Here is a 121,896-nt window from a genome sequence, read left to right as displayed (position 1 = left end):
TAGAAAATGAATTATATGAATTTGAATATGATAACATAAATTCATAATTTCATGAGTATTATTTAAGTGTGATTATCAGTTTTTATTATATGAAAACAAAATGTTCCGAAACATTTTTTTCATTTTTTTAATGAGTCAAAATACGTTGTAATACGGTGACAAAATAATCATAATTCAACGCTACTGTCTTAATTTCATGACATTACAACATATTTTTACACAATGTTACAAGAAGAAAATCAAGTTGCTACATATGCAAGAATACATTTGCACACATCTTTAATTATAATTGGCGAATAAAGTTGTAAAATGTAAACATGTCCGACTTGTGGTTGTTGCTTGCAGTGCTGTAAATGCACTATATTGAGCTGTTCTTGATATTATGTTATATTCACATGCAAGTTAACCACAGTATTAGAAATGAAACACGCCTCAAACTGCGACGACAATAACACTGTTGAATTGATAAATAGGATGCACGGTGGAGGAGGGCTTTGTGTGTATGCCTCACAATAAGAAGGTCCTGGGTTCGATCCTGCGCTCGGCATCTTTCTGTGTTGAGTTTGCATGTTCTCCCCGTGACTGCGTGGGTTCCCTCCGGGTACTCCGGCTTCCTCCCACCTCCAAAGACATGCACCTGGGGATAGGTTGATTGGCAACACTAAATTGGCCCTAGTGTGTGAATGTGAGTGTGAATGTTGTCTGTCTATCTGTGTTGGCCCTTTGATGAGGTGGCGACTTGTCCAGGGTGTACCCCGCCTTCCAGCACCCCCCGCGACCCCAAAAGGGACAAGCAGTAAAAAATGGATGGATGGATTGATGTTATTTATCAATTCCATCCATCCATCCATTTTCTACCCCTTGTCCCTTTCAGGCTCGCGGGGGGTCGCTGGAGCCTATCTCAGCTGCATTCGGGCGGAAGGCGGTGTACACCCTGGACGAGTCGCCACCTCATCGCATGCAGGGCACACTTGCCAACCTTGAAACCTCCGAATTCGGGAGATGGGGGCGGGGGGTTTGAGGTGGGGGGGCAGGGTTGGCTGGTAGCGTGGGTGTATATTGTAGCGTCCCGGAAGAGTTAGGGCTACAAGGGATTCTGGGTATTTGTTGTGTTGTGTTTATGTTGTGTTACGGTGCGGATGTTCTCCCGAAATGTGTTTGTCATTCTTGTTTGGTGTGGGTTCACAGTGTGGCGCATATTTGTAACAGTGTTAAAGTTGTTTATATGGCCACCCTCAGTGTGACCTGTATGGCTGTTGATCAAGTATGCCTTGCAGTCACTTACTTGTGTCTGCAGAAGCCGCATATATTATGTGACTGGGCCGGCACGCTGTTTGTATGGTGAAAAAGCGGACGCGACGACAGGTTGTAGAGGACGCTAAAGGCAGTGCCATCACGGCACGCCCTTAATAATGTTGTCCAGGTGAAAATTGGTAGAAATTCGGGAGAATGGGTGCCCCGGAAGATTTTCGGGAGGGGCACTGAAATTTGGGAGTCTCCCGGAAAAATCGGGAGGGTTGGCAAGAATGTCGCAGGGCCAACACAGATAGACAGACAACATTCACACTCACATTCACACACTAGGGCCAATTTAGTATTGCCAATCAATATATCCCCAGGTGCATGTTTTTTGGCAGTGGGAGGAACATATTTTTTATTTGTTTATTATTATTTTGTATTTTTTTTATTATTATTATTATTTTATTTATTTTTTTACATATTTATTTTTATGTGTCTTCGTGTAGTATTTTACAACTACAGTGCAACATTTGGGCGGATCGAACTCTGTTATTAACCAACAGCGCACTCGAGCGGCGACTGTTATACTGAAATGCTCTACTCTCCCTCGGGGTGTCGCTGTTGCGCCAAACATGGTCCAACTTCCTCAGACACTCGCGAGGAAGGAGGAAGGAGGAACCCAATCCCGGAAGCTGTGACAACAATAATGCTCGATGGGATGTGTCGCTACCTCGTCTGCGGTCTCAGAGCTGGAGCTTACCTTTTTGTGAAACGTTCAAAAATGAATTTTAAAAGGCGTCCCTATACGACTATGTGAGCAATTTTGAGGTAGGTGGCTTTACTGTCATCATATAATATTTCGTACGTTTTCCTCGTACGCGTACAATAGCAGCATGCTATCGAGCTAGCCTGTTAGCAAGTAGCCCAGGTAGCATTGTGGACATGACAAGATACTCTTGCTCTTTTCTTACATTGACTTGGTTTGGTGATGGTGAATATTTTTACTCCCACAAAGCATTTAGAGAGCGTCAGCATGGCGGGAGGTCACAACCAGCATAAATAGGATGGCAATTACACTGACAGATGACAAACGAGAAGGTCGATGAATGGAGTCGCTCCAATCTCAGTGCTGCTTTGCTGTGTAACGTATTGATGTGCCTAGGTGCTCTCCAAATATCCCACTTATTAACAAAGACGGGTTTAACATCCTTGTGTTTATGAATAGATGATACATATTGTTGGCTGTAGGGAACAAACAAACCCCTCTGCTACAACCACATTAAACCCAGATTCCGATCTAACAAAGGTCTTAACTCATTCTCCTTCGATGCCACATCAATGTGGAATGCACTCCCAGCAGGTGTAAAAGAAAGTGCATCTCTATCCTCCTTCAAAACCGCACTAAAAGAACACCTCCAGGCAACTACAACCCTAGACTAACACCCTCCCCCCACCACATCCCACCTCCCCGGATTGTAAATAATCAAATATAAATACTTGCTCTTATGCTTTCTGAGCTCAGTATGCTCACTGCTCCCTGTACATATCCTACGAAGTCAGACCTACACTATTACAATGTCCATTTCTCAGATGATATAATTGTTGATGACTGAAGTGCTGATATCAACCAAACCTAACACCCCCCTCAGCTCCCCAACCCCCTCCACATCCCACCCCTCGGATTGTAAATATGTAAAAATGTCAATGCTCTGATGATTAACTTGTGTGATGACTGTATTATGCCGATCGTATATATTTGTACCGTGAATTGATTAACGTGGACCCCGACTTAAACAAGTTGAAAAACTTATTCGGGTGTTACCATTTAGTGGTCAATTGTACAGAATATGTACTGTACTGTGCAATCTACTAATAAAAGTTTCAATCAATCAATCAATCAAAACTTAAGTAAGTCGCAGATATTGAAAATTAATCAAATTGGTGCATTTTCAGACAGTACAAATCATGCACAAAGTAAACAATTACCGTATTTTTCGGACTATAAGTCGCAGTTTTTTTCATAGTTTGGCCGGGGGTGCGACTTATACTCAGGAGCGACCTATGTGTGATATTGTTAACACATTACCGTAAAATATCAAATAATGTTATTTAGCTCATTCACGTAAGAGACTAGACGTATAAGATTTCATCGGATTTAGCGATTAGGAGTGACAGATTGTTTGGTAAACGTATAGCATGTTCTATATGTTGTAGTTATTTGAATGACTCTTACCATAATATGTTACGTTAACATACCAGGCACATTCTCAGTTGGTTACTTATGCGTCATACAACGTACACTTATTCAGCCTGTTGTTCACTATTCCTTATTTATTTTAAATTGCCTTTCAAATGTCTATTATTGGTGTTGGATTTTATCAAATAAATTTCCCCAGTCCGACTTATATGTTTTTTTCCTTCTTTATTATGCATTTTCGGCTGGTGCGACTTATACTCCGGAGTGACTTATACTCCGAAAAATACGGTACCTATTTCCTGGTAGTGTACATCAATAAAAAACTTGTTTTACTTTTACTTAATTTTACTTAAGTAAGAACACTGTTACTTTAGAATAATATGTCTAAAGTAAATAGAAGTCATCAAAATATTTACTAGAGTAAGTCCACCCATCCATCTTCTTCCGCTTATCCGAGGTCGGGTCGCGGGGGCAGCAGCCTAAGCAGGGAAGCCCAGACTTCCCTCTCCCCAGCCACTTGGTCCAGCTCCTCCCGGGAGATCCCGAGGCGTTCCCAGGCCAGCCGGGAGACATAGTCTTCCCAACGTGTCCTATTTGATTTACTACGTACTGACAGAGGCAGTACGAAGCGAAGCAGCTTGTTAAGACGTTAGTTTAGGCGGTGGCTCTTTGTTGTTAAGGCGGCCGCCTTAACAACAAAGCGCTGCGTTAAACGCTTGAAGCGTCCCTCTGTCTGTGACTCCCTTGTCATCATGTGACATGAGTGCATGTCTGTTAGGATTTTGTGTGCTGGTATCAATGACCGCCTTATCTTACCTCTGATTTGCCAGTCCGTAATGTTTCGCCCTAACATTAGCCAATTGTGACTTATCACACGAACACCAACCAATCACCATGGATTTTCTCCGTCTGTATGGATGTTCTCATTTATCAAGGTCATTTTATTTTCACCATTTTTTTTTTTGGCCTGGATTCGCAGTCCATGTTCTCTTTTTGTAGTTTCGATGTTAGCTACCTAGCTAGATGGGTCTAAAAGTAGCTAAGCTACAGGAAAAGATACCATCAATCAATGTTTATTTATATAGCCCTAAATCACAAGTGTCTCAAAGGGCTGCACAAGCCACAACGACATCCTCGGTACAGAGCCCACATAAGGGCAAGGAAAACTCACCCCAGTGGGACGTCGATGTGAATGACAATGAGAAACCTTGGAGAGGACCGCATATGTGGGTAACCCCCCCACCCCCACCCTCTAGGGGAGACCGAAAGCAATGGATGTCGAGTGGGTCTAGCATAATATTGTGAAGGTCCAGTCCATAGTGGATCTAACATATTAGTGAAAGTCCAGTCCATAGTGGATCTAACATAATAGTGAGAATCCAGTCCATACGTGTTAAAGTAGCTAAGCTACCGCCAAGCTACTGGAAAATGTAGTTAAGCTACGTAGCTTAGCTACATGTAGCTTTTTACGGCCCATTACTGTATATGATGTATACTTTGATCACCGAAAACCACACCATTGTCTGAAGCGTTGCCAGCATGTTTGCGATGTGGACGTGATTTATATATATATATATATATATATATATATATATATATATATATATATATATATATATATATATATATATATACAGTATATATATATATACAGTATATATATACATATATATATTGCAGATATACCTGCGGGGACACCCAATTCCAAAATTTGCAAATATTAAGAAGACAGTGGCGTTTTTTAAAAAGAGAAAATCCAGCAACAGCGCGAAGCAAGTGTGACGTCATGCTAGCTTCAGCCTCTTTAGTCAGGGACAGTTAAGAGTGTCTAAACACGAGTACATTTTATGATAACACCAGAAGAAGATGCTAGATTTTTTGCTAGTTGTTTTTAATTTTAAAAAGGTAATTAAAGTCTGTAAACACTTGAAAAACAAAGTACCGTGTACAAAAAGCAGCAACAATTGCAAATATGGCAAAACGCTGAAAAAATATGTTAATTCTAATTAATAAAAACATTTGTTTAAAATGTATGTAAAAAAATGGTGACCCTTTTTAAAGAAAATCATATCATAGAAAATGATGCAAATTACTCACTGGCATGTCCATAACCACGCCCCCACCACCATCTTTATCTTGGTGGTGGATGATATAAATACATGTAGTGATTGAATTAAACTCAATGTCAACATAGTATTTCTTCTTTGAAGAAATACTCAAGTAAAAAGAAAAAGTATGTTGCATTAAAACTACTCTGACAAATACAATTAATCCAAAAGGTCACAGAAGTAAATGTAACAGAGTAAACGTAACTCATTACTACCCACCTCTGCATTTAAAGTGTCTGTGTGCACATATAACACGCTAATTTCTTTGAATACTAATATGTCGAATGGATTGAGCAAAAATCTCAAACAGGGATATAGCGACAGTTTTACACAGCGTACACACATATAGAGTTTATAGTGTGTATAGAAAAAGAAGAATGCTGAGAACCAGTATCTATCATTTAAAACTACTGTAATTTGAAATGATGGCATAAGAGGAGCCAGATCTGTGATTAGGATCGTTTTTCCTTTATTCACTTCTTGTATTTGTTACTAAATTTAGATGGTCATAAACTATCAGTATTTGCTGGAACACTGAAAACTTCTACTCATTTTCAGACATGTACAATAATGCAAGTGTAAACATATCATGGACCCTAGTAAGGCAATGCTTGTAAGATCTGAGGAAATATTGTGATTAGTGTTGTCAAGCGATTAAAAAAAATGTGCGAGGAATTATTTATAGTCTGTAATTAATTAATGTCTTTTTTTAATCTCACCTAAAAATAATTCTGAGAAAAGCCCTCGTGGCGCCGCATGTTCAGAGCCCTTATGGTTTTTCCACAGTGCCACCTACTGGTTGAGTGTGAAATTGCAACTGCATAATAGCATTCCACATAGCTAAATCCAAATAAAATATCATTATGTACCGGTAATTGTTTGTAACACTTGGAACAATTTTTAAAAGCCTTTGTACTAAATAGCCTACAATGAAATTAAAGTATTTTAAATGATCTATTGCATGGGGTTATATTGACAAAACAGCCTTATACAGCCTATAATTAAAGTATTTTAAATGCTCTATTCATGGGGTTGTATTGATAAAACAGCCTTAAATAGCCTACAATGAAATATATTAAATGAAATGGTTTTAAATGTTTTATTGCACAAGCTGAACTTTTTACAAAACTCTGCTTCCTTCCACGAAATGCCATTCACTGTAGAAATACCATTTAAAAAAAGACCTAAAGAGAATTTGAAGCAATTCAATTTGTTTAAATCAGTACAAAAACAATTAACACACCATTTTTTTTTGCTGTCACAATTCTGTAGCATGCACACGGTTATCTTTACCTCTGGAAAAACAACTTCACAGATGAATTTCACATGTTCAGGGTATTCCACTGTTGAAAGAGTTGTGGTGAGGAGTGACTTCAGATGGGTGAAGAGGGTCTTCTATTCTTCTTCCCTGTCTAGGTAAACAGGGACCTGCTTCATTGCTGCACACTTAGACGGCTTGCCACCAAGTATACTCTAAGAAAAAGGGTTGGGAAATGAATGATTTAGTGTGTTGTGTGGCAAGAACTCCCTGAAATACTTATCCAAATTATGACATTTAAAAAAAGTTTAATTATTGGTGCACAATTGACATGTATAAATATTCCTGTTTGAAGCACCTATAGTGTTACATGTCATAATTGATATTCTACTTATCGAATCATATAGTTTGATCCTCCTAAACCACAATTTAAAGGCCTACTGAAATGCGGTTTTCTTATTTAAACGGGGATAGTAGGTCCATTCTATGTGTCATACTTGATCATTTCGCGATATTGCCATATTTTTGCTGAAAGGATTTAGTAGAGAACATCGACGATAAAATTCGCAACTTTTGGTCGCTGATAAAAAAGCCTTGCCTGTACCGGAAGTAGCAGACGATATGCGCGTGACGTCACTGGTTGTGGAGCTCCTCACATCCGCCCATTGTTTACAATCATGGCCACCAGCAGCGAGAGCGATTCGGACCGAGAAAGCGACAATTTCCCCATTAATTTGAGCGAGGATGAAAGATTTGTGGATGAGGAAAGTGAGAGTGAAGGACTAGAGTGCAGTGGGAGCGATTCAGATAGGGAAGATGCTGTGAGAGGCGGGTGGGACCTGATATTCAGCTGGGAATGACTAAAACAGTAAATAAACACAAGACATATATATACTCTATTAGCCACAACACAACCAGGCTTATATTTAATATGCCACAAATTAATCCCGCATAGCAAACATCTCCCCCCTCCCGTCTATATAACCCGCCAATACCACTCAAACACCTGCACAACACACTCAATCCCACAGCCCAAAGTACCGTTCACCTCCCCAAAGTTCATACAGCACATATATTTCCCCAAAGTTACGTACGTGACATGCACATAGCGGCACGCATGTACGGGCAATCGATCAAATGTTTGGAAGCCGCAGCTGCATACTCACGGTACCGCGTCTGCGTATCCAACTCAAAGTCCTCCTGGTAAGAGTCTCTGTTGTCCCAGTTTTCCACAGGCCAATGGTAAAGCTTGACGGTCATCTTTCGGGAATGTAAACAATGAAACACCGGCTGTGTTTGTGTTGTTGCTGCAGTCGGCCGCAATACACCGCTTCCCACCTACAGCTTTCTTCTTTGCTGTCTCCATTGTTCATTGAACAAATTGCAAAAGATTCACCAACACAGATGTCCAGAATACTGTGGAATTTTGCGATGAAAACAGACAACTTAATAGCTGGCCACCATGCTGTCCCAAAATGTCCTCTACAATCCGTGACATCATGCGCAGGCGTCATCATACCGAAACGTTTTCAGCAGGATATTTCGGCGCAAAATTTTAAATTGCACTTTAGTAAGCTAACCCGGCCATATTGGCATGTGTTGCAATGTTAAGATTTCATCATTGATATATAAACTATCAGACTGCGTGGTCGGTAGTAGTGGGTTTCAGTAGGCCTTTAAGAGGCATCTACTGGTCTGTAATTTTAGTCAGCTGATCAACTAGCTTAGCGATTCACCTGTTGATCACATATAAAGTGTTTATTGTTAACATAGATCTGAACATATTTTAGGATTGTCATACCCTTCTATTTTGAAACACTCCATTAATGCAGCTGGGATAGGCTCCGGCACCCTCTGGGTCGCGGTAGAAAATGGATGAATGGATTAAAAGAAGGCACTACCACTTCCTGATCAAAGGCATGTCCATCTGAAAACATGTGCCAGTGGTGAGAATAATTCTTATCTCAGGATTTTTTTTCTTAACATAAATAGTGTGTTGCCACATAGACACCAACATTTCTTCTTTGTTGAAAATTTCCGATTAAAGTTACCTCATGGAACGCAAACCCCTGCCTTGTCACAATGGAAAGAGCATACTATAACATAGGAGATAGAAAACAGGGCAAGTTTATTGATCAATTAACCTTGTTGACTGATGTCAAGAAAGAAAGAAGTTTACACCTTTCCATGAGCATAAAAATCCCAGTCATTCCCACATGTCTGGCGTGGCAAGCCCTACAATGAACCAAAATAAAAGTGAACATTACTGTACAGGCAATAGGAGGGTTGCACATGGAAAATGGCTTGTTGATGTTCTGTTCTTGGGTGTTCCAATCGTTCAAGTAGAGAAATAGGAAATACATTTTATAGAGTCCCGTAAATAGTGATTCATAAAGGTAATAAAGTCAGGAAAGTGCGTCGAAGTAAATGGCTCTTAAAAATATCCCTTTCATCATTGTGTGCAATACAATCAGACAATGCTGGTGTTTGCAGCGATCACTTTGTAAATTGTTTGTTTGAACATTTGATTTGTTTGAGAAACTTTCTGTGATGCAATCAAGTTTATTCTGTACTATACTAGTATTGTTTGAGAGCAGAACTAAACGTAAAGAAAATATAAAAGACCGCATTAGTTGTTCTTTTGTGGTTGCTATGTCTAAATATAACTACGAAAACCTGGTTGTGCAAATAAACTAACGTCATGTTAAGTTTATTTAACATGACGGCTGGTTCTCAGTGAACAGTGGGTTCCGGGGTTGGATCGCTGCCCCGCCGGCCTGTCCATGGATTTGTTTGTTTATATATACAGTATGTGTGCGCCCCACTGTTTGAGAAGGACTGCCCTAGGGGTAACTGCGTAAAACACTGCACACTGACAAAAGTTAACCTATTGTTACTGTAACAATTTACAAGGTTTATACAGTTCGCTTTCTTTCTTCCCCTCCATTTATCTGCTTTCTTTTGTAATTTAAGTTATTATTACATATATGTATTGTTGCATTTGAAACAATTATATGATTGATAAAAAGAGATAATTATTGTTATTATTAATTATCAATAGGCCTAGTGTGTGAATGTTGTCTGTCTATCTGTGTTGGCCCTGTGATGATGAATCAAATCAAATCAAATCAACTTTATTTATAAAGCACATTTAAAATTTACCACAGGGGTAGCCAAAGTGCTGTACAATGAACATGTTAAAAGATAAAACGAGTACCGAGCAAACACAACACAACACAAACAGAACACGATTAAAAAAAAAAAAAAAATTAAAATAGAATAAATAAAAACATAAAAACAGGTTCACAGCAGGTGTATTATGGGGCGCCATTGCAGGATGGATATCACTCAGTGTTAAAAGCCATGGAATAAAAGTATGTTTTTAAGAGAGATTTAAAAACAGGAAGAGAGGAGGCTTGTTTAACACTCAGGGGTAGGTCGTTCCAGAGCTTGGGAGCAGCAACGGCGAAAGCTCTGTCACCTCTAAGCTTCAGTCTTGTGTCAGGGACCGTCAACAGCAGCTGATCAGCTGATCTTAAGGATCGGGTGGGGCAGTAAGGCTGAAGGAGGTCGGAGAGATAGGTTGGCGCGAGGTTGTTTAGACATTTAAAAACAAATAAAAGGAGTTTAAAATGTATTCGTAACGCACAGGGAGCCAGTGAAGGGACGCTAAAATAGGGGTGATGTGCTCACGTCTGCGGGTCTGTGTTAGCAGACGAGCAGCAGAGTTCTGCACGAGCTGCAGGCGGGCGAGGGAGGCCTGGCTAATGCCTACATACAGGGCTTTACAGTAATCAAGACGAGTCGAGATAAAGGCGTGGATTAATTTCTCAAGATCATGTCTTGATAGAAGCGGTTTCACTTTCGCTATTTGGCGTAATTGATAAAAGCTTTTTTGAACGACGCTGCTGATTTGTTTTTCGAATTTAAAATCTGAGTCAAACTTTACCCCCAGGTTTGTGACACAGTCGCTGAGATACGGGGTCAGAGTGCCGAGGTCAACGTTGGGGGAGGGAGAGCGACTTGGACCGAACAACATAACTTCTGTTTTACCTTCATTTAGGCTCAGGAAGTTAGCTGAAAGCCAGACTTTGATGTCGTGCAGGCAGTCAATAAGATGTTGAACCGTGTTATTTTGTGCCATGGGAAAATAAATCTGGCAATCATCGGCGTAAAAATGAAATGCAATACTGTACTTCCTAAAAATAGAACCAAGGGGGAGAAGGTAAAGCGCAAATAAAATTGGGGCAAGGATTGAGCCCTGGGGGACCCCATGTGGTAAAGGAGCTGTGGACGACATAAAACTGTCTACTTTTACACAAAATCTCCTGTCGGTTAGGTACGACCGGAACCAGTTGAGGGCGGCGCCCTTAATGCCCACACAGTTCTCAAGACGAGTGATTAAGGTGGCGTGGTCGACGGTGTCGAACGCAGCAGACAGATCTAAAAGCACCAGGACAACATATTTACCAGAATCAGTGGACAGGAGAAGAAGTGGCGACTTGTCCAGGGTGTACACCGCCTTCCGCCCGAATGCAACTGAGATATGCTCCAGCACCCCCCGCGACCCCAAAAAGGGACAAGCAGTAGAAAATGGATGGATGGGATGGAATAGTGCTATTCTTATTGGTGTTTTTATTGCTCCATTTGTAGTGCAATAATGTTCATTGTCACTTATGTGTTATTATTATTTACCTCACTAACTGCTTCTTTGCTTTCACTTTTCGTATCATATTTGTACATATCGTATTTGCTGATGCTGTTCCGTTGTGGTTGTTGTACTTGTTGTTGTCTCTCTGTCTTACCCCCTTTTGTCCCTGCATTTTCCACCTCTGTGGTCCTTTTTTATATAAATCCATTTAATAAAGTCAAATACAAATCAGGCAACAAGAGAAGTAATCCTACACTTCTCTTTTGTAACATAAAGCTGTACAACAAATATGGGCATCTACAGTACATCAACGATATGATTTGCCTCTGTAGCTGGACAGGACAAAAAAAGTGCAGATTTTAACCCTTGAAATAATTTCTATAGTTTCAAAATATCTTGCAGGCCGCATTGAAATGTTAATTATGTTGTATTATGCCAAGTTTGCCCAGTTGACTTCAAACTTGACACTTAATTTTTCAGCACTAAATTTTTATAAGCTTAATTTTTTTACACTGAATTGTTTTCAATTCAATTGTCAGCATTATTCGATGGAAAAAAGTTCAGTTCACAAAATTGAAACGCAAAAAATTCAGTTACATAAAGTCAGTGTCAAAACTAGCTTTCGTAATAAAGAAACAAATTAACCTCAATAACATCACTCTACCTTTATCAATGGGGCCGTCAGGATGTTTTTTAAAAATGGACATTTCATATTCAGCAGAGACTCTGCTACTCACCCTCCTCTCTTTGCCCACACAGCTACTATAGGAGCCAATCGGCTTCTGCTAAACAAGCCCAAACACAATGACAGCCAATCAATGAGCACTTCTGGGTGGGACTGACCATTGTTTTACACCCCTAGCTATTGAAGCGCATGAAGAGGGAGAGGAAACTCGCAGGCATGTAGAAACAATAATTTAGAGATTAAAAATGACATTAACGCGTTTAAAAAAACGTAACACACTAAATGATCATGTAATTTATTAATTGCAATTAACGCAATAATTTGACACCCCTAACTATGATGGTGATGTTCTACTAGAAAGGGAGAACCTGGTACATATTGACTATTGAATATTTTCAGTCATTTAAAGTTCATTTAATATAGCCCTTAATCACAGGTGCCTCGTAGGGCTGCACAAACCACAATGACATAATTCATTATAATGTGAAAGTCCAGTCCATTGTGGGCAAGCAGAGGGTTGTAAGAGGTTTCCATCCAAGTCATAGAGGAGTGGTCCACAATAGGTCATGACTTCGAACACCTAGCACATCCTACAGATTTGTATATCTCCAGGGAATATCCGTGGCCCTGGGGGGGGGCAAAAAAGAGAGCAAAGCGGCAGGTCAACTGGTAAAACAGAGTCTATTTAAAAGCTATGATATATAGATTAGTGTTAAGGTTGGACTAAAATGCTTCTACCGAGGTGGCATCTCTAACTGTTGCTGGTACGGCATTCCAGGGTACTGGAGCCCTAATAGAAAACGCTCTAGAGCCTGCAGACTTTTTTGGCGCTCTGGGAATCACTAATATTAGGAATGTTTCATCTTAAAACAATTCATGTTTTAGTTTTATTCCTATAATTGGGTTATGATTCGTTACAGAATACATTTTTGATTTAACACGATTCTCAATTATTTCAAGGAAATTGGTATCTAGACTTTCCTGGATAAATACACATCTTTTTTGATCCGGTAAGGTTGCGTTTCAGGATTTAACTTCGCGTCTAACCTGCCATGTTTGTTGCTATTGCATGCTCAGTTTACGAGTGCCGTGTTTTTCCCCGTCTTTGTCAAAGTAAACTATAGATGTCAACATTATGTATGTGCTAAACGCTTCATTTATGGTTGTTGGCTTTGGTAAAAGCTTAACTCTTTTAAGTTTTGCTTACATTTGCTTTGTTTTATTTAGACAGGCCGAGTTGGTGGTTTTCGAAACACTCGGCGCAAACGTGTGTTTAAGAAATACAAATATCAAAATAATACCTTAATGGGAAATAATAAACGTTAAAAGTATGTCAAATAAACTTTTGACCAAGCGATCACTGCAAACTCATGCATTCTTTAACTCTGCTCCCTTTGGAGTTTGAGCTGCATGCATTTCTCGTCGTCGTGTCCACAAATCTTGCACTCTTCCGCCCTTTTTGATAACCTTTCGAGGAACTCTGAAGAAACGTTTATCCTTTCCGCGATTTGAACGGTTTGTACAGCCGAAAACTACACAAGCATGGGGTATTTTTTTTATTCGAGAACTTCGAGGCTAAATGGCGCCTAGTACCTTTTGAAAACAGAGCTAGCTTGACCACCACCAGTATTCATTGGGCGGGACGTGAGTCGGACGTGACGTCAGTAACATCCCAGCAATAGAATACTGTACAATATAATAATTCCAGTTTTTCAATTCATCCAAGTCTTTATTTTTTTATTGTGTGTTTCAGGGGCTTTTTCTGCATCCTTGTCCATTTACATGTCTTTCTACTATCAAATGCTGGTCTTGAGGTTCCACATCACAGAATGTTATTGTGAACCAGGAACATATTAGGTACGTAACGCTTTCATTTTTAAAACATAGTTGTCAGCTGAGCTCACCTTTTACAGGCTGGAAGAGTTGCATTCCTCTCTTCTGACAACCACTGACAAAGAGGTAGAACATCATAGTGCCTCTACCTGCTATTCATGCATTCCTTTTTTACTTACCATTGCTCAGCCAGATTTTTTGTCATTTTCAAAGTAACGTTTTTTTAGTTTTAACAGCGACACATTTGTAATAATAAGTTAGACGCTGTAAATGAATGGCCGTAGTAGTAAATCTGATTACACACTCTTTACTGGGTGTACCTGGGAGGTGAATCTCTTTGCATAAAGACAAGGAAGCTGACATTTTTTTTTCATTACAATGTTGACTTGTTTCATTAGCCCTTTTATTTTGAGCAACCAGAACATACATATATGTTTGTACTGCATTTCATATGTCACAATAAGTTTCAGGTCCACTTCTATGGTTGTCATCGTACTTTCCCTCTCCAAAAAATACATCAACCAAAAATCACAAGAAAAAGCAAAACCCACATGTGACCTTAATCCATCTGCAAGATTTTTAGATATCGCACATGATGATAGTTGGACTTCATTTCATTGTTTTCATTTATTTATTTATTTCAGGCAATGACATAAAAGAAAAGTACAGAATTGACAACACATAATAATATAAATTAATATAGTGCAAAAGGTAATGTATATTATGTAATGCATGATTGTCCAGTTTTGCCTGAAAGGGAGTGGGAAGAAGACTTAAGTTTTTTAAATGTGTATTTCTCACAATTATCGCTATTAGCCTTAGAAGCATAACAGTAAGCTACATTCTTTATAAAAAAAAAACTTACACCGAATATTTATATTCAGAGTATACTCACTGTGTATACCTGGGAGGTTTAAACCTCTGTTGACTTTGTAATGGACATTTACTTTGTCTTTTTATATACTTGATGTCAACTTGTCGCTTTAGCCATATTGTACTGAGCAACCAAGACACCAATATTTTTACTTATTTCCTGTTGCAAGAAGGTTCCGTTTCTGTTGTCATCACACTTTTTCTCGTCGCCGCCATCAGTCTTTGGTAGTATTACCATAAAAAAAAAAAAAAAATCTATTTGTGAATGTAATCTATTAGTTGTTTACTGATCTGAAAATTTGGTAATGTTTTGCCTGACATTACACACAATGACAGCATGAACTCTGTTTTTTGCGACGTTCTAATTTTGAGGATACTAAAAAATCAAAACAGGTTGACACATACCCAACACAATGTTAGAGTGTATTTTTTGCAGTAGTGGTACCTGGTGTTCTTCATTGGCCCATTAGCTAAGGCCAGAGTCTTGTGTTGTGCCCTCTGACTGGGAACAGTAGACAGCTGGAAGAGCAGCTGCTGCTGCTGTTGCTCTAATGGAGCACCTCCTTTTATTGAGCACAGGAAGAATCAATACTGCATGAAGTTACCAAGGAGTGTATTCTGCCCCTCCTTAATACTGCCTACTTTGTCTTGTTCAGCAAGAAAATATTAGATTTATAGTTTGTGTTCATCATAATGTATGCACTACTTCCTAATATTTGAGTAAATTGACTAACTAAAAATGTAATTTCCCTTTAATTCAACCTCAAAGAGCTATATCAAAAAGTCTGCTTTCACAGAAGTATTATTAGTTTTAAAATGGAGGTTGTGGTTTAAAGTGATATAGAAGTTCTATATCTCACAGAGGGGCTCTTTTATTGTCTGTAAAAGTGGTTTTAGGGATAGGCGATAAGGCCTCACATCTATATTGCGTTATATTTTGCTGCCTCCAGCGATAACCATATATCACACAATATATTATTTAGTACATCAATGACAATGGAACCTTTTTAAAAACAGGTTACAAAGGCCACACACCAGGGGGTGATCAAGGGTGTTGGGTCAAATGCAGAGAATAATTTCGCCACACCTAGTGTGTGTGTGACAATCATTGGTACCTTAACTTTATCTTTAACTCATTTGGCTGCCGACGTTTGCGGTAACATTGCGTCATTTCTGGTTGTACTATTTTTGTCAGAACTATGATTAATCTACTAAGTGAAAATTAAGTGAAATTGTTTAGAGTAGGGTTGTCCCAATACCAATATTTTGTTACCGGTACCAGAATGTATTTTGATACGTTTCAAAAAATAAAAGGCAATGGGCTTTTATAAGTGCACTCTTACACTTAACTTTATTTTTAAATTGAACAAAATTAAAAAAAAAAAATCAAATTTTTTTATACTTTGATTTTCACGTGTTTTTAAAATTAAAACTTTTTAACAATTTAATTGGGTATGAAAACTCAAAATTAATTATGACCCTTATTAAAGGAGAAAACATAAAAAAATCAACTTTTTTTATGAAATGAATGTAAAAAAACGTTCTTTTTTATTATTTTTTTTGATTTTCACATATTTTTAAATCTAAAACTTTTTAACAATTTAGTTAGACATGAAAACTTCAAATTAATTAAGACCTTAATTAAAGGAGAAAACTTAACATTATTGTTGAATTGAACACTTTTTTTTTTTTTAATTGTATTATTTTTTTTGTATTTAAAAAAAAAAAAATAGATTTTCACTAGCATCGTGGCGAAGTTGGTAGAGTGGCTGTGCCAGCAATCGGAGGGTTACTGGGGTTCAATCCCCACCTTCTACCATCCTAGTCACGTCCGTTGTGTCCTTGGGCAAGACACTTCACCCCTTGCTCCTGATGGCTGCTGGTTAGCGCCTTGCATGGCAGCTCCCGCCATCAGTGTGTGAATGTGTGTGTGAATGGGTGAATGTGGAAATACTGTCAAAGCGCTTTGAGTACCTTGAAGGTAGAAAAGCGCTATACAAGTATAACCAATTTATGATTTGTTTATTTATTTGTTAATATACTGTTAATATCTGGTTACTTTCTGTTGTCACGAGGTTAAATGTACACTTTTGTTCAAATGTAATAATCATTTATTTTTCTGTTGCTCTGATAATTTACATTAGTTTGGGCGATACTAGAAATTTTGGTTTGTCCATCACCAACTCGTTACAGGGGTCATACTAATGCTGATTTTGATACTTTAAAAAAATTCCTAATCATTTAATGATTCCATTTTGATCACAATTGCAATCAGACAAAAACACAGGATGGAGATGTAACAATATCACATTACTTTTTAAATTATTTCCTACTCTTGGCTCTGATTTAAATAATTTGGTGTTTGCCACTAAAGCCCTCCTGTGTCCAGGGACTTATTTCCTAGGTCTGTTAACAATAACAAAAACGACAAAATATTTTGTGATAGTAAAAAAATATCGACCTAATCACTGTGGTATTGACCTGTATACTGCTTGGTATCATTACTGTCGATATTTGTATCGATCCGGTCACCTTTGTTTACATTCAAGAGCCCCAGCTTGCGGTTAGCATATCTTCCTACGTTGTGTAGTGTTGCATGTTTAACTATTCCAGGGATTATACTTGTCAGAAACATAGTTTATTTGCCGCCATTGAGGCAAAGATAGCTGACTTTGCACTGTGGAGGGACAGCAGCTGCTTGCAAGGATGCTACGTTGCGTTAAGGATGTGTTTATTCGCTTGTCTATGACCAATTTGCGTATCAACATGCATTATTATTAGGGCTGCGAATCTTTGGGTGTCCCACGATTCGATTCAATATCGATTCTTGGGGTCACGATTCGATTCAAAATCGATTTTTTTTCTTTTTTCGATTCATCGCGATTCTCGATTCAAAAACGATATTTTCCCGATTCAAAACGATTCTCTATTCATTCAATACATAGGATTTCAGCAGGATCTACCCCAGTCTGCTGACATGCAAGCAGAGTCAATTTTTGTAAAAAGCTTTTATAATTGTAAAGGACAATGTTGTATCAACTGATTGCAATAATGTAAATTTGTTTTAACTATTAAATGAACCAAAAATATGACTTATTTTATCTTTGTGAAAATATTGAACACAGTGTGTTGTCAAGCTTATGAGATGTGATGCAAGTGTAAGCCACTGTGACACTATTGTTCTTTTTTTTTTTTTTTTTTTATAAATGTCTAATGATAATGTCAACGAGGGATTTTTAATCACTGCTATGTTGAAATTGTAACTAATATTGATACTGTTGTTGATAATATTCATTTTTGTTTCACTACTTTTGGTTTGTTCTGTGTCGTGTTTGTGTCTCCTCTCAATTGCTCTGTTTATTGCAGTTCTGAATGTTGCTGGGTCAGGTTTGGTTTTGGAATTGGATTGCATTGTTATGGTATTGCTGTGTATTGTTTTGTTGGATTGATTGATTAAAAAAAAAAATATATATATATATATATATATATATATAAAAATGAAGAAAGAAAATGAAAAAATGTTTTATTTTTTAAAAATGAGAATCGATTCTGAATCGCACAACGTGAGAATTGCGATTCGAATTTGAATCGATTTTTTCCCACACCCCAAATTATTACAATATAATAATAGTATTAAAACCTCTATTGTCTGCAAAATTAATATCATTTATATCATATATTGTGTATATCGTGCCACCCTAGTGGCCACATGTTTATAGTAGCCAGTTTTCCTGTTTCCCATGAGTGGTCACTATAGACAGGTTTGACTGTATCTTTATAGTCGTACATTGATTTGCTTTTTGCCCATGGGTATTATGTCAAAAAAAATGATTGAGCATCTTGACGCGCAACTCTCTGACTTCTTACAATTGTGCATTTGGCAAAGTACTTTGACTTAGACAAATTTGAAACCATACAATAACCATCTGAAATGTTAACACTGTTGTATCGATAAATCATATACTGTCTATAATTGTAAATTAATACACATTTTGGAATTAAAATTGTTTACATATATCAAATTGTGCTGCGGATTAATTTTCCAAAGCAAATAATCTGAACCATGTTCTGGGACTGTTTTGTTTTCTTGCTCTGCTTTGTCTCAGTGGAGGTACAGACAGCAACAATGCCTTCTTAGGATCGTTAGAGCCTCATGCTCCCCTGCTGCAGGATCAGTTTCCAAGAGTCACATTGATTTATCTTGAAGATGCCAACATAGTCTGTGTGTGTTTGGACCTAAATGTTCTGTTGTAACCTTGCCATTATTGTAGAGTAAAAAACTGCATTTTAAGGCTTTGGAGAATTTGGACGTAAGATTATGACAAATTGCTGTGCAACTGGAGTTGGGTGGGGGCATCACTTGGTCATTTATCCACATTTTAGCCAGGATGTCTGTATTTGCTCAGTCTTGAATGATAAATTGCCATACGCGTGTCAAAGTGTGCGTTTGTCATCCGTCATTTTCACCCTGAGGGCAACAGCGTGAGGAGACTTTCTTGCCAGGGCATGAAAACACATACCGTACACAGCTGTGTCACTCTGTTTGGATTTCAAATTCATCACTGAGTCAATACATTGAGTGAAGCCTTAGCCCACCCACTCACCTCCTCTCACACTGGTACAACACAGGCAGAGAAACACATCGTACATGACAAGAGCATTATTGGATTTTATTTGAAGAGCATGGGAGCGTTCAAGCACTGCTGGTGAAAGAATGTGAGCAAAGACAATAAGGGTTGTCATTATGGATGAGGTCATGGACTTGTATGATCTATTACATATGTAAATTACTTATTGGATCTGTCACACATCTATAATGCGAGCTGGACAGCTGATTGATTGGTAAAGTAAACACCTTCCTATTTCTGTTTTGACCCGAATATGAGACACCACTAAATTTTTTCTTCATTAAAATACAAACAAAATCAAAGACAAAAAAATACAAACATAAATTGCAATAAAATAATATATTTTTATTTTGATGACTCTGATTATTTTGACCACCATTATCATAAAATTAACACCAAAACTTATTTTCTGTTGTTTGCTAACATAAACCTTTTAAGACACTTTTTTCCCAGTTAGTCTCCAGGTCATCAAGTGACAATGGATGTGACAGGAAGGAAAACTCTTACTCCCTTAAGAATTCTTTTGGATATTAGCGCTGTCAAACAATTTAAATATTTAATCAAATATTGTCCGTAAATAAATCATGATTTATTGCATATAGTTATACGTTTTTCATAAAATCGTGAACAATAACCGCACTTTGATCAACTCACGGACCAGTGAGTTGATCATTCATTTACTGAAGAAGCAAGCTAGCACTGACTGGGTAGCTAGTTTAAATGCTAACATGAATACAATAGAAATTAACATATTTCCCTATTAAGAAACAACATACCCCATTCTAAACTTCTGTTTGGATTTCAAATTCATCACTGAGTCAATACATTGAGTGAAGCCTTAGCCCACCCACTCACCTCCTCTCACACTGGTACAACACAGGCAGAGAAACACATCGTACATGACAAGAGCATTATTGGATTCAACTCATTGCTGTTTGAGCAACTAAACTATTTGATTGTGTATCTTTACAAATTACAACCGAAGATAAACATTTAACAATGCAGATAAAAAATTAAATGGCTCTTAAAAAGCCAGAACAATACTTAATGTTTCTTTTGCCAAGAACGTACATTGTGTGTCTATTTATTATGTTGGGTTTTTTAATAGAACTTAGTCAAAATATTTCAGTGTGTATTTGGGTATTTTGGGGGCAAACATTACCGTAGTAGTAATAATAATAATGATCATCGTGATAATTTTGGTCACAATTACAGTGATGTGAAATGTTCATATCGTTCACATGCTTAGTATGTATGTTTGTTTGACCTTTGTGTCTCTACTTGGTTTGCTAAGGTGTTGCATAATGTTCTTTGTAGTGGCAACCAATCAGTCATACTTTCTTTGTGTATAAATACACAATGTACAGTAACAGGAAGGGTTATTTTGCACGATAACAAAATGTATTCATGACTTTTTTCCTTTTGATCTCACACCCTCACTCCAGTTGTTTTTTTGTCCTTTCAGTATTATTATTCTCTTGAGTACTTCCCCCGTAGAAGCTCTCATTCTGCTTTCATCCTCTTGCAATTTAGAATGTGTGTACAAAAAAACCCCACAAGTTGTCTGGGAGTGCACATTGTGGTTTACTGCATGCATTTCTAAATTCCTTTTACCCCTTGTTGTCTTTCTGTCTCTAACAATACTGTATCATTTCTCTGTAGGGAAGGATGCACTCTTCAAACCATCGACTGCGAGAAATGGAGCAGCACCACCCGCTGCTGACGGCAGGTGGCGGTGTCGAGTCAGGTAGCCTGGCGGCCGGAGTGATAGTCGACGGCGCCCACACGGACCACAGCACCGGGAACCGCACGGTGTGGTTCATTCAGGACAGCTGTGGTATGGTGTGCGCCGGCATAACCTGGTTCCTGGTGCTGTACGCCGATTTTGTTGTGAACTTTGTCATGCTGATGCCCGCCAAGAACTTCTGGTATTCTCTGCTTAACGGAGCCACCTTTAACTCCCTCGCCGTGCTCGCTCTGGCTTCACACCTGCGCACCATGTTGTCAGATCCGGTAAGCGTACCATGTGGTTCACAATGTACCGAAACTTTTGTCAAAATACTGCAATTAAAATCCTTAACCCTTAGGGGCTGACTTTTGTGTCCTTGTGGTAAATTTCTGATGTATTTTGACCATAATATTTGTTGTTAATTAATTCAACATGATTTTTCCTAATAGGGTTTTTTCATGTTAAAATTCAATGTCCAAGTCTTTCACAGGGGTACGATACACTGGCAGTTATTTAATATATATATATTCAATACTACAAAGTTAAACAGGACAGACGGACAGACTGACGTTGCACGATTGCACCAAGTGAAATTCCTAGTTTGTGAACCCGTTCTCAAACAATGGCAATAAAAACTATTCTGATTCTGACATAACATTCCTTTACTTTTCAAAGGTCATAAAAACATTTTGATCCATATTTTTTGCTGAAATCTCGCAATCAAATTCAGCCCTAAACAAAAATACCAACCATGTTTTCTCTTAGCCCTTTGAAGGCTTTTTGATCAAATTGTGTCACAGTTGTCAGTCAGTATACATTTGCATAGCATTAGTTATTTATTAAACAGTTACTAAACCTGTGACATTATCTGATCAGAAAAAGCTCAAAATAAACATTACATGTTTGGTATTTATATTTAGGATTGGCATTTTTTTTTAGAAATTTGAGCATAAAAGTAAGAAATATATTTGTATATATTTTATTACAAACATATTAAAATGTATATATTTTTTACATGATGTGTAAAAATGATGCGTCCAGTTGCACCATTGGGTTGTCTAAAAAACTAAGAATTATTATATATCTGTATTGGCTATGAAGATAATTAAAATAAAATGTCCCCAGAGGGTTATAATACAAAAATTATGTTTTTTGTCATTATTGAATACAGTGAACTCCGGCTTCCTCCCACCTCCAAAGACATGCACCTGGGGATAGGTTGATTGGCAACACTAAAGTGGCCGTAGTGTGTGAATGTGAGTGTGAATGTTGGCTGTCTGTGTTGGCCCTGCGATGAGGTGGCAACTTGTCCAGGGTGTACCCCGCCTACCGCCCGAAAGCAGCTGAGATAGGCTCCAGCACCCCCCGCGACCCTGAAAGGGACAAGCGGTAGAAAATGGATGGATGGAAGTATGAATATGTGAAATTTATAAATTGCCCATAAGTGTTTAAACCCTAAAGTATATCTTAAATAATGTTATCAAAGTTATGTACATTTGTTAAATTAATGACTTATTATATTAATGTATTTACTGATTTATACATTTAATTAAGTTTAACCTTTTTAACTTTCTTTTCATTGGAAAACAAAGTATTATAAAAAAAATTTTTTTAAACTGCTCAGTGAATTTTTTCTGCTATAATACCATTTTCACCATTTTTTTTTAATTTAATGGCCATTTAATTCATGGTGATGATGATGATGGTGATGATGATGCAGTGGAAAACTCTGTAATGCATAAACATAACACTAGTTTTTTTTACCAAAATGTAATTACTATAATGTCACGTAAATCATTAATTTATATCATTTATGATTTTATTAATAAAAATATGATATCAATTGATGTTGTCCAATAATTCATTAAATGATGAATTATAATTGTAAATGAAGGCAGCACGGTGGATCAGGGGTTAGTGCGTGTGCCTCACAATAAGAAGGCCCGGGGTCTTTATGTGTGGAATTTGCATGACTGCGTGTGTTCCCTCCGGGTACTCAGGCTTCCTCCCACCTCCAAAGACATGCATCTGGGGATAGGTTGATTGGCAACTATAAATTGGCCCTAGTGTGTGAATGTTGTCCCTGCGATGAGGTGGTGACTTGTCCAGGGTGTACCCTGCCTTTCGCCCGAGTGCTGTTCGGTTAGGCTCCACCACCCACGACAAGCGGTAGAAAATGGATGGAATTGTAAATGAGTATATGGAAACTGTTAATAATTTTTATGTTGTGTAATCTGTCTTTACTGTGCCCCTTCAGGGTGCGGTTCCCAAAGGCAACGCCACCAAGGAATACATGGAGAGGTTGCAGCTGAAGCCTGGTGAAGTCATCTACAAGTGTCCAAAGTGCTGCAGCATCAAGCCTGAGAGAGCACACCACTGCAGGTCGGTATAGTGAACAAACCAAACTGGAGAGTGACAATAATTGTGATATCACGCATTTTATTTTCTGTCTGTTGCATGCAGTATTTGTAAAAGGTGCATCCGGAAGATGGATCACCACTGTCCCTGGGTAAATAACTGCGTGGGGGAAAAGAATCAGAGATTCTTCGTTCTTTTTACTGTAAGTACACTTAAGTGAGTCTTGACCTTCAATGAATTATAATATTTACTCAAAGCTTAAAATTATGTTTTTCGCTAATTAAACAGCTGTTTTGATCGGTGATATTCATATTACCGTTTCTCTCCTCAGATGTATATAGCATTGATTTCTGCTCATGCGCTGGGCCTCAGTAGCATGCACTTCTTCACGTGTATTAAAGTACAGTGGAACGGTAAGTTCCCGCCCCCTTGCTGTTATTCAATTTGGAAAAAAACATAGATTTTTTGTATGATAAATCTCATAATATATAATGTGGTATATTGCATTACATTCATAATAATGAAAATTCTATTGTTGGATAAGATCTGGTTTCTGTCTGATGCAGTTAAACAACACAATGATCACTTACTGTATTTGGCAGTATCTTTGCAGCAAAGCTACTTAAAAAGTCTTCAGCATCTGACACTTACAGTATTACCAGCATCAAAACCTGACTTTCTGTCTTGTTTGTTTGGGGGAGCCAGAGTGCAGTGACTTCTCTCCTGGGGTGTCCGTGCTACTGCTGATCTTCCTCTGTCTCGAAGCCATCCTCTTCCTCACTTTCACTGCTGTCATGTTTGGTACGCAGATACACTCCATCTGCAATGACGAGACGGTCAGTATTCACCACACTTCTAATCAGCATACGGTGTCCATAAGTGTAATGTTAGGCCTCATCTCCACCGAGCAGTACAGTCTATATACATATCTGACTTTTTTAAAAGGGAACTTTTTGGGGAATTTTGTCTGGTCATTCACAAACCTTATGTAAGACAAACTTTTTCACGCATTCTAAATCGTAAATAAATGCTACCAAAAGTCAGCTAACAATGGAGTCACTCTATTCCGCTTATAAGCCCTCTAAAAAAAACTCCAAAAACCTCCATCATTGTCTTATATACTTGCTGTAAGTATATATGTATTGTAGGGTTGTCCCGATACCAATAATTTGGTACCGGTAGCGGTACCAAAATGTATATCAATACTTTTCGATACTTTTCCATATAAAGAGAATTACGAAAAAGTGTCAATTTTGGCTTTATTTTAACAGAACACCTTACAATACAATAAACTATAAAATATATTTCCAATTGCACTCAAAGAACAATTTTAGAAGGTTAAACTATAAATTAAAGGGCATTAAGCACATTGTGTGTTTCTTGTTGCACTCAAAGACCAATTTACAATTTTCCATAATCAAGAATTAGATTACAATATAATAAAAAAAGTTTTATTTTCATAATATGAAATTATTTATGATTTATGATTGCCAATCCTGGTCTGTGTTTTAAGACAAATACAATTATTAGTCAGTACTAAAAACAAAACTATGGATAAATGTACCCAGATAAGCCATGTAGCAGGTAAAACACATCTGTTAAAGATAAAACACAAATTGTAGCAATTTGTTACCAAGTTCAGTCATTTTACTTGCTCAAGTTGACATTAGATGGGCGGTCCTAACTCCGCTGATATTTGGCCTCAATCCAAGCAGCTGTGTGCGTGTCTACGTATCTACATGTTATGTATCTACATATTATGTATCTACACTATGTGTGTTTGCGAGAATGGCAACGTGTTGACTGAGGGACGTCAGTGAGTGAGTGGGCGAGTAAAGAGAGAGAGAGAGAGGAGCGCGTGCACTGCGCAGTAAAATGATGAATGGGTCTGGTTGTGTCCTGCAAAACTAATAGTAAAGCAACCAGATTGTCACAAATCGGTGGCCTCGAGTTCTGACCGAAAAGCGGAGCTTAGCAGACCCATTGCTGGGTAAAGTGAACTGAAGGGAACATCTGCCTTGCGCTCCTCAACTACGGTCTTCACCAGAGGAGAACAGCAAGACAGGTGTAACAACTTCAACAAGTTTGAAGCAAAGGTGATGATACTAATCGCCACATTTGGCGAGGCGTGTTTTAAAGCGACACTTGAAGCGCGGAGTTTCCTTGTTTCAAGCGTCACCTTTATTGTTAGTTTTGAATCCCAACAAACCTACTACTCATGGCAGACTTTGTGAGAGACAACAATGATTATTTTGGGACAAATTATGATCCAGAACCATATATTTTGGAGCCTGAATATGTGGAGGATGATCTACACGTTTCTTAAGCTGCATACTAAACAGATCCAGCTTTAGTGAAACAGCAAGCAGCATGAGGCAGTAATGCTAAAAGCTAAACAAGACATGGAAACTATGAAAATAATAAAATAATAACTTACTGTACAATGTCTGCTCTCATGTGGATGCCAACTGACGGGATCATAATCATAATCCTCACCAAAGGGTTGTTTTTTTTAAATGTGCCGCAAGCGAGCGTCTTTTCGGTCTTTCTCGCCTTCTCCAGGGGTAAGTTGGATGTCAAAGTTGACCAACTTCTAGTTTTATGGCCATAACCTTCTACGAGACAGATAAGAGGCATGATTTATCATCTAGAATTAACTTTCACCAACTCAGAGGCGATGCAGCAGCATAAGTTGGATAGCTCTCTGTGATCATGGTGCCACTAAAAGTAATTTGTCGGTGTTAGCGCTTATAATAACAATATTGCCAGTACTTGGTTAATATTCAGATCACAAGATGCAAATTAAGTATTGTTGGCGGTTATTGGATGTTTTTAGAGGGCTCTATGGGCGCAATAGTGTACTCCCATTAGGAAAAGCATGTGTTTTTTTTCTCACATAAGGATTGTAAATGATAGGCAAAATCCCCCCAAAAAGTTAAGACTAATGAGGGTTTATTCAACCATATTATAAACTGTGCTATTACAGTGTTGTCTTAGATTCAACTTACAGTTTGCAACATTTCCTCAAACTGACTAATCAAATATCATATTGACCCAAACATAAGAAATATACAAATATTTTTTCCAAAGAAAAACATCGTAAAAAGACTGGTTGTCTTATTTTTGGCGTCTAGAGACCAGCAGGTGGCGCAAAATGTACATTTTTACAAGTGAGTCTGAGCTTTTCTTCCTGTCATGCACACCAGTGACCTGGAAAAGGGTAGTCACAGAGATCTGCTGGTAAGAAAAAAATTTGATTATTAACTTAGAAATGGGTCCACACTGTGTATGGACGTATTTAAAACCTGCACGTTACATTGCATTGACTCGTTCGTTGCAGCTTGTCGCTCTCGATTTTGCATGTCATACCAATAATGTGCCAAAAACATGCATTATCACGATGAGGCAAAATAATCATAATAATCAAAATTATTTAAATTGCTATTGTTTCTACTGTATATTGATTATATGCGGGGTTTCCGCGGATCATCAAAAAGCATTAAAAGTCATTAAATGGATTTTGCGAAAATTAATCATTCGATGTCCAGAGGCATTACAAAAATGTCATACAATTGCAAATGACAACAAAAAAGACTACAAAACCAAACACCCAACACAGTGTTTCCAATTGGAGGAAAAAAACTGCACTTTAAGATGTTCAGTATTTATTTAAGTGCAATTTTTGCTAAAAAATATTGATATTCCATTGTATTATGATGGTTATTTACCTAGTTAGGATAATTAATGTATTCACCTTCTTATTACAATAGTTTGAAATAATACAGAAATGAAAAACATATTTTATTGCGTTTGAAAGGATTACTTGCATTATTATTATTGTATGTTATGATTACTTTAATGCTTAATTTGGCCACAGTTAGTGTAAACCTTTCAACTATTCAATATTATTTTTGTCAAATGCTTACAATTTTGTCCATACAGAAATTGTATGCGTTTGACTACCTTATATATAATAACGATCTGCAGTTCGACATGGGCATTAAGTTTGTTTTAAGTTTCATTATAAAGAATCAAATTAGATTTGCTGATATCTGCAGAAACCCTGATACCGTGCACCCTACATGGGTCAATATGATAATTGATGAATTGTTGTTTTTTTAATCATTTAAGTTACTGGGAAAAAAGGATCACTTAATGTACTTATCTTCCCATGGCTAATGGTGTTCTAGAACAGTGGTCCTCAAACTTTTTTTCACCAAGATCCACCTCAGAAAAACTTGTTTCTCCAAGTACCACCATAGTGACCAACATCAAAATACAGTAGCGTAGTTGGTCTACGTATTCATTAAAAACAAGGCAACGGTTTTATTAAGTATATTGTGTATGTATATACTGTGTATATATACATATATATGTATATAATGTTTTTCGTTACATTTTAATTATGTTACTGTATGTGAAAACCTGCCCTGCAACAATGTAATGTCCCCGTTGTGGGATAAATAAAAGCCTATCCATCCTATCCTAACATTACACATATTTTGAACAGTAACGCTGTGTTTGAATATAGGAAAATAAAACACTGTACTTTAATCAAGTGATTCTAGGCATAACACTAGATGGAGCCCCTGTTCCAATAGTGGTACACATAACACAGTTTGAGAATCACTGTTCTAGAACACAACCGAGTTGAGACTGGTTGAAGCAACAGCGCCTCTGCAGGTTAGAGCCAAGTAGTACACTCCATTGTTCACGCTATTAATCAACGAATCCACACAAATTAAATTATTGGCAATAATTTATTATGCCCATCTCCAGTGTCAGCATGCTAGCTAATGACTCAACTTTTCAAGAAGTGTTTGATTTAAGAGCCAGTGTGAACATCTTACAGGAGATCGAGCGACTGAAAAACGAGAAGCCCACCTGGGAGCGTCGCACCAGATGGAACGGAATGAAAGCCGTGTTCGGCGGCCCGCCCTCCGTGCTGTGGTGCAACCCATTCACGGGGCTGCGTCTACACCGCCTCGCGCTCCTAAACCAAGCTCGCCGCCCCGGATCAGAGTTTTCTGTTTGAGAGACGCCTCTGACGAGACTCATGAGGAAGGTGATGGAACGGACATCAGCTTACCTAGAACTGGCCTTCCTGTGCGGGTGACAAAGTGTTCCGGCGGGGCTGCACAACTTTGGCAGCCTCCATTCAATGTCCATACTTTCTCACGACGGTTGCAAACATTGACGGTTTTTAATTTGTGTGGTGGTGACGCATGCAGTATATAACTCAAGCGAGTCTTTTATTTCTCCTCCATTTGGTTTCCCTTTTATTTATTTTTTTCAATCATTATTGTTTTTGCCCTGCTGATGAGATTCAAAGTACATATTTGACATGGCGGACTCGAGGGGGCAAGCAGCATTATTGCAGACAAAGGACGCAGGCTACTTATGTGACACTTGAGCGACTGGAGCAGACGTGTGCTGCTTTGATTTGCATGTGTAACGCTGCAATCAGTCGGCCGCTCCCGGGCTGATGAGGCCGTGAACAACAAGCTTCTTTCTTTTTCTGTGCGGGGCTGAGTGGCTTTTGCAATGTTTCCATCTGCAATATCCTCATTATTATTTATATCTGGCTCAACTCTTTTTGGGCCAGTGCAAGACAATATCTGCAGCAGTGAGAAATCTACCTATGTTTCACTGTAAAGATAAATAACTCTGTTGAGTATGTTTGCCTGCTTACATTGGTAATCAGTTTTAGGGGTTACTTTTGTAGATCATTTGGACTTGACAAGTTCCTCGCAGCAAGTGTTGGACCATGCATGCTGCTTGCCTGTCATGACACTAGCACACCGTCCTTTTGTGCTCGGACTTTATGCTGATTCTAAGCTGGTGAATTTCAAACTGCAGTGGATTCTTCTGGGGGCTTTTGCTATTTCTAAGGCCTGTAAGAAGCAGACCTTCCGAGTGTTTTTAGAACCCTTAATGCCTTTGAACAACATCCAGTCAATTCATCCATTATATATCATTTACGGTTTTCTTTTTACACTGGATGAATGTGGCTTTTTTTAAATTAACCTGGTAGTTCAGATTTGAGTATTGTCACGTTTCCCTCCACGCGTGGGACGGTGTGCTGGTTTTTGTTTTCATCTGTGGTTGCCAAGGGAGGGACTATTTTTTTTCCCCTCAATGTTTACACTATCAACGGATGCTCTGTGATGAATGTAAAACAAGTTGGCACTCTTTCTAAACTGTTTTCAGGAGTTTTATTAATGCAGACCTCATGTTTTCTCTTTCTCTAACTGCTGCACAGGCTCAAACTTGCAACCCCTCGTACTGCAGGCATGCATTTCTTAACTTCATTCAGGAAATTCCTTCAAACTAACTTAAATAGGAACGAAGGCCAGCTTAACCTATAAATGTGTGCTTGCAAGATGGGCCACAATTGAACTGGAATTGAAATAAATATAGGAACAGAAGTGGCATTTTCTGGCAGGATGTGCTTTATTCATATCTTTGATCTATAAAATGATGATTATGAAAGGTCAGGAAGATAGTTGATATTCCAGAAATGGCTCTATACTACAGTAGGACAGTGCTTTCAAGAAATGAAATTATGATTCCTCGTACAGGGTTAGCAGCTACGAGGCATGTTTTGTATAACTGATTGTATTTTAAATCCCTGTATTACATTATGATGACATCACCGGGTTGTGTGGCCATGCTGTCAACCCGAAAAAATGTTTCTGTTCCATTGAGATCAAGTCGTTCAGCGTTTATGACAGATTATAAAGGTTATGAGAAATGTATAAATGGATGGAATGGTTTGTTTTTTTAAATGTGTCATGTAAATGTCATTTTAAATAATAAACCTAATTAAAAGTGTAAATAGCTGTCTTGAGTTACTTTTCATATATGTATATAGATATGTGGATGTATATAGATATACTGTATGTGTGTATACATGTATATATACACTTAGTATATATAATTAATCGTATCTATATGTAATTATATATATGACATGTATATATATGGGCGACATAGCTCGGTTGGTAGAGCGGCCGTGCCAGCAACTTGAGGGTTGCAGGTTCGATCCCCGCTTCCGCCATCCTAGTCACTGCCGTTGTGTCCTTGGGCAAGACACTTTACCCACCTGCTCCCACTAACTTAGATATTGGGTTTCACTATGTAAAGCGCTTTGAGTTTCTAGAGAAAAAGCGCTATTTAAATATAATTCACTTCACATATAATAAAATGGGAAATTATATGTATAGTTTATATTATATTACTTATAATAAAAATGACATATATATATTTTTATTATTATATTATTTACATATATGCATACCTATAGTGTCACAGATGAAAAGAGTGAACAGAAGATATTTTGCTTCACATAAATACAACAATCCAAAAACATGTATGTTATGTCGATTAGAGAGTAAATTGTCCATGTACCTGTAAGTGTGAATTGTATTTTATGTGGTGAGTGTGATTGACTGGTGAGTCAAGTCAGCCGGGATAAGCTCCAGCTAACACATGAAGTGAAAAAAGATGCATGAATGCAAGCGTTGACATTTATTTTGACCGAAAACTATTTTTTGCATGAGTAGATTTGATCTTCTTAGAAGTGCACGTATTTGTAATTTAGTATCCAACTAACTCAACTCCAGGGGCCGGGGAGTGGGTATGGTATCGAAACTTTAAAATGCAAATAAATAGTGGGATTATGAACGCAGCCGTTCTTTGGCTCCAGGCCGGTGGGGGCGCTCCCCTGTCACCTGCTCTGCTACACAATAAACCCTGACTTTTGTTTACCAGGCATCTCGTACTGACTGTATATGCACCTTTTGCCTACATCGTTACACTTCGAGTGGGCTTGAATCAATCAATTAATCTTTAAAATCTTTGTTCACGAACAATATGTTTCTTCTTTGTAGCCTTGCCTTTTAGATGATATGTATGTTACCTGAAAAATTAACTTCGGGGATAAAATGCCCACGTCTACAGCCCGTTTCCCTTTTCCCGCGTCTGCTCTCAAAGTGAAACCCCACGCAACAACATGGCGGATGAAGAAACCGAATCCATCGTTAACCGTTGGATTGTCGATTATTATGTGTCTTTGGCGATGGAGACATTTAGAAGTGACCAATACGAGGACTTTTGTGAAATACGAAATGTTATTGAATGTAAGTAACATACGAGCTCAATGTTACCGTCAGCCAGGCTGTAGCCTCCATTGATATGTTAGCTAGCTTGAGTTGGACTTGCTGGGTAAAATAGTGACACTTCTTGCGTACTGCTGCTTGTATACTTTGCCTGCTGTCACCTATTTTAGTTCAAAACAAAACACTTGGTCTAGACGTGCATACATATGCCGAATGTTCTAGTAGAAGTGGGTGTGTTGCTATTGCCATTTGGCAATAGCAACACAAATTGCATTTTATTGTGCGAAGATGCACTGCAAAAGTATTGCCTTTAATGTCAACTTAAGAGCATGTCATAGCGTTTTATACAACCTGTGTAGAGTCCTAGATAGAACAGACCTTGTAGCAGTGTTGCCAACTCCTAGTTATTGTCAGTCCTTAAATTCGATAGAACAGTGGTTCTCAAATGGGGGTACGCGTACCGCTGGGGGTACTTGAAGGTATGCCAAGGGGTACTTGAGATTGTTTTTAAATATTCTAAAAATAGCAACAATTCAAAAATCCTTTATAAATATATTTATTGAATAATACTTCAACAAAATATGAAAGTAAGTTAATAAACTGAACATCAAATCAAGTAGGCTATTCCATTCATTACCATAAACCCAGTTTCCCCCACAGCCCATGCCATAATGGTTTGACCCCACCTGGCGGTGCCACACTGCACCAACTGTCAATCAACTATCGATGTAGAAAACAATGGAGGCTTTGTTAAAACGTAGCAGTAATGCAGCTGAAAACATGGAGGAACATGTGCCAAAGAAGGCCAAACCTGAGCCGGCAAAATTCAGACAGTATTCCGAAGAATGGGATTTACGGCTTTGAGTTGTAACCCCCCTCTAAGGCATTGTGTTTTTTCTGTGGAGAAATGTTAGGTAACAGCGGCATGAAGGCCGCACATCTTCAGCGGCATCTCCGGACAAAACACGCATGCCATGTCGGTTATCCACCTGATTTTTTAAAGAGGAGACTAAATGAATTCAGGTCATCTCAAGACACGATGCGGAAAGCCTCCACAACATCAGCCAAAGCCCTGGAGGCTTCTTACGCCGTGTCTTTGCTTGTTGCTAAAGCCAAAAAGCCGTTCACTATCGCTGAAGAGCTGATACTTCCAGCCGCTGCAGTGCTGGCCGAGACAATACTGGATAAAAACGCAGCCGAGAAAATAAAGTGCCTTTATCAAATTACTGTTTGCCGGAGAGTAGATAAAATGGGAAAAGACATTGTTGAGCAAGTTGTTGGAAAACTTAGCGACTCATTTTCCCTCCAGCTGGATGAATCCACAGATATTAGTGGAAATGCACAACTTGTAGGTTTTGTCAGATACATCGATACTGACGATATTTATGAGAGCATACTTTTTTGTACAACCTTAGAGGGGAGAACAACAGGAGAGGACATTTTGAATATTAATGTTAAAGATTTCTTTTTTTGTGAAGAAATGTTTAGAATTAAGTTCATGAATCCAGATGGATCTCTATTACAATCCCCAAAGAGGGCACTTTAAGTTGATGATTACTTCTGTGTAGAAATCTTTATTTATAATTGAATCACTTGTTTATTTTTCAACATTATTTTTCAATTTTTAGTTATTTTTCTATCTTTTTTTCCAAATAGTTCAAGAAAGACCACTACAAATGAGCAATATTTTGCATTGTTAAACAATTTAATAAATCAGAAACTGATGACATAGTGCTGTATTTTACTTCTTTATCTCTTTTTTTCAACCAAAAATGCTTTGCTCTGATTAGGGGGTACTTGAATTAAAAAAATGTTCACAGGGGGTACATCACTGAAAAAAAGTTGAGAACCACTGCGCTGGAAGATGCCTTTGCCTCATTTGCATAGTCAATTACAAAGGACGGTGTAGGAGAAAAGAATAACATCGTGGAAGATACAAAAAGTTTACAAAAAATAAGGTAAAAACACATTAAAAAAAATATATTCAAGACAATAAAAGAGTATGGAGTTGATGCAACCAGTTGAGAAGCACAATTTCTACATACCGGTACAACTGCAAAAGTAAAACACTGCGAAAAACCCCAAAATTATCTATAAGTCATACATATTGCGCACATTAGATTGCACCATGTATAGACAAATGGCAAAACAAGACAAAAACACAAAAGCGACACCGAAAAGTGAAGAATACTTTTGACATGAAGTTTCATTTGTTGATTCTTGGGTTTTTTTAATCAATTTGTTCTGCGTACGGTAGTTGGATAGGTTGATTGGCGACACTACATTGGCCCTAGTGTGTGAATGTGAGTGTGAATGTTGTCTATCTGTGTTGGCCCTGTGATGAGGTGGCGATTTGTCCAGGGTGTACCCCGCCTTCCACCCGAATGCAGCTGAGATTGGCTCCAGCACCCCTTGCGACCCCAAAGGGACAAGCGGTAGAAAATGGTTGGATGTTAGATGTTAGAGCAGTGGCTCTCAAACTTTTTTTCACCAAGTACCACCTCAGAAAAACCTAGCTTTCCAAGTACCACCATAATGACTAACACTTAAATACAGTAGTGTAGTAGGCCTAAGTGTTCATTAAAAACAAAGCAGAGGTTTTATTTAACAAGTATATTCAGTATTGTTGTCCACTTTAACATTACACACAATGCGCAAACATAATCAACAATGATGCTTCATATAAAGTACATATTTACAGGCTTCTTTGGGCTACCACTAGATAGAGCCCGCATACCACACAGTTTGAGAACCACTGTGTTAGAGTATCAAATTTGATCAAAAGACTGGAGGGTTGTGATATTCACTAACGAACCGATTATACTGACCGGCTCAATAGCATGATCTATTGAAATTGGGACATTGCGGCGATTTATTGTTAGTGTGACAGTGAAGAAACATTTACTATTATGTCTCGCTATATAAGCCACGACAGCTTTGCGCATCTTATTTGCAGTCTGGACGCGAAGGGGTGATAGTCTTCTCACTGCTCCGAGTGCAGCTGGGAGTCTGGGACTGCTGTGTTAGGCTACTCACCTGATTTCCTGTGAGGAGGGGCTTAAAGAAGGACACTAACTTATTGCATGCTTCTCCTTCCTGGCTAACAGTGCAGAACCGCTAATACTCTTATTTTGTTCAAATCAGTAACCGGTAGTAAAACTCCTGCTTTTCTCATGGCCCAAATAGTTCACAGTAGCACTATACATAATCACAATACCAGGGCGTCCAGTGAGGGGCATTTTGTACTCCCTCGTCCCAGGAAGAATGCTTTGCGGAAATCTTTTATTTATAGATCTTTATCGCTCTGGAATAACTTGCCTCGAATTCTCACCAGCATTGAAAGTGAACAGGTTTTTAAAAAGAGAGTAATATTTTATCTGAGTCTTTAAATTAGTTTGCTCGTTGATGATTTGTTTGGTTTTATATTGTGTAGTTATATTTATATGGTAATTATTATTCTGTGACTGTAAATTGTTTGCTTGTTTTCTTATTGATGCTTTTATTTTTAATTTTTTTCTGTATTGTGTAGTTATAATTATTCGCTTTTACTTGTAATTGTATTGAATTGTGGACCCCAGGAAGACTACTGGGTTGTTGTGGCAACCAGCTAATGGGGATCCTTAATAGAAATCGAATAACTGTAGAGTTAAACGTGCTTTTGTCTCTCCAATACCTCAGAAAAAGTCGCTAGATTTGTTGCTCATTGCCTTTCAGAAAAAAATTGCTAAGAAGAGTTTGAAAATTGCCATATGTAGCGAGAAAGTCACCCGTTTAGCAATACTGGGTTTCAGTGTTGTTCCCCTACAATCTGCTTCCGGTTAATTTTTTTAATGACATTCTCCAAACATTGTGCAGGTATCTTGCACCGTCCAGTGGCAACCAATACCGTCATACCTACAAAGCTTGAGATATTGCAGATACTCTCAAGGATAAATGAGGGTGAAAATATTGGTATGGTTGACATTTCTTCAGTTAAACCTCAGGCACCGCCATGAATCTCTACTTCAATTATTTCTGTCTTTTTCATTACCAGACCTGTCGTTTGAAACCGACAGCTCAGTATCCCCTCTGGAATCCGCACTGATTCTTCTGGAAAAGATGAGCGAGAAGAGTGATGTTCCACAGAAGGACTTGAAACATCTTTGCACCTCAGTTAGAGAGATGGTATGTTCTTTTTCTATATTACACACGGTTTGTATGCAGGAGATGGGATGTCTCAGAATTCCTAGTGTGACTCCAGCTTCTGCCATCCTAATCACTGTGGTTGTGTCTTTGGGCAAGATACTTCATCCACCTTGCTCCAAGTGCCGTCCACACTGGTGTATGAATTGTTTTATCCGTGACCAAAGCACAGACTGGTTCCGGTACCTTTTTTAGAGTTTGTATGAAATGTGTTATAATGTTCAGACAGTTATATTCTTTCCCCATTAAGAAATAAATGGAACTATAATAAGTCCATATGAGGATCAAACTGCTGCAATGTTTTGTGTATCATTCAAGTCCTGCAAAAAAGCTAAGATAATGCAAAGAGGATTATGAAAATGTTTATTGTGTCTTTGTTTGCAGATGATGATGATTTTGATTAAGAACAAGGAGTTTAACAGAGCAAAGGAGCTGCTGGGGAAACATTTTAGCCAACCGAAGGTTGCCAAAGTGAGTTCTGACTACTGATTTGTTGTATTGAATTCAGTATTTGCCAGTCAGACACTGCAAACAATATGACAACACAGTTTTTTTGCATGACTATGGTCACATTTGATTGAAAAGTTAGTTGAAATTATGTTTTTGTTTTTATTAGGGCTGTCAAATGATTAATTTCTACATCAAATTAATCACATTTTGGAATTTGGATTATTCATGATGAATCACAGGTGATAACTTAAAAGAAGTGAATTATACTTATATCCATCCATTTTCTACCGCTTATTCCCTTCGGGGGCGCTGGAGCCTATCTCAGCTACAATCGGGCGGAAGGCGGTGTACACCCTGGACCAGTCGGCAACTCATTGCAATATATTAACCATATATATATGGTTAATATATTATATTATATTATATTATATTAACCATACTTAAAAGACTCCAACATTTGTACACAAATGCAATTTTTTTGTCAGAATGTCATCCATTTTAACGTTTTACTTAAATGCATGTCATTTATGTGCACAAAACTTGGGAAAAGTTTTATCTAAAGTTCTTTCAGGCTGTATTTTGGAGTAAAATTTTCCAGCGTGCACACCAGTCATTCTCCTCACTGGTTTTTGTACTGACGTATGCTTGACTTTGATTCCTTATTGTATAGCGGTTAAGTTAAAAGAGCTTGTACGGACAAAATAAACTGCATGATTAAGTGTGTTCATGATTCCCTCTCCAAGGTTTCTCATAGTCATTCACATCGACGTCCCATTGGGGTTATGAGTTTTTCCTTGCCCTTATGTGGGCTCTGTACTGCGGATGTCGTTGTGGCTTGTGCAGCCCTTTGAGACACTTGTGATTTAGGGCTATATAAATAAACATTGATTGATGATGATTGATTGATTATTGCAATAATTTTTTGTGATTACCGGTAATCATACAAGTCCCTCGTTTATTGCTGTTAATTGGTTCCATGACAGCAATAAATTAATTTCCTCAAATTCTTATTATATTTTCATAGGAAGATCATAAAAATCATGTTCATGACCTTCTAAATAGGTTTCTAAATACTTGATGAGACCCCTTTAGACATGAAAGAACACACTTTAGTCACTTTTAATCCAATATAGTATTTCTGGCTGAGACTGAGCCAATCAGTGGCCAGATACTGAACAGCTTGCTCTGATTGATTTGGTCACCTCTCGTGGTCAATATTACTGTAGTTGAAGGTGCAAAGAGTCGTCGACATTATCGACAATAACAATTTTCACCGACAAATTAATTTGCCATTACTCATGTTTTTCCGGACGAAGCGCATCAGCACAGCCACTCGCAGCAACATCGCAGGTGTAAACATGTAAAGTGTGGGAACATTTCACACTAATCATGTTAAAGACATTAATACCTTACTCATTTTTGCAAAGCGGACCTAGTTTTACCAACTTGGTAAGATAGTTAGCTTGTTACCTTGCTAGCTAGCTAACAAGTGTGAGACAAAGTTATTTTGTATCATCCATTCATCCATCCATTTTCTACTGCTTGTCCCTTTCGGGGTTGCGGGGGGTCGCTGGAGCCTATCTCAGCTGCATTCGGGCGGAAGGCGGGGTACACCCTGGACAAGTCGCCACCTCATCGCAGTATTTTGTATCAATTCAAGTAATTTTTTTTCCAATTTGGCAGGAACACATCATAAAATAATGAATATATAAAATGTTCAGAAATATTGTGTGTCAGATAGCTAAAAATGGCTGGAGTTATGTAATAAACAAAATATACCTGTGTGCAACAAAATGTTTTTTTTTTAGCAAATTAGATACCATTGGTGTTTTTTTGTTTTATTGCCGCTATTTTTACTGTCATTTGTTTTCATAAAAAAATCTTACTTTGTTTTTGTCAGCACTTTGCCTGTCCTTGCTTTTAAATGGACAACAGTTAGTTATTTTTGTTTCATAACACCCTAATGAGCAGCACAGTTACAGTATAAATAAATATTTCCGAATTAGTTATCTTTGTTTGTTAGCACATGCTTAAGACATCTTAAACTGAATTCAAAAGCACATTTCTAAATTAAAGCCACTGAATAGGTTTAGTTGAATCTGAAAAATCTGATTACCGGTAGTTGACTATTCGTTAATCTATGACTCGTCGACTATCAAAATAGTTAGTTGCAACCCTAACTGTAGTATTGATATTTTTAGTTTATCTAGCTATCTGTATGCTCAAAAATGATTAAATTAAGACCCAAAAAGTTGTAGAATATGCTTTAAAATATATCCCCCCAAAAATCTGGGATGTGGTGAAGCCAGAATATTTGAAGTACAATGTGGTGAGGGACGACTGTATACCGGTACGTATATTTAATCTGCACATGTTACTAAAGAGAGAAGACAAAGCTACTAACTAGCATGCATTTTTCTTCTTACAATTGTAAAGTTCATAAAAAGACTCCTATTGAACCTTACTTTTGTCTCGTAGAAAACGTTATTCACAAATCTCATCAGTCTGAGGACCAACAAGCATAAAGTCATTGAAGAAATGGACATGAGGGAGCTAAAGGAGGAGGCGTTGACCTTTCTTCTGAAACTTTGCCCATTCACTGTTCCTTTTCTTAGCAAGGTATGGTATTTGTAAGCACAGGACATGCCATCCATGTTATTTCTGCGTAAGTCAGTGTCATTTGAGAGAAGCGTCGGCCTTCAGATAACTTTGCCTTGTATAATACAAGATAAAAAATACCAGGCTGTAGTTGTCTTAAAAGATTTGTTGCCATTTGTTTGTGTTTTTTCTTACGAAAAAGCAGGCTGCAAAACAGCTTCTCAAAGAACGGGATAAGCGAGGCTATAACAGTACGACGGCTGAAGGACCAGATAACGGCGTTGTGCTCAATCCAGCCAGTCCAAATAAAAACGTCACCGAGTTTACTCAGTTGCTCATAAGGTAATCTCATAGGTCACTTGTTTTAAAATAATCCCTTCACATTTGAATGTCCATTGTATTTAATTGCTTCTACTGTTCCATGTAGTGATTACTCATTCATCGAAAAGAGCAGACTAATGTCAGCCTACCAGACTTTGGCTACAGGTGGACTTGTACTTTCCTTTTCACAACTGGAGGACATATTGGGAAACGAGAAGCTTGAAACAAAGTTTCTGGGCTCTGCCAGGGACGACACAAGTAAAGACCCAGAGCTTGACGAGCGGTTTCAGAGAGACTCTGGCAGCCCCGTGGAGGCTTCCCCGGCGGGTCCACATGCTCAAAACGATGTCCCTTCTCAGTCGAAGACCGGTTCACCGCAAACCACAAACACAAGGAGGAAACGACAGCTTTACACCGTGTCAAAGTTTGTGATTGAGCCGGACAGTCAGGAGAGCTCAGCTTCTCAGGCGCGGGAGGCTACAGTCAGAGGTGAAGAGCAAGGACAGTCACAAATTGTACCCAATGCAGATGAAGCTGTTGTCTGCACAAAGCGACCAAGACAAGTCACAAAGAGGTAACGTGCACCCACCATCTTTGTCTTATCTTTACAGCAAGTTCAGAGATTTTGGTTGAGTTTGTAGATTTGGATGATTGAAGTTTATTTCAAACATCTATGCAGTTTTACATCACATATTTTACATATTCTCTTTTTTTTTTTGCACGTCCATAATGGAGTAGGAAGAAGCAAATCTTATTTAATTATACCCCTTCGCTACTTCCTCGCAATTACTAACATACAGTATGTTCACTTCCTGTTCTCAGTTCGTACACAGTTGACATCAATTCATTTGAACTACAACAGTTATCTTCATAAATAGTTAAGTCAGTTATGATTCACCTAACGGGAATAATAATATCTTATTTTCAAGACGTTTCTCATAATTTTTCCTTGTACTTTGTAAACACTTTTAGATTGAACAGTTTCTTAAACTGGATCATATTAATTCCACATACAGTTATGCTCAAAGTTTTAAATGATATATGTGCATACAAATGTTTGAAGTTAGATGTTTCTCTAAAATTATATTTCTCTTCGTTTGTTGGAATAATGGTTGTATATTATTTGGTAGCAGAAATGCAACCGCAGAGGATTTTAGCTTGCGTGTGCATGTATGAGACAGTCTGCCCCACAACAACAGGATAGAGAATAAAAAAGAGACTTATTGACTACAAATTGGACTACTACTGTATAAAAATAGCACACTCATGCAAAGCACTTCGGGTAAACCTCTACCAAATATGGAGATATCCGATCATGTAACTCAAGCAAAATACGTACGTCACTTAAGTCTCAAATTCCAAGCAGTTAGTTTGAAGTAAGTTTAGAAGAAGACAAGATAGTTGTATAAATATCGCCGACATGCCTCCATAGTTTGATTTCAAATTTTTGCAACTTATTTGTTCGTCATTCGTTTACTTTATAGGTTCCTTAGGGGAAATTCTGATTTTCAGCACAATTTCATTCAAGAGCAGACATACATTACAGGGAGACCGAACAGGAACGCTCACAGGTCAGCCAACTTCCAGAGCTCCCTTAGAAAAGTGGGGAAAAAGGTTAACGCTGTGGGGTGTTTAGATTTTGGAGGACAGCGCAGAGAAAGAGGCTCTTAAAAAGTATAGACAAGAAAAGACATAGAAAGCAAGCAGGGAGAGACAGAGAGGGAGGAAAATGCGACCGCCTCCACCAAGTGCCAAGCCAGAAACGGGAATCCTAAATACACAAAAATGGGTACCAACAGGGAAAAATAGTTGGTTTTGCATAATATGAGTCTTTAATAGCCCTTACTAGCCCCTAATAAAAAGGTAATATTAGCCCGTACTGTACAATTATTTTGGGCTTAACTGTTTAAAACTACTTCAATGACAAATAATTTCACGTAAAAAGCTGTATTAAATATTTGTCAAATATCACAGGGCTGATCCTCCTATCCCACTTTGAAGCATCTTGCATAGTGCCTAAATTCAATCAAAAGTACTCAAAGATTGGAGGTATTACACAGATTTCGAAGTAAATATTATCTCATAGCTTGTCATTATTGTATGACTCTAAACTAACATTTTACATTGTAGATTTTCTGCCAATGAGGCTGAAGAGTCTGCACAAAGTGAGGAGCAATCGCCACCAGCAGCTAGTGAGCAAGCACCTCAAACACAGCAACATAATCGAAGTTCACCCAACAGGTAAGTGCAAAATCTCTTCGAACTAACTTATTTTGTTCCCTCAATTGTCCATGTTTCATTTGATCTCTCCTTGACCACCGCGCCTTAAACGCAGAACATGCGTATAGGCCAGGCGAACTGTCAAATGTCAATAAATGAATGACAGGTGCCTGACATGAAGATTTTTGCTTCAAACATATTCTCACCTGCCTCCTGTTGGTAGTACCGTAATATAGTTACAATGTACCGTACCCAGTCGGTCCCAGTGGCTCTCATGGTGCACAGCAATACTGGCCGTCTTGAGAGGCAGTAGGTCGTGGATTCAAATCCTGGTCAGAGCTGAAAAAGTAAAGTTTATAAATTTGTGTTATTTTACGCTATAGAAAATTATTCAACAATTTATTTCTCATGAATTAGTTTTACTACAATATAGAGCTGCAGCTAGGGTCGCAAAGGGGTGGAAAGTTTCCGGAAATTTACCACGGGAAGTTAAGCTCGGGAAGTTTGGAAATATTGACCATTTTTTGATTATTCAAAGTTGGACACTGTCCATGGGAATTAATGGGAATATATGGGAATTAATGGGGAATTACAATAATTATATATTATTGGGCACTTGTCTATATGCTGCTGCATCTCTGTGGCATTTTTGACATAGCTCTTTGCACAGTATTTGCAAATGTACACAGGCTTTCCGCCTACATTGGTTGGGGTGAAATGTCTCCACACATCAGATGGTATACGTGGCATTATTCTGTTTCTATTTATTTATTCTTATAAAACACTAATGCAATGCCACACACAGATATAAATAGTCAGCTAAACAATTAGAGTAGTCTTTAAAAATATTTTACTGATGGACAAATGAATAGAAATAGGCTAGATGAATAAATGAACAATCAGCATGCTAAATCAAACTATAACCTACATTCTTGTATGACAATAGAATGGTTAGCAGAACAGAAGGCAGAGGAAACTACACGTTTTGATTTACTATTTGCTAGTTGAACTTTACAGATCACAAAAAAGGTAAATTCGGATCGCTAAAGTTGTTAGCATAAATGAATGGGATTTAACATAGAGAAAATTAGCATCACGGCTAACGGAGAAATATTTTCGGTTCATTATGGGACTGTTGTGGTACATAAACCTAGCTAGCTAGAGATATTGGCCCCAAAATCATTTAACAAGTACAGGAACAGCTAGCTAGCTTGAGTGGAAGTCTGCTGGAGTAGTCTACAGTCATACAGTAACAAGCAATTACACCTCTATTCAACTTAAATACCACAGATCAAATGTATTTACCCCAGTAATATCATCAAAACTTACTGGCCTCAATAGCCCTGCTGTAGTGTGTAGCATGCTGGGAATTATCTGTGCATGTGATGGAAGAATGCACTGCACATGTGATGGAGGAATGCACAGTGTAGGGTTGAAATTCTACTGAATTTGCATTAAATCAGGTTGTTTTAGCTAATAATCATGCTGCAAGATCTAGCATGTTGCATTCAATGTTTATTCCCATATATTCCCGTTAATTCCCATGGAAAGTTTCCAACTTTGAATATTCCCGGAATTTTGCAACCCTAGCTGCAGCTATCGATTATTTTAGTAATTGAGTACCGTAATTGGCCCTGCGATGAGGTGGCGACTTGTCCAGGGTGTAACCCGCCTACCGCCCGAATGCAGCTGAGAGAGGCTGCAGCACTCCCCGCAACCCCGAAAGGGACAAGCTGTAGAAAATGGATAGATGGATGGAGTACCATAATTAAGCCGCTACTTTTTTCCAATACTTTGAGCCATGCAATGTATACAATGCTGCGGCTAATTGATGGATTTGTCACGTGTGCCGGAGTACGTCAGGACCTTTTAGAGTGGCAGCACATTCTCACACACACACATGATTTTTTTTTTTTTCGCACATCTTCCCTGCCATCAAGGCCTTTATATTAGGAACACCAGTAATGTCTTTTCTCCTCTTTTCCCACTGTTAAATACAACTTAAATGTGGACACAACTTACCCCGCTGCCGGCGAAAACTCGTCATCATTTCCGGGTTGGTGAAATATTTTTTTGCCCGCACATCGTCAAATTTGCACATGCCAGACCCCAAAGCTGTAGAAAATCGACCTGGCCATCGAAAAAGGAGAAACACGCCGCATGGAACAGAAATCCACTATCACTAACAGGGCGGACCACCACACACCAAAGCAGGCTATTTCTGCAGTTTCGGCGCAGGAGGAGGATGAAATCAGGGCTCTCTGGTAGGCTGTATGCGTGTTACAAGCACTGTCTTTTGTTGAATTTATACCACAATAATATCGTACCGTAGCCTTTATACCGTGATAATGTCGTATTGTGAGATTAAAATTAAGATCCTTGCCAAATCCTTCATTCTTTTTATAAATAAATGTACATCATAAACATTTAAATAGCACTTTTAACAGGTGTGCATAAATAGAATAATACAAATACAAACCCACACACCACCACTTTCATGTGTTTGCTTATTGCAGCGGCCGTGCAGAAACTGTTTGTGTATTTAAAGTTCCGGGCCCTCCACGCGATCCGGATTTTATGAATTTGTATTTGTTACTCATAAACGATTAATCAGAGTAACAGAATATAAATCAAAGCTTTTTTCTAATTGTTGTAATCACACACATCAAAAACATGCATGAAATTAAATTCAAGTTTGATTAAAAATGTATAAAAATAATTTCACTTTAATTAAAAAATAATAGGAGGTGGAGCCGAATTTAATTCTGCCCAATTGGAAGTAATTCTGCCCCAGTTAAGCCTTGGGTGGCCCTGGATCTCTCTTTCTTCACAAGTGTTTGTTTGTGCAGTGTTTCTTTTTACGAGACACACTCCTCCTTGAAATGTTAACCTCAGGTTGCCCCTTATATTCTTACCCGTTTATATGCCGACTTTCGCCCATAAATCATCCATGCAAAGTACTTGAAGAATATTTAAAAATTTCCTTACCAATGAGCATGTTAACCAATGCCACATGACTATGTATTCCAGCTGCAAAGAAGGGGGAAAAAAACATGAAATGTGTAAAAAAAAAAAAATCAATAATAGATTTTGTGTTAAATACATTTTTTACTTGGATCGATTCTATTTGTGTAGAAAGTCCTCTGAACCAGAAGAACTGGCACTGAACAGTGAAGATGAGGTGCATGACTCTACAGTTAACTACAACAAAACTCCTGTGCATAGAAATACGGGAGCAGCAATCAAGGATGAAGTGGTGATCATAGACTCACTGGATAGGTCACCCTCTTCGGACGATCCTCAAAGCACCCCTCAGAAAAGTTCCACTCCTACCAAGCAGACACAGGACCCCAGGCCCGCCCACTCAAAATGGTTGGTAGTGATGACAAATAGTATTGTATGCATGATTATGCTGCTTCCCACCACACTGAATGTTTTATTTCAGCAAAACATTGTGATATTGTCTAAGCCAGGGGTCAGCAACCCAAAATGTTGAAAGTCATATTTGGATTTGACGCAAATCTTTGACAGAAATGTTGACATTTAATTTTTAATCTACACATTTTTACAATATTGGAAAGCATTAGTTTAGAGGTTTCTCAGAGGGTGAGATAACTCCTGGAAGTTACTAGCTTAGAATGGCCAAAGGTATGTGTGTGACCAAGTTAAAGGAAACGGCAGGCTGTCTTCTTCTCATGGATTTATTACAATCTTTGCAAGCTGGGTAACATTTGCAGCGGTCTATAAGTGGACCTCTTTCATCTGCAGGAAGGACTTGTGTAGCAAGGCCAAAGGGACTAAGGTCGTTTGGAGTGATGATGATGACGACATACTTTGTGATGGTATTATTTAATCACTACTTGGTGTATTTGTAAAGGGGTGTTTTTTGTGTTAATTTTTTTTTTTCTTCCTCAAAGAATCATCTTGCAGGAGTTCATTATCAGGACAAAAGAGGAGGGTAAGTTTTTGTTTTTGACTCTCATAAATGATGCTGTTTTCTGCCTTTAAGCCACCAACGCCGCTTTAAAAATCTAAAGGATTTTGTTCTTCCTCAATTCCAAACCAAAACTTTCAGTGGTTTAATGAAGTTACATGATTATTGTAAGTGGACACCTTCATTATTTATATAAATGCATTTGATATATTTATTTTCAAAGTGTGGCAGAGTAAGCTTTCCTCCAGAGAACATAACCCAGTTGGAGTCACCCTCCCTCCTTGAGAAACTTGATTTTCTGGAGCACATTTCTGGGGTTTTCCGCCCACGTGTTTACTTTCTGAACATACAAAATGTACAAGTTTTTATTTTTACCTAACTAAAGCTAAACTAACCCTCACTAAATACAATTCAAAACAATGTAGCTTATTTTTAAATATTTAATTTAATGTGCAATGACCACCACATAAAGCACCGACTGTGTGAAAATGAAGGACAACAAAAGTTTGCTTAGGTTTGCTTGTAAAAAAAATGTTTAAGCTGCTGCATCCTCACTAAAAAAACGTGTTTTATATATTTTGTTGAAATCTTTTCACATCAGTTAATATCTGTAGTAATGCTGTCCTGTTGTTGCAGATCTGGACAGAAGAGGAAACAGAGATGCTGAAAAATGGAGTGATGAAATTTGGAGAGGGCAACTGGAGGAAGATCAAGTCATTTTACTCATTCAATGATAGGACAAATGTCCAGCTTAAGGACCGGTGGAGAACAATGAAGAAGTTAAACTTGGCGTGAGTGCTTCTTAAAAGGTGAATATTATACAATGTGCAGCCCCTCAAAACAAGCTTAACTTAACTGTAAATGTAAGTGTCACATTTATTTTGCTAATTTTATTGTGTACACTTTTAGAATTTTACAAAGAATATGATGCTAAGGATCCACCTGTATTTGTCAAATATTGTTTGAAACATCCACCCATTTGTGTTTTTTACTGAATCCTTTGTAGAAAGTAGACATATTCTGGACACTTAAATAAATATTCAGGGTTCATTCATAAAGTTGTTCCTCCATCCATCCATCCATCCGATCTTCTGCTTATCCGAGGTCGGGTCGCGGGCGGAAGTTGTTCCTACCGGTATTCCTTTCAAATCAAATTACACAATTGCATTTCCAACACGATTAGGATTTATTTTCAACAATGTCAGGTATCAAAAAATATGCAGATGCCTGCAAGGTACTGCAGCAGCTGACAAAACAGCTAAACCTAATGAAGTGAAGGTCCAACTATGTGAAAGAATCTGGATTTAAGTTAAAGTGTCTTCAGTCCTTATGAACTCTCCCACATCAGCCTGGTGGAACACAACAATGGACATGGGGTCCACTCGTCTGCACTCTTGCGTGGTCTTGGCTGCTACTCCAAAACCCTGGCAAGAAAACATCAATCCCAATTGATGTCTGCATACACATGTACAGTGTGACAGTTGTCATGGCAACACAACTCCTAGAGCCAACCTACCAGAGGCACATCCGCCATGGAGTAGACCACCACACCTTGGTACCGCGCTGTGTTCTCTGTGATCCTCCCCATACCGGATTTTAGGATGTGGTTCCCGTAGAGGAAAGACTGCTCTGCTCCAGGTCTCACCCACACTTTGAACTTCACAAATAAGGATCAGAAGATATTGATATTAGGGCTAATCAACTGGCGGGCCGGTGGACCAAATCCGGCCAGTGAGTTAATTTCAAGCAATTGACGTATTTGCAGTAGTTTAAGGGATATTCAAGTAAATTGCTTTGAGGCCACATTTCCAGAAACCTAAAGCCTTGGGGCCCGGACTTCTACCTTCACTATTAGTCCCATGTTGTATATTCTGCAGAACCAGCATCCTCTACAGTAGAGATTTTATTTTGGTTTATTTAATGATAGAGTTACAAAAGCGCTCTGTTTTAGGGACCTTCCGCCAAAATGAGACTCTCAAATTTTTTTACCTGAACTCATGGGCCCTAATGATGAAAAAGAGAACACATGAAATGTAACTTTGAGGAACACTACTAATATAACTAAAGAAGTTGGAACAAATGACTACTGATGGCGTCTGAAGTAAACAAGCTACAGCCAATTGTTTTCGTAATGTGATTAATTAAAAGAGGAGTTAAAGTAGTACCCTGGGGAACGCCTCATTTATGTAAATCACAAGTTTGGACCAAATGTTCTAAGTTTCCTAGCAAGATTAAAATGTCAATGCAAGGATCTGCCAATGTGTTTACACTGGTCCAAGTTCCGCTATACCAGTGGTTGTAAAACTTGTCACCAAGTACCATCTCAGAAAACACTTGGCTCTCCAAGTACCACCATAATGGCCAACATTAAAACACAGTAGCGTAGTAGGCCTAAGCATTCATTAAAAATACAGCAGAGGTTTTATTAAAGTATTTTTTATATTTTTGGTTACTGTAACATTGCACACAGTTTAAACAGTAACAATGTCTTTGAATACAGGAACATAAAGCACTAATCACTTAATTATTTGGCGTACCACAAGATGGAGCCCATGTGCCACCATTTGAGAATAACTGCTCTATACAACAGGAGCATTTCAGTGTTTCTAGGAATTTGCTGCAAAAATGTTTGTCTCCAAAGTTTTGAAATAAACCTAGAGGGTGATGTGTTGTCATTCCTAGGCTGGATTTGGCCACAAGTTTAATAGCCCTGCAGTAGGCTTCTAAAAACACCAGAGCACTCCTTTTTTTGCAGTACGGTTTGTAGTAGGATCTTTGACTAGTGCAACATATAGCTTTAATTTATGATTTCCATACAAAATATTAATAGTGATGTGGTACATTTACTGTCCATGTGATTAGGTACACACAGGCAATCTAATGCCTTCAAAAGGATAAATAGAAAAGCGTGGTGAACGTCCATATCAACTTGACATAAAGTTATTTCTTGTTTATTTTGAACATGAACACACTTACAGCAAAATACATCACACAATTTCATATCATTTCTCTTTACATCATGTCCGAAAAGGAGTAGGACGAAGCAAAACTTATTTAATCCTACCCCTTCCCACTTCAGAGTGTTTACAAATACATACGTTAATTTACTGACTTCTTTTTGTAGCACAATTACATCAGTGAATGATTAATACAGCAGTTCTTGTAATAGATAATTAAGTCAGTCATGATAAACATACTGAGATGAAGAATATCCCATTTTCAATAAAGTTGAAGGTCTTTCTCACAATTCTTCTTTGTACTTTGTAAGCACTATTAATTTGAACAACCTCTTAAACTGGATCTTATAACAAGGACTGTTTTTCACTGCTGGACTCTAGAAAGAGGTTCCGCAGCCTCCGAAACAGAACCTGCAGGTTTTGTAATAGCTTCTTCCCTCAGGCCGTAAGACTCTTGAACGCATCATAATTATCCCCTCAACTCCCCCCAAAATGGATTAACTTGCTGGAATAAAAAAGACAATATAACATACATCTATAAACGTGGATGCATATGAAAAAGTGCAATATATTTATCTGTACAGTAACCTATTTATTTATATATGCACCTTATTGCTTTTTTATTCTGCACTACCATGAGCTGATGTAACGAAATTTTGTTCTTATCTGTACTGTAAAGTTCAAATTTGAATGACAATAAACAGGAAGTCTAAATTTTATAAGTACATTGTTTAACTTCTTTACCTAATCCATTCCATAATTTAATTCCACATACTGATATGCTAAAGGTTTTATAGTGTTGTACGTGCATACAAATGTTTTAAATTAGTTTTACCTCTAAGGTTATATTTCTCCTCTTTAGTTGAGAAGAATTGTTGTACATTCTTGGGTAGCAGGTTATAGTTTGCTTTGTACATCATTTTAGCGGTTTGCAATTTTACCAAATCATTGAAGTTCAATATTTTTGACTCAATAAATAAAGGGTTTGTATGTTCTCTATATCCAACATTATGTATCAGTCTAAGTGATCTTTTTTGTAACACTGTTAATGAATGAGTTGTAAATTAAAAAAAACATTTCAGTTCTCCACCTATGCAAACCACAATAACAACAAACAATATGTGTATACACATGGAAAAAATCCTCAGTGCCGAACTCTGTAGAATTTGCACCTGGCTCGCTGACAATAAGCTATCCATACACTTAGGTAAAACGGAATCCATCCTATTTGGGTCCCAAATCAACCTTAAGAAAGTCAATGACTTCACTATAAAAGTGGGTGACATTGTTATCACCAGGAAAGATGAGGTCACCTACCTAGTTTCCATTCTAGAGGCTAATATTTCCTGTGATAAAATGGCAACCAAGGTAATCAAAAAGGTCAACCAACGAACAAGATTTCTCGATAGAATCTCCTCTGGTCAACAAAAGCACCATGAAGATTCTAGCGGGAACTCTCATTCAAACCTTTTTCGATTACGCATGCACCTCCTGGTACCCTAGCACCTCCAAAACCCTCAAATCTAGACTCCAAACATCCCAGAACAAGCTAGTCGGATTACTTCTAGACCTCCACCCCAGATCCCACCTCACTCCTACCCACTTCTCCAAAGTGGGCTGGCTCAGGGTAGAGGACAAAGTAAAACAACTTGCACTGAGCCTAGTCTATAAAATTCGCTACACCTCCCTGATACCGAAGTACATGTCAAACTACTTCCTTAACGTAAATGACCGCCATAACCACAACACCAGGGGGAGCTCCACAAACCACGTTAAACCCAGATTCCGATCTAACAAAGGTCTTAACTCATTCTCCTTCTATGCCACATCAATATGGAATGCACTCCCAACAGGTGTAAAAGAAAGTGCATCTCTATCCTCCTTCAAAACCACACTAAAAGAACACCTCCAGGCAACTACAACCCTAGACTAACCCCCTCCCCCACCACATCCCACCTCCCCGGATTGTAAATAATCAAATATATATATACTTGTTCTTATGCTTTCTGAGCTCACTATGTTCACTGCTCCCTGTACATATCCTACCAAGTCAGACCTACACTATTCCAATGTCCATTTCTCAGATGATATAATTGTTGATGACTGAAGTGCTGATATCAACCATACCTAACCTCCTCCACATCCCACCCCCGGGATTTTAAATAATGTAAATAATTCAATGTATATATACTCTGGTGATTAACTTGTGTGATGACTGTATTATGCTGATAGTATATATTTGAACCATGAATTGATTAACGTGGACCCCGACCTCGGGTGTTACCATTTAATGGTCAATTGTACGGAATATGTACTGTACTGTGCAATCTACTAATAAAAGTTTCAATCAATCACTGTCAGCTCACCTTTGCATATGGAGCCAGGAAATCCAGAGCAGTGATGTGGAGCCGGAACTTCTTTGTTTTGGTATACTTCCCAAAGCAAGTGCCCGCAGACACTAATTTATCCCGGGCAATGTTTGTAGACAGTTTTAGGATCCTCTCACTGTGAACCAAAGACGGAGACTCTTGTTGTATTAAAATGGATTAAAACAGCGTCAAAATGTGTTGGTAATGCACCCATCCATCCATCCATCCATTTTTTACCGCTTGTCCCTTTCGGGGTCACGGTAATAAAAATAAACCTACATATACCTCATGTAATATACGCGATCATGGTGAAGCCTGAAGCAATATGTGCCGTCCGGTCTGTCGACAAGGAGCTTGATGTTTTCACCGATACTGTTATGAGACAAATACGCCATTAAGAAATCACATGCACTAGCTAGCATAGCATGCTAACCATAAATACAACATGCGTCAAAACGTGCTTTCACTGGACTTACTATTTAGACAACTTCTCAAACAATGCTTTCGTCTCCTCTTCAGTTAGCGGTCTCATTTTATTTATTTTTTGTCTTAATTTAAAACTATTATCTTGGAATAAATGTACGTCCCAAGAAACAACGTGTGCGCGTGGGTAGAAAAGCACACCGGAAGAGGACGCACTTTAAAACGGAAGTGGAGTGAATTTAAAACGGAAGTGGAGTGAATGTTTCAAGCTCCTACTTCCTTGTGTTGTTGCGTCCTGTTACCTATTCAGTCCATCGTACGCTTGGATTTGGGCAAACGTCTGGTAAGATTATTTTTTCCCGAAATGAAAATGCATTGCTGTTGTTGCAACGTACGAAATTGTTGTTTTGAATTGTCTTGTTTTTTTGTTTTTTTACATTTGGCTTGCAGTTTCGGAAATAGGCTAAGTTAGCATGTTAGCTTAGCTTAGCTGTCAGTGGAGAAAAGCAGTAAAAAAGGAACCGCGGCTAACAAGCTAACCCTTTTCGCGGCTGGTGTTAACACAACTAGTCACGGAATACTATATTAATAATAACACATAATGTGACATGAATTAATCATATTTATTCTTTTTCTTGATTTTTGACGTTAGCAGTCGGCTCGTGAAGGTATTTTTTTAAATGATCCGCTCCGGTGATGCAGAGTTACATAACCCTCATTTGTTTGTAAATAGCAATTACGCCGTGGTGCGGTAATCCAAGATCACAAACACAGCAAATAATCCCCTTTTTGAGTTGCAATACATTGATTTAATGACTAGTCCATCGTTGGGTTGGGAAATAAACCGGGTTGTCGGTTAGTGTTAAAGTAAATAGTGGCCTGTTGACATTTAAACTGAGTCATTGATCAAATATGACAGGAATCAACTTGATAACATTATAAACGCCACCTTTTGAAATATGTTTGCTCTGTTGCATACATCAAAAATTGATATTCAATGTTCCAAATAGTTTTGCATTTGTTGGATGATGGATCCAGCATTTCCCTCCTGTTTGACCAAAAAAAGTTATTTTCTGTTCACCATCAGGGTTGAAATAATTAGGCTATTGTCTCCCGACGTGACATCCCTTGGGACGGCTTTAAATTCAATTCCCTCCAAACATAGCCTGCCCTTCACATTCCTCCATTAGTCTTCTCTCCCAGCCACATTCCCATATAGATAAACAGGGACTGAGCAAATGTCACCCCAAAGATTACAATAAAGGAGCCTTTACATGACCTGGTGTAATGAAACACATCCCTAAATAAAACATGACTTATTGACAATTTGTCTATAATAGGTCACTGCACAGGCACATCCGCTACATTCTGACCCAGTTTCTGTTTTATGGCCTCCTGTTATTGCAAGCATGTCTTTGCTTCTTCATACGCCACATTTTTTTCTTTCGTGGTTACTCGCCACAAGCTTTAAGGTGGAAAAACCTATCATACCTGTGAATGTGTTGTAGAAGTACTTGCTTTGACCTCATTATTTGGACTTTTGTGTTTTAGAATTATAGGGGGGGGTTCCTTGCATTGGGCCAACCGTTCATGCCCCTTGGAGAGGCCGCTGTCAGTTCCCACTGTGCGTCTGCGGCTCTGCTGACATCATACAGGAAGACAAACGGTCGAGTGGCGGCTGAATAGAGACAGGAAACCGCTGCAGCTTCGTCACGGGCCTCAGGATGACTGAATTCTGGGTTTGTTTCAGCTGCTGTATCGCCGAGCAGCCGCAGCCTGTGAGTATTACGCCATTACTGCACAGCGTAGTCATTCTTGTTTCTGTTGTAAAATAAATGGGGGCCAATCGAAGGTACCCTATCAGCCACACACAAACTATCTCAACCATGCGTTTTGCCTCATACTCCGTTTATACAACAAACCGTCTCCAGTAAAGTTTATTTTTTTGGCTAAGTATATACCTCAGTTTTAAGGTCTCAGTTCAGTTCTTTTTCAATACACTCTGGTTCGGGCAGCTTTTAGAACACACATGCAGGTTCACAACATAGCGTAGTTCACAAACATTTGTCATAGAAAGCAGTAGAAAGATTCGTAGGAGGAGAGTAAGACGCAATATCAAGTCATTTTGCAGTAAATTGGCAGCTAAAAAATCATGTTACACTGGCTGGTATGTACAGTAATTAGCAGAAACTCATTAATGCTATGGCGACCCCTGAACACCTATTATACTGTTTTTTAATAATGTAGGATCAGCCCAGACACCTCATGTTGTGTTTGTGAAATTGTCAACACAATGCTGTTATACAGAATGACCACTGCTTCTGTTCACAGCATACTTTTTGTAGCTTCAGACTCTGGCTGCACTATTATGATCACAATAATAATCATGGTTTCTTTTCTTAATATTGAAATCACATTTGTTTCAATATGTTAGATAAAACATATTTGTGTTACCTAAAGGTCGGGAGTCTACTTGTGGTGTTGGAGTCACCAAAGTGGCGAACGACATCATGTAATTTGCATACCTGCCAACTACTCCGGTTTTCCCGTAATTAGTACGGTTTTCATCAACCTATTCCGGGTTACGGTTGCAGTGATAAAAAATACGGTTTTTCATTCATTTAAAAAAAATATTTTTTTTTAAAAAATTTCACGAAATCGCGTAACAACAATGACAATCGACACTGCTTCCCGTAACTTCCTATCGAGCCATACCGAATGCCATGCGCGAGGCTATTTATAGCACCGCTGCCAAGCACGAGGCACTAGTTGCCATTGTTTCCAAACGAGCGAACGATCATGGAATCAGCCGGAGAAAAATCGCAAACGAGTCTTAAACCGAAAAGAAAACTGCAGTCATTCCGTAAAGAATATTCAAAAGCCTATCCGGGAATAATTATCCGTTCCAAAAAGGGTGAAAACTACGCGAATTGCACCTTGTGCAGACAAGATTTTTCGATCGGACACGGAGGAATTAGCGATGTAAAAGACCACGTTGGGACAAAAAAAACACAAGTCTAATGCCGTTGCTAGCGATACAAGTGGAAAACTTCCAACGTTTTTCGTCGCCCAAACAGATTCTTTGGATGTGATAAATGCCGAAGTTTTATTTATGATGCTATTGAATTACATTTTAATGAAGTAAACTTATCATAAAGTTACCATATCATTTTTCAGTATGATCAATCTGATAGAATAAATTTGGATTTTAGTCACAAAAAGGTAATGACACCAATGTTATCTATTGGAATTGTTTAGTACTGTTATACTGTTAAAAGTGTTTATACTATTTATGCTTTCAAGTCCAAGTTGAAGAAATCTTGTTAAATGTTGACAGCATAACTACCAAAATACAGAAGTATGTCCTTAATATTTTTGCAGTGCTATTTCTGTTGAAAAGTTAAAATGATTACATTAGAGATGTGATGTGTCACTTTTCAAGTGTCTGATGGCTTAAATTAATTTTCATTAATTTTTCATATTTTGAATTCTTTTGAAAGGCTTACAAAAAAAACTACATTTGAATTGTAATTCCATGCTATTGACAGGACTATTAATTTTAATGAAGTTAGCTTACCATGTTTACAGTGTGATAATTGTGATAGAAATGTGAATTTTAGGCACAGAATATTTTTTACAATTGAACAAGGCAGTAGATTATACAAGCTTGGACAGAAAGTTAATAATGACACCAATTTTTTTTTTAATGGAATTGTTTAGTACTGTTATACCATTTGTTTACAGTAAAAAGTGTTTATACTGTTTATACTTTCAATTAACAAATTGAAGTCTTGTGAAAGGTTGACAGGATAACTGTCATTAACTGTCAAAATAATTTCAAACTATTGAAGTTAGCTTACAGAATAAACTTGTCAATCAACCCATATGATTTTTGCTGTAATATTTTTGTTTTGAAAAGTCACTGTGACTGATAGAAAAGTGATGGTTTTAGCAACATTTTAACCTGTCTGAATGCTAATAATCATTTTGCGTCAGGGGGCGAAGGAACCCCCCACCAGGACTTTGTCCTGGACCTACCGGGGCCTGCGGCCCCTGGACCCTGGCTACTAGGTTTTTCTGATTTCAAAAGTTGGCAGGTATGAATTTGTAATGACATAGTCTAAAAAAAAAAAAAAGGGGGGCTAAATTAACGTTACACAAATATTTAAAGTCAATTTGGTTTTTTGTTCATTATTAGTGTTAGCATGTCGTATTTTACATCCAATTCCAATTACATGATGCCTTTAGCTTCATTTGATTGATTTTTGATGGTTTTAAAACAACAGGCACAGAGCCATTAGACAACCGCCCTTGAGCTAATCATAGATGTATTAGTTTGTAGCGTGAAACACGTATATTAAATGACAAAATACAGAAATATAGGTTGTTTAGCGTAAAGATTGTACTCAACATGAAAGAGGATTTCAATGCACATTCACATTTTGGCATTCTTTGGGTCCATAAGCATGTGCAGATACAGGGTGTGCATCAGTGCCAGCTGCTGGACTTTCAAGTTGGGGAAGTTTTTTGTCCAGCTACTCTCTAAACAGGAATACAGTCTACAACAGGGGTCTCCAAACTTTTTGACTCGAGGGGCCGCATTGGGTAAAAAAAAATGTGTGTGTGTACAACGTAATTAAAGTTGAAAAGATGCTCTGGCAGTGGTTTATATTTTGAGACCGCTGATTGGCTCATTTTGCTGTCAATGAAAAAGGGATTCAGCCTCAGACATCATATCCAATCATCATGCGGAAGTTCAGCTAAGGCCAAGCCCACTTTCCATATGCTTCCAGAGACGCCCAGTCTCCGTAGGCAGGACAAAGCTGAGCATTTATCCAATGACTGTCTCGTTTGGCGGCAGTGTAACAACCAACTCTATACTCCCCCCATTGAAGTCAATGGACACTCGGCTTCAACAGTGTTTCATGCACTGTGAAGAAAGTTACGTTAGCTCTTGCGAAAGTTAGAGCATATTTAGTCAATGAAATGTAAACAGGAGAACATATTTGACCAATTATTTATTTTTCTTTTTAAAATAGGGTAAGCTAAGCTTCCCTCGCAGTGTTAGAGTAATCGGCGAGAAGTGTAGGCACTTGACAGAAAAGAGTCTCCAAACTGTATTTAGCACGATGGATAGCCGTTAATCCTGTTAGTGCAACTCCAAGGAGACAAGCAGAGCAGTGTGTTGTGCAAGCCTAATAACAGCGGTGGGGTCTCGAACGCCTCCATGGAAGTCGCAGATGTGAAATGGGGCGACTGGTTTCAGCAGCCAAGAAAAATGTCCTTAATGCCGGCCGCCACGGTGTGGGGGTAGTCACGGAGCTTTGTGTGAAAGGGCTTGATTTGATGTACAGCTTTTTGAATGTTAATATCGCCAACAATCACCCACATTTAATGGTTGCAGCCAAAATCTTCTGACAATAGTTTAGTTCCAAATGCTAGTATACTGTAGTACATTTGTGGTAGCCACAGTGACCCGGTGAAAGCAGGTGAGAGAGAGATCAATTGTTTGTTGGACAACAACTCATGTTTGTTCTTCCCTCATTTTCAGAAACGGCGGCGACGAATCGACCGCTCCATGATCGGCGAGCCAACAAACTTTGTACACACCACACACGTCGGCTCGGGCGACATGGGCCTGGGATTAGCCTCGGTGGGTATATGGATCTCTTTCTCCTCAAAAAAACCAATGATATCATAGTTTGACTTACTGAATAGCAACTGATGAATGCTTCCAGGTGGACCTGGTTCAAGCCCAGATGAAGTCCAAAGGTGGATATGTAGACGGCGGCTCTGAAGGGTCACAATTATAACAAGGTGAGAGATGATCTGCAGTAAATTGTTGTACGTCGACAACCCGATTACACGTTAAATTGGAATCTGTAAGGTCATATGAAAGAACAAAAATATAAATAATCCGTTCCAGGGTCAAATTTTCGCCGTCATCATAAGACCTTTACATTAAAGTGTTCTTTATTACTGACATTTTAACATTCCTTACTATCACAGATGTGTAAAAATAAGTTGTGCGTGTGTGTGTGTATATTTTATGATAACAATGATTTCCAAATAGGGTAGCACCTACTAATGGACATGAAATTGGTTTTAGCATCTTTAATGTACAAAATGTATCAAAGTGGCCCACCCAATTCTTTCATTTGTCAGTATACCGCCCTTTTGGAGGCACAAATTCTGAATTGTACAAGTCCAACTTCAGAGTCATACTAAATAGTTTAAATGTAACATATGACAGTTTTCTGTCACACAAAACAGAGAATTTAATAAAAATAATTTAAGTTGACATATTAAACTTATACACTCCACATGAGTCATGTCGACTTTGCTGGTCTAATTACTTGATTTATTTTGTTATGAATTGTCCTTTGTGAAAGAACAGACGCTTTTTGACCGATTGCATTTCCTGTTTCTGCACACCAGCACAAAAGGAACTTGTCACCCAGAACAACATCTGCTTTGATTGCAGCAAACCATAACTATGACAACTACAACTCGGCAAGGCTACTTTTTGCTCACACGCCTCTTGTTTGCCTTGTGACTATGACTCAGCTCATAGGTCAGTTATTACTTCTAGCCATAATGATTGCCATTATGGGTGGCCTAATACAGAATACATTCGCTGGACTTGTCATTAAAGGGGACATATGATGATTTTAATCTACATATAAAAAACTTTCTTGTGGTCTAGATAATATGGATTGGATATGCTATGGCATATCCAACCATATTTTTGAGTCTGCCTGCAAGAGGTTCAATTCTGGAGGCATTCCGAGATTGCAAATGTTTACAGTGCATCCAGAAATTATTCACAGCGCTTTAATTTTTCCACATTTTGCTATGGTGCAGCCTTATTCCAAAATGGTATACATTTGTTCTTGTCCTCAAATTCTACTGACAATGTGAAGTGTTTTTAATTTATTTATTTATTTTTTAATTTAGCAAATTTATTAAAAATAAAATAATAAAAAAATCACATGTATTTATGTATTCACAGCCTTTGCTCAATACTTTGTTGATGCATTTTTGGCAGAAATTACACCCTCAACTCTTTTTAATTACGATGCCACAAGCTTAGCATACTTATCTTTGGGCAGTTTCGCTCATTCCTCGTTGCCCATTCCTCTTTGCAGCACCTCTCTAGCTCCATCAGGTTGGATGGGAAGCGTTGGTTTTCAGCCAGGTTGTCTGTGTACATTGCTGCATTCATCTTAGTCTAGTCAGGGAGGTGACCAAGAACCCAATGGCCACTCTATCAAAGCTCCAGCATTCCTCTGTGTAGAGGAGAACCTTTCAATCTCTGCAGCAGTCCATCAGTCAGGCATGTATGGTAGAGTGGCCAGACCGAAACCATTTCTTAGTAAAAAGTTTGCCAAAATACAACTGAAAGACTCTTAGACCATGAGAAACCAAATTATCTGGTCTAATGAGAAAAAGGTTGACATCTTTGGTGTGATTGCCAGGCATCATGTTTTGAGGAAACCAGGCACTGCTCATCACCAGGCCAAAACCATCACTACAGTGAAGCATGGTTTTCAGCGGCAGTAACTGGGAGACTAGTCAGGATAGAAGGAAAGATATAAAATCTAATCCATTATTATTATTATTGTTATATGCAGCAAAATACAGAGACATCCTAGATGAGAACCGCTTTTCATCCAACCTATTGGATTTTGAGCGGTGCTGCAAAGAGGAATGGGCGAAACTGCCCAAAGATACGTTTGCGAAGCTTGTGGTATCGTATTCAAAAAGACTTGAACATGTAATTGCTGCCAAAGGTGCATCATCAACGTTTTGAGCAAAGGCTGTGGCTGTGTACATGTGTTTTTTGTTGTTTTTTAATACATTCGAGAGACAAAAAATATATATTTTCACATTGTCATCATGGGATATTGTGTGTGGAATTTTGAGGACAAAAATGAATTTATTTCATTTTGGAGTAAGGCTGTAACATAACAAAATGTGGAAAAATTTAAGCGCTGCAAATACTCTCCGGATGCACTGTAAATATATATCTTGAAGTCTTCTCCGCTATTTTTCTTGCAGACACGGTCGAAAATAAACTTTGTATAGATTAAACCTGTCACAACATTAGGTAGACCTACACACCACCGATTGATTCGGAAAGTGTATTTTTTTAATTTATGTCACTGCATGAAGCACACTGTCGTTATTATGCACATGCCAATTTTATATCAAAATAATTCTTTATTATGTGTTTCTTCATAGCCTCTTTTGTCTGAGAGCTTTACTTTACATCCAAATAAGTACGCCCACCTCGTTGTGACGTCACAATGTAACTAGACTGCAAAATCCTGTAAACAGAGGAATCCTAAACTGAATTGCATGAACCTTATAAATTGATGCTTTGGCTTTGTTCAACACTAGTATCCAACATTGTAACATTTGTAAGTCAGAAAAGACTAAAATCATCAAAAGTCCCCTTAAAATACTCGATATCAAATACAAGAGCTGTTTCACTTATACTTTTTTTTTTTAAGATAATAATGAGCATTTTGATAATTACCTAGTCATAAAAAAAAAAATTTTCCCTTTAGTATGAAGAATAATGTTGTCTTACATGCTAACATATACATATTCTAATTTAGCAATGTCTATGTTATTGTGGTTGTGTATTACTTTACAAATGTGTGTTGTCATATATTTACTGCCTTATTTAGCTGCAGGTGAGGCACAAAATGTTTCACACATTGGACGCTCTTGTGTCCAGATTCCCTTCACTTTTGCAGGAAGTTCAGTGAAATCTCGATTTACGAACTTAATTGGTTCTTGAGCCTAGTTTGTAAATAGAAAAGTTAGTTGAAGCAACGTTTTTCATAAGAAACAATGTAAATATGAATAATGGGTTCCAGCCTCTACAAAAGTTTAGATTTTATTAAAGATGTGTACACTTTGGACTAGAGATGTCCGATAATATCGGCCGATAAATGCTTTAAAATGTTATATTGGAAATTATCGGTATCGGTTTCAAAAAGTAAAATGTATGACTTTTTAAAACGCTGCTGTACGGAGTGGTACACGGACGTAGGGAGAACTACAGAGTGCCAATAAACCTTAAAGGCATTGCCTTTGCCTGCCGGTCCAATCACATAGTATATACGGCTATTCACACACACAAGTGAATGCCTCGCATACTTGGTCAACAGCCATACAGGTCACACTAAGGGTGGCCGTATAAACAACTTTAACACTGTTACAAATATGTGCCACACTGTGAACCCACACCAAAGAAGAATGACAAACACATTTCGGGAGAACATCTGCACCCTAACACAACATAAACACAACAGAACAAATACCCAGAACCCCTTGCAGCACTAACTCTTCCGGGACGCTACAATATACACCCCCCGCTACCCCCTATCCCCCCTTCAACCCCGCCCCCTCAACCCCGCCCACCTCAACCTCCGCATGTCCCAAATTTCAAGCTGCTGTTTTGAGGCATGTTAAAAAAAAATAATGCACTTTGTGACTTCAATAATAAATATGGCAGTGCCATGTTGGCATTTTTTTTCCATAACTTGAGTTGATTTATTTTAGGAAAACTTTGTTACATTGTTTAATGCATCTAGCATGAAATTAGGCATAATAATGTGTTAATTCCACGACTGTATATATCGGTATCGGTTGATATCGGAAATCGGTAATTAAGAGTTGGACAATATCGGATATCGGCAAAAAAGCCTACTTTGGACACAATTTAAAGTGCAATACAGTGCAAACATAACAAGGAGGCGATGGATTAACCTTCTATGTAATAAAAAAGTCAAAACAGAAGTAGTAGAAACACGCTAACATGAACGCTAACATGTGACTTCTCCCTCCTCACAGCCCTTCATTGTGGAAACTACTGTTGTTTATATGAGGAAGCAGTTCAGTCCTTCATGGACGCAGGACCAAAAGATAAAACTACTGCTTTTTCCCATAATGTTGTGTATATAATTTTTATTTTCCATTTCTTTTTTTGTTTTGTTTTATGAAAGCACTGCTATCAATTTGTTGCCATGCTGTTGCACTGTAAAGAGTAGCAGTTAGGAAGAGGAGGCTTTAATACGCTCATCATCTCAGTAAGTCAGACGTATGCTTGTGTGTATGCATGAGGGACAACTATTTTTGCTCTCGGAGCCCACGTCGGATGCTTGTATTTATTATCGCATTTGCAAACGGACCTCACGGTGGCTGGGCCACGCCGCGCAGTTGGAACCTTCCATTTCCGTCTTTTCCTTCTCGGGAGGTTTAAAAAAAAAAAAAAAAAAAAAAAAGGTGGAAGGGGCAAATTAAGTTTCTTTTTCTTTTTTTCAGAGAAATCTCATGATCCTCTGAGTTGCCTTCAGGGTCTCATTGCTGTTTTCTAATAATAAACTTGAATTGAGTAGAGTACACTGGACCACACCATGTACACTCACGCCTGCTTTAGGAATTCCACTTTTTTTTTTACACTCATTTACATCCAGTCATGTAGAATTTTAATAAACTGTTAATTTACTTATCTGTCGTCATGTTCTTTTTGGTTTTCATTCATTATTTATCATTTTTTGCAAAGGCAAAGTTCCACCAGGTGCGTCCGCAGAGCTGATACTAGTCATTCGTCAACTTTCACCAGCTGCGCTGCGTTGCGTGTCCACTCCGTCCCATCACCGGAACAAATATGCAAGGTTTCTATTTTTACCAGCTTTGGCAGTAAAGCCGCAGCAATTTCGCACACATAAGGGAAGAAGGGGACAGGAACTTCAGAATAAAATGTTCCACGTTTACGAATACCATGTTAAAAGCACAAAAATTAAGAAAACTAAGACAAATCCAAACAAGTCCGCCCCTTTTCTCCTTCTCCAGTTGGACCATTGTTGTTGAATTCATCCCACATAACAATTGTCTTGCCGCGCTCTGCACGCAGCCAGTGAGTGTTGGCGAAGCAGCACAAACGCACCGAGTGGAATCCCAATTTTTATTTTCAAAACAGCAATTTTTCAGTTCAGCTTTTTTCGTACATGCATAGCCAGGAAAGACAAACAGTGCAGTAACTAAAACTGAAAGCAACATGGTGTTCTTCCACCTTTATGGACCTAGTGAATGTTCCACCTTTGCGGATTATTCACATGCTTTTTAACGCCGCTAAGGACATTTTTCCTCTGTTTTCTTGCTCGTCAGCAGGATTACACAAAACCTCCTTGTGGAGCTTTAGGGGTAGGGAGGCAGGGTTTGAAGAAAAAAAAAAAGAAAAAACTAAATGACGAATGCAGGAATCGTAACCAGAAATTGCAAGCACATGCCGAAGGAAGGTGCACAATTTGTTACTCGTCCAAATTAGCATTGTTTGGTCTCTGCCGAGTCTTAATGATGTCGTATTTCCTCAAATGGTATGTACACACTCAACCGCAAAGAGTAGCAGACATTTATTTTGAGAGAAAGTGTTTTTGCCTTTAAGTAAGGAGCGGGGCTAGACATGCTGATGTTTAGTTGATTGGACACAATCAGCAGTTACCCTCTTTTTTATTCTTGCTTCAATAAACCATCTGGAGGGGGAGCTAGTTGTTTGTTTTACCCAGCAATCAAGCAGACCATGGTGCCTATTTTTGTTCCTCCGCATCTAAGCAGTAGAAAATACATTTTTGATGTATAAAATACAATGCATTATTTCTTGTGTGTACATTCTGAATGTGCATTTTATTGATAATAGTATGATATTAAGGTACATCTATTTGAAGTGGGGTGTTTGTTGTTGTGATCAAGGACACACTCAACGAAGCATGGTGTTGAATGAGTAAAGGCAATTATGTTAATGAGAAAATGTATGTCCAAATTATGTTTTTTTTTTTTTTTTGTGCCAAAGCCTCTTTTTTTATTCATATTCTGCAGTAGCAGTAGAAAATTGATAATTAAAAAAAAAAAAAAAAGTGAGAATGCATGCCTTTTTTAATTGATATTCATAATTATTAATAATATTATTAGCCAAATGGGGGCGGAAAACATCTAAGACTATGTGAGATTTATTTGAGGTGAGGCATTTGTTTGTATAGTACTGTATTAAAGCCATTGTCCCTATTTGAGGAAATACGGTAGTTTTGCTGTCAGACCTCCTAAGAGATAAATAATAATATTTAAAAACTACTAAACGCAGTTGGATTTGTTTGTCTTTGGACCTATAATGCCATCCTTACTTCATGTTGTCTGTTTTGATTGTTGTGACATTGTTTCGGGAAGCTTCTTGTATTTTATTCAGCGTTTTAAAAGAAGGCCTTAAAGAGAGCAAATCTAGTATGAATGTCAAGGACCCCAGTCAGGGTGGGAGGGAACATTTGTGTCCTCCATTGCTTCTATAGCAGGATGTTGGAATAATAATCCTCTTGAATTCAATGCATGCGATGTGTGTGTCTCATGTGCATCCTGTGGTGTGTACAGCAGAATGTAACCCTACCATCAAGCCAGCAAACACATGTGTTACTGTCTGTACCAGGCAATATAAATATATATATAAATATACATATTTAACAAAAAAATAAAATAAACCAGCCAGAGTCTTTATATAAAAGATCAACCATATCAACTCAGAAAAAAAGTATTTCTTTTAAGGACATCTTCAACAAACTGCGTTGTTTTAATATGTACCGGTAAATGTTTTTCTTGTCCTGTTTGTTCACCATCACTCTGGTGCTGAGTTGCAATACAACTTGTGAACAGCAGGCTGTGCTAGAAGACTAGTTGAATGTCATTTTAAAGAAATATAAACACATCCCTTTTTTTAGTCACAGCATTTTTTTTTTGTTTCATGATGTGAACCAACAAAAAAAAAAAGTAATGATCAATATTTTTATATGTGCAGGTCGATATGTGTTGAGTTATTGTAGAAATGAGCAGTGTTTTATTCCCTAAACACTGCATGATATGTTGCTTATTATAAGAAAGTCCATCTTTTTGTTGTGCAATGAGGAAATAAATGTCATGTCTTGATGTTTTACCACACGTCTCGTCTCTCTTTAAACTTACATTACATTACTTACCTGTTTATTTATGAGAACTTACATGTAATATTTATTTACTTACTCATTCGTCCATTAAATTACTCACTCCTTTCTTTATTCACTGGTGTGTTACAGATTGAGTACAAACACGTGTTTGAAATTGCTATAAAATAAAAAGAGGTCGGATTGAATAAGCTCTGCTTCTTACTACTCCTTTTCGGGCATGCTAGAATGAGAAATTGGACAAATTATATCCATCGTATTGTAATTGGGGGTTTTTTTGTTAAAAAATGAACCGATCTCCACATTTTATGATTTACTTTACTGTATTAAATATGTACTATTGAGTATACTTTTTCCTCAAATGTGGAGATCCATGTTTACTATTAAGCATTTATCAAGACAACATATACAATGTGTTAAGCCATAGAAAGGCGAAGACAATACAAATTTAATTATTGTACCTTTTTTTTTTATTACAGAAAATTCACAAAATTTACTCAAATGTGGAGATGCATGTTTTTCTTTTTCTTTTTTTTTTTTTATCAAACAGCAGTTTGGTGTTAAGTCCAAATTTAAAATAAATTGAGTACTGTAACTGTCCAAATAAACTATAGGCTACAATGTGTCCACATTTTATAGGATTGTTTGTTGTATTTGTTTTTATTTAGTTTTTTCTATTTAATTTTTTTAGATTATACATAATAACATATATATATATATATATATATATATATATATATGTATATATATATATATATATATATATATATATATATATATATATATATATATATGTATATATATATATATATGTATATATATATATATATATATATATATATATATATATATATATATATATATATATATATATATATAGCCAGCTTATGTTGCCATGCTGTACCAAATCTGCCCGGAACCTTCAGAATCAACAATGCAAGCGTCTATGCACTGAAAGTGAACAGACACATACAGTTTATAGATAATTGCCATAGCCAATCAGAGGTTGTCAGTAAGGCCTTCTATCTGGTCTTAGGCTGTGATTGGATACTCCACTTGGGAGCCCCAAGTGAGTATCCAATCACAAGTTGTGAGAACAGGAAATGTCACCGGAGCCATAGAAAGCCACAGAAAACTCACCACAAAATGTTGATTAGGTGGCAGATATATATTTGCAAGGCCATTTTCAAGACGGATACTTAAGAGAAACTACATCTTGTGAGACAAGGTCGGCGATGAAATGGGGAAATGCCCGCCACTTCCACTCAAATCAACCGACTACGAGGGGCTATAAGGTGTCGAATGGGTTCTACAAATTGTGAGTTAAAATATTTTATTTCTTTATTTTTTCAAGTTTAATATGTTTTTTGCAATTTTTATTTTGACAGTACCACATAAGATATGTTTTAATTGCTGATTTATTGATTTTTAAATGCGCCAGAAAATAACTCGTTTTGTACACTGTTGTGGTGCGTAAATGTCTTCCTGTATAGTACTTCTCCAGCAATGGTCATGTGGTGACATCAATTATGGTATTTTGAGGGATAATCATTGAAGTCAGACATCACTGAAGGCCTAGGTGAGAAACGCACGGCCCGCCACTGATATACATATATATGTATATATACATATATATGTATATAAACATACTGTATATATGTATACATACATATATGTATATATATATATACAGTATATATACATATATATATATATATATATATATATATACAGTATATATATATATATATATATATATATGTATGTATATATATATATATATATATATATATATTTATATATATATATATATTTTATTTTTATATATATGTATATGTATATATGCTGTACATTGAAACCATGACCAAACTGTTTACACAAGATATTCTGCTGTCTTTGCAGTCATTATGAAGCCAAATAAAGATCTTTTTCTGTGCTGCTGCAAGCTAGGACTCGTTTAAGTGATGCTAAATGGTGGAGTGCTTGGCGTGGAACAAGATCACGTCTCGTATTCTATTTCAGCAGCACTTAGGAGTGTTGAGCCTACAGGTATGTGACACCCGCACACACACACACACACACACACACACACACACAGTTGTTGTTTTATTGAGCTTTATGCTGTTAAAGCAATAATGCCTGCTGATGTAAGAACCAATCTGGCGCCTCTTTACTGCAGTTTGAAGCCAAGAGGTCTCTGAAGTTGTCTTCGTGCAAAGAGACGAGGTTATCATCAAGTGAACCTGCACAACACACACACACACACACACACGCACACACCAGACAATATTCTTGTAATATGACTCCATATTTGTTAATACCCCACAAGACATGCTATTGCTGTAGGAAAATGTCTTACGTCGCTCACTTTCGCTTGAGCGGTATTCATTTAACTTTGAATGAGTATCTCCTTGAGTTGGCAGCTACACGACAGCTAAGCACACAATAGCACACAAGCTTGACCACAGGTGTCGAACTCAAGGCTCGCGGGCCAGATCTGGGCCGTCACATCATTTAATGTGGCAAGCGAAAGAAAGCCTGGAAATAATATGCGTCAATAAAGTACTTTATATTTTCTTACTAAATGTATTCCCAGCAGGCACAAGACATTAAAACAACATTGAGAAGTTGTTGAATTAGGACCTGACGTTGAGCAACTCAAAGTTAATGTTGGAACAACATGCTTTTTGACAACGTTTAATCAATGTTGGGCTCTGACGTTGATTTGACCATAGAAATGTGGTCATTTCCCAACCAATATTCTACAACACAAATAAAACGCTGAAATAATATCCTTTATGACAACACTTTTTCAATGTTGTGATGTTGATTTGACATTTAAAATTTGGTCATTTCCCAACCAACAACGTTGTCTCAATTTACAAATACAACTATTTTAAAGTCAATTTTAAAGGATGTATGTATGATAAACGTTGTATCAATGTCTTGTGCCTGCTGACTTCCTTCTTTCCTTTTTGACAGAAAAAAAACATGTACTGGCTGTGATTGCATATATTTATACAATAATATCTAATATCATATGTTACATTTTTTTTTTCTTAAAATAAAAATAAATACTTAAATATCTGCTTGACCTATGTATGGATCTGTAATAATAATGTTTATGTTAACAATGTAATGTTGGTTACATTTGAATTAATTTAAGTTGGAAATTAAAGTTATAGTCTGTAATAATATTGATCTGTTTTCTGTATTGTAACAAATGTTATATCATTATACATTACAAACCTTTTTTTTTTTTTTTTTTTTTTTTTTTTTACAATTTTACAGTAAAAAAAAGAAGAAACAAATAGGCTGCTCAGATGCCAAAATTAAAAAATATTTTTTTCTATTTACTGTAATAGCCTATGCTGTAAAAAAAAACATTGTAAATTCTACAGGCGACTGAGCTGCCAGTCTACAGATTAAAAGGATGAAAAGAAATAATGATCAAATGCATAGGCAATTGTGTAATAATAAAATGCGGGGAATCCTATACATTTACATTAGTTTATCACTCACTGATACAAGCGGCCCTTTGAGGGCAGCCAGAACATTGATGTGGCCTGTGCGTCTGAGCTCGACGTAGATAAAAAGTGTCCGTCATTGAACAATATTGCGGTCTAATATAAACAAGTATCAAACAACTACAGTTGCATATTACTTACGGATACTAAGTCTCCGAGGTAGAAGCATAAAACGTATCCAATAACAAGCGTGTCCGCATCATCCAACTTACTACGTCATGAGCGGAACCTAATGATTTATTGTGGCCATTAGGTGTGGTCAGAACTCCAATACTCAAGGTTAATAGACACACTGAAAACCAAATAAATATCCCCCGGGAACTTCTGAACATTTCTCAAAAATCCTTCCTGTTTAATTCTGCCCAATATTTGCAATATTCATAACGTTTTTTAAATTTTTTTATATAGTGAACCATTCTTTAATGACGTGACAGTCATTATTGTGTGTAACAGAATTGAACACGACTACATACTCACGGACATATTGAACTTTAATACACCTCCACCCCTAAACAATGCACTTATTGATCATGTCAGCCATTGTGTGATATACACAGCAAATACCCTGAAAGACTGATTTGTCCTGATATCATTCATAAGGAATGTACTGGAATCTATTCCATTTGGACTGGTGGCCAGTTCCTCACATGTAGATCAGCATTCACACTTAAATGGAAGATTCATGTCATACAACACATAAATGGCAGAGGGGTCCTACCGTCCCAGTTGTCCCAGAGGAGGTGTGACCGCCATCCTCGCTGAACCCAAGTCAGGTCGCTGGTCAGGTCAGCACTGCTAAAGTGTTCCAGTAACTGCTGAAAACAAACAAACCAAAAAAAATTTTTATTTTTTTTGTGCCTTTTCGCTGCACAGGATGCTTCCACGATACCTCGGATCCAGCCTGGTCTTGGTCCTGCTCCCACGTGTCTGCGCAGGACAATACGGGTAAGACGCAAGCTGCACAATCATCACCGCAGAATCTGTAGAAGTGAAAATAACCTTTCACCTCGGGTTTGAATGCTCGGAGATGCATCGTCTGTGCAGGATGAAGTGGTGCTTGGAGGTTGCCATGGTTGCTGCTGCTCGCTGCTGCTCTCGGCCCGCTGACCCACTGACCCTGCAGGACAGGACAGGACAGGGCAGGCTGGATGGGGGTGAAGGTATGTCACATCCATTAGTACCAATATTGAATCATCTTTTGTAAAAGGGTTTAGAGGGGTGTGGTGTGGCACCAGCCAAAAAATGAACCATCACACCAGTGCTGTTCACGCCCTCTAGTGGTAAGGTAGAATATTACAGGAGGTGTAGACTTACCAATGTATTAAATCCTACAATAAATAGAAATAGTCTGTTCCCGCGTCAAACTATTAATATATGAAAAAAACTTTTGTACACTGTACAGGCAATTTTAAATGTGTTTTAATGGTTGTACATAAGTATGTACAATAAAACATTCACCAAATGTCGTACTCAGTTGCCTAGTGGTTGGATTGTCCGCCCTGAAATCGGTAGGTCGTGAGTTCAAACCCCAGCCGAGTCATACCAAAGTCTATAAAAATGTGACCCATTATCTCCCTGCTTGACACTCAGCATTAAGGGTTGGAATTGGGGGTTAAATCACCAAAAATTACTCCCGGGTGCCGCACCGCTGCTGCTCACTGCTCCTCTCACCTCCCAGGGGGTGAACAAGGTGATGGGTCGAATGCAGAGGACAAATTTCACCACACCTAGTGTGTGTGTGACAATCATTGCTACTTTAACCTGTACTAAGGAAGGTGGAAGATGAGCTTTGTACATGTATTTTTTAAACAAGTCTAAAAATATTAACTATTGCACATATTAAAACCATAAAACATAATATCATGACAGATGAGGAAGGTGTTTTTTGATTAAATATATGAATTAAAACGATTTTGCAAGTGTAAAAAAAAAGTTAAATTCCTCTTCATGTGACAATAACAAAACCACTTGTAACTTTATTGATGAATGAGGATCTAATGTGGTAAAAACAATAACATATTTTTGGAAAACAAACTGCTTTACAAATGTAAGAAGTTAACTATTGTTAATAATAAAGCAATGCAATTCAACATTAATGATGAATGAGGAAGGTGTGATTTAAAAAAAATATTTAAATGTTATTTCTTTAGATAGACTGCAATTCAAGTGTAAGAAAACATTAAACCACTGTTGATATTAAATACTAAAATACTGTCTTGACAAATACCATTTTTTGAAATGTAAAAACTGGATAAACAAAGATGTTTGTTAATTAAATTCAACACTTGTTTTAACCTAAATGATGACAGAAATAGTCAAATTGGTTTGCTTTTTTTTAGTTTTTTTTTTACATAAACTGCCTTGCAAGTCAAAAAACATTGTTAATTGGTGGTCATATTAAAACAATAAAAATGTTAATGGTGAAAGAGACAACGGAAAAACATGTAAATGCAAAAATGAACTAGTTTATTTTTAAACAATAACGCATTCTTTTTTAAACTTTAAGAATAAATGAGGAAAAAAAACAATAATTACATTTTGAAATTGTATTTTATTTTTTAACAAAACTGTCTAAGTGTATTAAACATATTTAATTATAGTGCTGATATTAAACAATAAAACACTATTTTTATCTTTAATGATGAATGAGGAAAATATCATCATTTATTTTTTAAATGGAGTTTATTTTTTAACAAACTCTCTCATAAGAAGTGAACTAGTTCTAATATCAAACAACAAAGCACTTTTTTTTTTAAAAAACCTTAATGATGAAGTTGTATTCATATCTTGTTTAATATAATAAATAGAATAACTTTTGTTTTTAACAAACTGTGTCATACGCGTATTTAAAGAAGTCAACTAGTTTAATATTGAACAATAAAACTTTTTTTTTTTTACTTTAATAATGAATGAGGAAGATGTCTTTTTTTTATTATTAATAAATAAAATAAACATAAGAATTTGAAAAAAACTAAGTGTGTTTTAAATAGTGTTAATATTAACAATCACATATTATTTGTAAACTTTATTGGCATTTTAATGACAAAATGTCTTGCAGGTGTAAAAAAAAACGTACCCACTAATATGATTACAAAAATATTTCCTATAATAATTTTGGGCAGGTTTCACGAGAGAACATACTGAAAGTTTCCAGAAAAGGCAAGTGTGGATAAGGAAGTTGACTTTTGTAGACATGAGTGCACATTAGCATCTTTCTTCCCCCTCTGGTGTGCGTGCAGTAGTCACCTTTCTTGCGTGCGTGTGCGATGGGAAGCATCTTATAGACTCTGAAGGCGTCGCTGCCGCTCTTCCTGCTGCGTTCACGCAGCTCACACACGTCAGGCAGAGAGTTCAAGGCACAGCGGAAGTTGGCCTTCCACGTCTTTGGATCTGCTTGGTGTTTGTCTGGATGGTATCGCCCTGAAGTGAAAGCACTCAATAGTATGCATACAGTGCACTATGGTCCAATTATTACCGATCAAAAGTAGGGATGGGTACCTTTTGACAATTGAACCGATACGGTACCATATCGTGGTACCTGGGATTCGTTACCAAATTACGGGACTCTTGCGTGTGTGAATAAACGTTAATAGTTGAACAATAAAATGTATTATTTCATTGTAACATTCAAAAATGAGCTGATTTTGATAACTGTGCTGTCCAGTATGCTTTGTTTTCTTATTACATTTCCGAGTCTCATTTGCAAGTATTATATACTAGACTTTGCATGCAGTTGCAATTCCAACACATTAAATGGCAGTTGTGTATAGGCTATGGTGTGTTAAGTAGTCTTTGCCATGCAGTTGAATCTAGTCATGTGTTGAGCCCTATAAAGTGCTTATAGCAGGGGTCCCCAAACTACAGCCTGCGGACCGAATAAGGCCCGCCAGCATCCCAAAATCCGCGGGAAATCCCAAGTAAAAAAAAGAATATATATATATATATATATATATATATATTTATCCATCCATCCATCCATCCATCTTCTTCCGCTTATCCGAGGTCGGGTCGCGGGGGCAGCAGCCTAAGCAGGGAAGCCCAGACTTCCCTCTCCCCAGCCACTTCGTCCAGCTCTTCCTGTGGGACCCCGAGGCGTTCCCAGGCCAGCCGGGAGACATAGTCTTCCCAACGTGTCCTGGGTCTTCCCCGCGGCCTCCTACCGGTCGGACGTGCCCTAAACACCTCCCTAGGGAGGCGTTCGGGTGGCATCCTGACCAGATGCCCGAACCACCTCATCTGGCTCCTCTCGATGTGGAGGAGCAGCGGCTTTACTTTGAGCTCCTCCCGGATGACAGAGCTTCTCACCCTATCTCTAAGGGAGAGCCCCGCCACCCGGCGGAGGAAACTCATTTCGGCCGCTTGTACCCGTGATCTTGTCCTTTCGGTCATAACCCAAAGCTCATGACCATAGGTGAGGATGGGAACGTAGATCGACCGGTAAATTGAGAGCTTTGCCTTCCGGCTCAGCTCCTTCTTCACCACAACGGATCGATACAGCGTCCGCATTACTGAAGACGCCGCACCGATCCGCCTGTCGATCTCACGATCCACTCTTCCTTCACTCGTGAACAAGATATATATATATATATATATATATATATATATATATATATATATATATATATATATATATATTTATATATTTTTTTAAATATTTTTATTTTTTTTAATCTGTCCTTTCTAATCCATTTTCTACCGCTTGTTACTCTCTGTGTCTTCTCGCCGCTCAGGCAAATCATATTGTCTAAAATTGCATATTCCCATCGATAACGTGACATCATCGGCAAGTGTGCGCTCTTTCAGTCAATTAGTGCGCGAGGAATATATATACAGTATGTATATATATATATATATATATATATATATATATATATATATATATATATATATATATATATATATATATATATATATATATATATATATACATATATATATATATATATATAAATACACACACACACACACACATATATATATATATATAAAAATATACATATACATGTGTGTATGTGCATATATATATATATATATATATATATACAGTATATATATACATTTATGTATGTATGTATATATATATATATATATATATATATATATATATCCATCCATCCATCCATTTTCTACCGCTTGTCCCTTTTTCAGGGTTGCGGGGGGTGCTGTAGCCTATCTCAGCTGCATTCAGGTGGAAGGCGGTGTACACCCTGGACAAGTCGCCACCTCATCGCAGGGCCCGGCCCCTGGCCAAATTGTTTTAACCCAATGCGGCCCCTGAGGCAAAAAGTTTGGGGACCCCTGGCTTATACTGTGAGTATTGTACTTATTACACACCGGCTGTTTGAATGTAAAGTGCATTTTAGTTTTAGTTTGCATTTGGAGGTGCTGAAATCGCCATGTAAAATCGCTAATGCTAATCAGTAGCATCTCTGTGGCAAATCCAATGGAAAGTAGCATCAACCTAAAAGTTGAGCTTTTTAAGTGTTTTCTATCAGGCATACTTGCTTTGTTGGCATTGGAAATTGTTACATTAAATTACAATCTGGCTGAGGCAGCTCTGAGTGGTGCTTGAGAGCTTGTTTCCTTGCCAAGTGTTTAGACGTGACGTCACGAGCAACAAAGGTATTGAAATATGACACCAGTGGATCAATACCTGGTAGTACCGACGGAATTTGGTTAGTGCTTTTGAAAGTACTGAATTCAGTACCCATCTCTAATTAAAATGAGAATGATTCTATCTTTAAAGGCAACATTTTTGATAAAACTCTTGTATTGTATTTCTTTATATCGTTCAGGTGTGCTGAATGTTTTGGTTTGAGCGTTGCTTTCAGTGCAACATGACCGTCCGCAAGCACTTTGATAGCGACCAAAGCTTCGCCATTAGCAAAGCGTGACCACTGGGATCATTTTTCTAAACTACACTGCTCACGACATGCCAGGAAACACAATCCTTATGTCACAGAAGGATGCATTTTACAGGAAATGTAGGTTTGGATGGGGAAATTTGGAAAACGATGAAACGAATACTACTATATACATGACAATTTATAGGATTTTTTAGGCTTTTTTTTGTAAGGTTTAGAAATTTAAAAAATCCTGCAACATATATTTTGCTGGTTTATTTTTGATGATCTCTTATTTCAAGTCCATTCCAATTCCAACTCTATTTGTAGAGCACTTAAAAAATAACCAGTGGACGAAATTGTACAGAATAATGAATAATGTACATAACAAATAACACATTTAGCAACTTACCACTTGATTATTGTAAATTGCCAAAAAATATTTAATTTAAATTTCCTACGACATTATATTTACAGTGCATCCGGAATGTATTCACAGCGCTGTACTTTTTCTACATTGTTTTGATACAGCCTTATTCCAAAATGGAATAAACTTAATTTTGTCCTCAAAATTCTACAGACAATACCCTATAGTGACAATGTGAAAAGCTTTTTAATAAAATTAAACGAGAAAAAAAAAAAAATCACATGTACCTAATTATTCAAAACATTTGCTCAATACTTTGTTGAAGTGAAGTGCTGTGAATATTTCCTGGATGCATACTCTATATACTCTGTAGTAGAAATGTGTGTTTTGCATTACAGGGCTATATTTCACCCCTAAATGTGTGACTCTGACAAAGAAATAGACCAAAAACAAAATGTCCACTGCAGAGGTGGCTTGTTTACAGGAGAATATACCAGTAAATATTTGATGTTACGTGCAAAAGGTGATAAATATAGTTGCTCTTGTTCTCACACTGTGATCACACAAAGACTAATTGTCATGTCTTGGTAAAATGAATTAAATGGTGTTCTCTCTCTCTGCTTTTGTCCATATCCTGTTAGAGCAGTATGGTTTTTATCAAGGTGTTTGAGCTCATTATGAGGACAACCTGTCCAGCTGCAATACGGACCAATGAGTTAGGAACCCCAGCATGTTTACCGCACCTGTGTGCATGGCCCAGTTCCTGAAGAGAGTGGCGTCTCGGTCGATACTCCAGCTGTGACGAGCTGCGTGTTTCCACGGGATTTGGAAAACTTTCTCTGACTGAAGAAAGAAATGAAAGGGGGGGGTAAAAAGGCTACATCACTATTATTGTTATTGTTTCACTACTGAAAGGCCATTGACCAGACATCAATGCACATTCAATTTAATTGAATTTGTTATATTTACGTAAAACATATGTAAAGCCTCTTTTGCGCAGCACTTTCTGTAAATTCTTCTGCACAATACATTTAATTTAATTCGAATCAATTTAATGTATTTCAATTTTATTTTATTTTATTGTATTTTATCTATACAGTTAAATTTATTTTATAAATAAATAAAGTATGTTTTGCACATCACTCACTGTATATTCAGTGGCACAATACATTTAATTTAATACATATAGTTACTGTTCATTCAAACATAATGACCTTTTGCACAGTACTCACTGAATATCCATCTGCACAATGCATTTAATTTAATTTAATTCAGTTTAATTCAATTGTTACGGTTGCATTTCACATCAATAAGGCTTCCTTTACACATAACTTACTGTGTATTCATCTACACCAGGGGTCCCCAAACTTTTTGACTCAGGGGCCGCATTGGGTTAAAAAAATTTGGCCGGGGCCAGGCGATACATATATATATATATATATATATATATATATATATATATATATATATATATATATATATATATATATATATATATATATATATATATATATATATATATATATATATATATATACCGTATTTTTCGGACTATAAGTCGCAGTTTTTTTCATAGTTTGGCCGGGCTCCAGTGCGACTTATATATGTTTTTTTCCTTCTTTATTATGCATTTTCCGCAGGTGCGACTTATACTCCGGTGCGACTTATACTCCGAAAAATACGGTATACGATGATGTCACGTTATCGATGGGAAAATGCATTTTTAGACAATAGGATTTGCCTGAACGGCTACGAGACACCGAGAGTAACAAGCGGTAGAAAATGGATTAGAAATGACCGATTTAAAAAATAATAATTAAAAATTAAAAAAACTTGGGACTTCCCACGGGCCGGATTTTGGACGCTGTCGGGCCGGATCCGGGCCGTAGTTTGGGCACCCCTGATCTACACCATTGATTCTCAAACTGTGGTAGGCAAAGTGGTGTATAAAGAGAGTATGGCCAACTAAAAAACAGGCGCCATGACTGCTACCAAGGACCTGTGTGGCTGTGCTCGGATGCATGCAATTGTTGTCATTTTGACGTTAGTTTTTCTGACGAAATAAACCAAAATAATACGTCTGTATATGGTTCTAAACATACTCCAGCTCATAAACTTACAATAAAACGTGCCTTTATTTCGTGAAAGTATAATTTTGCAGCCGTATTTGACGCATTCATTCCTGCAGGGTTTAGTAACCAGCAGGTACTCTAACACGCACCTGACAGTGCAATAAATATATAAGAAATACACAGAACGACCAAAAAAATAACTTATAACCCTCATTTTGCCAAAATCTTCATTAGCTTTGGATCAACAATCACAGACAAATAATGACTTTTGTGTGAAGTATGTCAACTGTGGTGTCGGCCTCCAATGTATATGTAGTCACTGCATGTATCACTCATTATGTTTTCTTTTTTCTAACATGATAAGTGAATACGAGTACTTTTGTACTTAAATCCCCATATTTCTGCAGAATAACTCAGATACGGTAACACTGGCGAGCGGTAGAGAATATGAAGTGATTTTTGGTCCAGAACATATTTTGCTTTATTCATTATTGACGTTTTTCTTGCCACTTTATGATGTATATTTTTTTTATGAGTTTTCCAGCATTTTTCCATCTATTATTACACCCAAAATTTGGTTTCTTTTACTCTTTCAATGTCCATATTTGTATTTGTCTTTGACTTTCTTTTCTATTGTTACCGAATTGCATTCTTTTAGTTTTACTGAGATTCAAAGAGTCTCTTTAATTATTAATTTCTTCTGTTATTTGTATTATCTTCTGTGTTCTCTCCTGAACAAAACACAGACGTTGTGTCATGTGTTTACCTGGCACAAGACGCTGTAATCGGTGGCTCTACAGTGTTGTTCACGAACCTTCACTTCCCATACTTGTCTTCTTTTCAGGTTGTGGGGAAAGGGATGTTAAAATTTTCCACAATTTTTACGGCTGGAGCAGCTCAATGCTGCACAACAGGGCATTTTTACACATCGAAAAACTAACAAGGAAGCGCGGCAAACACATAGCATCAGCTCAAAGTTGGTAGCAGTAATGGCGCCCTCTAGTCACGTGAGTACCTTTTCACCAACCATTGAGGATATTGCATGAACCGAGTTGGCAATTAGCTTTTTGTACACAACTCTGCCAATAGTGGTACGCAGGTTCCATCTAGTGGTGCGCCAAAGAATAACTTCATAAAATTACATTCTTTTAATTGCCTATATTCAAACACAGTGTTACTGTTCAAACTGCGTGTAATGTTACAGTGGCCAAAACTAGGGATGTCCGATAATGGCTTTTTGCCGATATCCGATATTCCGATATTGTCCAACTCTGTAATTACCGATACCGATATCAACCGATACCGATATCAACCGATACCGATATCAACCGATATATAGAGTCGTGGAATTAACACATTATTATGCCTAATTTGGACAACCAGGTATGGTGAAGATAAGGTACTTTAAAAAAAAATGTATATAATAAAATAAGATAAATAAATTAAAAACATTTTCTTGAATAAAAAAGAAAGTAAAACAATATAAAAACAGTTACATAGAAACTAGTAATTAATGAAAATGAGTAAAATTAACTGTTAAAGGTTAGTACTATTAGTGGACCAGCAGCACGCACAATCATGTGTGCTTACGGACTGTATCCCTTGCAGACTGTATTGATATATATTGATATATAATGTAGGAACCAGAATATTAATAACAGAAAGAAACAACCCTTTTGTGTGAATGAGTGTGAATGAGTGTAAATGGGGGAGGGAGGTTTTTTGGGTTTGTGCGCTAATTGTAAGTGTGTCTTGTGTTTTTTATGTTGATTTAAAAAAAATAAATAACCGATAATAAAAAAAACGATACCGATAATTTCCAATATTACATTTTAACGCATCTCTAGCCAAAACTAATAAATATACAGTACATGTTAAATAAAACCTCCGCTTTGTTTTTAATGAATACGTAGACCTACTAGGCTACTGTATTTTAAGGTTGGTCATTATGGTGGTACTTGGACAGCAAGGTTGTTTTTTTTGAGTTTGAGAACCACTGATCTACACGACACATTCAATTCAATTTAATTAATACTGTAGTTACGTTTACATGAAAAAAATATTAACACATCTTTTGCAATAATTACCTGCACAATGCATTTAATTTACTTAAATTTTTCGTTCATATTAAAAAACCAATAAGGCATCATTTGTGCAGCACTTGCTGTATATTCATCTGCACAATAAATGTAATGTAACGCAGTTTAATTTTTACAGTGCATTTACATACATAATAAATAAAGCTTGCGTTTTGTTATGCATCTGCACAATTATTTTTTTTTACATTTACATAAAAATGTAATGTAAAAGCGAATGTAATTATTATTATTACAAGAGCCTTTTAAAGATAATAATGCTCACATTTGATTGACACTTGTGACACAGGTATTCATTTTATGCTCCATGACAAGGTCCAAATATTGGAAGATGCTGTGAACCTTTGCAGCCACACAAAATAAACACCACGTCTTATTATAACGAATATTTGACACAGCTCTTGTATTGGTTTAAACTGTGCAGGTGTCCTTAATGTTCTGGCCGGTGAGCGTCTACCTGGTCCAGCCAGCGAACTCCGGGATATTTCCCAGACTGGATCTGCTCCTCCAGCCACCTCCTCAGCCTGAGGCGCCCGGCTGGTCGCATGCTTCGGTCCAAGGCTTCAGGTGTGTGGCTGCATGTACAGTACAGGTGTATGTACTGTAGAGGTGTCAGCATTACACTTCATTTTTTAACATCCCTCCTATAATCAGCCAATCAGAGGCCTTCTCCGCCCCTATCAAGCATCCACTTTACTGGCTACTCTAATTACAGGAAGTGTTGCACAGCCTTCTTAAAACAACTTAAAAAGACAGGCTTGTGATGAAGAAAACATATGACCAGTACAAGTTGACATGTCCGTGTTATGAACACATGTATTTTTATGGACGTTTCAGTGAAGTAGTGAGGAAGCACGACAGCACCTATTGCGCAACAGTTCAATTGTTGCTGACGCTTCACTTTGTTGTGACATGAAATGTGTTTAACAAGTCACATTTCTCAGACTGAACACAGAGAATTTATGTTGTGCAGAAATCACTCCTTACGGGATTTTGAGGTTTTTGTGATTGTTTCGGCCTAAAATTCCTGAACTCGCTGCAGATTTTTCAGACTTTTATGACTAAAACTGCAATGTTTTGAGGCCTTTTGTGTTTCCAATAACATTGAATCCATTTGTTATTTATGTTTTAAGTGGGGCAGCACGGTGGAAGAGGGGTTAGAGCATCTGCCTCACAATACGAAGGTCCTGAGTAGGGCTGCAACTAACGATTAATTTGATAATCGATTAATCTGTCGATTATTACTTCGATTAATCGATTAATAATCGGATAAAAGAGACAAACTACATTACTATCCTTTCCAGTATTGTATTGAGAAAAAACAGCATACTGGCGCCATGTTCTTTTCACTTGCCAAATAAAACAAGGAAAATGTTACAAAAATGCACACTTTTGACACCCCTGCTATAAATAACAACAAATTAAATTGATAAATCTATGGATAAAAAGCAGAGCCTGACGACGCATGCGCGTTTATCACAACTCTCTCGCTCTCTCTGTCCCTCCCCCTCCCTCACGAATGCTGCTGCACGCACAATTTGTTGTGTTTTTAACCTTCTTAACCCTGAACGTACATTAAAAATACACGCAACCCTAACTCAAAATGCCGGACATTTGAGGCATTTAAGAAACTCCGCCCGACAGCCCTGTAAAAGAGGACATGTCCGGTGAAAAGAGGACGTATGGTCAGTCTATCCTAGCCCGGTCGCTGCTAGCATGCTATCACCGGACATGTCCTCTTTTGCTAGCATGTTAGCAGCTAACGGGCTAGGATAAACTGACCATACGTCCTCTTTTCACCGGACATGTTTTCTTTTGCAGAGCTGTCAGGGCGGAGTTTCATAAATGCCTCAAATGTCCGGCATTTTGAGTATTGTTTGCACAACGTGCAGTACGCTACTTAATATGTCCGTGTGGAAACTCGTTCGGTACACCTCCGCACCGAAACGAAACATCCGTACCGAAACGGTTCTATACAAATACACGTACCGTTATACCCCTATTATTTTGATTATTGTTTCTCAGCTGTTTGTAAATGTCGCAGTTTATAAATAAAAGTAAAAAAACAAAAACAAACGTAGCCTGCGCATAGCATAGATCCAACAAATCGATGACTAAATTACTCGCCAACTATTTTTATAATCGATTTTAATCGATTTAATCGATTAGTTGTTGCAGCCCTAGTCCTGAGTAGTCCTGAGTTCAATCCCGGGCTCGGGATAATAATAATAATAATAATAACTTGGATTTATATAGCGCTTTTCTAAGTACCCAAAGTCGCTTTACATGTAGAACCCATCAATCATTCACACCTGGTGGTGGTAAGCTACTTTCATAGCCACAGCTGCCCTGGGGTAGACTGACGGAAGCGTGGCTTCAATTTGCTCCAACGGCCCCTCCGACCACCACCTATCATTCAATTCACCGGTGTGAGTGGCACCGGGAGCAAAGGGTGAAGTGTCCCGCCCAAGGACACAACGGCAGCGATTTTTGGATGGTAAGAGGCGGGGAGCGAACCTGCAACCCTCAGGTTTCTGGCACGGTTGCTCTACCCACTACGCCAGGGGTCGGCAACCCGCGGCTCTAGAGCGCCGCATGCAGCTCTTTAGCGCCGCATGCGGCTCTTTAGCGCCGCCCTAGTGGCTCTCTGGAGCTTTTTCAAAAAATGTATGAAAAATGGAAATTTTTTTGTTTTAATATGGTTTCTGTAGGAGGACAAACATGACACAAACCTCCCTAATTGTTATAAAGCACACTGTTTATATTAAACATGCTTCACTGATTCAAGTATTTGGCGAGCGCCGTTTTGTCCTACTAATTTTGGCGGTCCTTGAACTCACCAGAGTTTGTTTACATGTATAACTTTCTCCGACGTTTCATGCCACTTATTTTTCTGTCTCATTTTGTCCACCAAACTTTTAAGGTTGTGCATGAAAGGTGAGTTTTGTTGATGTTATTGACTTGTGTGGAGTGCTAATCAGACATATTTGGTCATTGCATGACTGCAAGCTAATCGATGCTAACAGGCTATATAGGCTAGCTATATGTACATATTGCATCATTATGCCTCATTTGTAGGTATATTTGCGGTTCCTTTAAGTCCTCTTAATTCTATGACACACTATCTGTATGTAATATGGCTTTTAATTTTTTGCGGCTCCAGACAGATTTGTTTTTGTATTTTTGGTCCAATATGGCTCTTTCAACATTTTGGGTTGCCGACCCCTGCACTACGCCATGCCGCCCCAGTAGTATACCTGAGTAGTCCTGAGTTCAATCCCAGGCTCGGGATCTTTCTGTGTGGAGTTTGCATGTTCTCCCTGTGACTGCGTGGGTTCCCTCCGGGTACTCCGGCTTCCTCCCACCTCCAAAGACATGCACCTGGGGATAGGTTGATTGGCAACACTAAAATTGGCCCTAGTGTGTGAATGTGAGTGTGAATGTTGTCTGTCTATCTGTGTTGGCCCTGCGATGAGGTGGCGACTTGTCCAGGGTGTACCCGCCTACCGCCCGAATGCAGCTGAGATAGGCTCCAGCACCCCCCGCGACCCCAAAAAGGGACAAGCGGTAGAAGATGGATGGATGTTTTAAGTGTTCCTCGTAACTTTAACAAGCAGGGATTTTAGCAAAAATTGGAAAACAAATACAGTATCGATATTTTACACCTTTTATACTACACGGATTCAAAAGTAGACTCTAGACCAGGGGTGTCAAACGTATAAACAGGTTTTATCCGGCGTGCAAGATGATTTTGGTGAGTGTGTACAACTCTGGTACATTTTCACCCACCTTCACAAATGTACTTGAAAATGTAACAATCAAAATAAATATGACTTTTTTTTGTTTACTAGGGCATGCATATATAATATGCATTAGTTTGACCGTTTAAAATCAAAGATAATAAAAAGGAGATGCTTGGAAATAGCATAAAAATGCCCCAAAAACTTGGAAAAACGCGATTCATAGCGTTACTTTTTGGTGTAACCATCATGAGCGTTCTGTTCAGGTATATTTCTTTTATATTTTGGTAAATCATCATATTTATGTAATACTAAATTTAAATAGGTATTGATCAATCTTTAAGCTGTGTGTATTTGATTTCAGTATGCTTTTGACATCTTATTTAGAATTGTACAAACCCCGTTTCCATATGAGTTGGGAAATTGTGTTAGATGTAAATATAAACGGAATACAATGATTTGCAAATCAATTTCAACCCATATTCAATTGAATGCACTACAAAGACAAGATATTTGATGTTCAAACTCATAAACTTTAATTTTTTTTGCAAATAATAATTAACTTAGAATTTCATGGCTGCAACACGTGCCAAAGTAGTTGGGAAAGGGCATGTTCACCACTGTGTTACATGGCCTTTCCTTTTAACAACACTCAGTAAAGGTTTGGGAACTGAGGAGACACATTTTTTAAGCTTCTCAGGTGGAATTCCTTGCCATTCTTGCTTGATGTACAGCTTAAGTTGTTCAACAGTCCGGGGGTCTCCGTTGTGGTATTTTAGGCTTCATAATGCGCCACACATTGTCAATGGGAGACAGGTCTGGACTACAGGCAGGCCAGTCTAGTACCCGCACTCTTTTACTATGAAGCCACGTTGATGTAACACGTGGCTTGGCGTTGGTTTGCTGAAATAAGCAGGGGCGTCCATGGTAACGTTGCTTGGATGGCAACGTATGTTGTGTAAGTTACCCATGTCTTGGGCACTAATACACCCCCATACCATCACAGATGCTGGCTTTTCAACTTTGCGCCTATAACAATCCGGATGGTTCTTTTCCTCTTTGGTCCGGAGGATACGACGTCCACAGTTTCCAAAAACAATTTGAAATGTGGACTCGTCAGACCACAGAACACTTTTCCACTTTGCATCAGTCCATCTTAGATGAGCTCAGGCGCAGCAAAGCCGACGGCGTTTCTGGGTGTTGTTGATAAACGGTTTTCGCCTTGCATAGGAGTGTTTTAACCTGCACTTACAGATGTAGCGACAAACTGTAGTTACTGACAGTGGGTTTCTGAAGTGTTCCTGAGCCCATGTGGTGATATCCTTTACACACTGATGTCGCTTGTTGATGCAGTACAGCCTGAGGGATCGAAGGTCACGGACTTAGCTGCTTACGTGCAGTGATTTCTCCAGATTCTCTGAACCCTTTGATGATATTACGGACCGTAGATGGTGAAATCCCTAAATTCCTTGCAATAGCTGGTTGAGAAAGGTTTTTCTTAAACTGTTCAACAATTTGCTCACGCATTTGTTGACAAAGTGGTGACCCTCGCCCCATCCTTGTTTGTGAATGACTGAGCATTTCATGGAATCTACTTTTATACCCAATCATGGCACCCACCTGTTCCCAATTTGCCTGTTCACCTGTGGGATGTTCCAAATAAGTGTTTGATGAGCATTCCTCAACTTTATCAGTATTTATTGCCACCTTTCCCAACTTCTTTGTCACGTGTTGCTGGCATCAAATTCTAAAGTTAACGATTATTTACAAAAAGAAAAATGTTTATCAGTTTGAACATCAAATATGTTGTCTTTGTAGCATATTCAACTGAATATGGGTTGAAAATGATTTGCAAATCATTGTATTCCGTTTATATTTACATCTAACACAATTTCCCAACTCATATGGAAACGGGGTTTGTAGTTAAAACTTTTACAACCTTGTGTTGCGCTCATGATGGCGTAACCAAACTAGATTTCATTTAATGATCTTATTTTGAATATTTATTCCCTTTTTTACATTTAGTATATTTAAATATTCATTCATAAACATTGAATACATTTCAAATATCAATATAATGCAATTGCCTTCATCTTACAGGGGTAATGTTTAGTTACACCAAGTCATGAGCGTAACACTAAGCTTCATCACTTTGACTTGTAATATCTCTAATTATGGTGTTTTTTTAATGCTTTTTTTCTTTTTGGAACATGTACTATACATATAATACAATAAAGTCCCATATGAAATTATGTTTCTAGCAATACTTTAATTTTGCCTTTGAAAGTAACACTCCAATGTCCATTAGTGGAGCTGTACACGAGTATAAAAATGAGCTGACATATTTGAAGGAAAGAAACTGCTCTTCTAAATGTGTCCACTGGATGTCGCAATATCAATTTTTTGTATCCCCAGCTGCAGGAGTGCGGGTGACTTCAGAGGGGGCGGAGCTATGTGCCCTTTTAAGATAGAGGACTGGGCACACATTATCTGGGCGCACATAAATATACTAAAATGACAAGTATCCCTACTAAATTCATGTGTGAATCATGAAATGAGTCCAAATTCACAAGTTTGGTTGTAGATGATCCTAATAAATCACATGATGTTAGTACATCAGTTGAGGAAAATGAGTAAATTACCTTAATAACATGCTGTCATTTGATTTTGATATTAGTATTTATTACATCTTCTGATAGATTAAAAGTTTACACCAATGAGAGCATTTTAAAACTCTGCCACCTATTTGACTGATGAACATTATCACATCATTTATTCAGAAATTAAAAATCTCGACAAATGAAGATAGACTACTATGAACAGCAACATGTAAATATATTTAAAAAAAACATTATGATTTGTATGTTTTCACATTGTGCTTGTTCTATTTTTAAACTAAGAAAACAATCTGAAGTTTTCTTTATTTTTAAGTTATCAGGACATGATTTGACCAGTCCGGCCCACTTGGGAATAGATGTTCCTCTATGTGGCCCCTGAGCTCAAATGAGTTTGACACCCCTGCTGTAGACGGCAGTAAAATGATAAATTACATACTCACAGCTCGTTGTCAAATTACTGTACTGTTTTAATTCATTACAACTACAAATAATACGAAGGTCCTGAGTAGTCGTGAGTTCAATCCCGGCCTCGGGATCTTTCTGTGTGGCGTTTGCATGTTCTCCCCGTGACTGCGTGGGTTCCCTTCGGGTACTCCGGCTTCATCCCACCTCCAAAGACATGCACCTGGGGATAGGTTGATTGGCAACACTAAATTGGCCCTAGTGTGTGAATGTGAGTGTGAATGTTGTCTGTCTATCTGTGTTGGCCCTGCGATGAGGTAGCGACTTGTCCAGGGTGTACCCCGCCTTCCGCCCGATTGTAGCTGAGATAGGCTCCAGCGCCCCCCCCCCGCGACCCCAAAGGGAATAAGCGGTAGAAATGGATGGATGGAAGAAAAAACATCACTGAAGGCTTCCTTATTGTCTGTTGTCTGCTGTGTCGTCCACAAGTTGCAGACATTCTCCGTGTACGTTTCACCCCTATTAAGTGTTTATCCACCTTAAACATTCATTGATGTTCCAACACATTTACCCTCATAAACTGTTGAGAGCGATCTATAACGCTCGTTTTTGTTGGTAAAGAACAAACAAACCAGCATCTGACGTACACGTAGGAAATAATATTTATTATTTATCAGATAGGAACAAAAATAATGTTAAAGAGCAACTGGGTAATGTGGAGAATACTTATTTATATATTTATTTAACATTTATTATACTGGGGTAAAATAATTAGGAACAGATTTTCATTTGCAATGCTGACCAAGCAATGAGTCAACAGTTACATGTTGAAGAGAGATGATCATCTCTCATCGTCTCTTTTTTGTTGTTGTTATTCTAAGTTTATTTCAAACATGCATACAGTGACAGTATGATACATCACATATTTCACTTTTTTACATTTTGTCATTACAACTTGTCTGAAAAGGAGTTTTAAGAAGCACTTCATAGCAATTACTCACAGATTTGTTCACTTCCTGTTCTCAACCAAACTGAACCCAGTGGGATGACAATGAGAAACCTTGGAGGGGACCGCAGATGCGCCCCCCCCCCCCCCCCCGCCACCTCCCAAACCCCCTTGGGCGACCGGTGCAATGGACGTCGAGTGGATCTAGCATAATTAAAAATAAGTTTCTCATAAATAAATAGTGAAGTAAGTTGTGATTCACATAAGACAATCTAATTTTCAATACAGTTCAAATGTTTCTCAGGATTCTTCTTCTTTGTAAACACTTTTAAGTTTGAACAGTTTCTTAAACTGGATCATATTAGTACTTTTTACATCCTGATTTACTAAAGGTCTTAAGTGTCGTACGTGCATCCAAATGTTTTAAATTACATTTTTCCCTTAGATTATATTTCTTCTCTTTTGTTATGGTAAATGGGTTATACTTGTATAGCGCTTTTCTACCTTCAAGGTACTCAAAGCGCTTTGACACTATTTCCACATTCACACATTCACACACACATTCACACACTGATGGCGGGAGCTGCCATGCAAGGCCCTAACCACGACCCATCAGGAGCAAGGGTGACGTGTCTTGCTCAAGGACACGGCGGACGTCACAAGGTTGGTAGAAGGTGGGGATCGAACCAGGAACCCTCAGGTTGCTGGCACGGCCACTTTTCCCGTTGTTGCGAAGAATTGTTGTACATTTTTGTGTAGCAGGTTATAATTTGTTATGTACATAATTTTAGCTGTTTGCAAATGCACCACATCATTGAATTTCAATATATTTGATGAAATAAGTAAGGGTTTGTGTATTCTCTATATCCAGCATTATGTATTATTCCAGCTTACCTCTTTTGTAACACAGTTAGTGAATGAAATGTACTTATGCAGTTGTTTCCCCATATTTCTGCACTGTGAACTCAGATATGGTAACACTCGTGAGCAGTAGAGAATATGAAGTCATTTTTGGTCTAGAACAGGGGTCGGCAACCCGCGGCTCTGGAGCCGCATGCGGCTCTTTAGCGCCGCCCTAGTGGCTCTCTGGAGCTTTTTCAAAAATGTATGACAAATAGAAAAAGATGAGGGGGGAAATTTTTTTTTTTTTTTTTTTAATATGGTTTCACAAACCTACCTAATTGTTATAAAGCACACTGTTTATATTAAACATGCTTCACTGATTCGAGTATTTGGCGAGCGCCGTTTTGTCCTACTAATTTTGGCGGTCCTTGAACTCACCGTAGTGTATAACTTTCTCTGACTTTCTAGGTCTAGTACGTGTTTTATGCCACTTCTTTTTCTGTCTCATTTTGTCCACCAAACTTTTAACGTTGGGCGTGAACGCACAAAGGTGAGTTTTGTTGATGTTATTGACTTGTGTGGAGTGCTAATCAGACATGTTTGGTCACTGCATGACTGCAAGCTAATCGATGCTAACATGCTATTTAGGCTAGCAATATTATGCATCATTATGCCTCATTTGTAGGTATATTTGAGCTCATTTAGTTTCCTTTAAGTCCTCTTAATTCAATGTATATCTCATGACACACTATCATGTAATATGGCTTTTATTTTTTTGCGGCTCCAGACAGATTTGTTTTTGTATTTTTGGTCCAATATGGCTCTTTCAACATTTTGGGTTGCCGACCTTTGGTCTAGAACATGTTTTGCTTTATTCACCATTGATGTATTTTTTGCCACCTAAAAGTATGTTGTACATTTTTTACATGAGATTTCCAGTTCATTTTATTGTCTATTATTACACCCAAAAATGTGATTTATTTGACTCTTTCAATGTCTACTCCGTCAATTTGTATTTGTGTTTGACTTTCTCTTCTACTGTGACCAAATAGCATGATTTTATTTTTACTGAGATTCAAAGATAATCTGTTTTTGTCAAACCATCTCTTTAATTTGTTCATTTCTTCTGTTATTATTTGTATTATCGTCTGTGTGTTTTTTTCTGAACAAAATGCAGTTGTGTCGTCTGCAAATAATTTTGGTCCCAGAGGTACGCCACAAGATGAATTTACTCTGTAAACATGGGTTTGTCTATCTTCACGTATTGCTTCCTGTTGGTTAAGTAGCTTCTTACCCAGTTCAAGGCCACCCCTGTGATGCCACACCATTCTATTTGTTAATTAAGATAATAGGATTAATTGTGTTGAATGTTTTTGATGGATCAACAAACAATGCAGCTGCACAGTTTACTATCTACTGCATTGGTACTACTCTATCTTCTGTTATTTCGATTGATGCCATCGATGTTGGCTCTGTATCTGTACTGGCTGTCCGCGAGTGTTCCCCTTCTACTTATGAGTTTGTCCAATCCGTTGTTGAATAATTTTTAAATTATTTTAGAAAATTGTGGAAGTAAAGAAACAGATCTGTAATTTTTAAATTGGTGTTTGTTTCCAGTCTTATTAATCAGTACAACCTTTAATATTTTCATTTTGTTTGGGAATTTGACAGTTTGAATACATTAAAGGTTCTCAAATCTCTTTAAAAAACCTTTTTTATCATTTCCATATAAATTCCGTTACAGTCAGTTGAGGTCTTGGATTTAAATTTTTTCACAATTTTCATTATTTCCTGTCCTGTCACGTCCGTGAGGAACATCGAGTAGGGATTTCAGTCTATGGTGTCACTTAAGCCCTTAACTGACCGAGGATCTCGAATCTTTTCTTCCAGATTCTGTGCAAAATTTTACACAGTAGTTTTTGAAGCTTTCAACTACTTCATTCATATTGTCATTTTTTTAACGTTTCCGTCTGAGAAGTATTGAGGGTAACCCTTCTTAGCACCATTTTTAATGCTGCTATTTGGGATGTGCCACGTTGCCAGAAGGCTTAGAGAGGAACGAGGACGTCAATTGTGCTTTTCACTCAATAAACAGAAGAAACGAACATACGTTTTGATGTGCACCTTTGAACGCAAAGTCAACTGGGATAGTCTCCAGCTCACCTGCGACCCCAGTGAGGACAAGCGGTATAAAAATGGATGGATGCATTACCAGCAACATAGTTAACAAATACATATTCAAATAATGTTGACTCTGATCAGTCAATAACAAAAACGTGCACAGCAAAAAAAATGTAGCTTTATATTTGGACATTGGAGGTTATATTTGGCATTGGTTGTTTGGGAGTGAAGGATGGGCTTTTCCCAATTAGGGTTGTCATACGTGGTTGAAGTCTTCATCCACTGAGTGACGTTCTAGTTGATATCATTGAGTAGATCCTCTCCAAATGTCATTGTCTAGCAGGCAACAAGTTCTCACATAAAGTGCTCCAGGTAGTCACAAACAAACACACACACAATGTACTGTAAAGTAAAAAAAACCCGCGAAAGATCAAAAGCATTAAAGAAGCAACATGCTACACATTTTTGTAACCACTCACAGTGATCATTTCATGCTGCTGGTCAGTAGCAAGCAAAAAAGGCGTCTGCATGTGACGTGACACTGAGTCAAGAAACTTCAACTCTTCTTCTCTTACAGTACTTTTCTGCACTCCAAACGTATTTCCAGAATGCTTCACTAAACCATGCAATGCTTTGTCCTCCACTAGAAGACTAGCTTCTGATCTTGCGAGCATGAAGCTGTCAGACTTATCACCTTTACTGGCGTTTTCTGATGGTTTTTCTCGAAACTTCTCCAAGTCTTCTTCCTTCCCAACACGTTTCTGGTGTTCAGTCATAGAACAAGGCAGCTTCACTAAACCCTGCAATGCTTTGTAGTCGCCATCGACTGGAAGACTGTCTTGTGACCTTGTGAGCATGAAGCCGTCAGCCTTTCTTCCTTTACTGGCTTCTTCTGATGTTTTTTCTAGAAACTTCAAATCTTTTTTTGTCTGGCTATTTTTCCGGTCAACAATATTAGTACCAGGCTGCTTCACTAAACCTTGAAATGCTCGGTAGTCGTCGTCTCCTGGAAGACTATCTTGTGATCTTGCGAGCATGAAGCTGTCAGCTTTATCAACTTTATTGGTATCTTCTGTTGTTTCTAGAAACTTCTCCAAGTCTTCATCTTTGCCAGCACATTTTTGGTCTGCAATCTTAGCACCAGGCTGTTTCACTAAACCCTGAAATGCTTGGTAGTCGCCATGCACCAGAAGACTCTCTTGTGATCTTGCAAGCATGAAGCCGTCAACCTTATTGCTTTTACTGGCATCTTCTGTTGTTTCTAGAAATTTCTCCAAGTCTTCGTCTTTGCCAACACTTCTCTGATCTGCAATCTTAGCACCAGGCTGTTTCACTAAACCCTGAAATGCTCGGTAGTCGCCATGCACCAGAAGACACTCTTGTGATCTTGCAAGGGTGAAGCTGTCAGCCGTATCACCTTTAATGGCATCTTCTGTTTTTTGTGAAAACTTCCCAAAGTTCTCACTTTTTCCACTACTTTTCAAGTCAACAAACAAAATGCCAGAGTGCATCCTTAAACCCTGAAACGTTTGGTAGTTGCTACAGACCGGAAGACTGCCGTCATCATCACCTGCAAACATCTGCTTGAGGCTCTTGTGTCCGTCCCACGTTTTGGATTCGACGTCTCCATTCAGGCTTGCTTTGCTGCAGTTGAGGGACTCGTCAGAGTGTGAAAATCTCCAAGAGTCTCGAGTGCCCTGCTGGCAAGACGTGCCAGTCAGTATGTAAGACGAAATCATGGTTGGTAATGCCATGTCTTCGCAAGACGACGCTTGCTTGTCGGGGCCGGTGGACGTGACACCTGCTTCTTGGTACTCAAATTGACACATTGTTTCAGACTGGGACTGTTCGGTCTTCATCTGGGGTGGACAGCTTGGCACGATGGAGGAGTATGTTGTTGTATTGTCACAGTCGTATGAACCTAAATATCTCTCGCGATTGCAGGGACTGAGGCGAGCGGGCGGTAGACTACTGGTTAGGGGATGGTTGGTCGACAGTGACATTGGGCTGATGTTCATCAGGGCTTTGCTGATCGCCTCCTGGACACCCGTGATAATGTCAACGGCTTCTGTGCACGTGCCACTGAGAGAAGACGGGCCGCTGCTGATTCCGCTGCTTTGAACGAGGCTCTCTGTGCTGGAACCTTTTGACCTGCAAGCAAAATTACTTGTTAGATCAAACAGCCACAAGAACTTCCATCCATCTATCGATATGTCTGTAGTGCTAATTCTGTTCAGCCTCTTGACTGTGAAAGAGCCTATACCAGCTGACTTTAGGATGAAACACAGACTACACACTGGACTGCTTGATGGTCAACCAACAATAGTGTGTACAAATCGAAATCACTACAGCATTAGCTACGTGAGCTACTGCACTTACAAAAGTCACCACTGGCAGTTATAAAAAAACACAATAAAAGTGTCTACACTGGATGAGTAGCGACTGTTGGTTTTCAGCTGCTCTCTAAACACGAGTACAGTCTCCAATAACAGATAAAAGATACAAAGATGCTAGATTTTCCAAAGAAAACGTCACTTAGAGGATTGTACAATTCTCTAAATAAACTCTGAACACTCGCCCGGAAAAGGGTGGAGTGCCATCTCCGGGTTGGGGAGGAGATCTTGCCCCAAGTGGAGGAGTTCAAGTACCTCTAAGTCTTGTTCACGAGTGAGGGAAGAGTGGATCGTGAGATCGAAACAGGCAGATCGGTGCGACGTCTTCAGTAATGCAGACGCTGTATCGATCTGTTGTGGTGAAGAAGGAGCTGAGCCGGAAGGCAAAGCTCTCAATTTACCGGTCGATCTACGTTCCCATCCTCACCTATAGTCATGAGCTTTGGGTCATGACCGAAAGGACAAGATCACGGGTACAAGCGGCCGAAATGAGTTTCCTCCGCCTGGTGGCGGGGCTCTCCCTTAGAGATAGGGTGAGAAGCTCTGTCATCCGGGGGGAGCTCAAAGTAAAGCCGCTGCTCCTCCACATCGAGAGGAGCCAGATGAGGTGGTTCGGGCATCTGGTCAGGATGCCACCCAAACGCCTCCCTAGGGAGGTGTTTCGGGCACGTCCGACCGGTAGGAGGCCACGGGGAAGACCCAGGACACGTTGGGAAGACTATATATCCCGGCTGGCCTGGGAACGCCTCGGGATCCCCCGGGAGGAGCTGGACGAAGTGGCTGGGGAGAGGGAAGTCTGGGCTTCCCTGCTTAGGCTGCTGCCCCCGCGACCCGACCTCGGATAACCGGAAGAAGATGGATGGATGGATGGAAACTCTGAACAATGGAAAGTTGACAAATGATCTGGCACTAGTTTATATTTTAAAATTGCTGATTTGAACATTTAGCCGTCAATCAAAAAGGGATTCCGCCTCAGACAGATCATCCAATCATCATGCAGAAGCTCACCGTCCAGGCCAGCCGAGGTCAAGCCCACTTTCCATAAACTTCTAGAGACGCCCAGCGTGTGATGGATGGGACAAAGCTGAGCATTTATCCAATGATTGCCTAGTTTAGCTGCAGTGGAACCACCCACTCTATGCTCCCCCATTGAAGTCCAAAGTTGAACGCATCCTAGCGCATACTTAGTCAATGAAATGTAAACACAAAAGTACCTAATTTGACCTTTTTTTTTTTTTTTTACATCTTAGGGGAAGCTGAGCTTCCATTGAAGTATGAGAGCAATCACCACTGCTTTAGATGTATCATATATTATCCAATGATGTTTTACAGCAGTGTTGTGTATTATTTCATCCATCCATCCATTTTCTACAGCCTGTCCCTTTTGGGGTCGCGGGGGGTGCTGGAGACTATCTCAGCTGCATTTGGGTGGAAGGCGGGGTACACCCTGGACAAGTCACCACCTCATCACATGGCCAACACAGATAGACAGACAACATTCACACTCACATTTCCTTTACAGGATTATGAGACAGACCCTGTTTTTGGAAAACTCTTTTAGAAAATCAAATTACCTCGAGAGGGACAAGCGGTAGAAAATGGATGGATAATTAAATGCAAAGCAGTATTTGTTTATTTAAAAATAATAATAATATCAGTATCACCACCAACACACAGCAATGTCCAAACGCTCCACACACAGAAATAGCAACCAATAGCAGCTATTGTGGATTGCTCCCAATAGCTGAATTTTCAGCTACCAAGAAAGAAACAATTTTTACAAATTAGAATGAATAAAAAATAAAAAATAAAAAGTTTGTCTTCTCTCATAAGGATTGTGGACGATAGGCAAAATTTCAGAAAAAAGTGAAGTTCCCCTATAAGGGGACCTATTAGGATTTCTTTGTGGTCTAGGTCAGTGGTCCCCAACCTTTTTGGTCAACGCTTGAAGATTTCTCCCACGGACCGGGGGGTGTATGGTATTTTTTTTTTTTGTCTAAAGTAATACAATCACATGTGCTTACGGACTGTATCCTTGCAGACTGTATTGATCTATATTGATATATAATGTAGGAACCAGAATATTAATAACAGAAAGAAACAACCCTTTTGTGCGAATGAGTGTAAATGGGGGAGAGAGGTTTTTTGGGTTGGTGCACTAATTGTGAGTGTATCTTGTGTTTTTTATGTTGATTTAATAAAAAAATAAATAAAAATAAAAGTTTTTTTATTTTTTTATTTCTTGTGCTCAGTACCAATCGATCCACGGATTGGTACCGGGCCGCGGCCCGGTGGTTGGGGACCACTGGTCTAGGTGGTATGGATCATTTCTGTGTTTGGAGCGTTTGAACTTTGCAGCGTGTGTTGCCCCTGTTGTTCAAACAGGGGCAACAAAATCGTAGAGTAGGATAAAAAAAAACATTTGTCATATTGTTTAGCTCCTTGACCAGAGGTTGCCAAACAGTCGATCACGATCGACCGGTCGATCTTTGTGACCCTACCGGTCGATCCCGAAAATATATATATATAAAAAAAAGTATTAATATGACATCAGTAACAACCTTACCAGGAGAGTGAATGTCAGACCCGCAAACAGGTGTGCATTTTAACTCCTGAACACGCCTCGCCTCTCTCTCTTGGCCAAAACCCACCGAGCATGGCGGCACACTTCACCCGCTCGTCTCGTAGACGCGCATTTCATGACGTGCTCATAAATCATCGAGCTGCAACAATGCATTAAGGCTGACTGTTGCAACGAATTGGACACTTTCTAACATCTTCCTGCATGCGAGGACTTGCTTTTTGGAGACCCATTAGGAGAAAAGGCGTCCACACTTTCTGGGCAACAATCAACCGGCTTCCACTCTCCAGCAATGTGATGCTCTGCTGGAAGTTCTGCCACGTCTTCCACAAACTGTAAGGTTCCGCAAAGGCGAGTGGCCCGTTCTTCGATCACGGAGCCCACCGTCATCATCATCATCGCTCGACTGCAACAGGAAGCTAACAAGCCAAATAATCAAGTCCTTGAACATTGTTCCAAAGTACGGATTTTATGTTGATTTATATACAAAAGTAAACTTTGACATGTGCAAAGGCAGAAATATATGATAAAACAAGGCGCAGGCTAAAGAAGGACTTTCCCGTTTATCCCCTCTTTATCACACAGGAAAAACCCGCCAAGTGAACAGCTGAGTTTACTACTTCTAGCGCCCATATGTGACCATGGGATGAACAAATATAATACAGCTAGAGGACTATATAACCATAAACAGTTAGTTTATACAGCAGAGACATGTTGACATCAGCCAATAATAAAAAACTTTTTTTTTTTTACTATGTATATACATCCATCCATCCATGTTCTACCGCTTGTCCCTTTTGGGGTAACAGGGGGTGCTGGAGCCTATCTCAGCTGCACACGGGCAGTGGGCGGGGTACACCCTGGAGAAGTCGCCTATATGTATATATATATATATATATATATACTGTATATATATATATATATATATATATATATATAAAGTGACGCATTAGACCAGGGATCGAAAAGGTTGGTGACCACTGTGCTGGACAGTTATTTGATGATTCTTCTGACTTCCTCATTGATCAACATTAGCATCATAAGTAACTCCTCCTCTGTTGCTTAATAACTTTTCCAGTCATGGCTCTTACATGTCACTAGTGTGTGTGTGTGTGTGACAGGAGGAAAACCTCTGTTTCCTGTTGACAAATCACTGGAATCTCTTTCTGAATTTTTTATAGAGAAAAAATACTGTATTTTTGGTGGTTTTAGACAAAAATAACAAAAATGTGCCAGGTTTTGGTCAATTAGGGACGCACGAAGGTAGCTTTGGTTAAGACGTCTTTGTGTGTAGTTTTTGTTCTGTATCTGGATTTTCTCTGCATACTCTGGTTTCCTCCCTCATCCCAAAAACAGGTTAGTTAAATGGAGACTCTAATTTGTCCATAAATTAATTGTCCACAGGTGTAAATATGAGTGTGAATGGTTGTGTATATGATTGACGGGTGACAGGTTGTTTCTTTGTTCACAATACTAACCATGATTTGATGTCATCGTTGGGCGGCTCAACATAGATAGATGATATGATGGGCGCTGTAGGCTTCAAAACCTTCAACAACAACAAAATCTCCATCAACTCGCTGTCCATTTTAAGAGTCAAATAAACATTCATGAAGAGGGTCAAAGTTCATGAGGAAATACGGTCAACAAACCTCTTGTTCACTACGATTTAAATCGAGAAGTTTGGAATTTTGATAATCGCCGACCGAGTCCCAGTACTTGGCTCGACACCTAAAATAAAAACCAAGACAGGTATGAATAACCGCCATCTCTGCGGTATCTATTATGAAAGAGGAAAACAAACTTACTTCACGTAACAGCCATACGTCGCACAGGTGGCAATGACGGCTACCAGGCTGAGGCTGACGATGACTGCCACTAGTAAGCGCTGAGGTGATGGTGCTGAAGAGTTAGAAAATGTACAAAGTATATAATTGGTTTCCATTTCATGATGCTGAAACAATAGAATAGTGAGTCTCTCGAGGATTTTGCTAAATTGCGATCGCAACAATCCCTGCAATTTTCTCCAATGACCGCACCTTCACTGCAAATTTGACTTGGACAGTTAGGCCCTGATTTATTAAGTTCCAAATACCACGCGCTAAACATCATGTGCAATCTATAAAATATTGTGTATTACTAACACTGCGTGGGCAATTGAAGAGTAGTGCAGACCGCCCTATTTAAATGAGGATTTTGCATGTACTATATGTGGCTTCACCAAAGACCCTCTCATTTACTGCAAATGTATAATATGTGGTGTTTTGCTGTTTTAAAACATGCAGGAGACATCTACCACATTTTATGGGCATTTTGGAAGCAGTCCTGCAGTGACTCTATGTTGAAACCATTTTTTTTTTTTGCCGCAAAAAATAGATAGATAGATAGATAGATAGATAGATAGTACTCTTTTGATTCCTTCAGGAGAGTTCCCTCAGGAAAATTAAAATGCACTCATTGGGGAGAGAGGCTGCACTTACTCCACTCAAGAGGAAAAAATGCATACCTAAAATATTTTTTATATATAAAATAATATTTTTCTAATATATAGTCTGTGTCAGTGGTTCTCAAACTTTTTTTCTTTTTTTTTTACCACGTACCACCATTATGAGCAACATTAAAATACAGTAGCGTAGTAGGCCTCGGTATTCATTATAAAAACAAGGCAGTGTCATGTCTGTGTGATCATGTTTTGTTTTAGTCATGTTCGGTTTTGTTTTTGGACTCTTTGTGCACTTTTGTTTGTTTTGTCACCATAGCAACCCATTAGTTTTCACCTGTCATGTCACGCACCTGTTTCACGTTTTGAGTCACGCACCTGTTTTCTACGTATTGACAGGCAGAGGTTTTATTTAGTACATTTAATATTTTTGGCCACTGTAACATTACACACAGTTTGCACAGTAACTCTGTGTTTGAATATAGGAAAATAAAACACTGTACTTTAACCAAGGGGGTCTTTGGCATACCACTAGATGGAAGCCGTGTACTACTAGTGGTACACGCACCACAATTTGAGAATCCCTGATCTGCACCACAGGTGCCAAATTCCCAGAAAAAAAGAAAACAAATGTACAACATGGGCCCGCATGGCAAACTTCAGCATAGTTTGAGAATCACTGATCCATGTGAAATTAACAAACGCCATTTAAAAAAAAAAAATACTAAAGGACACCAAAACCCATCAGTTGAATTTGTTTAAAAGAAAAACCTTAAGTCCTCTCGCAGCTATAAAATTATAAAATTATGTTGCTGAATTGACGATATGTTTAATTTTTTTTTTCTGACCATCTAAAATGTTGACACACTGATCCTGATTCCATGTGTGGAACTGTCAGTTTGCGTGTCGTTCCCACACGTGCTAAATAAAACTCCAAAGAGTGCTCGCAAAAGGGTGATGAGTGTTGATAAATCACATTGCGCGCGCCTAATAATTGTAGTTGCATCTTCTCCTCCCAGTATTGTGGCCGTTCTAATGATCAGCATTTATTCAGCATATTAATGAAGTCAGAGACGCAAAATTAATTCTGCTTAACAGACGCAATTTACTTTGCACACGCTTAGTAGATCAGCTTTGCGTGTGCTATCAGGTTCGCGCATGTTTTAGTACTCGCAAACCTTTAGTAAATCAGGCCCTAGCTCCACCCCCGCGTGCATCATCATTTTGATGCGAATGTACTTAATTGTTATCGACTCGGACAATAAAGATGTCCTCTCCAAAGTCATGGTTGTATTTGACCTTTTTGGACTTTGTACTTGAGATCATAATAAAGTGTGGACAGACTTAATTATGGAACTACTAAATTATTAGTTTGTAAACCTCCAATAATAAGTTCTAGTTGGCAAAAAGGAACTAAAATAAATAGAAAAATATATGATTTTTTATTTAATAAAGAAATCTCTGAAGGCTGCCCCATATAACACATATGGAAAATGGGAGGACTTTTTTGACTGCCCGTTGCCGTGGGATACAATATTCAAATTAATCTACAAAACTACTATTGATGTGCAAAATTGTTATTTTCAAATTAAAATCATTTATAACTTCTTACCCACGGGTTTTTGGGTTGGTGCACTATTTGTAAGTGTATCTTGTGTTGTTAATGTTGATTTAATTAAAATATAAAAAATAAAAACTTAATTTACTAATGAGTACTTATTATTTATGTATTCATCTGTACATCACACTGTGGGTTACATTCTTTATACATGCCGTTGACGACAATTAATTTTTTTTAAATCCTGTCACAAACTTTTCCACTACTTCTACTGGGTTGAACAGGGTGCCTGTTGATTAGATTGAGCACTGTTGCCGCCGAGCTTTAGGCTTGTGTATATTTCTAACTAATGAATACGGGAGTGGAGATGCAAATAATAAAAATCCCAGGGGGCCCAGACTCACTATTCGAAAAACACTGCTTTACAAGATTCTATACGCTATCCTGTAAGGCACATTGATTGATTGATTGAATTATTATTTTTTTTTTTTAAACATTTTGGCAGGGACAAGGCTTGAAAAGGGGTTGGATGAAGCAAATGCTTATAATATCCCAACCCCTCTCACTCATTCCACATTTAACATAAACAATATAATACAAGAACAATACTATACAAACAAAAACAAGAAAAGCTCCTGTACACTAACAATACAATAGTACCACTGTTACTATGGGACAAGACAAGACGAGACAAAACACACACACACACACACACACACACACACACGCACACACACACACACACACACACACACACACACACACACACACACACACACACACACACACACACACACACACACACACACACACACACACACACACACACACACACACACACACACAGGCCCAAACACTCTCTGACCATACACCTCTCTCCCATGGCTCTGTGCTGAGGGCATCACTCTCTTTCCTCCTCGTACTTCTTCAGTACTTCTTTTTTAAACAGTCTTTTAAATTGAATCATGTTAGAACAGGTTTTTAACTCGTCCCCTAAGTTGTTCCACAGACTGACTCCACGCACTGAAATGCACATTGATTTTAAAGTTGTTCTAAATTTAGGAAAATATAATTTGTTGTTTCCTCTTAGACTGTAACTATGGTGAGCATCTCTATCCTGGAATAGGTTTTGTATATTGGATGGTAGAGGGTTTTGGGATGCCCTAAACATAATTTGAGCAGTTTTAAAATTGATCACATCGTGCAGTTTAAGTTGCTTTAACTCCATGAATAGTGGATTTGAATGATGTAAGTAGTGAACATTGGACACAATCCTAATGGCCTTTTTCTGCAGAGTGACTAAAGGCTGTAAATGGGATTTATAACAATTTCCCCAGACTTCAACACAATAGTTTAGATATGACATAATAAATGAATGATACAATAAAAGCCCAGGAGTTATAAACGTGCATTGTTCAAATGTTTTAACCCAAACATATTTATCATATTAACAGCCTTCACAGTAAAACATTGAACACAAATTGGTAACACCATATGCTGACAAAATGCCGTTACAAAAAAAGCCTCAAAGCATTGGAACCTTTGTCGCAACTTTTTGAAAAAGCTGCCGCAAATTCATTTTTGACCACAACGACCACAAAAAAAGCCCACAAAATGCTGGAGGGACTGAACAGTATTAAATGCCAGACTATTACATGAGTTTTGGCTGAAAAACAATTTTTCTGAAACATTTTTTCTGCACCTCTTTTCTTAAATCAGGGTCTGCTCACAATAGGAACTGAAAATGTGCAAATTTTGCCTTCGACATAACTAAAGCTAGCTTAGCAGGTTTAAAAATATAGTTTTCTTTATTTTCTTAAAGCCGTCTCACACTTTGAAAATTGATAGCGCATCGGCTAGTGACTTTTCTGATGGTGATGAAGACTCACGGCTCGTAAATCTGTACTCCTCGCTGCGGTCGCTCGGCTGGTATCCGCGTTCCAGAAAATTCTGCGCGGTGACCACATATGTTGTGCTGGGCGCCAAGTGTTCACCGAGTATTTCAAGGAAACACGGCTCATCTGCTGTTAGAACCCTGACAATTTCAGACACCTGGTGATGAGAAAGGGGGAAATAAGTCAAAACAGTTCAAATTCTGAAGTCCAATATAAACTAGGCAGCTTTATTCTCACCTCTTTTGTGTCTCCTTCTTTGCGATAGGTCACATTTGTCATAATGTCTTCCCTTAAACTGCTTCTATGGATGTTTGACCTCCACTTCACTACAACATTCCCATTTGACTCCTTCACTGAGACAATTGTTGGGGTATTGGGTTTTACTGCAACATGACAAGACTTATCAATCAATCCATTTTTTTTGTAAAGCTATTTTCATACACATAAAATGTAGCACACAGTACTTTACATTTAAAAACATTTCGGGAGGTGGAGGCGGCGGGGGCGTTGTTAAGAGGGGAGGAGTATATTTACAGCTAGAATTCACCAAGTCAAGTATTTCATATATATATATATATATATATATATAAATACTTGACTTTCAGTGAATTCTAGCTATATATATATATATATATATATATATATATATATATATATATTTTATTATATATATATATATAGCCCGATTGTAGCTGAGATAGGCTCCAGCGCCCCCTGCGACCCCAAAGGGAATAAGCGGTAGAAAAGAAAATGGATGGATGGATATATATATATATATATATATATATATATATATATATATATATATATATATATATATATATATATACATTATACACACGCTAGTGATCACGGTACCGCTAAAAATAGTTAGTCTGCGTTAGCGCTTATAATAACAATATCACTAATACTTGGTTAAAATTCAAATCACAAAATGTAAATGGCGTATTGTTGGCGCTTTTTGGATAGTTTTTTATTGGGTTATATTGGCGGAATAGAGGACCTCCCTTTAGCTCCGCTGTAATCAGACTTTTGTTTACGTTTATTTAATATCTAGAATTCATTAAAAAAATACAATAATGATGTGAACGATAGGAAAAATTAAAAAAAAAAGTGCAGAGAACCTTTAAGTCTCTTAAGGGTCAATGAGAGACTTTGAGTTGTAAACTCACCGTGGTAATTAACCGAGATGTTTTTGGATTCCACATCTTTTCCGCCTCTCCGAAGAGATGCCAGGTGAGTCTCGCCTGAAACCAGAGTCATATCGACGGAGCAGCAACATTTTCCACTCGCAGACTGAACAGGAAGACAGTAGCGCTCACTGTGGAGCCAAAACAAAACCAATCATCGTTTGCTCTTTACCACCACTGATGGATGCTTCTTGTGGTTTTTGGGGGATAGTGGACAAGCTTTTTCATTTGGGTTCATGTCAAGAGTATTGTACATTGTATTGATGTCACACATTCATAAGTGCATTTATGTACATAGATTTCAGAAGGACATGACTCACCCATACCCATCGTTGCTCCAGAGAGACACGTTGTAGTCAGTGCAATTTTGAGCCTCAAAGTGACATGTCATCAGCCTCTCACCATTGTTGGTACAATCAAGATTCACTCCTGTTGGGGTGTATTGACAAAAATGAAGGTCACTGAATTGGAATACAATCTGTAGGTCTTTTTCCTCTGCCTGCAATATTTCAACTATTTATGTTTATTTCCTACACCAGAGGTTCTCAAACCTTTTTTCCCAAGTACCACCACAGAAAAAACTTGGCTTTCCAAGTACCACTATAATGACCAACATTTAAATACAGTTGCGTAGTAGGCCTAAATATTCATTAAAAACAAGGCAGAGGTTTTATTTAACAAGTATATTTAATATTTGTAGCCACTGTAATATATATATATATATATATTTATTTTATTATATATATATATATAGCCCGATTGTAGCTGAGATAGGCTCCAGCGCCCCCTGCGACCCCAAAGGGAATAAGCAGTAGAAAATGGATGGATGGATATATATATATATATATATATATATATATATATATATATATATATATATATATATATATATATATATATATATATATATATATATATATATACATATAGAGAGAAATACTTGAATTTCAGTGTTCATTTATTTACACATATACACACACATAACACTCATCTACTCATTGTTGAGTTAAGGGTTGAATTGTCCATCCTTGTTCTATTCTCTGTCACTATTTTTCTAACCATGCTGAACACCCTCTCTGATTTATGCATTGTGCTTCGTCTCCTTGTTGTGTGCGCAGTTGTGCACTGCACTCTCTAAAAGCCGTAGATGATATTGTCACATATGCATGTACAGTAGATGGCAGTATTGTCCTGTTTAAGAGTGTCACAGCATTGCTGTTTACGGCAGACGAACTGCTTTACGGTAGACGAAAACGTGACTGCTGTTGTTGTGTGTTGTTACCGCGCTGGGAGGACGTTAATGAAACTGCCTAACAATAAACCCACATAAGAAACCAAGAACTCGCCCTCGATCATTCTACAGTTATAACGTGATTGGGCAGGAACGCTGTTTATATTGTGGGAAAGCGGACGTGAAAACAGGCTGTCGAAACGTTACTCAGGTCCGCCTGAATTTTCGGAGATTTTCGGGAGAAAATTTGTCCCGGGAGGTTTTCGGGAGAGGCGCTGAATTTCGGGAGTCTCCCGGAAAATCCGGGAGGGTTGACAAGTATGGCTGTCATTAGGATTCTGACAGCTAGAATGCTCAGATATTCCCATTTAGATGAAAAATGACTCATAATCCTCGCGAAAAAAAGCGTCTTTTCGTGTCGTTCTCGCCATATCCGGGTCTAAATTGGCTGTCAAAGTGTGCCAACTTGTCAGAACATGCCCTCGTCCTTCTACTATCCAACGGAGAGGCATGATTTATTATTTACAATAAACTTCCATGAGCAAAGAAGCGAGGAAGAAGCTTAGGTCTTTTTCCTCTGCCTGCAATATTTCAACTATTTATGTTTATTTCCTACACCAGAGGTTCTCAAACCTTTTTTCCCAAGTACCACCACAGAAAAAACTTGGCTTTCCAAGTACCACTATAATGACCAACATTTAAATACAGTTGCGTAGTAGGCCTAAATATTCATTAAAAACAAGGCAGAGGTTTTATTTAACAAGTATATTTAATATTTGTAGCCACTGTAACATCACACACAGTTTGAACAGTACGACTGTGTTTGAATATAGGAAAATAAAACAATCTACTCAGTGGCCTAGTGGTTAGAGTGTCCACCCTGAGCTCGGTAGGTTGTGAGTTCAAACCCCGGCCGAGTCATATCAAAGACTATAAAGATGGGACCCATTACCTCCCTGCTTGGCACTCAGCATCAAGGGTTGGAATTGGGGGTTAAATCACCAAAAATGATTCCCGGGCGTGGCACCGCTGCAGCCCACTGCTCCCCTCACCTCCCAGGGGGTGAACAAGGGGATGGGTCAAATGCAGAGGACGAATTTCACCACACCTAGTGTGTGTGTGTGTGTGAGACACTCATTGGTACTTTAACTTGAACTTTAATCATGTGATTCCTTGGCGTACCACTTGATGAAGCCCACATACCACTAATGGTAGACCTACTACAGTTTGAGAATCACTGATCTACACCACAGGTTCAACCTCCCGCCAGCGAGACAAAATGAAAATCAACATGCATCCGGTCAGCATGGCAAACTTCAGCATGTAAAAACCCTGATTTACCGGGGCATCACTACCCATTACATCAGGGGTGTCAAACGTACGGCCCACGGGCCGGATCAGGCCCGCAAACAGGTTTTATCCGGCCCGCGGGTTGAGTTTGCCAAGTATAAAAATGAGCCGAATTTTTTGAATGAAAGAAGCTGCTGTTCTAAACGTGTCCACTAGATGTCGCAATCGCAATTCTTTGTATCGTTGTAGATCATAGGTGTCAAACTCTGGCCCGCGGGCCAAATTTGGCCCGCCGTGTAATTTCATTTGACCCTTGAGGCAATATCAAATTAACATTAGAGCCGGCCCGCTGGTATTATTTTCAGTGCCCCTCTTGAAAGTCTGTCGGGGCAACCATTCTCCCGAATTTCTCCCGATTGCCACCCGGACAACAATATTGGGGGCGTGCCTTAAAGCCACTGCCTTTAGCGTCCTCTACAACCTGTCGTCACGTCTGCTTTTCCTCCATACAAACAGCGTGCCGGCCCCTGTCACATGATATATGCGGCTTCTACACACACATAAGTGAATGCAAAGTATACTTGATCAACAGCCATACAGGTCACACTGAGGGTGGCCGCATAAACAACTTTAACACTGTTACAAATATGCGCCACACTGTGAAACCACACCAAACAAGAATGACAAACACATTTCGGGAGAACATCCGCACTGTAACACAACATAAACACAACAGAACAAATACCCAGAACCCCTTGCAGCACTAACTCTTCCGGGACGCTACAATATACAACCCCCCCACTATCACCAACCCCCCCCCCCCCGCCCCCCCCTTTCTCTTGCTACTTCAAGGCTTGAATGTTAGATTCATTCATTATTATTTTATTTTCAAATTTATTATTAGCCTGTGGAAAAAGTTTATTTTGATATTTACCTCAGAAGGCTGCAAATAGAAAAGAGACATTCAATTTTTATTAAAATTTTATTTGATATGCCATTGATATTTTTTAATTATTATTATTATTATTTGAAACTCGATTTTGCATGTCATTATAAAGTTATATAAGCCTTGCTTGTTCAATATGCAATGCAAAACTTGTTTGGGTCCCTATTAAAAGGTTAATTTGTTCAACCTTGGCCCGCGGCTTTGTTTTTTTTTTGGCCCACTCTGTATTTGAGTTTGACACCCCTGTTGTAGATGATGCTACATATGTAAAATAAAAAATTCACCACATGATGTTAGTGCACCAGTCGAGGAAAATGAGCAAACTACATCCTGTAATTTGATTTTGATATTATTTTTTTATATTGATAGATTGAAAATTAACACCAATGAGTTGACTGATGAACATTATCACATAATTTATTCAGAAAGTATAAATAACGACAAATAAAGATAGAATAAGATTAACCGCAACATGTAAGTGTAAAAATAACCCAACAACATTATGATTTGTACATTTTCAGAATGTGCTTGTTCTATTTTTAAACAAAGAAAACAATCTGAAGTTGTCTTTATTTTTAAGTTATCGTGCCGTGATTTTACCAGTCCGGCCCACTTGGGAGTAGATTTTTCTCCATGTGGCCCCCGATCTAAAATGAGTTTGACACCCCTGCATTACATCCTATACGGATACTAATGGTCGCCACAGTTGTATTAATAGGATGCATTACACTAACTGTTCTTACCAAGTGTGTCATGTTACCATCAAAAGTAGCAATAATGTAATTGTGCACAACTAAAAACGACACCACTTTAACTATTAAACACTGTCTCTACAAAATAACACATTAAAGATGCGTATTAACACAGCGATACGTCAACGTAGGAGTGTTTTGAGATAAGAGCTGTCCCTCAGCTAATTGTTATACTTTAAGTTGCAAGCAAACATTGGAGTTACAAGCATTCCCACCATTTTATTTGGCCTAGCAAATGTCACAGTAAGATTTGTCAAAAACATCTAGTCTTACTCGCGAGCATTATCTTATAGCTGAAGATGGACACAACTTTTTTTTTCAACCATGGGAAGGAAAAAAGTGAGTGTGAAGGACAAAGCTGAGAAGAAGAAGCGGATGATATTCATTGAATTAAAGAAAGAAATCATCAAAAACATGACCGAGTGTGTCGCAGACTTGGCGAAGCTGTTCGAACCTGTCACCGCTAGTCTGCACCGTACTCAAGTAGAATTCATCTAAAACCAGCCGATGATGTTAAAATAATATCTAAATAGCGGACATTTATCTGTGAAAATATGGAGAAGCTGCTGACGATGTGTTTGACAGAGAAGCAGCTGGAAGGAGATACCGTAGAAGTCCACTCTCCAAGGTAAATACTGCACAATATTATTAAATTGCGTCATAAAAACTACTGTAGTGGAGAGTAGTACATTCTATTTCATTTTTTATACAGTATTTTTGTATCTACAGTTAGTTTTTCTTTTTAAAATCGGATTTTACATGTTAAACTTCTGCTGTTTTAACAACAATTAATTTGATTTCAATTCATTTCAATGGGCGCCTTTGATTGTTTTGAGTTAAGAACTCTGTCACCGACCAACCAATTGAGCTCATATGTTGAAGTAGTACTGTAATTGTAATGACAACAAGGATAATTGGGGAAACGCTTGCTTTTCAGACACACTTTCAGACTTGCCGACTCTCCCGGATTCAGCGGAAGACTCACGGAAATTGCACTACATCCAGACTGAAGTTATAAACCTCCCGGATTTTTAATCAATCACTCACAGTTTGTTTATATAGCCCTAAATCACGAGTGTCTCAAAAGGCTGCACAAGCCACAACGTCATCCTCGGCTCAGATCCCACATCAGGGCAAGGGGAAACTCAACCCAGTGGGCTACAATGAGAAACCTTGGAGGGGACCGCAGATTTTTATGTTTTTGTGTTTACATTTTGTGCTGGAATATTCTTTACTCAATAAATAATGTATTTGAATGTTGTCAAAAACTAACATTATGTTTTATTCCAACTAGAGATGTCCGATAATATCGGACTGCCGATATTATCGGCCGATAAATGCTTTAGAATGTAATATCGGATATCATCGGTATTGGTTTCAAAAAGTAAAATTTATGAATTTTTAAAACGCCGCTGTATGGAGTGGTACACGGATGTAGGGAGAGGTACAGAGCGCCAATAAACCTTAAAGGCACTGCCTTTGCGTGCCGGCCCAATCACATAATATCTACGGCTTTTCACACACACACAAGTGAATGCAATGCATACTTGCACCGTAACACAACATAAACACAACAGAACAAATACCCAGAACCCCTTGCAGCACTAACTCTTCCGGGACGCTACAATATACACCCCCCGCTACCCCCCCTCCACCTCATACCCCGCCCCCCCAACCCCGCCCACCTCAACCTCCTCATGCTCTCTCAGGGAGAGCATGTCCCAGATTCCAAGCTGCTGTTTTGAGGCATGTTAAAAAAAATAATGCACTTTGTGACTTCAATAATAAATATGACAGTGCCATGTTGGCATTTTATCCAAAACTTGAGTTGATTTATTTTGGAAAACTTTGTTACATTGTTTAATACATTCAGCGGGGCATCACAACAAAATTAGGCATAATAATGTGTTAATTCCACGACTGTATATATCGGTATCGGTTGATATCGGAATCGGTAATTAAGAGTTGGACAATATCGGAATATCGGATATCGTCGGACATCTCTAATTCCAACTAACCTATTTTTGTAACACGGTTAAAGTTATTCCTCATATTTCTGCACAATATCTTAGATATGTTATCACTATCTATCAGTAGGGAATATGGAGTGATTTCTGGTCCAGAAAATATTTAGCATTGTTCATTATTGAAATATTTACCTTGGGGAAATAGTAAAGAGGAATATCCTGAAGTAGAAGTGAAACAAATGCATGTCAACAATAATAAGTATGACACAGACAGGTCAATAAACATGATCGAGTTATTCATAGTATTTCAATTAAAGTTAAATATGTATCAACATGGTATGAGAACAACATGTATGTTAAACCCGGATTACAGTATACTATCAGACGCCAACATCATAAAAGCTGTGTGTTTATGTTGTTCCATGTAACGGCTATGCGTTACATATTGTGTTACAATCTGTTGACATATGTTGACATACTGGATGTTACAGGACTCACCAGGGAGAGCTGCTGAGGTTGCAATGGTTCCAACATGAAGAAAAAGAATAGCAAACATTTTCAGAAAAAAAAAAAGCAATGGTCTCTTTTTGCTTTCTCTTTTGATCCGGGCGGACACTTTGCTGCAGTTGTGATCCAACTCGAATATGTGCGGGCGTACTTCCTCATTTGGGAAAGTCTTACTGGAATTGTGAGCGATAGTTCCAGAGAAAAGCGACACTCCCATTTTCTCTGAACTTACTTGATTATTCACGCAAAGTAACGATAAACATTGCAATACACACGAAATAAGTAGTTTGAATTGAAGTTGTAAAATAAGTAGGGAGGACATTATTTAAGATATTAATACAGGACTAGTATTATTATTAGTAGTGGTCATAGTACGTCTTTCAACTAAATTAAGAATTTAAACTGTGTAAAAATTGTAGTTTTTGCAGTAATGATTATGAAATTTACATTTTAAATAATGTGTGACGTCATTACGTCTTACGTGATGACGCGGTATTATGTCGTCAACACGTAGCTTAGCGTACGTCGTGCGTGCGTAAACATTTGTCTGGCGGCTCGCGCGGGCTTATATAAACCCGACAATTAATGGCGTCCACGTTGGAGGGGTTTGTAAGCCCGGGGAAAGGTTACGGCCTGCGAGCGACAAGCGGCATTAAACGTGGCCAGTTGCTCTTCTCCTCCGAGCCCATGGCGAGCTGTGTCTCCAACAAAGTGGCCAAAGATGTCTGCCATCGCTGCTTCGCACAGTAAGGGACGCATTTTGCTGGTCTTCAACGTTAGCAGTCTACCTGTTGTAAACACTAGCTACTGTAACGTGTGTTAGCACATGTGAATTATTTCAGGAGAAGACTTCCGGTTTCTATGGTTTTAGGCCACTAGATGGCGACATTCGCTCATTCTCTCGAATGCAGCTGTGTGACATGACGTATCTCCTTGGACTTCAGATCAGTACATTTTTGTTCTCTGAAAATGGACAAACATTTTTACAGACCTGAGTCAATTCCAAAAAAAAACCTACTTGAGAAGAGGACACCTGGGCTGTCCAGTGATATGTGATTTGTGGAGATCTCTCAAAAATGGCTGCCATACCCACCAGTGTTTTTTTTATTTTATTTGTGTTTTTAATTTATCTCGTGATTGTGCTTTCAAAGATAAACTAATTTGGGAGCAGCTATCGATTAGTTTTAATAATTGAGTAATCTAAAGGTTATTTGTTCAATTAATCAAGTAGTTGGATAAAACACACTTTATATATTTAATGCGCATTTTAGGGAAAATATTACAAAAAAAACTTTGAAGAGGGCATATTGTGATTTTTTTCCAAATTTAAAACACTTTCTTGTGGTCTATATAACATGTAATGGAATGGTAATTATTTTGTCAAAAATTTGAATACCGTATTTTTCGGACTGTAAGGCGCACTTAAAATCCTTTCTACTTCTCAAAACTCAACAGTGCGCCTTATAACCCGGTGTGCCTAATATACGGAATCATTTTGGTTGTGCTCATCGACCTCAAAGCTATTTTATTTGGTACATGGTGAAATGATAAGTGTCACCAGTAGATGGCAGTCACACATAAGAGATACGTGTAGACTGCAATATGATGGCAGTCACACATAAGAGATACGTGTAGACTGCAATATGACTCAAGTAAACAACACCAACATTTTAAAAGGTTCCATCGAAAGTATATAACATTACACACGGCGCTCAAAAATCTATCAAAATGTTTTAATACGACCTTGAAGCCGCACCGCTTGATGGGTTGTACTGTGCTTCAACATACGAGTATTATTACGGCGTGTATAAGGTAAGACATATTATCTGACCTTTTGTTTCGCAATGTTATTCAAAAGCAACTTTTCTTACCTTCTGGTACCTGCTGATCTGTATTTGGGATCTGCAGAAGTCCTGAAAATTTGCGCATGTCCACCTTTGTAGTCCGTGCCGACTCCGTAGTCGATAAGTTTCATCTTTTTCTTTATCTTCTGGTTATGGGACATTCACCCTCCGCTGTTGCCAATTCTAATACAAAATAGTGTAAAGCTCCCGTCCTTGTACGCTACACCGGTACAACAAAGATGACGGGGAGAAGACGCGGTCGAAGGTGAGCCACGTAAATAAGACTGCCCACAAAACGGCGCATCCTAAAGCGCCTGTCAGAAAGCGGTTTGAAGATGATCTGTAAAACATAATCCGTGCAAGATTTTGACCAAAGAACCACCATTACATGTTATGTAGACCACAAGGAAGTGTTTTCCATTTAGAAAAAATAAATAAAAAATGACCCCTTTAATGCGCCCTATAATCCGGTGCGCCCTATGGTCCGGAAAATACGGTAGATTGTTTTACAGACCGTTTTCAAGCCGCTTTCTGACCCTCTCTTCAGGATGCGCCGTTTTGTGGGTGATCTTAGTTACGTGCCTCCACTTCGACTGCATCTTCTCCCTGTCATCCACGTTGTAGTTTTTAGCGCTTCCAAATGGAGTCTACAGACAGATATAAGTTTGAACGACACGCTACTTTGTATTAGCAATGGCAACAGCAGAGGATTTTGACCTGCATGTGCATGTGCGAGCCAGTCTGCCCCACAACAAGAGGATAGAGAAAAATAAGGGGCTTATTAACCACAGTGTTGAAATACAATGGTGGATCTTGGTGTTTAATCACTAAATAAAATAACAAATTTCCTCTCTCATTTATAAAGAGTCATTACAAGAGAAATCAATGTTAGTTTGTAGCTGTACCTTTGCTGAATGCCATTATACTCGTGCGTGCGTGCGTGCGTTGGTCAAGAGACAAGTCAATGTCATGCTCATGTTATTGAGATACTGAATAAGGGGCATGGGGTGTAGTGTACTGTCCAAGCCTAAGTTATTCATTGATTTGGTATTAGTGAGAGGTGTGTAAAGTTGAACTGCTGCCATCAAACAGCGGTAGGACACACACACACACACACACACACACACACACACACACACACACACACGCACACACTCATTCACACACTCAAAAAGCCAAAGGCATAGATTAGCTTGCGAGGTGTAAGTTTTTTACTAAAACACCATTAGTGACAGCATGACACCAAGATGTGTGAGTGTGCACATTTGTGTTGTGTGCCAAGATGTTTCTTATCTTGGTGTGTGTGCGTATATGTGTACAGGTGGAAGTGTGGGGCATGATGGCATCAAAGCTAAAGGTAATTACAGGGCTCAAAAGCTTGGATGTAAGTAATGACTGATATGCTTAAAGAAACTATACACACACATTAGCAGCAGGGAAAGAGCCTGAGGTCAACAAACAATTATTACACTTGAAAGCAGCTGGGCGAGGAGGGTTAATCATGGTAGTAAAGACGGGAAAAGGTTTTATACTAAATGCTTCAATTGCTAAGTTAAAAATAAGTTCCATTTTCACTGTAAAGTCTTTACTGCATTGACAGAGTTTGAGCATTTTGTGCTGCCTACAACTTCCCTTCACATTTTTGCCAATCGAATTTGTGCCGCAGTAGTAGTGGTGGGAATCCTTGGGCAACTCATGATTTGATTACAATTACGATTCAGGGGCTATGATTTGATTATTTATACAGCTATAATATATTGAATTGTATATTATTAATATTATTGTGTATATTGTTAATGTCCATCCATCCATCTTCTTCTGCTTATCCAAGGTTGGGTCGCAGGGGCAGCAGCCTAAGCAAAGAAACCCAGACTTCCCTCTCCCCAGCTACTTTGTCCAGCTCCTCCCAGGGGATCCCGAGGCATTCCCAGGTTAATTGGGAGACATAGTCCCCCCAACATTTACTGGGTCGTCCCTGTGGCCTCCTACTGGTCGGACGTGCCCTAAACACCTCTCCAGGGAGGAGTTCGGGGGGTATCCCGACCAGATGCCCGAACCATCTCATCTGGCTCCTCTCGATGTGGAGGAGCGGCGGCTTTACTCTGAGCTCCTACTGAATGACAGCGTTTCTCACTCTATCTCTAAGGGAGAGCCCCGCCACTCGACAAAGGAAATTAATTTCAGCCGCTTGTATTCATGATCTTGTTCTTTCGGTCATAACCCAAAGCTCATGACCATAGGTGAAGATAGGGGCGGAGATCGACCGGTATAACGAGAGGTTTGCCTTCTGGCTCATGTCTTTTTTCACTGCGACAGACTGCAGATGTCTCATCAATCCGCCTGTCGATCTCATAATCCACTCTTCCCTCACTCGTGAACAAGACTCCGAGGTACTTGAACTCCTCCACTTGGGGCAAGATCTCCTCACCAACGCTAAGATGGCACTCCACCCGTTTCCGGCCGAGAACCATGGACACGCACGTACTGATTCTCATCTGAGAACTGTTCCAGTGAGAGCTGAAGATCCTGGTCAGATGAAGCCAGCAGGACCACATTATCTGCAAAAAGCAGAGACCTGATCCTGCAGCCACCAAACCGGATCTCCTCAACACCATGACTGCACCTAGAAATTCTGTCCATAAGTGTTATGAAAAGAATCGGCAACCAAGGGCAGCCTTGGCGCAGTCCAACCTTCCCTGGAAACGGGTGCGACTTACTGTGGTAATGCAGACCAAGCTCTGACACTGATCATACAGGAAACCGACCGCCACAATCAGGCGGTCCGGTACCCCATACTCTTTGAGCACTCCCCACAGGACATCCAGAGGGACATAGTGAAATGCCTTCTCCAAGTCCACAAAACACATCTAGATTGGTTGGGCAAACTCCCATGCTCCCTCGAAGATCCTGCTGAGAGTATAGAGCTGGTCCACTGTTCCACGACCAGGACGAAAACCTCACTTCTCCTCCTGAATACGAGGTTCGACTATCCTGCATAGCCTCCTCTCCAGTACGCCTGAACAGACCTTACTAGGGAGGCTAAGGAGTGTGATCCCACGATAGTTGGAACACACTCTCCGGTTCCCCTTCTTAAATAGAGGAATCACCACTTCGGTCTGCCAATCTAGAGGCACCACCCCCAATGTTTAGGCAATGTTGCAGAGTCTTGTTAACCAAGACATCCCCACAACATCCAGAGCCTTAAGGAACTCTGGGCGTATCTCTATTCACCCTCGGTGTCCTGCCACCGAGGAGTTTTTTACTTACCATGGCAACCTCAGCTCCAGAAATAGGAGATTCCACCACAGATTCCAGAGACACTGCTTCCTCACAGGCAGACGTGTAGGTGGGATTGAGGAGGTCTTCGAAGTATTCCCACCACCGATTCACAACATCCCGAGTCGAGGTCAGCAGCACACCATCCCCACTATACACGGTATTGACAGTGCACTGCTCATACCAGTCGGACGTGCCCTAAACACCTCTCTAGGGAGGCGTTCGGGGGGGGCATCCCGACTAGATGCCCGAACCATCTCAGGCGGCGCATGGTGGTCCAGAATTACTTCGAAGTTGTCCGGAAGTCGTTTTCCATGGCTTCCTCGAAGTCTTCCCATGTCCGAGTTTTTGCCTCCCCCACCACCAGAGCCGCACACCACTTGGCCTTTCGGTACCTATTCGCTGCCTCCGGACTCCTACGAGCCGAAAGGACCCAATAGGACTCCTTCTTCAGCTTGATGGCATGAGATTACCGCCACGACAGGCATCAACTACCTTGCGGCCTCAGCTCCGATCGGCTGCCTCAACAATAGGGGAACGGAAAATGGCTTACTCGGACTCAATTTCCAGCGCCTCCCTTGTGACATGTTCAAAGTTCTTACGGAGGTGGGAATTAAAACTCTCTCTGACAGAGACTCTGCCAGGCGTTCCCAGCAGACCCTAACAATGTGTTTGGGCCTGCCAGGTCTGATCAGCATCCTCCCCCACTATCGTAGCCAACTCGCCACCAAGTGGTGATCGGTAGAAAGCTCCGCCCTTCTCTTCAAAACATGAGACCGCAAATCCGATGACACAACCACAAAGTCGATCATCGAACTGTGGCCTAGGGTGTCCTGATGCCAAATGCACATATGGACACACTTATGTTTGAACAGGATGTTTGTTATGGACAATCTCTGAGAAGCACAAAACACCACTCAGGTTTACATCCAGGCAGCCATTTCTCCCAATCACACCTCTCCGGGTTTCACTGTCGTTGCAGCAAAACAAGGGAATCACCCGGGGAAGCACTCTCCAGTACTCCCTTTAGTGAATCCAAAAAGGGCGGGTAATCTGAACTGCTGTTTGGTGCGTAAGCACAAACAACAGTCAGGACCCGTCCCCCCCACCCGCAGGCAGAGGAAAGCTATCCCTTTCGTCTACTGGGTTAAACGCCAACGTACAGGCTCTGAGCTGCGAGGCAACAAGTCTTGCCACACCCGCCCGTCGTCTCTCACTATTTTCAACGCCAGAGTGGAAGAGACTCGAGCCCCTCACGAGAGGACTGATTCCAGAGTCCTTGCTGTGCGTCGAAGTGAGTCCGACAACATCCAACCATAACTTCTCCACCTCGCGCACCAGCTCAGGCTCTTCCCTGCCCCCCCAGCGAAGTGGCGTTTGACGTCCCAAGAGCTTGTTTCTGTAGCCAAGGATCGGATCGCCGAGAGCCCTGTCACATTGCACCCGAACTCTATGCCCCCACCTGTGAGTGGTGAACCCATTGGAGGAGGGACCCACGTTGCCCTTTCGGGCTGTGCTACCAGGCGCTCGCTATCGAGCCCCACCTCCTCAAGGGAAATCTGGGTCCTTGATTGTGTTTTTTCATAGAAGTCTTAGAGCTACTCTTTGTTTGGTCCCTCACCTAGAACCTATTTGTTTTGGGAGACACTGCCATGGGGCATAGAAGAACCCAGACAACCATAGCTCCTAGGATCATTGGGACACTCAAAGTCCTCTACCACAATAAGGTGGCAGCTCAGGAGAGGTGACTGTTCATGTATTGTATATTATTATTATTATTACATACTCTAAACGTATACATTTACTTATAAATAATATGTCTACAAGGTTCCTCCTTTGGCTATTGACATATGCAGTAATGTGCCATTTCTGGGTAATGGATGTCAACAGTATATATGGGAATACTAGATACATGAGAACTGTAGTTGCCTGCTAAGTGATAAAATAAATAAACGACCCTATTGGCAAGCAGGCATCCTTGATTTAATTTTAGTGCCTTCTAAAACCACAGAATATTCAGACACTTTGGCCCCAGTCGCCATGAACTCGCGGCTCAAACACGAGTGTCAACTATTAACTCATTCATGTCTATGGCCGAAAGTTTTTCCAGCCGGCGGCGACACTGTACGGATATTATTGCTCTACTTGCTAATTTCCTCATTTTAACTGGTTACTCTGCTGCAACGCATTTCCTATCTACCCTTTGTTGAAGTGTACAAATCATTTATTCTTTATTTTTTTCACTACTTCGCATTCAACCTAGTTTAACGCTGCGGCAAGCATAGCTTGTCCTCTCCTCCCTCCTCTGTGTGTGTTCACGCTAACCCCCCTGATACACAACGTTAAAAGAATGTTGGCTAATGGTTCTCCCATGATTATTTTGAACCAAACGTAGAACTAGCGTTTAGAGAACATTAGCATTAATGCTGCATTTTAGAACCCTCTGTATTACTTTATTTAACGTACCTAAATAATAAATTTTTGGACATTTGTCTATTGAATCTTGAATAGCCCACGTTCTAATCGTGATGCATTGGAGAATCAATCATTTTCCCCCACCTCTACCGAGTAGCACTCAAATAAACTCTGCAATTCAGCTGTTCAATCCAGGCATCTCAATTTACCTGAGGGACGCTGGAGTAGTTATTAATTTTAGAACAACTACATGACTATATTCATCCACCAATTCTACCAGAAGCACATAGTACCACTGAGCTATGGTAGGCATTAGCAGTAGCCATGAGGGAATTCATTTTGAGCTTGTCAACACATTGGAAATGGCAGAAGGTCATTACTCAACAGAGCAGTCATACTCAAGATGTCAGAAAAGAAATCGCAGTAACAATAACACATACAGTATACAGGGCTACTACTTCTACTATTACAGGCTAAAAAGACAACTACTGTGTCATTTCTAAACATGTTCTTTGAGCAAAAAGATGCAGAAAATCTCGCTGGGAACCAGCATCTCTCCTACTGCTGGCAGTCCTTCCTATTTCCCAGCATGCTTTCAATCATCAATCAAAGATTACTTATATAGCCCTAAATCACGAGTGTCTCAAAAAGCTGCACAAGCCACAACGACATCCTTTCCTAAACCCCCCCCCCCCCCGGTGCAATGGAAGTCGAGTGGATCTAGCATAATATTGTGAAAGTCCAGTCCATAGTGGATCTAACATTTGCGGCACTTGTTTTGTAAAACGCTGATAGTCACATGTTTAGAGGTAATGTAATTGTTGGTTATTATTCCCCATAGTAGTAGTAGTTGCCTTATATGTGTTTGTTGCATTGTACCTTTTTTTTAATTTATTGTTGTTCTGTCAAGTGTGGTTCAAGATCACCACACTATATTTAACCATTAGCCGCCCAGCGTGTGAAGGTTGCTTTTACACTAAACGTTAATGTGAAATAGTGGGGTTAACATATGGTCCTGCAGGCTGTAAATGGCCAAGGGGTCGTGGGTTAGAGACTACTAGTCTAACTCAACATCCACTGTATTGTTTGTTGTGAAGACAAACCAGGAACAGCAATGTGTAACAAAATCTCACCTATTTATTTCTCTAACAGTAAAATAATCTAGTCCCTACCAGCTGTTAAGACAACCCGCTTTTTAAAGCATCCATACATTCATTCGTTGTGATTCCTAAATTAGGAAGAAAAAAAAATTCTAATATTTTTGACTTTATTTTGATTTGTAAAAAAAAAAATACAGTCAGACATAACAAAGCAAAGACACTGGCATAAAAAAAATCACATTTTACCAACAAAAATACAGGATATCAACAGAACAAAATGGAAACTGATTACAATGGAAACTATCTACTGAGCCCTTTTCATTCATCACACTTCATTGTGTGTCTGGGCATGTATGTGACTGTGTGTCTTTTTTTATATGACACCAATAGCTCACTCATTCTCTCTCTTTGGACTGCTCCAAAAGACATTACACCAATGCACACGTGAGAACAAGGCACACCATAAACAGCATGTCTAAAAGTTTTTAATAGAAAATCTTTTGATTGAAAAGTCAGATCAACTCATTTCCCATGTGGCCGTGTATCACTTCCAAACATGAACCCACTCTGGCAGACGGCCCACTCTAGAGCTTTGTGCTCAATTTCAACCCTCGAGCTAGTTGTGGTGCACAAAGCAAGCAAACAACAAAATAATCTTGCATTGGTGCAAATGTTGAAAATCTGAGTTCATCAGACAAAACCCTCCTTTCTTCATATTACACATGCAATACAAAGTGGATGCAGTTCACTGTCCCCACTGTGTATGGTGGGGATGGTGTGCTGCTGACCTTGACTTGGAATGTTGTGAATTGGTGGAAGGAATACTTTGAGAACCTCCTCAATCCCACTGACTCGTCTTCTGGTGAGAAAGCTGTGCCCGTGCCTCAGTGGCATAGCCCACGGGAGTGAAAGAGGGGAACTGCACTTTTTTTTGGGAATTTTGCTTATCATTGTCACAATCCTTTTGAGAGACAAGAACACCTAATGTATTTTTTAATGCGATATAACTCGTTAACATATGTAAATAAAAGTCAGCTAACAATGAAGGTAATGGGAGCTAGTCTATTGTGTTTATTCCGACCATAAAACCCAAGAAATAACCATCCAAAAAGCGGCAACAATGCTCCATTTACATTTCGTGACCCGTATATTAACCGAGTATGGGCGATATTGTTATTATAAGCGCTAACGTAAAGGACTTACATTTAGCGCATTGATCAGAGAGCGGCAACTTCCTTATGCTGCTATATTGACATCAGCTGGACAGCTGCTTTCTCGCCCAGGAGCTGGGGAAAGTTTATTTTAGATTATAAATCATGCCATTCATTTACCATGAATTGATTAACGTTGACCCCGACTTAAACAAGTTGAAAAACTTATTCGGGTGTTACTATTTAGTGGTCAATTGTACAAAATATGTACTGTACTGTGCAATCTACTAATACAAGTTTCAATCAATCAATCAAAGCCTTTTACTTGGATAGTAAAATGATGTGGACATAAACTCTGAAGTTGGTAAACTCTGACAGCCAAATTAGACCTGGAGATGGCAAGAAAGACGCTGTTTTGCACCCACTTTTTTTTAACCCATCGAGAGGATTATGAGTCATTCTTTATCTAAACGGAAATATATCAACATCCTTACAGTCGGCATCCCAGTGAGAGCAGTCATTGTATAGTAAGTGATGTTTAATTATGTGTGTTGCCTCTCATGAAGTCTGCATGAGTTGTAGCCAATCACTAGAACGTTCCTATTCTGTAACCCTGTACACTGTTTGTTTGTCTAATCTTGAATGGGTTTGTGCTGAAAACAAAGTTTTGTTGTACTTGTGCAATGACAATAAAGGCCTACCTACCTACCTACCTACCTACCTACGTTTACTTGTACTAAATTAGTCTGATTTCTCAAATAGTTAATTCGTTTGTATTTTCACACCCGTGTATGAAGTCCTAGTGTCCGTGCATACTCTCTAATGTGACTACTGGTCATACGGCGTTTGCTTACCATACACTGGGGGGCGCTTATTTCCTTTTAGCGTAGATACATTTATTGCTTTTCCGGTTGACCTATTAGGTCAAACCATGCACCTGTGAAAAGACTGGCGTTAGGGCGTTGTCTCGGAGGAATTTTCGGACGAAAAATCATGGAAACATGATACGTGTTAGTCCGACTTTTCAAAAATTGAACACGATCGGATGGAGGTGTTCCCATGGGTTGTAGGAGGCTTCTTTAGAGCCAAACTATTTGAGAAATCGGACTAATTTAATGCATGGACACGTACAGACTTGTACTAGTTGAAGGAAAAAGCAAACGTTGTGATATGTTTATTAAAAGAATGCGCCACCGTATGATTAAAATGAGAAAAATATTGTTATGTTAATGTTATTCATGAGTGTGCCTGTTACTATATACAGTAAAATGTTAATGGAAGTGTTTGGATGTTTTTAAGCGCTCTATAAGCAGAATTGAGCAACTCCCATAGACTCCATTGTAAGGCGACTTTTGCTCGCATTTATTTACAGTGAAAATGCCTAAAAAAATAAAATACATACGTGTACTTGTCTTACACAAGGATTGTGAATGATAGGAGAAATTCCCAAAAAAGTGCAATCCACCTTTAAGGCTCTGCATGGATGCTGTGGGGCTGTCTTGGTTGACAAGACTGCAGTCAATCAATCAATCAATCTTTATTTATATAGCCCTAAATCACAAGTGTCTCAAAGGGCTGCACAAGCCACAACGACATCCTCGGTACAAAGCCCACATACGGGCAAGGAAAAACTCACCCCAGTGGGACGTCGATGTGAATGACTATGAGAAACCTTGGAGAGGACCGCATATGTGGGTAACCCCCCCCCCCCTCTAGGGGAGACCGAAAGCAATGGATGTCGAGTGGGTCTGACATAATATTGTGAGAGTCCAGTCCATAGTGGATCCAACATAATAGTAAGAGTCCAGTCCATAGTGGGGCCAGCAGGACACCATCCCGAGCGGAGACGGGTCAGCAGCGTAGAGATGTTCCCAGCCGATGCACAGGCGAGCGGTCCACCCCGGGTCCCGACTCTGGACAGCCAGCACTTCATCCATGGCCACCGGACCTGTGCCCCCCCCCCCCTCAAGGAAAAGGGGAGCAGAGGAGAAAAGAAAAGAAACGGCAGATCAACTGGTCTAACAGGGGGGCTATTTAAAGGCTAGAGTATACAAATGAGTTTTAAGATGGGACTTAAATGCTTCTACTGAGGTAGCATCTCTAATTGTTACCGGGAGGGCATTCCATAGTACTGGAGCCCGAATAGAAAACGCGCTATAGCCCGCAGACTTTTTTTGGGCTCTGGGAATCACTAATAAGCCGGAGTTCTTTGAACGCAGATTTCTTGCCGGGACATATGGTACAATGCAATCGACAAGATAGGACGGAGCTAGACCGTGTAGTATTTTATACGTAAGTAGTAAAACCTTAAAGTCACTTCTTAAGTGCACAGGAAGCCAGTGCAGGTGAGCCAGTATAGGCGTAATATGATCAAACTTTCTTGTTCTTGTCAAAAGTCTAGCAGCCGCATTTTGTACCAACTGTAATTTTTTAATGCTAGACATAGGGAGACCCGAAAATAATACGTTACAGTAGTCGAGACGAGACGTAACGAACGCATGAATAATGATCTCAGCGTCGCTAGTGGATAAAATAGAACGAATTTTAGCGATATTACGGAGATGAAAGAAGGCCGTTTTAGTAACACTCTTAATGTGTGATTCAAACGAGAGAGTTGGGTCGAAGATAATACCCAGATTCTTTACTGATTCGCCTTGTGTAATTGTTTGGTTGTCAAATGTTAAGGTGGTATTATTAAATAAATGTCGGTGTTTAGCAGGACCGATAATCAGCATTTCCGTTTTCTTGGCGTTGAGTTGCAAGAAGTTAGCGGACATCCATTGTTTAATTTCATTAAGACACGCCTCCAGCTGACTACAATCCGGCGTGTTGGTCAGCTTTAGGGGCATGTAGAGTTGGGTGTCATCAGCATAGCAATGAAAGCTAACACCGTATTTGCGTATGATGTCGCCTAGCGGCAGCATGTAAATACTAAAGAGTGCAGGGCCAAGAACCGAACCCTGAGGAACTCCGCACGTTACCTTAACATAGTCCGAGGTCACATTATTATGGGAGACGCATTGCATCCTGTCAGTAAGATAAGAGTTAAACCACGACAAAGCTAAGTCTGACATACCAATACGTGTTTTGATACGCTCTAATAAAATATTATGATCGACGGTATCGAAAGCAGCGCTAAGATCAAGAAGCAGCAACATAGATGACGCATCAGAATCCATCGTTAGCAGTAGATCATTAGTCATTTTTGCGAGGGCTGTCTCCGTAGAGTGATTTGCCCTGAAACCGGATTGAAAAGGTTCACAGAGATTGTTGGACACTAAGTGTTCATTTAGCTGCTGTGCGACAATTTTTTCGAGGATTTTCGAAATAAAGGGAAGGTGGGACACCGGTCGGTAGTTTACCATGAGGTCAGGATCAAGGTTAGGTCTTTTGAGCAGAGGATGAATAACCGCTTTCTTGAATGCTAGGGGAACAGTGCCAGAGGAAAGTGATAAGTTTATAATATTTAGCACTGATGGACCTAATAATACAAAAAGCTCCTTGATAAGTTTCCCAGGAAGTGGGTCAAGTAAACATGTTGTTTGTTTTATCCCACTTACACGCTGTAATAGTTCCTCTAATGTTATTTCATCAAAAAGAGAGAGACTATTTTGTATTGCAGTATCCGTCGTAGATACAGTTGTATCTGTGTTCATAGAACCCAGTTGTAGCTGGGATGCGTTGTCTTTAATCTCCTTTCTAATGAGTTCAATTTTCTTATTAAAGAAATTCATAAAGTCATCTGCCGAGTGGGTGGAGCTATTGGGAGGAGTCCCTTGTTGGGTTAGCGATGCTACTGTACTAAACGAAAATTTAGGGTCGTTTTTGTTGAGGCGGATGAGATTTGAGTAATATTTAGCTTTAGCTAAGGTAAGCATGCGTTTATACGATATTAAACTATCACTCCATGCTTGATGGAAAACCTCAAGCTTGGTCGCGCGCCATTTGCGTTCCAACTTTCTACATGATAATTTATGAGCTCTGGTTTCCTCTGTAAACCATGGGGTGCGCCTTTTAGGGGCCCTTTTTTGTTTCAGCGGTGCTATACTATCAATGGTTTTGCGCAGGGCATTGTCAAAGTTGTTAGTGAGGTTATCAATAGAGCCGACCTAATTTGGGAATGGTGCCATTACCGAAGGCAGTAGGTCAGCAAGAGTCATCGTTGTGGCGGCATTAATGTTGCGGCTGCTATAGCAGTTATTATTATTATTAGTTTGTTGACAATGAGTCAGAACTTCGAATTTTATAAGGTAATGATCGGACATTACTTTAGTATACGGGAGTACCATAACTTTGGAGGTGGTGACACCCCTGACCAGCACTAGATCTATCGTATTGCCGTTGCGATGCGTAGGTTCATTTATTATTTGTGTAAGACCACAGCTATCAATTATAGTCTGGAGCGCCACGCACTGAGGGTCCGATGGGGTATTCATATGGATATTAAAGTCCCCCATTATGATTATATTGTCTGCGTGCGTCACTAGATCTGCAACGAACTCTGAGAATTCATTAATAAAGTCCGAGTAGGGCCCTGGGGGGCGGTAGATAACAGCCATATCGAGAGGCAGCGGTGCGACAGACCTCATAGTAAGCACCTCAAACGATTTGTATTTATTATTTAGGTTAGGGGTAAGGTTAAAGTTTTCATTGT

The 121,896-nt window shown here is 38.8% G+C and overlaps 7 protein-coding genes across 14 annotated transcripts in view; 4 read left to right on the top strand and 3 right to left on the bottom strand.

The window, feature by feature from the left end:
- The first annotated feature begins 1,808 nt into the window (after window positions 1-1,808).
- On the top strand, window positions 1,809-30,397 carry zdhhc7 (zDHHC palmitoyltransferase 7). 2 transcript variants are annotated; one of them, XM_061964373.2, is made up of 8 exons: window positions 1,810-2,067; window positions 13,892-13,995; window positions 21,135-21,485; window positions 23,459-23,583; window positions 23,665-23,761; window positions 23,891-23,972; window positions 24,265-24,395; window positions 28,412-30,397. In XM_061964373.2, exons 3-8 carry the CDS (start codon window positions 21,141-21,143, stop codon window positions 28,592-28,594), a joined length of 963 nt encoding a protein of 320 aa, XP_061820357.2. In that variant the 5' UTR covers window positions 1,810-2,067; window positions 13,892-13,995; window positions 21,135-21,140; the 3' UTR covers window positions 28,595-30,397. The 2 variants fall into 2 exon arrangements, with proteins under 2 accessions (XP_061820358.2, XP_061820357.2); XM_061964374.2 differs by lacking the exon at window positions 13,892-13,995 and having other exon boundaries at window positions 1,809-2,067.
- Window positions 30,398-31,420: 1,023 nt separating this feature from the next.
- terfa (telomeric repeat binding factor a) lies at window positions 31,421-46,356 on the top strand. 3 transcript variants are annotated; one of them, XM_061964366.2, is made up of 12 exons: window positions 31,421-31,700; window positions 35,535-35,630; window positions 35,713-35,843; window positions 36,246-36,332; window positions 38,790-38,930; window positions 39,112-39,251; window positions 39,337-39,804; window positions 41,361-41,471; window positions 44,586-44,822; window positions 45,219-45,292; window positions 45,368-45,408; window positions 46,021-46,356. In XM_061964366.2, exons 1-12 carry the CDS (start codon window positions 31,574-31,576, stop codon window positions 46,177-46,179), a joined length of 1,812 nt encoding a protein of 603 aa, XP_061820350.2. In that variant the 5' UTR covers window positions 31,421-31,573; the 3' UTR covers window positions 46,180-46,356. The 3 variants fall into 3 exon arrangements, with proteins under 3 accessions (XP_061820350.2, XP_061820352.2, XP_061820353.2); XM_061964368.2 differs by having other exon boundaries at window positions 31,423-31,700; window positions 39,115-39,251; XM_061964369.2 differs by having other exon boundaries at window positions 31,432-31,700; window positions 44,676-44,822.
- A 195-nt stretch (window positions 46,357-46,551) lies between these two features.
- Window positions 46,552-51,372, bottom strand: nip7 (NIP7 nucleolar pre-rRNA processing protein). Its single transcript, XM_061964370.1, has 5 exons — window positions 51,187-51,372; window positions 50,996-51,082; window positions 50,708-50,846; window positions 46,901-47,041; window positions 46,552-46,808 (listed from the first exon to the last, which is right to left on the bottom strand). Exons 1-5 carry the CDS (start codon window positions 51,240-51,242, stop codon window positions 46,689-46,691), a joined length of 543 nt encoding a protein of 180 aa, XP_061820354.1. The 5' UTR covers window positions 51,243-51,372; the 3' UTR covers window positions 46,552-46,688.
- Window positions 51,341-61,658, top strand: cdc42se2 (CDC42 small effector 2). The gene is made up of 5 exons (XM_061964371.2): window positions 51,341-51,476; window positions 52,685-52,911; window positions 56,685-56,786; window positions 56,872-56,950; window positions 61,001-61,658. The coding sequence occupies exons 2-4, from the start codon at window positions 52,858-52,860 to the stop codon at window positions 56,944-56,946; spliced, it is 231 nt and encodes a 76-aa protein (XP_061820355.1). The 5' UTR covers window positions 51,341-51,476; window positions 52,685-52,857; the 3' UTR covers window positions 56,947-56,950; window positions 61,001-61,658.
- Window positions 61,659-68,319: 6,661 nt separating this feature from the next.
- LOC133608212 (interferon regulatory factor 2-like) lies at window positions 68,320-78,583 on the bottom strand. The gene is made up of 7 exons (XM_072913315.1): window positions 78,494-78,583; window positions 74,612-74,711; window positions 70,842-71,078; window positions 68,665-68,775; window positions 68,548-68,585; window positions 68,377-68,470; window positions 68,320-68,324 (listed from the first exon to the last, which is right to left on the bottom strand). Exons 1-7 carry the CDS (start codon window positions 78,581-78,583, stop codon window positions 68,320-68,322), a joined length of 675 nt encoding a protein of 224 aa, XP_072769416.1.
- A 10,283-nt stretch (window positions 78,584-88,866) lies between these two features.
- Window positions 88,867-107,586, bottom strand: LOC133608810 (uncharacterized). 2 transcript variants are annotated; one of them, XM_061964364.2, is made up of 9 exons: window positions 107,448-107,586; window positions 101,084-101,192; window positions 100,746-100,894; window positions 99,811-99,956; window positions 99,568-99,730; window positions 95,489-95,582; window positions 95,333-95,411; window positions 95,159-95,229; window positions 88,867-90,857 (listed from the first exon to the last, which is right to left on the bottom strand). In XM_061964364.2, exons 1-9 carry the CDS (start codon window positions 107,503-107,505, stop codon window positions 89,162-89,164), a joined length of 2,565 nt encoding a protein of 854 aa, XP_061820348.2. In that variant the 5' UTR covers window positions 107,506-107,586; the 3' UTR covers window positions 88,867-89,161. The 2 variants fall into 2 exon arrangements, with proteins under 2 accessions (XP_061820348.2, XP_061820349.2); XM_061964365.2 differs by having other exon boundaries at window positions 101,090-101,192.
- Window positions 107,587-107,972: 386 nt separating this feature from the next.
- The window catches only part of smyd3 (SET and MYND domain containing 3), a 136,998-nt gene continuing 123,074 nt past the window's right edge, over window positions 107,973-121,896 (top strand). For 2 of the 4 annotated variants that reach the window (XM_072913374.1, XM_061964363.2), the window contains exon 1: window positions 107,973-108,202. In XM_072913374.1, the coding sequence (XP_072769475.1) occupies window positions 108,042-108,202 (161 nt within the window). In that variant the 5' untranslated portion in view covers window positions 107,973-108,041. The remainder of the gene's footprint in view (window positions 108,203-121,896) is intronic. The other 2 variants (XM_061964362.2, XM_061964361.2) reach the window with 1 other exon arrangement.

Source organism: Nerophis lumbriciformis, linkage group LG06 (genome assembly GCF_033978685.3).
Source record: "Nerophis lumbriciformis linkage group LG06, RoL_Nlum_v2.1, whole genome shotgun sequence".
NCBI lineage: Eukaryota > Metazoa > Chordata > Actinopteri > Syngnathiformes > Syngnathidae > Nerophis > Nerophis lumbriciformis.
This window is presented reverse-complemented; position numbering and strand designations above follow the sequence as displayed.

Excerpts from the sequence above, each read along its gene's own strand:
- zdhhc7 (XM_061964374.2), top strand. The coding sequence starts at position 21,141 with ATGCACTCTTCAAACCATCGACTGCGAGAAATGGAGCAGCACCACCCG. Across the intron at positions 23,973-24,264 it reads TATTAAAGTACAGTGGAACG|AGTGCAGTGACTTCTCTCCT; the intron begins GTAAGTTCCCGC and ends TGGGGGAGCCAG. Across the intron at positions 24,396-28,411 it reads CCATCTGCAATGACGAGACG|GAGATCGAGCGACTGAAAAA; the intron begins GTCAGTATTCAC and ends AACATCTTACAG.
- terfa (XM_061964366.2), top strand. The coding sequence starts at position 31,574 with ATGGCGGATGAAGAAACCGAATCCATCGTTAACCGTTGGATTGTCGAT. Across the intron at positions 31,701-35,534 it reads AATACGAAATGTTATTGAAT|GTATCTTGCACCGTCCAGTG; the intron begins GTAAGTAACATA and ends AACATTGTGCAG. Across the intron at positions 35,631-35,712 it reads AAATGAGGGTGAAAATATTG|ACCTGTCGTTTGAAACCGAC; the intron begins GTATGGTTGACA and ends TTTCATTACCAG.
- nip7 (XM_061964370.1), bottom strand. The coding sequence starts at position 51,242 with ATGAGACCGCTAACTGAAGAGGAGACGAAAGCATTGTTTGAGAAGTTG. Across the intron at positions 50,847-50,995 it reads GATCGCGTATATTACATGAG|TGAGAGGATCCTAAAACTGT; the intron begins GTATATGTAGGT and ends TTTGGTTCACAG. Across the intron at positions 46,809-46,900 it reads CCATGGCGGATGTGCCTCTG|GGTTTTGGAGTAGCAGCCAA; the intron begins GTAGGTTGGCTC and ends TTTTCTTGCCAG.
- cdc42se2 (XM_061964371.2), top strand. The coding sequence starts at position 52,858 with ATGACTGAATTCTGGGTTTGTTTCAGCTGCTGTATCGCCGAGCAGCCG. Across the intron at positions 52,912-56,684 it reads TCGCCGAGCAGCCGCAGCCT|AAACGGCGGCGACGAATCGA; the intron begins GTGAGTATTACG and ends CCTCATTTTCAG. Across the intron at positions 56,787-56,871 it reads TGGGCCTGGGATTAGCCTCG|GTGGACCTGGTTCAAGCCCA; the intron begins GTGGGTATATGG and ends GAATGCTTCCAG.
- LOC133608212 (XM_072913315.1), bottom strand. The coding sequence starts at position 78,583 with ATGCGACCAGCCGGGCGCCTCAGGCTGAGGAGGTGGCTGGAGGAGCAG. Across the intron at positions 74,712-78,493 it reads GAGTTCGCTGGCTGGACCAG|TCAGAGAAAGTTTTCCAAAT; the intron begins GTAGACGCTCAC and ends TTCTTTCTTCAG. Across the intron at positions 68,586-68,664 it reads TCCGAGCATTCAAACCCGAG|ACACGTGGGAGCAGGACCAA; the intron begins GTGAAAGGTTAT and ends TGTCCTGCGCAG.
- LOC133608810 (XM_061964364.2), bottom strand. The coding sequence starts at position 107,505 with ATGTTTGCTATTCTTTTTCTTCATGTTGGAACCATTGCAACCTCAGCA. Across the intron at positions 99,731-99,810 it reads AAGAAGGAGACACAAAAGAG|GTGTCTGAAATTGTCAGGGT; the intron begins GTGAGAATAAAG and ends TCTCATCACCAG. Across the intron at positions 95,583-99,567 it reads GGAGTACAGATTTACGAGCC|CACCATCACCTCAGCGCTTA; the intron begins GTGAGTCTTCAT and ends CTAACTCTTCAG.